The sequence below is a fragment of the Dipteris shenzhenensis genome, chromosome 19, assembly GCF_047967505.1.
Source record: "Dipteris shenzhenensis isolate YYH24624 ecotype China chromosome 19, Dip_SZ_1.0, whole genome shotgun sequence".
NCBI classification, from domain to species: domain Eukaryota; kingdom Viridiplantae; phylum Streptophyta; class Polypodiopsida; order Gleicheniales; family Dipteridaceae; genus Dipteris; species Dipteris shenzhenensis.
This window is the reverse complement of record NC_141614.1, coordinates 38,230,641-38,341,616: the sequence shown is the minus strand read 5'-3', so window position 1 is coordinate 38,341,616 and position 110,976 is coordinate 38,230,641. Positions and strand designations below refer to the sequence as shown.

Below are 110,976 nucleotides of genomic sequence, written 5' to 3'. Positions count from 1 at the left end.
ATTTTGGCTACAACTTCACAGGCCTTCCATTATTTGTCTTCCCTTGAAGTTACAACTTAATGTGGAATATATATTTGTATTAGTAAAACTTGGGCATTGTATGAGTAAATTTTAGCTTAATGCAAGCCCACAAACCTTGGTGATTCATCGAACCACAACACAAGCACCAGCCTCATAGAAGAACAATTAAGTAGACCATTGTGCAAGACTATGATGGGATGCTTGCATAGTGAGGCACCCCATCTTACCGTGGTGATGATCCTTAAGCAAAGCAAGGGTTTGCATGGTGGGTTAGCCTTCATTGAGATGTGATTATCGACATTGTATCGCAATAGTCACCTTGTCCATTTTGTCACCTTGGACACATACATATATACTTGTACTTAAAGTGTTTAAGGTCAAGTAAGATGACTAAATCTTAGCGGTTCAATTGGATCAAAGAAGAAAGTGTTTATGAATTCATTGCCACCAATAAAATTAGTCATCATTGTTAAGTGAAGCATATGTATTCTAAAAATTACCACCTCCCCTTAGACATTTTCGATGGGGGAATGAACTAAAGTTGGACTTCTAGGTTGAACAGTCAGAAAGTCAGAGGCCAAAATGTCCCCAATAAATGGCAAGTGCAGGAGAATTTCCTCTAGAGCCATATATTGAAGTCCTTCCGTTTACATATAAAAGGGTGCCTCTTGAGTATGTGTGAAAGACATAAATTTAGAAGGAAAAAAAAGCATGTACATTGCCACCAAACAATGTCTTGTGGTAGGACATTTGCTGTGATGAAAATGGATCTTGGTCATTAGCTGTGAGGGAGGGGCAAACATTGCCTGAGTGCTTGCCCGTGCGAGAAAAGGGGTGGGCGGATAGTGGTTACACACGTGGATGCAACATTGTTAAAAAATGTTGAATTGATGAGTTTGTAAGGGGAGATCTCTTTATTGGCAAGGAGGCTTGTAGGGGTGGGTGACGGGCCTTGGTTGCCCAAGCTCCTGAAATGTGCCATGAATCATTGGGTACCAAGTGGCGCGCACACCTTCTACCATCCAAATTTGGGAGTCCAATATGTAAACGCTTTCAGGGTGCTTGAATGCCAGCCTCGGTAGCATTCCGTGCTGTAGTTGCCATTTTTGGTAGATTCCAAAGTGCACGGACTATTTCTAGAGTTTCCTAAGGGTTTAAATTTGCTAGAAACACAAAGATTGTGTCTCTAGCAAGGCACACATATGCGGGGAGGTGGCATCCATTTTGCACGGGCTGAGCATGGGAACACCCCGGGCATGGGCACAACTTGGGAACAACCTCTAAGGCCCTTTGCACACAAGGCCAAGAATGCATCGTTGGGTTGGATTTGGAGGTTGGTCCGAACTTCGAAGCCTAATTGGAGCGCCATGGATGCTCAAATTGGAACCACCATTTTGGAGGGTGCGGCGCAGATTTGTGCTCCATTTCGCATCTAGCCAATTTGCTCTTGCCATTTGGCAGCTGATAACCTGCCACTAAGCTCCCTGCAGCTTGCCAGATGGCCTCGTAATCTCCATCAGATCCATTAAGACTCCACGATTTGGTTTTCATTCTTCGCCTCTGTGTATTGACCGTAAAGGTGCACGGTCGGCTCAAATCAAATTTGAGCCATTTGATCAGGCCAGATTATTAGAGGGAATCTACCCTCCCCTAACTTGACCTACAACTACCACTATGAACTCGACCAAGGTTACAAATCCATCACGTGTCATCTAACAAAATGCCTCCTGTCGGCCTTCAATGCTGCTAGGTTGAAAATGCTGGGAATGCGAGGGGCGGCCGAAATCCCCTCGTGTTGGCCCTCAACGCTGTCGGGCTGGAAAATGCTGGGAATGCGGGGAGCGACCGAAATCCTGAGAGTTGCACACGAGTGGCGCTGTGTGCATTGACTGCTGTAAATGTTGTGAGGGGTGGCGCATTCCCCAATAGAGGAATGTGGTGCCAAGGGGCATTCCCTTGAGAGTCCTAGGAATGTAGTGCCAAGGGACATTCCCTCACACACACACACTTTTTTTTAGTAAAATCCCTCACACACACACACACACACACACACACACGATGGGTGATGCTAGCTCAAGCAAGGAATCTTCTTCTGCCAAGGCAGCAGCTCCGTCACTCTCCACCTTCGAAATTACAGCGACGTGCAGCTGATGATCCCTGTGCGTGTAGTGGAGACGTTGTACTTTTAGCATTCTTCCATTCGCGGGATTGCGATCTCCCAACCCGAACCCGGCTTCGCGACAATGCGGGGCCTGCACGAAAGCTGAAAGCACTTGCAAACGTAGAGCGGAGATGACCGTCGAGGCAGCGGAGAAAGAGAGAGAGAGAGAAAGAGAGAGAGAGGGCTTCGAGAAGAGAAGCTGCAGAAAGAAAGAGAGGGAAAGAGATTCCGAGAAAAGAAGGCGTTGGCTGCAGCAAGAGAGAGAGAGAGAGAGAGATCCGATTGGCTTCGAGAAGAGAAGGTTCAGAAAGAGGGAGAGGGAAAGAGATCCTGTTGGCTTCCGAGAAGAAAAGGGGGGCGTTGGCCGCAGCGAGCGAGCGAGAGAGGGAGAGAGAGAGAGAGAGAGATCCTATTCGCTTCGAGAAGAGAATGGGGGCGTTGGCTGCAGAAAGAGAGTCCTGCTGACGAGGGACGGATTGTTTCCTGGGAGAGAGAGCGCGACCGGAGCTCATAGTATTTGCCTCCGTTGGGGGAGAGACGCAGAAGAAACTCGGATTGGTTACCTCTCGTCTAACAGCATCGTTCTCCAGCCAAGAATCAGCGAATTGTTCGACGTTCTAATCGTATAGAGGAGAAGATAATCACGAGCTTCGCACAGAAGCGTTTCGACTGAGTGCTTGGATGCGCTGGAGGTCGCTCAAGGGACCCAATCCAAGTATTGTTGTCGCCCGAGATTGCTGTACCAGATTGCCTTCCGGATCGGTCTCGAAAGTGGAAAAGAAGCAGGGTCCCAATCGAGTCGAGTGAGTTAATCGAGGATCGCTTCCGCGTGTACACATGCAGCACGCAGCAGCAAAGGCACAAATTCATGATGATCGAGTTCCTTTTTTGTTTGCTGCTGCTCGACGATGACAACATGTTTTGACAGGGCATCTTGCCGGAAACTAGAGCGATCAGGGCGTTAGGACCCAGGGTTGCGTGCAAGAAATCATCAGAATCTACGAGGAAAAGAAGATCAATGGGAGCATAGCAGCTCGCTTTGTGCGTTGCGTCTCTTGTTGGGAATCAGGTACCTTGCGGTTGTCGAACGTGCCCAACAGTAGATCGGGGACCCGGGGGGATGGAGAAGGCATCGGGAAACGAGGACTCGGAGCTGGGGCAGGACGAAAAGGTAGACGAGGAGGATGCAATCGAAGATGGCAAAGGGGATGCGGAAAAGATGGGAGAGACTAAAGACGACGCCACCGCAATCTCAGGAGACAGCAACTCGCCTTCAGTCTCGTCTTCTTCTCCACCTCCTGCACAAGAATTTGAAAACGGCAGAGTCCCTCAGGAAGAGGAGAAGGAGCAGCAGCAGAGCGCCAGCACCAGCCGCACCGTTGGCGATGTGAAAGTCACAGTCGATCGCTCTATCCATTCCTCCCTTCCTGCATTCACCAAATCTGTTGTTTCTGCTTTCAAGAGCGCCTCCTTCTCCTCCAGCTCTCCTCCCTCTCTCTACGCCTCTAGCCCTTGGGGTCTTAGCTCCTCTCGTCACATGAAGATCGTTGAGGTCATTCTTCGCTTTGGAGGCGCAGTCCTATCGTTGATTGCCTTCTCAGTGATGGCTGCCACTAATGAGAAGCGCAGTGGAGCTGGAAGCAATTTCAAAATGAATTTCAGCGACTATCAAGCTTACAAGTAAACTAACCATCCATCTCCGAAAGCTATCAAGTCATTATGGTGCCTGAGGCTAATCATGATATTCTATCCGAGAAAGCTATGAAGTCATTATGGTGAAAGGTCGCTTACTTATTATATGTATCAAATTCTGCTCACATTATCTTCTGGGTGCAAAAGTTCAGACACCATTGTCCAGATCCCTCGCATACCTGCGTTCTTATATAACATAACACTCATCAGTAGGTGTCCCTGCTCTTTCTGTTATGTGGGTTCTTTGTCCAATGGACAGCAGAAGACAAAATAGTGCTTCTATTGTACAAAAGTCTTTTCCTGGGGTTTCTTAGAGTGCACCTAGCAATCTGCTCCCGATATGGCTGCAGATGAAATGAGGTTCTTTTTTCACGTTCAGTTTCTCAATGACATGGGTTTTGTGGATACGCTCATAACTAGATATAGCCAAGGTCAGCACGAAAGTTGTCTCCTCCTTCCTTTGGCCTCAAGTACTTAATCTCATATCGAAACATTTTGTGGATAAGGATAGCGTGCCATGGAAGAGAAAGCCTTACAAAGCTGGATCTAGGTTTATGAAGATGTTGATGCTCCCCAGTGCAGCAATTCTTGAATACTAGTGCAGCTTCAAGCAATAGAATAAACTATGACAGCTAAAATCGACTCAAGAAGAGGATAGTTATCATGGTGGTAGCAGAATCGAGAACAAAGGCTTTTCGAAAGAAGGCTACGATGTCTCGGTACCAGATTCAACCTGTTTTGAAGCAAGCTACATTATCAGAGGCATGGATGAGCAAATGGATGCTCAAGTATGTGTGGGTGTGTGGATTTGTATTTGTGAGAGCATATTTTTATACTATGGTCTACACCCACTGTTGGGAGCTGATGATGTCAGTGGGGGTGCCATAGTAACTAGTCCCTGTTATGCGTGATGGAGTTTATGGTTTTCAATCTTATGAGTGACTATCGTGAGATTGAAACTGCACTATGTTGTGTTTTTAGAGAATGAGTCGGGGAATGTTTCTGGATTCATCTAGGTATATATGGATGAGCAAATGAAAGAACGTATACTTCTGGAGCCAAAAGGCCAACGATTAGCGGCCAACTGATGACTAATTGGACAGTAGGTCCTCAGACCAACCGGTCTAATACAACTTCCATCTCTAGACAAGCCCTAGAATTCCTGATACGCAGGTGTGCCTAATCTTGAACTTCCAAAACAATATAGTTGGTCTTGTTATTGGCTTCGTTCTACCACTGAATCTTAAACCTGTCTGTGTTCGGAAATGGCTCACCAGGCCAACTTGCTCGTTAGCCAGCAGGGCTATCCAGAGGGGAAGCCCCTGCGGTCTTAAGAGCAAGCCACATTCTCAGATTATACAGTCCAGATGTCAAACCAGGAGGCCCCACTTTGGTTTAAAACTTTTGATTTCAAGTGGAACCAAGTTGGCCATCAATAAGCTGGTGAGGCCTTGTATCATTGAAATTTTCCTGTCTCATGCTACCTGTAAATTGCTTTCGCTTTTGAGGAAGCTTCACGTCAAGCTATTCCATGCCCTTTTTAGAAAATATATCTCTTAGAAGGGCTCGTTTGGGAGAGAGTAAGATGAAATCGTATAGTCTCCACAATCAGTTGTAGCTTGAATGGAGAGAATGTGGATTACGTTTTGATTAGCCTTCTCCTGTACTGCCCCTCACCTCTGGAATGCTGACATAGACTCACTATGAAGATCTTTGTATAAATGGATTCTCACTGCTCAGTATGTGTGGTTGTGTGGATATGTATGTGTGAGACCATATGTTTTTATAGTATGGTCAACACCCACTGTTGGGTGCTGATGACGTTGGTGGGGATGTCATTGTAGCTAGTCCGTATTGTGCTTATGGAATTTATGGTTTTCAAACTCATGAGATTGCACTGCACACTGTGTTGTGATTAGAGGATGGGTTCTTGCATGTTGCTGGATTCATCCAGAGATGTGTCCCTGCCATATTAGCGGATACATGCAAATTCCACCTTGTGAAGTTAGTCATGTTGTGGTTTGCTGATATTGCGATAAATTCGATCTTAGATGGTGCAGTGCCCTATCTACAAGATTGTCTGATGATTTTTTGCTTATGCTTTATTTGCATCCAGTCGGATTTAATCCGCACACCTCATGGTATCTGGGAACATTGTCATGTCTGTTTGGTTCTTGGATTTCCCAAGATTGCCGTGACGCATTTTTTAAAAGACCTGTGGTTAGGATTATTTCCTCTTGATGTGTTCGGAGTTCGTCTCATTACTGTCCTGAAGTTTGGTTTCTTGTAGTTATGTCTGTTGATCCATATGTTATCTTAGTCTTTGTTGGTCAATGTCTTTGTAACCGTAGATTTTTATGTCTAGGTTTTTTTCTGATGCCTTTATTACCTAGGTGGCCTTGGCTCTTTGGAGTTGAGATTTGTGCAACCAAGGTTTGTGCATGGTGTGCTTTTCGATTTCCGGGGGAGAGAGAAAGGGGGGGGGGGGGGCGGTATAAAGAAAGTTCTTGGAGACAAATAAAACAACACTGAAGACTAATGATAGCTGAAGAAGAAATATATATCACCAAAGGAACTCAATACAAGAGAAGGTATCGGAGAGAAGCTTTGGAGGGAGCAAACGTCAGTCCTCCAGGGCAGCCAAGTGTAGTGGACTTCTGCACTAGCTCCACAAGTTGGAACTGGACCAGATCTGGGACAGCAATTTGATGCAAGGTTTGCTGCAGATCTGGAGCAAAAAGAACAGTAGATGGAGAAGAAGTTGTGGCTGATTTGGAGCAGAAGTAGGAGCAGAAGTTGGGGCAGATCTGGAGTAGAAGTTGGGGCAGATCTGGAGGAGAAGTTGAGGCAGATCTGGAGCAGAAGTTGGGGCAGATCTGGAGCAGAAGTTGGGGCAGATCTGGAGGAGAAGATGGAGCAGCCAGGAGGCAGGAAGGAGAGGCAGAGAGGAGGCAGCCAGGAGGCAGGAAGGAGGCAGGAGCTCAGGGTGTGCAGGGACCTCATGAGCAGAAGCTATAAATGAGCACCTAGCCCCCCCCCCTTTAAGTAGGGAAGGGCCAGTCGGTCAACCAGCTGGTCGGCTCAGATCTGGCCGACCTGGCCAGTCTGGTCGGCCAGATTTTGGCCAGTTTTGGCCTCCGATTCTGGGCTCTTTTGGTGCCTGTTTTGACGAGGTTTTAACAAAGTATTTTGGCTTTGATTTTCGTCTTGACAGAGATTCACCTGTGGCCTTTTACCTGTATTTTATCTGACCTTTGTGCCAGTTTGGCCTTTGATTATCCTGTCCTCTAGAGTTGGAGATTGACTGACTTAACACCCCCTCTCAGTGTCCAATGTAGAAGGGAGAAGCAAAGAGTTGTTCTAGGGGTGAAATAGTTCCAGGGGTGATCTATCTTCTTCATCAGCCTTTTAAAAAAATATATATATATATAAATTTTTACAAGAGGGGTTTCATTTAGATGGAGATGCCTACAAAGTAGGTTTTCATCTTCACTAAATGCCTAGTAGTGATGGTACAATCAGAAAGTACAAAAAAGAGGTACTTTAAGGAGTGCCCTCGTAGGGGATTTGTTCACTTCCTTAAGCACAAGTACACAAATACTGCTAAGGAGAAGGAGGCGGTACACCAATCCCGGTTAACCGGCTTGGTAAGAATGTCAGCATGATTATCGGCAGCTGGAACATATACCAATCGAATAGTACCCAATTCCACTTGCTCGCGAGTAAAATGAAAGTGTACGCCAACATGTTTGGTGCGGTTGGGAAAAATGGGATTGCCGGCGAGAGCGATGGCACTTTTGTTGTCGACGTAGAGGATTGTTGGTTCAGTACAAGGAAAGTGTAGCTCTGCTAGAAACTGCCGTAGATAAATGGCCTCTGTGGTACAATCATACAAGGCCCGGTATTCAGCCTTAGTAGAAGATCCAGCAACAGTTTCTTGTTTACGGCTGGACCAAGAAACAGGTGCCGAGCCGAACGAGAAAATGTAGCCGCCATGAGAACGGCGATTGTCCGGGTCGCCAGCCCAGTCGGAATCAGTGTATCCTTGTAGTGTTAGTCCTGGTCTGAAATGTAAACCATAAGAGTAAGTACCACGTATGAACCGCAAGATACGAATACATGCATGCCAATGAGTGTGCTTGGGTTCATTAAAGTACTGACTGAGAATGGAAACTGAGTAAGAAAGATCCGGACGAGTGTGAATGAGCTAGAGCAGCTTGCCAACAACCTGACGATAGAGATGTTCATCAAAAGGAGGAGACTCCAAGTCTTTTGAGAGCTTGACTGTGGGATCCAAGGGAGTGGCAGCTAGCTTAGGCTCGTGGGGAATGATATGATCAAGGAGTTGAAGAGCATATTTCTGTTGAGAAACAAAGATACCACCAGAATGCTGAACAACTTCCATGCCCAAGAAATAGGAGAGAAGACCGAGATATAAAGAAAGTACTTGGAGACAAATAAAACAATACTGAAGACTAATGATAGCTGAAGAAGAAATATATATCACAAACGGAACTCAGTACAAGAGAAGATATGAGAGAGAAGCTCTGGAGGGAGCAAACATCAATCCTCCAGGGAAGGCAACTGTAGTGGACTTCTGCACTAGGTCCATAAGTTGGAACTGAACCAAATCTGAGACAGCAAACTGATGCAAGGGTTGCTGCAGATTTGGAATAAAAAGAACATTATCTGGAGCAGAAGTTGGGGGCAGATCTGGAGCAGAAGTTGGGGGCAGATCTGGAGCTGGAAGGAGTGACAGATCTGGAGTAGGAAGGAGGCAGATTTGGTGCAGGAAGAAGACAGATCTGGAACTCAAAAAGGAGGCAGAAGAGGAGGCAGCCAAGAGGCAGAAGTGGATGCAGCAGAGGAGGCAGAAGTGGAGGCAGCAGAGGAGGCAGCCAGGAGGCAGAAGTGGAGGCAGCAGAGGAGGTAGCCAGGAGGCAGAAGTGGAGGCAGCAGAGGAGGCAGCCAGGAGGCAGAAGTGGAGGCAGCAGAAGCTCAGGGTGTGCAGGGACCTCAGGAGCATAAGATGGTGAGGAGCACCTAGCCCCCCCCCCCCCCCCTTTAAATAGGGAAGGGCCAGTCGGTCAACTAGCTGGTCGGCCCAGATCTGACCGACCTGGTCAGTCTGGTCGGCCAGATATTGATCGACCAGGTCAGTCTGGTCGGCCAGTTTTGGTCGGCTAGAATGTGGCCAGTTGTGGCCTCCGATCTTGGGCTCTTCAGGGGCCTGTTTTGACAGGGCTTTGGTTGTTGATTGTTGTCCGGGTTTTGGTTGTTGATTTGTGTCCTGACGGAGATTCACCTGTGGTGTTTTTACCTGTAAGTGATTGGACCTTTGCGCCAGTTTGGCCTTTGATTATCCTGTCAGATTTCTCTTTCATGAAGAACACTCATTGATATCGAGAGTAATTATCCACAATTAAGAAGAAATATTGTGAGCCATTCAGTGAAGGAACAGGAGATTTGCCACTAATATCGAGGTGGATTAGACGCAATATCTCACTGGCTCGAGAAGTGGAATGAGAAGGAAAAGCAGTTCGGCTTTGTTTGCCTAATTGGCATGGACGACAAACATCTTTGGCTCGCGATATTTTAGGTAGGCCATCAACTAGATGATCTCGAGACATTTCATATAAAGAGTCATAGGACAAATGTCCCAGACGATAATGCCATAATCGTTCTGTGTCAGTTGGATCTTTCAGGGTAGCAATACCATAAAGCCGATGAAACTCAGAGCCGGTATGGGAGGGAGTCTCAAGAAATTGAGTTATGAAGTACAGACCATGAGGTTGGGCTTCGCCCCGAGCTAAAAGGAGTCCCGAGGTCTCATCTATGATATCGACATGCATCTTTGTAAATAGCACCGTGCAACCAAGAAGGCAAAGTTGATGGACGGAAAGAAGATTGACCCCTAATTGGGGGACATAAAACACGTGATCCAATTGAGCAAGATTGGGGCCTTTGTCGGTATCAAATGTGATTGAACCAACACCATGAATAGTAGCAACAGAGTTATTGCCACAACGGACTCCCCCTGTTGCCGGTTGGCGAGAAATGAAGAGATCATGATGAGGAGTCATATGATGAGTGGCTCCATTATCCACAATCCAAGGGGATTTAGAGCCACATGGAAGAGTATGAAATGTTGACCCAGATAAGGATGGGGAGGAGTCAAGCTCGGTGATATGGATCAAGGCTTGAGAAGTGAAGTCTAGAGAATCTCCAGTGGACTAGTCAGACAGACCTTCAGGAGTGATAAAAGGAGGGGATGGGGTGAAATGATTAGTGACATGGCCTTGTGGTCTCCAAAGACCAGTGTTTGGAGGAGGACCACTCCTAGGGCGCCAACGAGGTGGTTGAGGAGTCGTGGTAGGGGGCTGTGGAGTCCAACGAGGTGGCTGAGGAGTCGTGGTAGGGGGTGGTGGAAGAATGCCTTTGGCTTTGGAGCGACATTCATCATCAATACGCCCAACTCTCTGGCAATGTTGACAAAACCTATTCTTTTTGGGAAGGGTGTGCCAGGCGGGTTTACTACTAGAGGAGTTATTGGAGTTAGGAGTGGGAGAGGGCTTCCCAGAGCTGGGTTGATTTTTTTGAATCCCGGAGAGAAGAGCCCCCTCTGAAGCAAGAACGCTATGTTTTTGGTGGACCTGAGAGTAAAGGCGAGCATAACGCAAAAGTTGACATTCGAACTCATAAAAAGTAGGAAGAGATGGTTGAGAAATGATTTGTTGCATAAAATTGAAATACTTGGGCGGAAGTTTGTTTAAAAAGAAAGTAACTTGGTCATCCTCGGATTCGGGAGGACCAGTTGTGGCAAATTCAGCAACTAACCACCGGCAATCTGCCAGTTTAACCTTGAGATCATCGTCAGCAAGGATCTGGAATTGTTGGAGATCATGGTCAAGATTGATGCGACGAGTACGATCTCGAGCTACATAGCGGTCAGTGAGATGTGCCCATCGCTCAGAGGCAAGATCAAAATGCTGTAATTGAGAGTGAAATTCAGGCAAAAGACCTTGCATGATTTCGACAATGGCAGTGGCATTACGATGTCGCCACGAGCGAACTACCTGATAAGAATAAACATGAGGATCAGGTTGCGATTCAGTACCTTGAACGAGTTCCCATAGGTCTTAAGAATCAAGCACATGGCGCATGAGATTTGACCATGTGGTATAATTAGACCCGTTAAAACGAGTCATATCAGTGAAAGCATGTTTGGCTGTTGCAGAGACAGACCGGAGGAATAAAAGGATTCGGAGAAGGTCCTGAGGGGGAGGGATGAACATGAGAGGCGGGATATGACATGAGAGGGGAAAAAGAGGTAGCGGGAGAGATAGAGGGAAATAAACTATAGGAGTCCAGTGGCATGGGAGAAGGAGGAGGATGAGAAGCCACTGGAGGAAAGATGGCAGCGGAAGATATGAGAGGGATGGGAGGGAAGGAAGAATGTGAACCGAAAGCAAACTCATTGTCAGACGCATTTCTCCTTTCTCGTCTGTGCGTGTTCACATGCATGTATGGATCTGTGTCCTCGTGATTACTCGTTCCTATGCCTTGCATAACAGATGGAGTTGCACCAAGGGAATAGGGCAACATACCTTGCACTGATTCTTGTGGGATAGGCATTGTCGAATAACCCAATGTTCTCATGCCGGCATGTCCTCTTTCGTCAGGGTATACTTGTTCTTCGTCGGCACCGAACTTGAGATGTTGCTCAGCTTCTTCTGAGTTGAATAGAGGTCCTTGTTGACATATCGAAGAAAAACGTGGAGAAGTAGAAGCACGAGGTGTGCGGGTACCTGCTTCAAGTTCCTTCCATTTCTGGAATTCAGCAAATTCTTTAAAGAGTTTGAAGAGGTATTCATCACCTTCGATCCTTGCAGACTCTCTCTCGACATATGACGAGGGTGGTGGTTGAATAGAGGTCGATTCAGGCTGAGATTTGTTCAGGGAAGAGGGAGAAGACATCTTCAGGTGATGATTTATCTTCCAAGCTTTCCAGATCAAGGCTCAGGTGTCGATTGGCACACCTGGCTCTGATACCATATAAAGAAAGTACTTGGAGACAAATAAAACAATACTGAAGACTAATGATAGCTGAAGAAGAAATATATATCACAAACGGAACTCAGTACAAGAGAAGATATGAGAGAGAAGCTCTGGAGGGAGCAAACATCAATCCTCCAGGGAAGGCAACTGTAGTGGACTTCTGCACTAGCTCCACAAGTTGGAACTGAACCAAATCTGAGACAGCAAACTGATGCAAGGGTTGCTGCAGATTTGGAATAAAAAGAACATTATCTGGAGCAGAAGTTGGGGGCAGATCTGGAGCTGGAAGGAGTGACAGATCTGGAGCAGGAAGGAGGCAGATTTGGTGCAGGAAGAAGACAGATCTGGAACCGAAAAAGGAGGCAGAAGAGGAGGCAGCCAAGAGGCAGAAGTGGAGGCAGCAAAGGAGGTAGCCAGGAGGTAGAAGTGGAGGTAGCAGAGGAGTCAGCCAGGAGGCAGAAGTGGAGGCAGCAGAGGAGGCAGCCAGGAGGCAGAAGTGGAGGCAGCAGAAGCTCAGGGTGTGGAGGGACCTTAGGAGCATAAGATCGTGAGGAGCACCTAGCCCCCCCCCCCCCTTTAAATAGGGAAGGGCCAGTCGGTCAACTAGCTGGTCGGCCCAGATCTGACCGACCTGGTCAGTCTGGTCGGCCAGATATTGACCGACCAGGTCAGTCTGGTCAGCCAGTTTTGGTCGGCCAAAATGTGGCCAGTTGTGGCCTCCGATCTTGGGCTCTTCAGGGGCCTGTTTTTGACAGGGCTTTGGTTGTTGATTTTTTTTCGGGTTTTGGTTGTTGATTTGTGTCCTGACGGAGATTCACCTGTGGTGTTTTTACCTGTAAGTGATCGGACCTTTGCGCCAGTTTGGCCTTTGATTATCCTGTCCTCTAAAATTGGAGATTGCCTAGCTTAACACGAGATCGGTCATCTCGAATGTGGTGCTGAGTTGAGTTTTAATGAATTGAAGTGTGGTGGTGGTAGAGCCCAAAAGCAAAAGATCATCTACGTAAAGTAAGATAAAGCAGACCCCCTCTGAAGATTGATGTATATATAAATTCGGATCAAAAGGAGTGGAATGAAACCCATTAGTTTTGAGGAAGGTGTCTATTTGGTGGAACCAGGACCGAGGTGCTTGTTTAAGCCCATAAAGAGCTTTGCGGAGACGGAATACGTTATTTTCATGGCCAGGAGGAGAAAAACCTGGTGGGGGAACCACATAGACTTCCTCATCGAGGTAGCCATTGAGAAAGGCACTCTTGACATCCATCTGATAGATAGACCAGCTGTGATGAGCGGCTAGGGTGAGAAGAAGGCGAAAGGATGTTAATCGAGCAGTAGGTGCAAAGGTTTCCTCATAATCGATACCATGTTTTTGGCGAAATCCTTGCACTACTAAGCGAGCTTTGTACTTGTCCAGTGTTCCATCTGCTTTGAGTTTTGTTCGGAAGATCCACTTGGTTCCTATGACCTTTTTGTGACTGGGTCGATCGACCAAAATCCAGGTCTCATTGCGATCAATGCTCTCAAGCTCCTATTCCATGGCACGATGCCACTCAGGATGTTGAACTGCCTCCTGCCAAGTGGCAGGTTCAGAGTGTATGATATAGGCTGTGGTAAAAATGGAGGCAGTGGTAGTGGAAGAAGCTGTCCGGGTAGAGCGTTGAGGACCGGGAGGAGGAAGTTCTAAGGGAACAATCCCGGAATCCTTCATAGTTTGTCGATACCAGCGTGGCAGCGGGTCGTGAGAAGAGGATCGAGGAACGGGAGAAGCAATGGGTGGAGAGAAAGCAGTTTCGGGGGGAGAGAAAGAAGTTTCGGGTGGAGAGAAAGAGATTTCGGAGGGAACAGGAGTAGGTACGTCATCAGCAGGGAGAATAGAAGAATTTTTTAGAACATCTCTTTCATCGAAGACCACATCACGATGAACCAAAACTTTGTTTGTGCGAGGATCAAATAAGCGATAAGCTTTGGCTTCCGCTGAGTAGCCAACGAGAAGTAGAAGTTCAGCACGAGGTTCTAGTTTACCATGAGTATCATTAGAAGTATGAGTGTACACGCGGCATCCAAAGATGCGGATATGAGAAATAGAGGGTCGGTAGCCATAGAAGGTCTCAAAAGGCGTCATGTTTGGGATGGGTTGAGTAGGGCAACGATTAAGGAGATAGACAGAAGTATTCACAGCTTTTGGCTAGAGACGTTCAGACAACTCGGCTGCAAAAAGCATGGAATGTGCCATGTTCATGACTGTGTGCTGTCTCCGTTCGACACGAGCATTTTGGGAGGGCGAATTGGGAGATGTAAGATGGCGTTGGATACCATGCTCGTGAAGGAAGTGAGTGAATTCATGGGAAATGAATTCACCACCATTATCACTACGAGCAATCCCAATAGGCTTTCCCATTTGATTCATGACCAATTGAGCCCAAGTAGCAAAGAAGGAAAAAGTGTCAGATTTCTCTTTCATGAAGAACACCCATTGATATCGAGAGTAATCATCCACAATTAAGAAGAAATATTGTGAGCCATTCAATGAAGGAACAGGAGATTTGCCACTAATATCGAGGTGGATTAGACGCAATATCTCACTGGCTCGAGAAGTGGAATGAGAAGGAAAAGGAGTTCGGCTTTGTTTGCCTAATTGGCATGGACGGAAAATGTCTTTGGCTCGCGATAATTTAGGTAGGCCATCAACCAGATGATCTCGAGACATTTCATATAAAGAGTCATAGGACAAATGTCCCAAACGATAATGCCACAATCGTTCTGTGTCAGTTGGATCTTTCAGGGTAGCAAGACCATGAAGCCGATGAAACTCAGAGCCGGTATTGGAGGGAGTCTCAAGAAATTGCGTTATGAGGTATAGACCATGAGGTTGGGCTTCGCCCCGAGTTAAAAGGAATCCCGATGTCTCATCTATGATTTCGACATGCATCTTTGTAAATAGCACCGCGGGACCAAGAAGGCAAAGTTGATGGACGGAAAGAAGATTGACTCCTTATTGGGAGACATAAAACACTTGATCCAATTGAGCAAGATTGGGGCCTTTGTCGGTATCAAATGTGATTGAACCAACACCACGAATAGTAGCGACAGAGTTATTGCCACAACGGACTCCCCCTGTTGCCGGTTGGCGAGAAATGAAGAGATCGTGATGAGGGGTCATCTGATGAGTGGCTCCACTATCCACAATCCAAGGGGCTTTAGAGCCACATGGAAGAGTATGAAATGCTGATCCAGATATGGATGGGGAGGAGTCAAGCTCGGTGATATGGATCAAGGCTTGAGAAGTGAAGTCTAGAGAATCTCCAGTGGACCAGTCAGACAGGCCTTCGGGAGTTATGAAAGGAGGGGATGGGGTGAAATGATTAGTGACATGGCCCTGTGGTCTCCAAAGACCAGTGTTAGGTGGAGGAGGACCACTCCTAGGGCGCCAACGAGGTGGCAGAGGAGTCGTGGTCGGGGGCTGTGGAAGATTGCCTTTGGCTTTGGAGCGACATTCGTCATCAACATGCCCAACTTTCTGGCAATGCTGACAAAACCGATTCTTTTTGGGAAGGTTGTGCCAGGCGGGTTTAATACCAGAGGAGTTATTGGAGTTAGGAGTGGGAGAGGGCTTCTCGGAGTTGAGTTGATCTTTTTGAATCCCGGAGAGAAGAGCCCCTTCTGAAGCAAGAACACTATCTTTTTTTGGTGGACCTGAGAGTAGAGACGAGCATAACACAAAAGTTGACATTCGAACTCATAAAAAGTAGGAAGGGAGGGTTGAGAAATGATTTGCTGCATAAAACTAAAATACTTGGGCGGGAGTTTGTTCAAAAAGAAAGTAACTTGGTCATCCTCGGATTTGGGAGGACCAGTTGTGGCAAATTCAGCAACTAACCGTCGGTAGTCTGCCAGTTTGACCTTGAGATCATCGTCAGCAGTGATCTGGAATTGCTGGAGATCGTGGTCAAGATTGATGTGACGAGTACGATCTCGGGCTGCATAGCGGTCAGTGAGATGTGCCCATTGCTCAGAGGCAAGGTCAAAATGCTGTAATTGAGAGTGAAATTCAGGCAAAAGACCTTGCATGATTTCGACAATGGTAGTGGCATTACGATGTCACCACGAGCGAACTACCTGATAAGAATAAACATGAGGATCGGGTTGCGGTTCAGTATCTTGAACGAGTTCCCATAGGTCTTGAGAATCAAGCACATGTCGCATGAGATTTGACCATGTGGTATAATTAGACCCGTTAAAACGAGTCATATCAGTAAAAGCATGTTTGGCTGTTGTAGAGACAGGGTGAGAGGAAGAAAGGAAATGATAGAGAGAAGCAACCGGTGGAGGCATGAGAGAATCAGAACAGGAGCGGAGTGAGAAGAAGGGAGAGGTGGCACCACCGGAGGAACAAAAGGATTCGGAGAAGGTGCTGAGGGGGAGGGATAAAGATGAGAGGCGGGATACGACATGAGAGGGGAAAAAGGGACAGCGGGAGAGATAGAGGGAAATAAACTATAGGAGCCCAGTGGCATGGGAGAAGATGGAGGATGAGAAGCCACTGGAGGAAAGATGGCAGCGGAAGATATGAGAGGGATGGGAAGGAAGGAAGAATGATAACCGAAAGCAAACTCATTGTCTGATGCATTTCTCCTTTCTCGTCTACGAGTGTTCACATGCATGTATGGATCTGTGTCCTCGTGATTACTCGTTCCTATGCCTTGCATAACAGATGAAGTTGCACCAAGGGAATAGGGCAACATACCTTGCACTGATTCTTGTGGGATAGGCATTGTCGAATAACCCATTGTTCTCATGCCGGCCTGTCCTCTTTCGTCAGGGTATACTTGTTCTTCGTCGGCACTGAACTTGAGATGTTGCTCTGCTTCTTTTGAGTTGAATAGAGGTCCTTGTTGACGTATCGGAGAAAAACGTGGAGAAGAAGAAGCACGAGGTGTGTGGGTACCTGCTTCAAGTTCCTTCCATTTCTGAAATTCAGCAAATTCTTTAAAGAGTTTGGAGAGGTATTCATCACCTTCGATCCTTGCAGACTCTCTTTCGACATATGAAGAGGGTAGTGGTTGAATAGAGGTCGATTCAGGCTGAGATCGTTTCGGGGAAGAAGGAGAAGACATCTTCAGTTGATGATCTATCTTCCAAGCTTTGGCTCAGGTGTCTATAGGCACACCTTGCTCTGATACCATATAAAGAAAGTTCTTGGAGACAAATAAAACAACACTGAAGACTAATGATAGCTGAAGAAGAAATATATATCACCAAAGGAACTCAATACAAGAGAAGGAATCGGAGAGAAGCTTTGGAGGGAGCAAACATGAGTCCTCCAGAGCAGCCAACTGTAGTGCACTTCTGCACTAGCTCCACAAGTTGGAATTGAACCAGATCTGGGACAGCAAACTGATGCAAGGTTTGCTGCAGATCTGGAGCAGAAAGAACAGTAGATGGAGAAGAAGTTGTGGCTGATTTGGAGCAGAAGTAGGAGCAGAAGTTGGGGCAGATCTGCAGCAGAAGTTGGGGCAGATCTGGAGGAGAAGTTGAGGCAGATTCGGAGCAGAAGTTGGGGCAGATCTGGAGCAGAAGTTGGGGCAGATCTGGAGGAGAAGTTGGGGGCCCCAAGATCTGGAGGAGAAGATGGAGCAGCCAGGAGGCAGGAAGGAGAGGGAGAGAGAAGGCAGCCAGGAGGCAGGAAGGAGAGGTAGAGAGGAGGCAGCCAGGAGGCGGGAGCTCAGGGTGTGCAGGGACCTCAGGAGCAGAAGCTATAAATGAGCACCTAGGCCCCCCCCCTTTAAGTAGGGAAGGGCCAGTCGGTCAACCAGCTGGTCGGCCAGCTGGTCGGCCCAGATCTGGCCGACCTGGCCAGTCTGGTCGGCCAGATTTTGGCCGACCTGGTCAGTCTGGTCGGCCAGATTTTGGCCAGTTTTGGCCTCCGATTCTGGGCTCTTCTGGTGCCTTTTTTGACGAGGGTTTAACAGAGTATTTTGGCTTTGATTTTCGTCCTGACAGAGATTCACCTGTGGCCTTTTACCTGTATTTTATCTGACCTTTGTGCCAGTTTGGCCTTTGATTATCCTGTCCTCTAGAGTTGGAGATTGCCTGGCTTAACAGGCGGGGCGCAGGGGGAAATACCTTGGAAGCTTTATCTACTTCGTGATTGAGAGAGGATCACACACTTCAACCATTGTAACTTTGTCTCAAGCCATCCATGACATCCAATCTGAAACAATACTTTATGGAAGTGCTTTTGTTATTGTCTATTGAGCCTTTGGAAGTGCCATCTAAGGAGATACTGGTGTCCCTCAGTTTTTAGTGTCAGACCCTGCCAGACAGAAATCCAGACAGAGAGCTGCTAGGACCTAGCTAGTATTCCTTTTCAGAAAAGCATGCACCCTCTGTTCTAGATACTGCATCATCTGTCTACTCTGGTGATACATAGCAGACTTGTTATATTCAAAAGGACGCAGCATTTATGCATCCTCAGCTACCAAAATTTGAAGTCCTCTTCAAAAAGGCAGAACGAGAGTCCCTATACTAGGATAGCAAAGAGAGAAAACATGTATTCAATGAAAAAAAGTGTGTGATGACTTCAGCTAAAGCATTCTCCAAATCAAGTTCTTGGTCCAATCATTGAGCTCTTATTTGAAAAATAAGCACTCCTTGAAGTTTCAATTAGTTAGATTGGAGACAGGGTAATGCCCCACTGCTTGAATTAGAAATGCAACTACTTACACTCATAAAAACTTTTCCAAAGGGGCTAGTTCGGCTTTTAATGCTGTGCTCATAGCAGTTTTCTTCCACCAGGTCCTTGTAGCTGGAGGATAGCCACCCATGCCTTAGTGTCGTCTCTTTTCTAGAGTCTTCAATGCTCTTTTTATAAAAAGTGTGAACTGTCCCTTATTCTAGATTTTTGAGCCTGCATGCTCCATCTCGAGCGTATGTAGACTCTCTGTCCAGAGAGTTCTTCTTCACCTTACTGCCTGTGAATCAGCCTAGGTGGCCAGAACCTTGCTGAGCTAGGTTTTCATCCTTCCAACTCCCTTGGTCCTCCAGGATCCTGCTTTTGGTGTCTGCTGCTCCTACTGCTCCTGCTTTTGCTACTCCAGAAGATGTAAAATGAGGGCTTGGAGGCCCTCCTTATATAGGGCACAAGGGCCTTGAACCAACCAACCTGGTAGGGGTCAGATCTGGCTGACCAGACTGCCCCTACCCACCCTGTCTGTAAACCGACCTGTGGGCAGCGCATTGGCTGCCCCTTTCTGGCCTGCCTTGCCACGTGGCAACCTGCCACTGGCATAGGCCTTTTTGCTGCCCTGTCGCAGCCTTATTTTGCAGGCTCCTGCCTGCCCAATGGAGGCACCCCTCAGCCTCTGTCCTGGTCCCTTCTAGGCCCTAGAATAGCCTCGACCAGGTCTGTTCGTGCTGATGCAGACAGCCGTACCACTGCCGACATCACCCGTACCTGTTGCTGACATCAGCGCCATATCTTCGCAGCCCATAGCTTCTGGAAACCCTGCGCAATCTGGCCTGCTCCAGTTGTGGACAGTCATATGGCAATTCTGCCTTTGTTCTGCCCTCCAGAAGGTGCCTTCTCTGCCAAGTAAGTCCATGAATATGCTGCCCACATGGCAGCCTGTTTGCTGCTCATGTGGCAGCCCTTCTATCTGTCTTTTCCTTGCTGTGAGGTGTTGCCCATGTGGCAACCCCCTCTCCAAGCTTTTCCCTCTGGGCATGTCTTGCCCTAGGTCTCCCTCCCCCATTCTCTCCTCATATGGGGGCTTACAGATGGGGAGGTGACCTTTCCAACACTCTCACTCCCGATGGGGAGCTCATACAACACTCAAAGAGAGATAGAGAGATAGAGACAAAACTCAGATGTATTCTTCCACTAACAGTGGGCTGACAAAAGCTCAAAAGGTGAGCACCAAACAACAAAGAGTTGCTGATACAAAAGGCTGAGTAGTCTCCTCTCCCTGCACACTTGCCTGGGTGCAAGGCTGTCAGTGCCGGTGATGAGAAATGAGGGGGATAGGGGGGCTTTATATAGGCCCATTGCTGGGCTCAGAAAAACCGACCAGCAGGGGGTCGGCCCCCTGCTGCAGCACCGACCTCTAGGCCCTCCACCGACGAGCCTGGTCGACCACTTGTTGGCTGATCTGGCTGGCTTGGGCCAGGCCTATATAAGGGCCCATGAGCCCAGCACATGGCTGCTGTTGCAGTCCCCAAACCCCGCCAGCATGCTGCTCCAGGAGGCGCCTAAGATGCCGCGCCATCATCCTCTTGCTGCGTGGGTTCCAGGCTAGATACATAAACTCTATGACACCTTCGTCGATGAGTTCACGAACAAAGTGGTACTGGACCTCGATGTGCTTCGTCAGTGTGTGAAACACGGGGTTGTTGGTGATCGCTATGCAACTTTGGTTGTCGCACATAATACCGGGGTTCCATTAAAAAATGCAGACTTGACGTCCATATGAAAATAAGGCTAATTGTGATGAGCAGCCAAGGCAATGACTGTCCGAATGGTCACCATCCTGGCTATGGGGGCGAAGGTCTCGTCGAAGTCAAGTCCTTCTGGCTGTTGCATAGCCTTTCACCACCAATCTCACTTTGTACTTGTGCAAGCTCCCATTTGACTTGAACTTAAGCTTGTACACCCATTTAGTCCCAATTACCTTCCGCTTGGTAAGTTGGTTGGCTACTAAATCCCAGGTGTCATTTTTCAGAATGGCATCCATCTCTGCTTGCATGGCTTCTTGCCATTCTAGAATATCCTTTGCTTCCTCGAAGGAACTAGGCTCCTCAAGCTGAGCCACCATAGCATAGTTCATGGAGGGAGTCTTCATGTTGTGTTGAGACCGCCGCACTTCGGAACTGCTCTCGGGAATGTTCGTGACCCGTGAGTCTGCTAAAGTCTCCAAATACCACTGAGGTAGCTTCTTCTTTGACGGAGGTGCCTTTGCTGGAGTTGCCTTGGGAGCCCGTCTTGAAACAACATGCTCCTCCTCCTCGGGTTCTTCAGTGGTCTCCACCTCTTGGATGGTGACCTTGGGTGGGGGTCATGACGGAAGTTCATAGACCTCTTCTGCAGGAGTGGCTCTGACTCCTCAAAGATCACGTCCCTGCTGATAAGGATCTGCTTCTTTACCGGGTCGAAAAGGCGATAGGCCTTGGATTCTTCACTGTATCCCACAAAGATACATCTTCGGCTATGGGAATCAAGCTTCGTCCGCTCATCTTTATGCACGTGAACAAATGCATTAGAACCGAAAATCCATAAGTGAGATATCATTGGCTTCTTACCATAGTAAGCTTCATATGGAGTCTTGTCATCAACAGCCTTGGTCTTGGTTCTGTTGAGGATGTGAATAGGCAGTGTTCACGGCTTCACCCAAGTAAGGTTTCGAAAGATTTCTCCCTCATAACATGGTCAAACTTGTCTCTGTGATGGTCCTGTGCTTCCTCTCAGCAACTCCATTCTGCTGAGATGTACGAGCTGTCTCTTGATCCTGTGCTTCTTGCAAAATCCATTGAACTCGGTAGAAGTGAACTCCCCCCCTCTGTTTGTGTGGATGGCTTTGATTACCTCCCCACTTTCCTTCTCTACTTGGGCCTTCCAGTTTTTGAATTTCTCATAAGTCCGAGACTTCTTGGCCAAGCAAAACCAAGTCATGCGATTGAAATCATCCACAAATAAAAGAGAATAAGGCGAACCTGCGAATAAATTTATTGACATTGGGCCGCAGATCTCGGAATGAATCAACTCGAGCAGCTTCTTGGCCCGTGATGAGAGTGTGAAGAACCAGACTTTTCGAGAATGCAAATGTGTGCATTGCATGGAGAATTTGAATGCCAATTGGCCCTCCAATGGGGAAGAGCGCCCTCGTGAGAGTACTTGTTCTATTTCGATCTACATGCAAGGTGGGAGATAGATGGCGGATGAATGCAATGTGGTAGAGAGAATGCTACGTGAGATTCACAATGAAAGGGTGATACCCTTTCATTAATGTCCCTTGAGATCACTCAAGTTCCATCTTCCCATCTACACCTACCCTTATCCTATGACCCATGCACCTACCATTCAATACACTCTAATTCCCCTTCCCTTTCCTATTGCCCCTAGGACCTAGACACGTGTGTGCACATCTTTATTACTAATCATTGGCCAATGTTACATAGTTTGGCGGTACTATTTACACCGCTTGATCGATCATAAATACAAACATATAACCGCACCATCAAATTGGTGCCTAACAATAACAAGGTTCTAATGACTATTAATTAACTAAATAATCATTTCTCTTGTCATGACACTCCCTCCTGCTTGAATGAGCAGAAGCCCTCTTTTGTATTATTGCTTGTCTCTTCCTCTTACGTGCACTTTCTCTTGCTACTTCTGCAATTGCATCGCCTCTTTATATTCTGTGAGTATCTGTGGAAAATCTGTAAAGAACTCTTCTTCTATCCATTGTGCATCACTAGCTGGCTGGTTTTTAAACTTTAGTAAATACATATATCTCTTCTTTGCACGAGTACTCTTCTTTTTATGGTACACGATCTGTTCCAGAGTAAGAACTTCAGTCCCATCTTCAAGTTCAGGTTCTTCTTGATGCTGAGTATCCAAAAACGCAGAAGTATCGCCATGGTATCTCTTCAAATTGCTCACATGATAGATATTCTTCATACGCTAGTGGGCTGGTAATTTCAGCTCATACGCTTTGGATCCTTCATCTGGATATAAAGTTGCTGAAATCTGAAATGGACCATAAAACCTCGGTGCTAACTTGACATGTTTTGTACTTCCTCTCACTCATTTGATTCTTTTTTTATCAATCTTCAGTAAAACCCAATCATCCTCCTTGTAATAAACTTTTTTCTTTTTTTATTGGCTGCCTTGGATTGTTGAACCTAAGCCTTCTTAATATGTTCTTTTACTTCTCAATAACCTATGACATATCCTCAGCAAACTGGTCAGCAGCAAAAATATGCTCCCCCAAGTGTGTTATTGGAGTGGGTAAACATTGCCCATAGATGATTTCAAATGGGGCTTTCTTGGTGGAACAATGTACAATGTTGTTATAAGCAAACTCTAACATGGGTAAGAACTCTGGCCACCTTCTAGGTTGGTCATGGACATATTTCAATTCAGCCCTTTGAAGTTTTCTACTCTCATAAGCAATGGGATGCCCTCCTTGCATCAACACTGACCCAATCAAGGTACCACTCGCATCCGTACATACAACAAAGAACTCTTTGTCCATGTCCGGAAGTGTTAACATTGGTGCAGTGACCAATGTTCTCTTAAGCTCCTCAAAAGCTACTTGGTGAACCTCTGCCCACTCATACAAGGAATGCTTCTTCAACATATCTGTTAGTGGAGAAGCAAGACGTGCAAAATTCTTAATGAATCTGCGATAATAACTACACATCCCTAGGAAGGATCTCAGCTCATGTATATTTTTGGGTATTGGCCATTCAATTATGGCCTTGACCTTTTTAGGGTCAACCCGAATTCCCTCAGCAGACACAATGTGTCCCAAATACTCTATTTCTGTCTTGAAGAACTCACTCTTCTTGGTATTTAGGAACAATCGATCCTTCCTTAGGAGCTCCGTCACCTTAGCAAGGTGATCCTTATGCTCTTTATCATTCTGGCAGAAAACTAAAATGTCGTCAAAGAAGACTATGACAAATTTTTCCAAGTAGGGTCGCAAAACCCTTCTCATCAGCCTACTAAAGGTGGCTGGAGCATTAGTTAGGCTAAAAGGCATGACCAAAAACTCATAATGTCCAGTGAGAGTGCAAAAAGCAGTCTTATGTTCATCCCCATTTTTCATCCGAAGTTGATGATAACCAGATTTCAAATCCAATTTGCTAAAAACTTTAGCACCTTTAAGCATATCCAATAAATCATCCACTCTTGGAATCGGATATGGTAGATGCGACTGCGTTCGTGGACGCTACCTTGGGTGTGGCTGAGCACAAGATAGAGAGGGCATGGCGGGTGGGGAGAGATCCCAACCGAGAGCAACCCCTGATCATACGGTTGCATGACACTCAGGCACGACTTTCAGCTCTACAATCTAGGTCAGTCCTTCGAGATCAGCCAACGATCTCTATGGATGAGGACCTTACACCTTTACAGGTTGAGGAGAGACGCTCTTTGCTGCAGCAACGGGATCAGGCCCGAAAGGAGGGAAAGTGGGCAGTGGTACGAGAGGGACGACTTCTTACAGGCTACCATAGGACACGTGAAGCGGGGTCTATGAGACTCATATATCCGAGACCCTGTCTTGCGCCATTTGAAACTGTAATGGTACCTTATGGACAGAACCAGGGAACTTCTCAGAATCCTATACAGGCCATGACATAGTCTTTTATACAGAGACACATTAGAGTCCAGAGCGCCCTCTTCCAATAGTCAGCGGATATACATGGGAGTTTGTCTACAGAGATGAGATGAGGGGTACAGGAGAAGTTCGAGGTTCAAGTGGAGTTGCAGTCCTTTTCAGATCCACACTTCGGGGGACCATTTCAGTAGAGCAGAGAGATACACATTCTAGATTTCTTTGGATCCGGATTCGACACATGGACAGTTGGGATTTGTTTGTCGCAGTTTGCTACTTCCCTCTTGAGACCTCCCACTTTGCCAGAGATATTCGAGGTGATGATGAGACATCCCCATTTGCTGCTCTTTATTAGTTCATCGTTGACTTCTCTAGCCGCGGAGAAGTCCTCCTAGTGGGGGACTTCAACGCGAGGACAAGGGCCCGTTAGATACCACTTCTTGACTTCAGAGATGATTCCACTCTACTGCCAAATATTGACCTTGAGGAGGCAGATATGCTATGGGTTTCGGTTGACAAGAGAGGTCCATTCTCATCTTATGGGCAAACCCTATTAGAAAGAAAGAAAGAAAGATAGAAACTTTATTAGAGTCTTCAGAAGACCGATGGGTCTATGAGATTGAAAGAAAACCCGATACAAATCACAGTAAGGGTGGAGCTATTGAAACGAGCATCATCACCCGTGTTGAATCCTAAGTCTGATCATACATAATCAAATACATTTGGATGTAACAATGAAAAGAAAAGGACTGGAGCGGAGAGGAATCCTCCGTATGTCATGTACCCCTGGATGGTGCATAGCTAGTGATGGGACACTGGTGCCCGTCAAGGGGTGCTGTGCATCTCGGTCTTTTGGACGAGGCTCGACGCAAGACCAGAGCCACCGTGATTCCCATGGGACGTATCCTGGGTCTAAACAATGACGGGAGGTCCCCCAGAGTGATCTGTGTGTCCCCTTGATGTCTCGTGTGTTGTGCTGCGATCGTCGGGTCGGGGTCTCTATCACGTCGACGGCTAGAGACTAGACGATCAATGTCACTTGATGGGAAGAACTCTGTGATCCTGCTCTGAGAGGTGTCTGATGATGTGGCCAAGCCCCGTCGCCTGAGTAAGTGCTCTCTATGTCGGACTCCCTCGTGAATGAAGGCCGTGAGGCATCTCTGATCTGTAGGCGAGGAATCTGGAAAGGAGCCCGGAAAGAGGCAGTGGTAGCGACCTCGGATCTCGTAGTACATTGGGCACTTGAAAATAAAATGCTCCTCCGACTTAACCTCCTGACATTCGCACAATATGCATAAGCGATGCTCCCTAGGAATCCCCTCTGCTCTACCGCTCTCTATGCGGAGGCAGTGTGATGATACCTGAAACTATCCGATGGAGATCCGTAGTGAGTGAGGCATATGAAGCTTAGTGTACCCCGGTGGTGTGATGAATCCCTCCTCCGAAATGCGAAGACAGTAATCTCTGTAGAAGCTCAACTTCACTGGAAGCTTCCTCGGCTCCAACCAGTTCCTAAAGGTGTGTAGCTGCAGGGGATCCTCTAGAATGACCTGGTTGGTATGTGGCCCAATCGGGATGGTGGGTGGGAGTACCGGAGGGGCATCTAAACTGTACTGAAAAGAGGTATCCTATCGATGTGGAACCCTAGTCTCACAAACCATCATGTGAGTCCATGCATACCAGCCTCGCTCGTCTCCCTCTACTGTCAACCTCATGGAGGAATCGAGAGCCAACCATGGCAACCTCTATCTCCCTGATGTGTAGTCCCCATATGATCTAACCCGGTGTAGATATGTGATGGTCTGAAAGGCTGCATCTAGCTAGAGTGGAGAAGCACCAAAGTCGGGCTGAATGATGTGATGTGGTACAGACGGTTTCCCCCGGATCATCCGTGAGAGCATGAGGATTTGCCAGCGCTCCACTCGTGTCCACTACCTCTAACATGTCAAGCCCCCAACAAGGGCTGCCATACATACCGGTTGGTCGGACCAAGGAGTCGAAGAGAAGAGCCTTGGTCCGAGGGTCGTGGAAGTGGGAGTGAAAGCACTGTCTCTCTAGCTGAGCCAGTGAGACGTATCCCCTGGAGTCTGGCCTGCATCGCTGGTCTCATCGTGAAGATCGGGCCGGAGAAGATGACCCCCAAGTAAGTGTATGAGGATACGATCTCAACTGGTGACCCACCCAAAGTAAAAGTAAACTGCTTCTGTTGCATGTTTGCTCGAGAGGTGTTAAAGATCATGACCTTGGTCTTGCCAAGGTTGACCTCCAAATCATGGGATAAACAAAAAGCCTGCAGTGCATCCAGGTGTCGCTGGAGCCCCTCGGGTGTGGACGACAAGAGTGCCACGTCATCTGCATAAAGAAGAATCCTGATGATGATCTCGGCAAGTGAGCAACCTGTCCCTTGAACGTCCCCATGAAAGTCTCAAGCTCATCGATGTACAGGCCAAACAGGGTCGTGTAAAAACACGTGGGATAGAATAGATGCATCTTGGAAGAGGAGTGAGAGCACAAGATGTAACAAAAAATGTTGTTCTCTATTGATTGTGAGAGAGGTGACTCTCTCTTGTAGAAATGGGGAGAAGGTGGCCTAGATCAAAGGCACCTTCCCTACATCAGTGGCAATCAGCCCCTACATTAGTGGGACTGGCCTAAATCAAAGGAACCTCCCATGTGGGGGCCTTTGGCTTACATCATCACTTAGGTCACACACTAGACACATCATAGCACTAGATGTGTCTTTACAACACACACACACACACATATGTGACTCCCCTAGATGCACACATGCACCATAGAGCAAGCCCTTGATCACACTTATCCCAACATAACCCCCCTCAAGGGTTTGCCTCTTGCAATGTCAAGGATACATCTAGTGTCATAGTTTCTCATGCCATCTCATGGTGGTCAAGGATAAATCTATGGCTAGGATCTCATGCTAGCAAAGGTTCCCAAGGGTGAAGGTTTACAAAAATGGGATAGACCCCCCCGAATGGTTATCTCTCTTGCATGTACAAGGATTAATCATAGGCCTTTGTGTGGACCTAGTTTCTCATGTCTGCAAGAGGTACCATGGGATCAAACACACATCACATGGCCTACATCATATGGTGACCAAAGGTGATTTACAAAAAGACAAAACATATGACATTCTTTTTGGAGTACTACTCCAGGCAGAGAACCTCAAAATTTGACCAAGTGATGATAAACAAAAATTCAAAAGACAAAGTGCTCAAAAAGCATAGTCTTTATCTTCTACCACCAAGTTTGATTCTTCATTTGCTGATGGAATTCTTCCTTCAGCCAGATTTGCTTTGTTGTTGAAGTAGCCCTTCTTCACAAGAAATGCTTCATTCTCTTTGGAGTTGTTGTTCTTCATGGAATAACACATTCCCTTTTCCAATTGTAGCCAAAGGAACTTAATAAGCAAGATACATTTGAAGCATTTCCCTTGTGCACCAAATACTGTGTGAAGATGATCCCAAGCTTCATGTGAAGTTTCAAAGTCTTGACTCCCCCTCTGGTGAACAACGTGCAAGTGGTGGGACGAGATGTGTGTATGAGGTCTGGAGTTGGTTGGTGTGGGGCCTTCAAGGATGAGACGAGGGATACAGGAGGAGTCCGAGGATCAGGCGGGGTCGCACTATTGTATAGGTCTTCCCTCGCTGGCGCCATCTCCATTGAGAGGAAGGATGCACACTCCCGATTCATGTGGATCCGGATCCGACGCACAGACACCCGCGACCTTTTCATAGCAATATGCTACTTCCCGCCAGACACATCCCACTTTGCCAGAGTGGCATGAGAAGAGGGTGAGACATCACCATATGCACTCTTACATCAGGATATCCCAGACCTTTCAGCCCGCGGGGAAGTTCTCCTTGTTGGGGACTTCAACGCCAGGATGAGTACGCGACAGGCACCACTCCTGGACTTCCGAGACGACTCTATCATGATGCCAGACATGGACCTAGACGGAGCAGGTATGACCAGGACCTCATCGGACCGACACGGGCCTGTTACACCATATGGACACGCGCTCCTTGATTTCGGCAGGATGCGTGATCTCATCATCTACAATGGGCTCGACCTATGGCCCTCCTCAGGTGGTTTTACTTACTTCCCACACGGGGGGGGCACTAGTGTAGTAGATTACATCATGGGATCCCCTACCTTCACTTCATGTATCACCGACTTCACCGTAGCACCACTCCCTCCAGGAGCTGATCACACATACCTATTCTTCACTATCGCCACCCCACGCTTAGCCACACCACACACACTACATAAGAAGCACGACACCTACCACGGCATGCACTTTGATCACAGCCTCTCACCGGCCTACTCTGGACGCCTAAACAAACTCCTAACCTACATCGATCACATACCACTCATAGAGCCCTGATTAGTCGCACACTCCAGGAAGCTACCCTCCAAATCTTTCCCCACACCACACGGTCCTCTTGGTTATGTACCTTGCAACAATTGGTACGATGCGGAGTGCAAGGCTTATCGTCGACAGCTCTGACTTGAAACCAGATGTCACCCCCCAAACACACCAGACACGATACACAAGTACCGACGTCTCGTACGTCGAAAGAAGCAAGCTTTTCTTCGTCAAAATGAGGAGCTGCTGCTACACGTCTTGTACAGCAACAACTCTAAGGATTTTTGGCGGAGATTCCTTGAGCGTAGGTTCCCATCACCCCTCATCGACACAAGAGTCTGGCACACATATGCACACCATCTGAGGTGATACGAGGGAAAAGTACCGTGGAGCCGTGGCTGGTGGGGCCAGTGGTGAGGCTACTGGAGAGGAGACCTGTGATGATGATGCAGGAGAGGGGGAGGAGAGGTGTGGCGTAGATGATGAGGCGGATGATGGTGGTGAAATAGCGGTGGTAACCATAGACCTCGGCAGGGTACATGATCTCATTATCTATAATGGTCTTGACAGATGGTCCGCTTCAGATGGTTTCACATGCTTTTCACGTGGGGGGGGCTCCAGTGTTGATTACATCATGAGATCCCATGTCTTCACATCTCGCATTACTAACTTCACTGTAGCACCTCTCCCTCGTGGGGCTGATCATACACACCTTTTCTTTAGCATCTCCACCCCCCTTTGCATAGCACCTTCCACCCCACTCAGTGCTTACTCCACCTACCACAATATACACTTTGATCGGGACCACTCACCTTCTCACGATATACGCTTTGATCGGGATCACTCACCTTCTTACTCTGGCCGTTTATATATACTTCTCGCTTATATTGACTTCATACCCCTTTTAGAGGATCGTACTGCCCTTGTCACCCGCTCACTACACGAGGTTGCCATTCACGCTTTCCCCCACACCACCCGCTCCACCCGCCCATCATCCCTTGGAACCGTACCCTGAAATAGTTGGTATGATGATGAGTGTAAGGCTTTACGCCATCAACTCAAATTCGAAACCAAAAACAGTCTTTCGAGTGCACCAGATACGCTACGTGAATACCGTAGATTGGTATGGAGGAAGAAACTAGACTTCGTTCGTTGGAACGAGGAGGAGCTACTGAACATTTTGTTTAGTAACAACTCATTCTGGCGGAGATTTCTAGAAGGACGGTCCCCTCCGCCACTCACTAACACTTAGATCTGGTTTCATTATGCATGTACACTTTATGACATCCCAAATCAGCGAGTCCCTAATCTCTTACACATGCCTCGGCCCACATCCTGCACCCTCTTCACTAGAGGAGGGGTAAAGGATGCCGTAATGAAACTTGATAATGGCCGAGCAAAGGATCATAGAGGAGCTGCGCACTGAGTTCATTGCATATGGGATAAACCTCCTAGCCACGATCTTAGCAAAGCTTTTTAATAAAGTTGTTTGTTTGGGGTTTCCACACACTTGGACCATCAACACTATCTCACCCATCCACAAGGCAGGGGATCCCATGAGCCCGGAGAACTAGAGGACTATTATGATTGGACATGTCATGTCCAAGATTTATGCATCGATACTTGACTCCGAAGTTAGCATAGTTGCAGAGTGTCGAGGACTTAGAGCAGCGGACAGGCTAGATTTCGGCATGATCATGGAACCATGGACCACATTCTCACGCTCAGATGTATCATCGAGGAGGCGAGGGCAGGGAAGCAGAGGGTTTATTGTTGCTTTGTGGATTTCCGCAAGGCATTTGACACGGTTCCGAGAGCCTGCCTCATATGGCGCCTATAAGACTTGTGTTATGACCAGGAGATCATTTTGGTTGTCATGGCACTTTACGAGAGACTTTCAGGTAGAGTTCGGGCAGGAATTGGGTGGACAGACGAGATCATGAGCACCATCGGGGTCAAACAAGGGTGTCCTTTGTCGCCTACCTTGTTTGGCCTCTACATTGACCAGCTTGAGATAGTGATGCAGACACAGGGAGGTGTAGGTTGCTCTCTTGTGGGCATGCTGATCCAGATATTGCTCTACGCAGACGTGGCTCTGTTGTCTTTCTCAGGAGAGGCGCTGCAGAGACACCTAGACGCACTACAGTCCTTTGGTGAGTCTCATGATTTGAAGGTCAACCTGGGTAAAACCAAGGTCATGATCTTCAACACATCTCGAGCCATCATGCGACAGGAGTAGTTCACATTTGAGGGGTCACGTGTTGAGATAGTTTCATCATACACTTATCTTGGGGTTATCTTCTCCGGACCCAGCTTCACTATGAGACCCGCAATGCAGGCACGCTTGAGTAGAGGGTATGCTTCATTGGCCAGACTAGAGAGGCAGTGCTTCCACTCGCACTTTCAGGATCCGCGCACCAAGGGGTTGCTTTTTGACTCCTTGGTTTGCCCAGCAAGAATGTAGGGCAGTCCTTGTTGGAGGCCAGACTTGTCGGATATAGAGTGGGCCCGTGTGGAGCGGCTATAGGTTCTCATGTTATCACGGATGATTCGTGCTAAGTCATCCGTTCCTCACCAGATCATTCAGGCTGAGTTTGGATCACCCCCTTTACAGCTAGATGCTGCATTTGAGGTCATCACGTATCTATACCGAGTTAGGGAATATGGGGATTATACCTCGGGGCGTAGCATGCTACCATGGATAGCTCTATCCTCTTCTATGGCACTTGCAGCAGGAGGAGACCAGAGGTGTTGGTATGCGCGTACAGAGAGATGGTTTGAGCAACTGGGGCTCCACATGGATAGACTACCTTCCTTCCAATATAGCATGGATGCTCCGTTTTCTCCCCTCCTATCACACGAGGTCAACCAGGTTATCCGTGAGGATCTACTACAACTACACACATTTTGGACCTGGTTGGGACCGAGTGAACTCCCAGTGAAGCTTAGCTTCTAAAGAGATCACTTCTTATGTATCACAGCAAAGGGTTTCATTGACCTACCAGGATACACGCAGATTCATCTACCCCACTCGCTGAGGATCTCTCTTGGGCAGTTCCAGGTCTCTTCACGCAGACTTCGCATTGAGAGCAGCAGAGCAGAGTGACTACCCAGGGAGAGGTGCATATGCACACTATGTGACATGCAGGAGGTTGAGATAGAGGAGCATTTCATCTTCAGGTGTCCTATGTACTATGAGATCCGAGGGTGTTTCGACTACCTCTTCAGGGATAGTTATGGGATTTTGGCCCGTTTCCTTTTCTACCTAGACCAGCGGTGTTTGGCAGGTTTCATTCATGAGGCACTAAGACACTGCGAGAGGATACTCCGAGCACGGAGACAGAGCAGACTCTTCCTTGGGTGATCCCTCTCAGAGCTCTATCACGGAGTTCTTTTAGCTAGATCACATGGACCCCTACGAGATGAGGCCTCGACATGACCGTGACCCGGAGCCTGTGACCCGACAGCTCAGACAAAGGGTCGACACAAAGATCACACTCGGGGACATCCCCTCCTTGTTTAGAGTCAGAGCCCGACCAACGGGGATCACAGTAGCCTTGGTCAGACGCAGAGCTATGACCAGGAGACGTGCCAGGACCGCGTCTTTGAGTGGTCGACAGCACTCTATTGCCGACTTCATATAGTCGACCATTGACATGACTATGTTGTACTTAGGACTTAGTACTGCCATTCTGCATTTTTGCATTTTACATTGGTATGGATGTTCGTTTAGTAGCTCCACTACCATAGCTTGTTGTATCAAGATTTTCACAGTCTCATAGACCCATGGGTCTTCTGAAGACTTTAATAAACTTTCTTTCTTTCTTTTGTTTCTCTCTCCTTGGGGTAATGGAGGAAAAGGAATAAGTTCATTGTTATATCTCCCTTCCCCTTCCATTCTTTCCTTTTAGTAATACAAGAGAGAAAATGACTTGCTGTAATTTAAAAAAAAGGTTTATTTTACAACAAAAGTAAAGTGTTGTAGAGTTCGTGGTACTTATTTGACTCCCGCTTCGCTTGTGTCCAAAAACCTCTTCAAATGACCTCTTCTTCCCTCTCTTTTACGCTTTTCTTCTTGTATTTCTGCTGTACACTGGTACACTCTGTTTGGGCTACTTATTTTGAGTGGATTGGAGCTCTAGATACCGTTATAGGGGGTACTTGGTGGGTGGATCACCCCCTTAAAATCTTGTTCCAATCTGACTTCCAGTTTGGGAGAACGTGGGGGTCTCTTTTCCTCACAGTTTAAGGATTTTAAGGGTACATTCACATGGGGGGAGTCACCCCGTTAGGACACCGTGTTCACCGTTCAAGGCAAAAAATTCCCAAGAAATCCCTTGTTTCAGAATCTCTAGAATTCGGGGTTGGGAGGAAAGAAGAGGTTTGTTTGCGAGCCGGAAAGTATACAATGTGTGGGATGCGTTGTTCGCAGCATATATGTGCCGTTGAATGTTCCGACGCCCAATTTTATTGTCTCACATTCGCCAATCGAGCCTCTTCCTCCGCCGTGCCGGTCATCACGAGTTATGCCTTCCTCTCTGCTGTCCGTAAGTGCTCCCGTCGCGCTTCCGCGCGTTGCTCTCTCGTCCTCTTCTCGTCCCGGTCGTGGACTATCACCGCTCTGATACCAAATGTGAAGAACCAAACTTTTCGAGACTGCAAATGTGTGCAATGCATGCAGAATTTGAATGCCAATTGGCCCTCCAATGGGGAAGAGCGCCCTCGTGAGAGTACTTGTTTCTATTTCGACCTACATGCAAGGTGGGAGAGAGATGGCGGATGAATGCAATGTGGTAGAGAGAATGCTACGTGAGATTCACAATGAAAGGGTGATACTTTTTCATTAATGTCCCTTGTGATCACTCAAGTTCCATCTTCCCATTTACACCTACCCTTATCCTATGACCCATGCACGTACCATTCAATGCACTCTAATGCATCCTTCCCTTTCCTATTGCCCCTAGGACCTAGACACGTGTGTGCACATCTTTTTTACTAATCATTGGCCAATGTTACATAGTTTGGTGGTACTATTTACACCGCTTGATCGATCATAAATACAAACATATAACCGCACCATCAAATTGGCGCCTAACAATAATAAGGTTCTAATGACTATTAATTAACTAAATAATCATTTCTCTTGTCATGACAGAGGCCTCCTATGGGAACTTGTCCCTGTGTTGCTTGCCCTTCAAGCAAGCCCTGCAAACACGATCATTGCCTGCAATCGGTGGAAGTCCATCCACCATCTTTTACTTTTGCATCTCGGTGAGAGTGCCATAATTGATGTGACTGAACCGCTCATGCCACAATTTGGATCTACCATGGTTCCCGTGCACCAATAGACTACCATGGTCCCCGTGCACCAACAGACCGTTGAGCCAATATAGCCTATGCTCCTCGACTCCTTGAGCCACCACATTTCCATTTTCCTTGGATGTGAGAGTGAGTTTGCCGCTGTCGAATAAGACCGACATGTTGTGCTTGTCCATATGACAGACATACAAAAGATTCTTGCATACAGTACACCGGAAATCAGCTCCTCGTTTCTCGCAGTTGTGATGAATGGAATACTACCAACACCCTTCACAGAGCATGTCCGGTTATCCCCCACAATGACCTTGGAATCGGGATGGGTGCCTTCCATGGATTTGAACCACTCCTTGTTGGACATGTGTTTTGAAGCTCCACTGTCCACGTACCAGCCTTCCTTTCCTTCACTGATTGCAGAAGCTGAGCAGTACTCAGTAATAATAAAGAGAGCGTCGGTCATGATGTTTACCGATTCGGTCTTTGGCTCCTCCTTGGATTTGGACTCCTCCTTTCGCTTGAGGTCCGCTGCCTTCTTGCGGCATTCCTTAGCGGAATGACCAAGCTTTTCACAGTAGAAGTACTTCATCTGTCTCTTTTTCTATGCATCCTCGGTCTTGTTGTTCTTGGAGTCTTTGAACTTACCCTTGCCGGGCTTGTCCCTTGCCATGAGAGCCTTCTCATCCGATTGAGTAAATAGCATTTCCCGAGCCTCTTCTTGCAATAGCAAAGGGCCAAGCTCTTCGAAGGTGAGAGGTTGTTCCTCTGTCGTGCAGTGATCGTGGTCGCGAAACTCTTGAAACTACGAGGTAGCTTGTGTAAGGCTAGCAACGCTAGATGGCTTGAGTCTACCTTCTGACCAATTGTTGGGAGCTGGTCCCTTACCACCTTGACTTTTATCATATGGTCATGAACATTGTCCCCCTCATTCATATCCAGATTGTATAGTTGATGTTGAAGAAGCAAGATACGGGATGTGTTGTCTATTTCGTACAGATCCTTCAAAATAGCCCACGCCTCTACAGACGTCTCGGCCACTGGATGTGCGGAAGAAGAGAGTCCGCCGTAGTCCCTATGATTAATGCTAGGGAGTGGGCATCTCTATCTTCCCAACCTTCAAGATCCTCTCCATCTACTAGAATGAGAACCTTCCCCTTGTCCAACAGATCTTCCGGCTTTGCCTCCACTCCCGTTGTCAACTTCCTCCGTTCTAGAGCTGGAAACCTTGCTTTGATACCGTGTTGGAAAGTAGAGGATAGAATCACTCACTCCTCGCACTCCCGATCACAGCTCATACAACACTCAAAGAGAGATAGAGACAAAACTGAGATGCATTCTTCCACTAACATTGGGCTGACAAAAGCTCAAAAGGTGAGCACCAAACAGCGAAGAGATGCTGATACAAAAGGCTGAGTATTCTCCTCTCCCTGCACGCTTGCCCGGGTGCAAGGCTGTCAGTGCTGGTGATGAGAAATGAGGGGGATAGGAGGTTCTTTATATAGGCCCATTGCTGGGCTCAGAAAAACCGACCAGCAGGGGGTCGGCCTCTTGCTGCAGCACCGACTTCTAGGCCCTCCACCGACCAGCCTGGTCGGCCACTTGTTGGCTGATCTGGCCGGCTTGGGCCAGGCCTAATAAGGGCCCATGAGCCCAGCACATGGGCTGCTGTTGCAGTCCCCAAACCCTGCCAGCATGCTGCCCCAGGAGGCGCCTAAGATGCCGTGCCATCATCCTCTTGCTGCGTGGGTTCCAGGCCAGGTAAGTTCTCTGTTTTTCCTTCCCCTGCCCCCTATAGTCTCCTGCCCCCTTGTCCCCTCAAATTAGGGGGCTCACAGGTGGGGCAGTGACATTCTAACAATGTGACATGTGAAATCATTAGTCAAGTCTGCATGGATCAAATACCACCTATCCGGTCGGCCCCAGTATTGCGAGTGTGCATTATGATGAAAGGTAGACCCTTTATACGAGGGTTTGGACAAAACCCAAAGATCAGAAGCATGTAGACCAGAAAGCATAGCAGCCCAAGAGTTGTGTTGTCATCAAAATTTGGAGCATTATTGAAATCTCCACAAAGGAAAGCATTGCCATATGAATCAATAGGGTAAAGTAAACTAATAGCAGTGCTTAATGACACTAGGATAAATCAGATGGTGTACCTTTTTACCATGGATAAGCTGCAATCTCTGACCATAGACGTGCTTTGAGGGCAGAATTCTGTGGGGCATAAACGGATGCAAATTCATATACTTCTCCATGGATAAGGCATTGTATTACTAACCATTTGCCATGGGGATGCTTGAAAGGGCTTCTGCGACAATACCTGTGGTGGTCTTGAGTGATGGAGTATCACACGATGGATTCCTCCGGTTGTTCTAGCGGCACACCCAGCTCCCTGGCGTCTCTGTTCCATCTAGGAGCTGAGAGGGGGTGTTGGAGGTCAACATCTCCTGTGGGTGTGCCCCCCCCTAGAGAGGGTAGTCTAGGATAGGTTGGTGACAGTGTGGCAGCCTCGTGCAGGGCTGCAGACTTTGGCGGCCTAGTCGGGATGGTGGGGCAAGAGTAGAGGGCCCTCATGGGCTGCCCGTGAGAGCTCTATATAGGGCTGTGTTGAGGCGCCCTATAGTCGACCCTGTTTGGAGGAGCAGTAGCGCTGGTACCAGCCCCTTTTATAGGGCTGTGGGCAGCCCTAGAGGTGGGTCGGCCCACCTAGCCTGGTCAGCCCCTAGATAGTAGTGGGATCGGCTCATTTGATAGCTGGTCGGTGCCCTAGTAGGCTGGCCAACTAGGGGGGCTGGGGCTAGATATGTGCCTCCCCCCTCCCCTCATTTTCCATCTCACTTTGGAGCCTTGTGGAGCAGTCTTGTGAGCAGTCTTGTGAGCTCCCTGGCAGAGGCTTTGGGGTTTTGACCTGAGATCACTTGTAGTTTCTCTCATCTCTCTCTCCTTTCTTGTTTTGTGTGTGTGAGGTCGGCTGTGGGGTTTTGGCCTGAGATCACTTGCAGTTTCCTAGACACTCGCTCACTACACGAGGCTGCTCTTCACGCTTTCCCCTACACCACCCGCTCCACCCGCCCACCACCTCCTGGGACCGTACCCTGTAATAGTTGGTACGATGATGAGTGTAAGGCTTTACGTCGTCAGCTCAGATTTGAAACCAAAAATAGTCTTCCGAGTGAACCAGAGACGCTATGCGAGTACCGTCGACTGATACACCGAAAGAAACTAGACTTTGTCCGCTGGAACGAGGAGGAGCTACTAAACATTCTATTCAGTAACAACTCTAAGGACTTTTGGCGGAGATTTCTAGAGCGACGGTCCCCCTCACCACTCACTGACACTCAAGTGTGGTTTGATTATGCACGCACACTCTATGATATCCCAAACTCAGCGAGTCCCTAACCTCTCACATATGCCGCGCCCCACATCCTGCACCCTCTTCACTAGGGGGTAAAGGATGCCGATGGCCAAGCAAAGGATCATGAGGGACTATGCTGAGCGAAGGATCATGAGGGACTATGCATTGAGGTCATTGCATATGGGATTAACCTCCTAGCCACAATCTTAGCAAAGCTATTTAATGAAGCTGTTTGTTTGGGGTTTCCAGAACCTGGACCATTAACACCATCTCACCCATTCACAAGGCAGGGGATCCCATGAGCCTGGAGAACTACAGGATCATTATAATTGGACATGTCATGTCCAAGATTTATGCATCAGTACTTGATTCCGAGGTCAGCAGATTTGCGGAGTGTAGAGGACTTAGAGCAGCAGGACAGACCGGATTTAGGTGTGATCATGGGACCATGGACCACATTCTCACGCTCAAGTGTATCATCGAGGAGGCGAGGGCACGGAAGCAGAGGGTTTACTATTGCTTTGTGGATTTCGGCAAGGCATTTGACATGATTCTGAGAGCCCACCTTATACGGCGCCTATAGGATTTGAGTTACGACCAAGAGATCATTTGGGCTGTCATGGCACTTTATGAGAGAGTTTCAGGTAGAGTCCAGGAAGGCTCTGGGTGGACAGACGAGATCATGAGCACTATCGGGGTCAAACAAGGGTGTCAATTATCACCTACCTTGTTTTGTCTCTACATTGACGAGCTTGAGACGGTAATGCAGACACAAGGGGAGATGGGTTGCTCTCTTGCGGGCACGCTGATCCAGATATTGCTTTACGTAGATGATGTGGCTCTCTTGTCTTCCTCAGCAGAGGGGCTCTAGAGACACCTTGACACACTACAGTCCTTTTGTGAGTCTCATGATTTGAAGGTCAACCTTGGTAAAACCAAGGTTATGATCTTCAATACATCTCGAGCCGTCATGCGCCAGGAGCAATTCGCATTGGATGGGTCACTTGTTGAGGTAGTTTCATCATACACTTTTTTTTTTTTTTCCGAAAAAACAGTGCTAATTATATTACTTCGAGAACAAGATACAAAAGGTCAGCTTGTAGCTGACGGGCTGCGTTCACAAATCGGACACAGCCCTAAAAGGTAACACAATAAATCACTCTCTCACGTCGGGATAAGGCGAGTGTGAATGAATAGCCATCGGGGTGGTGAGTAGCACCACCGAAGGCCCTGCGAGGTCTGCTCGAAGAAGAGGCCCTGAGTGTTCCAAGTCCGAAGGAAGAGTCTCCGCTTCTCTTGACTGGACCGGGAATCTCCCTGAATCTGGTCCCACTGGCCTCTGAGGGTATGAATAATCTCGCACCAAATATCAGTCATGACCTGGGCAGTCGATAAGGAGGTGCCACCGAGGATCTGCGCGCAACGTGAGGTCCAAATGTGCCACCCTGCTATGCTGCTGATAATCTCCCAGACTGGCTGCCTCTCCTGAACTCCTGTATCCGCCTCTGCTAGGTGCTGCGGGATACCCTCGAGCAGCCCCCATGTGCCCTGCGTGATAAGGAAAGTGGGGTCCTGCTGGCATGCCTCGAATAAGTGATGTAGACCAGGTGCGGTGCTGCACCAACAGAACGCGCCCCACGTGATCAAGCCTAGCTCTGGTGCTGCACGAGTGAGAATCCCGAAAGTCCACCTCCACACTTCCTGGGCGCGAGTGCAGCTCCACAGGCAGTGCTTTGGTGACTAAGCTCCCCACCGGAAGACCTTTGTGGGCGAGAAGCCACAGGAAGTAGGAGATCTTCTGCGGCCGCCAGCTCTCCCACAAGGCCTTCCAGAAGGCCTGTAAAAAGAATCTGGAAATACCCTGTGCATACCAGCTGGGCCGCTGGGTGGGGGGGCGGCTCTGCATCCTCCCAAGAACTCGCCTGCCCAAAGTCGTGCTGTAGGCGAAGAAGGAGGTCGGCCCCTGTCCTGTCACAACCTCTGGCCAGCTCCACTCTCCTGGGTCCCACTCAAGCTCTGACAAGGCCCGCCCTGTAGTGGAAGAAAGGGGAAGAGGAGCAAGAGAGTGAGAGTGAGAGAGAGTGACACTCTAGTGCGGGTGTGAAGAATGAATGAGCCACACCACAAACTCACTTGTGTTTTATTAGGATTAGGTTTACCCTATGACTGTCTTAAGACAGTCATAGGTGTCCTATCTTTTAATGAAGGGTTGGCAATGTGCCTTTACCCCAACAACCTCCCACCTAAAGGCCAATGTGCCTAAAGGGGAGAAAAGAATAAAAAAAAATTACAGCAATATACAGTTACTGTATACAAGACCATAAAGTAAGAATGGTCTCATCCTAATCCCATGATGTGGCGGCAATGGGCAAACCGCTCTGTAGGCAAGCTCTTAGTGAGCAAATCTGCAGGATTATCATCAGTATGCACTTTCACAAGCTCAAATCGCTTGTCTTCCAGTACCTCCCTGATGAAATGATATTTCACTTCTATGTGCTTGGTCTTCTGATGAAAGACCGGATTCTTTGCCAACATGATAGCACTCTGACTATCACAATGCAAAACTGGCATATCTCCTGTAATGCCCAAATCTCCCACCAGCCGAGTAAGCCATATTGCTTCCTTGCATGCCTCAGTGACTGCAACATATTCAGCTTCAGTGGTTGACAGTGCAACGCATTTCTGCAACCGAGACACCCATGATATAGCACCTCCTGCAAATGTGAAAATATAACCGGTAGTAGACTTCCGGTTATCTGCATTCCCTGCATAGTCTGCATCTGTAAAACCATGCACCAATGCATCCTGCCTACCATAGCATATGCACAAGTCTTTGGTACCCTTGAGATACCTCAAGACACCTTTCACTGCCTCCCAGTGCCGCTTGCCTGGATTTGCCATATACCTGCTGATGACTCCCACCGCAAAAGCAATATCCGGACGAGTGGCAACCATGGCATACATCAAAGATCCAACTGCAGATGCATACGGAACCTTGGCCATTTCAGCCTTATCATCATCTGATCTGGGGCTGTCCTTACTGCTGAGTTTTAAATGTGGAGGCAACGGGGTACTAATGGACTTCCCCCCCTCCATTTTAAACCTCTGCAGTACTTTGTCAATGTACTCTTTCTGTGACAGAAACAAAAGTCCCTTGGACCTGTCACGAGTAATACGCATGCCAAGAATATGATTTGCATCACCCAAGTCTTTCATGTCAAAAGACTTATGCAGTTGTTTCTTCAAAGCACTAATCTCATGCTGAGATTTACTGGCAATAAGCATGTCATCCACATATAGAATGAGTAGCATCAAACTGCCATCCTTTGCCCGTTTGGTGTACAAGCAATGATCGGTCTCACACCGATGATACCCTTGGGACTGCATGAAGGCATCAAACTTCTTGTACCATTCCCTTGGCGCCTGCTTGAGTCCATACAAGCTCCTCTTGAGCTTACACACAAGCTGCTCTTTCCCTTTAACAGCATATCCCTCTGGCTGACTCATATAGATCTCATTATGAAGATCTCCGTGAAGAAAAGCTGTCTTCACATCCATCTGACATAAATCCATGTCGTCATGAGCAACAAGAGCTAACACTGCTCTCAAAGTAGTCATCTTGACTACAGGGGAAAAGATCTCATCAAAGTCAATGCCCTTTTCCTGCTTAAATCCCTTGGCAACCAATCTGGCCTTATACCGAGGTAAAGCATTTGAATCCACTTTGACTTTGTAAACCCACTTGCATGGCAAAACCTTTCTGCCTGCAGGTAATTGCACCAAGTCCCATGTATCATTCTGAAGTAGGGAGTCCATTTCTGACTGCATGGCTTTCTCCCACTTCTTTTTCTCTGTTCTTCCCATAGCTTCCTTGAAGCTGGAAGGCTCACCACAATCTGTCAGCATGATAAAATCAGCCACATTATTGGCTCCTGGAACAAACCTGGCAGGAGGCCGTTGTGCACGGGTGCTCCTGCTAACAAAATGTTCCGGATTAGGCTGCTGTCCAGCCTGTTCTTCATGCATGACGGGTGGCTGTACCACCATATCTGGCTGTTCTACAGCCCCATCTGTTGGCACATCCAGTGGTACATCATTGGCAAAATTATCTGGCTGATTTTCAGCCTGTATACCCTCTTGAACGGGGTGATCTGCAGCAGCCTGCTGCTGCATATAAATGAGCATTCTTTGCTGTCCAACATCATCATAAATAACCCTCCTGTATTCCACAGGTTGCACGGGTTCCTTGTGTACACTATCTTCTTTAAAGATGATATCATTGCTGCGTATAATCTTCCGTTTAACGGGATCCCATAACCTGTACCCCATTTCACCTTCGTCGCCATAACCCATAAAGATGCATCTGATAGACTTTGGATCCAGTTTGGTGCGTAGGTCTTTGCGTACATGAGCAAAGCACTCGCAGCCAAATACACGTAAGTGCTTATATGAGGGTGGCTTGCCAGACCACACCTCCTCTGGCACTTTCAACTCCAAAGCCTTATTTGGTGACCTGTTAATAATGTGAACTGCTGTTTGCACGGCTTCTGCCCAAAAGCCATGGGGTAATGCAGCATAAGACAACATACATCGAACCTTTTCCTGAATAGTTCGATTCATCCGCTCACTTGCACCATTTTGAGATGCATTATGAGGGGCTGTGAGTTCCTGTTTGATGCCCTTAGCTTGGCAAAACTGCACAAAGGCATGTGACACATACTCACCCCCATTATCGAATCTGAGGCATTTCAGCCTACGACCTGTCCGATTCTCAACCTGAGCGACAAACTTCTTGAAAGCATCTAAGGCATCTCCCTTATGCTTCAAGAAATAGACCCACACCTTACGTGTGGCATCATCAATGAAAGTAATAAAATATTTTGCACCCCCTAGTGATAGCTGTGGCATCTCACACAAATCAGTGTGCACTAGATCAAGTGGTGCTCTATTCTGGGGAGTTCTCCTCTTATGAGGAGTGACAGAGTGCTTGCCAAAAATACAATGATCACAAGTAGGCAAATCTGAAAAAGAGAGAGGCGGCAGATAACCCAAACGTGACAGTTCTTGCATTCCTTTAACAGACATGTGTCCCAACCGGCTATGCCACAATGAAACCTTTGGCAGCTCGGTTATGGCAACAACATGATTACCCACACTGGAAACATAAAGAGGGTACAAGGTATCACTCTTAAAACCCTCAGCCACTACAGTCTGGCCATCAGTAATCACCCATTTGGAATCCCCAAATGTGGTGTGGTAACCACTGTCATCCAATAAGCCAGTGCTAATCAGATTTTTCTTGATTTGCGGCACATGGCGAACACCATCAAGCATAAATGACCGTCCATCAGGAAATACTATCTGTATACTGCCAATCCCTGCAATCTGACATGCATAGTTGTTCCCAAGATGAACAACTCCATGAGTACCTATGTAGGAAGTAAACCACTCCCTATGAGGAGTAACATGAAAAGAGGCACCTGAATCCAAGAGCCAGGTGTGCATGTCATGGCCATCAATAACCAAAGCATGTGCTATTACAGCAGAAGAGCATAAAACATCATGTATGTCACTGTCACTGTCCCCTGCTGCAACATTCACTGCATCCAAGTCATCTGCCTTGGCCTTGCCTTTGCCTTTGCTTGCATTTCCTGCATCCTTTGTTTCAGCCTTCTTGGCTTTCTGATCCCGTATGAACTTGAAGCACTTCGACTTCACATGTCCCTTCTTGCCACAATAAAAGCATTCAATGTCCTTTTTGCCACGGGACTGACTGCGGGATTTGGACTTACTAGCAGATCTCCCCTTCTGCTGAGTCCTGCCTCTGTCCTGTACCTGCAAAGCATTTGAAGACTTGCTGCCCGCATTATTCTTCCTACTCATCTCCTCCATAAGGAGAGAGCTCTCTACATCAGCATAAATAAGAGTGGCATTCGAGTTTGACAGGGTGGTCTTGAAAGTGTCCCAACTCTCAGGGAGGGTACACAGCAAGAAAGTAGCCTTGAACTCCTCATCAGGGTTCAACCCCTGTGCAATCAGCTGTGTAAAGATGGCATTGAACTCACTCAAGTGTGAGGTCATAGCTGTACCTTCCTTCATGCGAAGATTGACCAGCTTCTTTAGCCAATAAACCTTACTGGCTGAGCTCTTTTGGGCATACAATTCTTCTAGTCTTTGCCATAGACCATAAGAGGTCTTTTCAGCCTGTACATTGAACACAAGAGTGTCTGAAATAGTGAGCATGATAGCTGCCCTCGCGGACAAATCAAGCTCTTCCCAGTCATCAGCTGCCATGTCAGATGGCTTGACACCCTTCACCCTTATGGGCTTAGCAATCTTCTTTAACAGAAGTACATTCAAGCACTGTTCTGCCCATAATGCATAGTTGTGTGCTCCTTCCAGTTTCTTTATGTTCAGAATTGAAGAATCACTTTCCCCTGATGCCATATCAGATGAGGAAAGTACCTGACTCCCTGGAAGTAAAAAGACTGAATAAAAATTCTGATTTCTCAGAAAAAAAAAACTGCTCTATTCAAGAGCCAGAAGCACTCTCAATGGTGCTGTTTTTACTGTCAGTAAAATCTGCAGCAAAACAGTAAATGACCCTGCAAATACTGTACCTTCTGACACACTGTTCTGAGCTCAAAGAGGCATAAAAACAGTAATTTCAGACTGCTGTTGCTGCTCAACAAGTGCTTAACAGTGCACAATCATCTGACAAAACCACCAACACTGCTGTAAACACTGCTGTACTGACTGTACTGATCACTTCTCCCACCTCAGATGAGGTATTGCACTGAGTTAAATTGCAGAAACCACTTGACAAACACCCAAAAAACAGTAAATGACCCTTCAGCCTGTCACAAAACCTGCAACAGTAAATGGGATAAATCCCAAGCAATCACCCTTATACCAAGGGGAGAAAATGCATCTGAAGATCTCTGTCGGTAACCCAAGTGCTATCAAACAAAGTCTGGGCAAAAGCCCCTTGATCTGACACCTGAATCAAGTGGAGAACACCTCAACACTGAGGTAGCATGCAATATGAAAATCTCTCTGACACTTTTACCTGACAATGTGCAATGCATAGACTGCCCCTGTGTACTCAGTAACAACACAAATCACAAAGTACAAACACCAAGAAGAAAATCTTTTGAGCACTGTCAACGATGGGCAGTTAGGGACCGAGTAAACTCGATGCGCCCTGACCAAGCGTGGCTCAACTGAGATTTTCAAAGTGCGTACAAAGAATGTGACCTGCAACAAATGTCACCAAATGCACTGCGGAAACAAAGCAAATGTGTGCTTCCTGGCTACACACTGCCTCAAGGCATATGCTGCAAACACATCCAGGCAAAAGCTCTTTGAAATGGTCACCCAAAACTGAGGATTGCACTCAGTAAATGCATAGAAGCTTCTGCAAAACAAGCATCTGACCTTCCTGAAAGACAAGTAACTGCGCAAACACCACCACTGTGGTACAAGTCACCTCAAGCGTGAGTGACACGAGAGTACGTACTGTACCTCAACAAATGCACAGTATACAGCTGAAATGCATCAGGAATGCTTCATGTACTGCACGTACATGCATGTACCACGCACAAAATAGAGTGCTTCAGCACTATTCCTCTTCCAAAAAAAAATTTGTCTGCTGTACTTTTCTGTACCTGCAGAGTACCTGCTGTACTTTCTGTCCCTGCAGCAGGCATGCTTCCCCAAAAAAAAACTGTCGAGTCTTTGCAGCAAAAAAAAAATAAAAAAAAATCGAATGTCCTGACGGAACTCCCTGCAGGTGGGTGAAAGAGTCGTCCGTACAGTTGTACGGCAGTCCGTACGACTGTACGGCAGTCCGTACGGCTGCCTTGAAGTAGTTGCGCCGCTGCGCAGCGCCGCTTAGCAGCTATGCAGCTGCTCTGCAACTATAGCAGCTGCTGTGCAGCTGCCTGATGCAGCTCCGCCCTGCTGCGTAGAGCAGCTGATGTAGACTCGCCTCGCGTCGTCGCCCGTGCCCACGCCACAGCTTGCGCCCACGCCCGCGCTCATGACCACGCCCCAGCCCGCACCCGCGCTGTCGCCCTGCAGGCGAAATGCGCCGCCGTACCGTCGTCCTGCGCAGATCTTGCCGTTCGAGGTCCGTCCGTACGGTTGTACGGACGACGTACGGCCGTACGGCTCTGTCCGTACGTCCGTACGGAAAGGGTAGGCTAGGGAGAGGAGGCTAGGTAGGCAAGGGGAAGCTAGGTAGGCTCTGATACCAGTTGTAGTGGAAGAAAGGGGAAGAGGAGCAAGAGAGTGAGAGTGAGAGAATGAAGAATGAATGAGCCACACCACAAACTCACTTGTGTTTTATTAGGATTAGGTTTACCCTATGACTGTCTTAAGACAGTCATAGGTGTCCTATCTTTTAATGAAGGGTTGGCAATGTGCCTTTACCCCAACACGCCCCTCCCAGAGCCAGAGACGCCAAAGCTGCAGCTGATCTTGCTCAATGCTAGGGTCGGTATGCCAGGCCTTCCCCAAAAGGCCTACGATCCGAACCCTCTGCCATGGGAGTAGGGGGTCGATGAGTGCATCCTCTCTCCTGAGTCGTCTATCCCCCATAACCACGAAGAAAGAAATAGAGGAGTCGACCATACGTCCTGCGACCACCAGTGGGATGCCACGGGGGGTGAACTGTCCCAGCCAACGGTCATCACCAGGCATGAGGATCTGAGGCTCCGGTGGCACCAACCAATCAGCTGGGATTGCGCCGTCGATCTCCGTGCGTCTCGCCTGGGCTCCACGAACACCTCCAGCGGCGTCTGCGAGATCAGCCGTCTCCAAAAATCTGTACGTGTCCCTCCAAACTCGAAGGGACTGGGCTGGCCCCCTCATCCAACCATCCCATCTGATGTGTGATCTCTCCCCCAACTGAAGGCCCTCAGCATCTCTGACCTGATCGTTCCAGATAAGCGGCTGGCGATCAATCTCCTCCTGACAGCGGGGAGGGGACTGAATGAGACTGAGGCGGAGCCGCCTCCAAACCATGAGGAGGCTACGAACGAGTGGGGAACGGGGCTGAGTAAGTGGGACGGAAGTGAAGATCCACCTGAGGGACGGGAGCCACTCTCCACCTCGTCGCGGGACACAAGAACCGACCCCCTGCTGAAGTAGCATCTTCCACGTCTGCCCCCCCGGGGTCAAACCGCGGATGACTGACTTGCCTAGCAAGGCCTGACTCTGCAGCTCTGGATCGATGACTCCCAGGCCTCCCTCAGCCTGCGGAAGAATAACTGTCTGCCAAGCAACCCTGGCTCTGGTATCTCTGAGGCCATCCTCCCCGGACCAAAGGAAGTTTCGAACCAACCTCCTAAGCTGTGCCGCACTGGATCTCGAGAAACACCAAGAGGAAGCCACATACCAAGCCGTGGCAAGGAGGACTTGGTTGACTACCAAGGCACGACCTGCAAGGGAAAGCTTAGCAGTGCTCCAGAAAGCCAGCTTCCGTCGGATGGAATCTAGCACCGGGAGAAACTGCTGAGCTGGCGTGATGTCCAGGCCGACCTGAAAACCCAAGTATCTAGCTGTCTGTCCCCGCGGGATCCACCTGAAACCCAAAAACCTCCCCCACTGAGAACGCGCCCCGGGGTCTGTGAGGAAACCAACTGATTTGTTCCAGTTGATTTTCGCACCAGCAGCCGAACAGAAGACCTCCAGGGCCATCCTCACCCTCTCCAGCATCAACTCATCGTCCTGGACATACAGGGCTGTGTCATCCGCGTACTCCGAGTCCAAGAGCTCCGTGTCCTCCCGGAGGGGAAGGCGAACACCCCTGATCCCTGTAGACCTCTATTGGAGATAGTAAGTCATAGCCTCTGCGAAGAAGAGAAACAGGTAAGGGGCAAGGGGGCAGCCCTGACGCACTGATCTCTCCAAGCTAAAACGCTCTCCCATCCTGCCTCCAATGATGACTTTGCTAGAGGCTGTCCTGTACAAAGCTGAAATACCCTGAATCCAACCTGCTGGGAAACCTAGCCGCTCCAGAGTGCCCTCCAGAAAGGACCAGTCCACCCAATCGTAGGCCTTCTCAAAGTCGAGAAGTAGGATGGCAAGGTGTGATCCGCTGTGCTGAGCCCACTCCGCCGCCTCTGAAAAGGTGAAGACATTGTCCAGGATACTGCGATCCTGAACAAAGCCTGTCTAAGTGTCGTGAATGAGGTCTGGAAGTAGAGGCCGAACTCTGGCGCTGATCATCTTGGCTAGGATTTTGTAGGCAGTGGTAAGGAGAGTGATCGGGCGCCACTGACGGATCTCCTGTCTATCTCCTCCCTTCGGGATGAGGCAAATCAGTCTCGAGGAGAGGCTCTCTGGCATATAACCGCTGCTGAAAATCCTCTGAAGAGCTGCTAAGAGGGGCTGATGGAACTGGTCCCAGAAGGAGGTGAAGAATGCCCGGGATAGCCCATCCTCACCTGGACACTTCTGTCCATCGATGGCCATCAAGGCCTCCAGCATCTCATCCGTGGTAAACGGTGCCAACAGCGTCGCCTGCATGCTAGGCTGGACCAAGGAAGGAGTGTGTCTCCACACCTCCTCACGGGCACGACGAGTGCGAGGAGCAAGCGGCTCCTGCTGAAAAAGGGTCCTGTAGAAGTCGGTGGCCAATCCCAAGACCTCTCCCGGATCCGTGACGATGTGTCCCGTCGCTGTCTTGAGACTCCGAAGCTGATCACCTGCAGCTCTCTGGCCATGTGTCCTGAAGAACTCCCTGCACATCTGGTCACCCTTCCGAGCCCAGAAGGAGAGAGAGGCGTGATAGGAAAACTCTGAGCGACGCTGGAGTGTCTCCTCAAGAAGGGCTCTGGCTCGAAGGGCCTGGCTCCGAAGCTCCTCCGAGCCCGGGGATGCCTGCTGGAGCCGCTGAATGGAGGCGAGGTCTCTCCGAAGGGCTCTCTCTCTACCCCACCACTCCTGTCGAACCTGTAGGGCTGCGAGCTGGCAGATCTGGCTGGACTCCTGCAACGCCTGCGCCACCGAATCAACCAAGTCCTCGCACTCGCCCCAGTCTCTATCCCAAAGATCGCCAATACTGCCGCGCACGTCCTCCCTCGAGAAAATGGAATCGGGAATCCGGCATGAGCGGGGGGGAAGGGTCTGCGCTGCCGAATCTAATGATAAGAGCACCGGCGCATGGTCGGAGAGTGTCGTCCCTGGAACTATACCGGCCTAACCGCCTCTGCTGATGGCCCAATCACTAACATAGAATCTATCCAGCCTCTCCAGGAGTCTGCCTCCTTCCTTGCGGAAACCCCACGAGAAGTCCAAGCTCCCGTGCCAACGCCGGAAGGACGGGTCTCGCCAATAGTCCCTTCCTCCTGTCGCAAAAATAAAAGAGTCCCAAGCGGACTGCTCTGCCTGAGCCATACCTGTAAACTCCGGTCCTCTGCCCTGCTGGTCCTCCAAGGTCTCCAAATTGTTGAAGTCACCTCCAACAATCCAGGAATCCATGTCTGGGAGAATCCCTGTAAGTGTCCTCCAGAAGGTGGCTGTACAACGGAGATCTGTGGGGGCATAAATGTTGAGGATTCCAACTCTGGAGCCCTCTAATTCCAGGCCTACCCAAAGGGCACGACCTGGAATCAACGTGCCATGATCGAAAACTCCCTGGGCTAGCTGCTCTCCCACGGAAGTACAGACACCACCACTCCTCCCCTGTGCGCCTATCGAGGGCTCCCAATAAGTGTGAGAGCGACCAGTGAGGATCTTCCCACATCTACAGGAGTGAGCCGCCGAAAGCTTGTGTTCCTGTAGCAGAAGTACATCCACTCGTCCTAACACTGCTGGCTGAAGTTCCTGTCTCAAAATGAGCTTCCTGGGACCACGGGTGCCAGAAGAGTGAAACCCGTTCACATTCCAGGATACGAGGTGTAGGCTCATGGTGAGGACTGGGAGGCAGCGAACAACTGTCTGCTCGCGGTCGAGGTCGAAGAAGAAGCTGACATTTCGGAGGAGAGGCGCTGGCGCTTATGGGAAGGTTTGGAGGGGGAGGCGGGGTCGTCCTGCCCGTCCTTCAACACCTTCAGCAAAGGCGAGAGGCCTTTGGTACCATGAGCGAAGGCTTTCTCGAGCCAGCTCGAGATCTCTGAGGTGGACATCCCGTAGAAGGCACGGAGTTTCTGAGGCGTCCAGGCTCTGACATCTTGGGGGAGGGGCCAAGACAGGGGGGCCTGAGGATCACAATCAGTCTGAATCGTTTGGCGGCGCAATGCCACCGCAGGCGCACGTCACCCTCGGACCACTGAGTCTCGAGAAGCTGCCCACCGGACGGGCCTATCCAGGAACAAATTTGAGCATGCGTCTGCTCCCTGAGAGCCTCCCAGACCGAGTCGTCTGTCCAGGTCTCGGTGCCGTCACTGAGGAACGTGAAAGCAAAGCTAGGGCCATCCCTAGGGGCCAAGGCGGCTATCTTCCCATCCGCCCCTTTGCGGAGCAGGAAGATACTGATGTCGAGGCAAGCAGGGAAGGTCCCGAGGTCGGCCACATCCAGGTAGTCCCAGGGGCCAGATCTGTAAAAGTCGCGGGGGAGCTCTCTCTCCTGAGGCTGAGGCCCATCAGAGTCTGCCACTGAGGGGCTAGCGGACGGAGAAGCCTGCTCCTGTGGTGGTGGAGACTCCGGGTGTCCTATCAGCGGAGGGGGAGGGGGAGGGGGAGGAGGCTGGGGAATAGGCAGCTCAGACTCCTCAGGGGTGGCTGGCGGAGGAGGAGGAGGAGGGGGAGCGGGAACTGCCCTCGGCTGGGGAACCGACGGAGCAGCTAGCTCTGCGGGAGAACTGAAAGAGGCGGGGGGGGGAGGGATGGGGCTGCAACTGGAACTGGGGCTGAAAAGGAGGGGAAGAAGACTGAGGACGCGGGGGCTGGAGCTACGGGTCGGGAGACAAGGGGTGCCGTTGGGGGATGGGTTGGGGCTGGATGGGGAGAGGCTGGGGAGAGGGAGAGAGGGGGACCTGAGGTTGTGGAGGGCGGGCTACCGTCGAGGAAGATGCTCTCCCAAGTCCCTGGGGCGGCTGCCTATCGGGTCTTTGGGGTGCAGCTACAGGCGGGGTAACCTCTGCCTCCTTGCCTTTATCAGAAATCTTCTTGTTCTTTCCCTTTTTTCTTCTAACCTCAGTCCAGCCGCCAGCTAACTCTGGTCCGGGCTCCGGCTGCCTCTGCTTCTCCTGGCGTGGCTGTCCGGAGGGGGGAGGAGGGGGCGGAGCGGGGGGAGGCGGGGAGGGCCGAGAAGAGCTGGCGAAACGTGGGCAGGCAGCCGCCAGGTGTCCAATGCCGTGACACCTCAGACACTGTCCTGGCTGTCCGGTGACTACCATGCTCTGGGTGATGCTGCCGGCACCTGTCACGATCTCGATCACTGCCGGGAGAGTCGCAGGATCCGCCACAGCCACACGGACTCGGGGGGCTCCTGCCGTAGTCACCGCATCGGCAAAAGTATCGTGCATAACCCAGCCGAAGTGGGAACCAAGGTCCCTAACAATCGGCCGCAGCTCAGCAGCAAGACCAGGAAAAACCAGCGTCACTGGATGGCGAGGTATACGGAACCGGGCATCAAAATCTGCTGCGCTGAATCCACGGTACCACGGGACTATCATGATAATCTTTCCGTCCACTGACGTGGGGGAGCCAGCAATCAGGTTGCTCGCCGCTTTCGCACTGGAGAGTTTGAGCCAGAAGATGCCCCTTCCCATAAGGGCCACCTCCACAATATGGCTGTCCTCTAACATGAGAGTGGACTGGAGCCAGTCCCTGATGGCTGATCTGGAGGGGGAATGTCCAATGACTCTGCCGTAGACTGATGTAAGAGCAAAGTCATTGGCCACCTCCTGAACCCGAGATGATTGCTGCTCAGTCAGGATGACGCGGTAGGAATCTGGAGAGGGAGGGACCGTCTGGGCCTCCGGTTCCGGGCAGGGAGCCGCCATACCGCCAAGACAAACTGCGAGGCTTCCGATGAGGAAGAGGCTGTCACCCAAAAACGGGGGGGGTAGAAGCGGGAGGGTGGAGCCTGGGTGTGGCGGGAACGGAGGTGGCGCACGAGGTGGCGGACGGGGGGTGGGGGGGAATGGAGGGGCGGGGGGGGCGGGGTGGGGCGAATGAGCGGGGGGGGTGGGGGTGAGGGCGGGAGGGAAAGGCGGAGGTGAGACGGGAGGGCGGAAAGGCGGGAGGGGGCGGGGCGGGAGGCGAGGGGTGAGGGGGCGGGAGGCGAGGGGTGAGGGGACGGGCTGGCTGCGGGGGTGAGCGGAGTGGAGCGAGGGGGTGGCGGGCTGGGGCGGTAGCGGGGCGGGTTGGGGCGGTAGCGGGCTAGGGCAGTAGGGCGGTAGCGGGGCGGGGGGTAGCGGATAGGGTGGTAGGGCGGTAGCGGGGCGGGGGGTAGCGGGCTGGGGCGGAGGGGGGTAGCGGGGCAGGGTGGGGTAGCGAAGCGGGGGGTAGCGGGGCGGTAGCGGGCGGGGGGTAGCGGGGGGTAGCGGGCGGTAGTGGGCGGGGGGTAGCGTGCGGGGGGTAGCGGGTTGGGGCGGAGGGGGGTAGCGGGGCGGGGGTGAGTGGAGGGGGTAGCGGGGCGGGGTAGCGGGGCGAGGGTGAGCGGAGAGGGTAGCGGGGCGAGGGTGAGCGGAGGGGGTAGCGGGGCGGAGGGGGAGGTAGAGGTACGGCGGGGGAGGAGGGAAGCTAGCCGGGGGTAGCGGGGCGGTAGCGAAGCGGGGGGTAGCGGGCTGGGGCGGAGGGGGGTAGCGGGGCGGGTAGCGAAGCGGGGGTGAGTGGAGGGGGTAGCGGGATGGGATAGCGGGGCGGGGGTGAGCGGAGGGGGTAGCGGGGCGGGGGTGAGCGGAGGGGGTAGCGGGGCGGAGGGGGAGGTAGAGGTACGGCGGGGGAGGAGGGAAGCTCGCATACACTTATCTTGGGGTCGTCTTTTTTGGACCCATCTTCACTATGAGACCCACGATGCAGGCACGCTTGAGCAGAGGATATGCTTCATTGGCTAGACTAGAGAGGCAGTGCTTCCGCTCTTACTTTCAGGATCCATGGACCAAAGGGTTGCTTTTTGACTCCTTGGTCCGTCCAGCAGGGATGTATGGTAGTCCATGCTGGGGGCCAGACTTGTTGGATACAGAGTGGGCCATGGTGAAGCGGCTATAGGTTCTCATGTTATCATGGATGATCCGTGGTAAGCCATCCGTTCCTCACCAGATCATTCGGGCGGAGTTTGGGTCACCCCCATTACAGCTAGATGCTGCATTTCAGGTCATCGATTCAGGGAGTATGGGGATTACATCTCTGGGTGTAGCAGGCTACCATGGCTAGCACTGTCCTCTTCTATGGCACTTCCAGCAGGAGGAGACCAGAGGTGCTAGTATGCACATACAGAGAGATGGTTTGAGGGATTGGGGCTCCACATGGACAGACTACCTCCATTCCAGTATAGCATGGATGCTCGGTTTTCTCCCCTCCTATCGCACAAGGTCAACCAGGTTATCTGTGAGGATCGTTCGGACCTGGCTGGGCCTGAATGATCTTCCAGTGAAGCTGGGCTTCTACATAGATCACTTCTTACATATCGCAGTGGAGGGTTTCATTGATACACGAGAGTACACTCAGATTTACTTACCCCACTCATTGAGGATTCTCTTGGGCAGTTCCAGGTCTCTTCACATAGACTTCGTATCGAGAGCGGCAGAGCATAGCGAATATCCAGGGAGAGGCGCATATGCACTTTGTGTGACATGCAGGAGGTTGAGACAGAGGAGCACTTCATCTGCAGGTGTCCTGTTTACTATGAGATCCGAGGACATTTCTACTGCCTCTTTAGAGATAGCTATGGGGTTTTGGTCCGATTTAATTCCTACCTAGACCAACGATGTTTGGCAGGTTTCATTCAGAGGCACTCAGACACCGCGAGAGGATACTTTGAGTACGGAGACAGGAGCATATTTTTTCCTTGGTTGATCCCTCTCAAAGCTCTATCACGGAGTTTTTCTAGCCAGATCACATGGACACCCATGGGACGAGGCCTCGACATGACCGTGACTTGGAGCCTGTAACTCGACAGCTCAGACAGAGGGTTGACACACAGATCACACTTGGGGATATCTCCTCCATGTTTAGAGTTGGGTCCCGCCCGACGGGGGTCACAGTAGCCGTGGTTAGATCAGAGCTATGACCAGGAGACATGCTAGGGCTACACCTTTGAGTGGCCGAAAAGACTCTATCGCCGATTTCATGCCCCCATTGCCTCATCCACCTTGATGTCTTGATGGTGATGATGATGATGATGATGGTGATGATGAGGTAGTCGACTACCGACATGACATGACTATGTTCTACTTAGGATTTAGTATTGACATTTTGCATTTTTTGCATTTGCATTGGTGTGGATGCTCGTTTAGTAGCTCCATCACCACAGCTCATTTGTACCAGGTTTTTCACAGTCTCATAGACCCATCGGTCTTCCAAGGACTTTAATAAACTCTCTTTCTTTCTTTCTTTCTCATCTCTCTCTCTCCTTTCTTGTTTTTTATATGTGAGGTTGACTCTCTCTCTTTCTCTCTTTCTCTCTCTCTCTCTCTCACTCACTCTTTCGTTCATTTTCGTTGCACTTATCACAGGCCTATACTCGAGTGTATCTGAAATCGCATACTCTGAGCTTTCCATACACGAGTAATCTGACCCGTCTACGACGGGCTAAAGACCCGCTCCGCTGGGTCTTAACATGGGATCTCAAAAGCAACCTTGCTAATTTGAGAATGGTATCCAAAGTTGTGTTGCCACATGCTTTCAGGATGGCAACAAAGGTATAGCTACTTGGCGACAGACCTTACCCCTGCATTTGCACATAATAGCTAAAGGCTTCCTCACTTTCTTCTTGTGATTGCATTGAGCGTATTTAGGCAATAGCTATCCGACCTATATAGGTGTGTGTGTGTGTGTGTGTGGAGAGTTTTGTTGGGTGTTCTTCCTCATGGACAACTTTTGGCACGACAACATTTTGCTTCCTCTATTTGTCGCAGATGTTTGGCTCCAAGAGAGACTGTGCCTCATCTCTTTTGAAATTGTCCTTCCTCTTGTGCTTTCTTGGACTTCCTTGGGCAGATTTTGAGAGCTTGGTTTCCTCAAATTGCTTTTGGCAAGTTCTTCTGGCTTTTTGGTATACATCCACCTCGACAGACATTTGATTTCTTTTTTGTTTGGGTTCGGTATTGGGCACTCTGGACTCTCTAGAAGGATCGCAATCATAGGGTCTTTGGTGATCCTATTTTTTCCAATTTCTCTTTCTTCAGACACTCTTTGCAGCAATCGCTTTTTGATTGCTTGCAATCTCGTGTCTTTGATCATGATGTATATTTGTCCTACAGGGAGATTTTCTCTTGATGTATCATAGCTCTCCCTTTCTAGGATAGCTTTTTTTGTAATATAATGATTCCACCCAAAAAAAAAAAAGCGTGTGTGCAGACATCTGAATGTTTGGGCATTCAATTGGATGCCTTACCACGACATCCAAGCATATAAATCCAAAGCCAGCACATTGAGAGTTTATGGAAAACTCGCTAAGGCCAAATAAAGACTTTAGGTTCTTCAGTTTGCCTAGGGTTATGACACATGTAATATCAGTTGAAAGATAGAGGAGGCCTATAAAGATTGTCAATCCCATCTCCATTGGCTCTTCATGCTATACTTGGCAAAATCTACCATATTTCCAATCTACCTCACTTGTTGCCCATCATGAATGTATTATCGTGGACACGGGTGGAGCGCCTGCAGCAGATCCTTATTCTCTCACGGATGATCTGGGGGAAACCATCTGTACCACATCATATCATTTTGGCCGAGTTTGGTGCTTCTCCACTCCAGCTAGATGCAGCCTTTCAGACCATCACATATCTACACCGGGTTAGATCATATGAGGACTGCACATCAGGGAGACAGAGGTTGCCATAGTTGGCTCTCGATTCCTCCATGAGGTTGGCAGCTGAGGGAGACGAGCAAGGCTGGTATGCACGGACTCACAGGTTTGTGAGACTGGGGTTTTACATTGATAGGATACCTCCTTTTCAGTACAGTTTGGATGCCCCTCCGGTATTCCCACCCACCATCCCGATCGGGCCACACACCAACCAAGTCATTCGAGAGGATCTCCTGCAGCTACACACCTTTAGGACCTGGTTGGAGCCGAGGGAGCTTCCAGTGAAGCTGAGCTTCTTCAGAGATCACTATCTTCGTATTTCGGAGGAGGAATTCATCACCCCACCGGGGTACAGTGAGCTTCTCCATCGGACAGTTTCGGGTATCATCACACCGCCTCCGCATAGAGAGCGGCAGAGCTGAGGGGATCCCTAGGGAGCATCGCATATGCACATTGTGTGACTGTCAGGAGGTTGAGTCGGAGGAGCATTTTATTTTCAGGTGCCTAGTGTACTACGAGATCCGAGGTCGCTACCACTGTCTCTTCAGAGACGGCTTCGGGTTTCTTTTCAAATTCCTTGCCTACCCAGATCAGAGATCCCTCGCGGCCTTCATTCACGAGGGGGTCCGACACAGAGAGTACTTACTCAGGCGACAGGGCTTGGCCACACCACCAGACACCTCTCAGAGCAGGATCACAGAGTGAGAGGGGGAAGAGAGGTGGAAAGGGAGCAAGAGAGTGAGAGTGAGAGAGACACAATAGTGCGGGTGTGAAGTGATGAGTGAGCCACACCACAAACTCACTTAAGTTTTATTAGGATTAGGTTTACCCTATGACTGTCTTAAGACAGTCATAGGTGTCCTAACTTTAATTCTTTAATATAAGGGTAGGCAATGTGCCTTTACCCCAACAACCTCCCACCTAAAGGCCAATGTGCCTAAAGGGGAGAAAAGAATAAAAATACAGCAATATACAGTTACTGTATACAAGACCATAAAGTAAGAATGGTCTCATCCTAATCCCATGATGTGGCGGCAATGTGCAAACCGCTCTGTAGGCAAGCTCTTAGTGAGCAAATCTGCAGGATTATCATCAGTATGTACTTTCACAAGCTCAAGACGCTTGTCTTCCAGTACCTCCCTGATAAAATGATATTTCACTTCTATGTGCTTGGTCTTCTGATGAAAGACCGGATTCTTTGCCAACATGATAGCACTCTGACTATCACAATGCAGAACTGGCATATCTCCTGTAATGCCCAAATCTCCCACCAGCCGAGTAAGCCATATTGCTTCCTTGCAAGCCTCAGTGGCTGCAACATATTCAGCTTCTGTGGTTGATAGTGCAACGCATTTCTGCAACCGAGACACCCATGATATAGCACCTCCTGCAAATGTAAAAATATAACCGGTAGTAGACTTCCGGTTATCTGCATTCCCTGCATAGTCTGAATCTGTAAAACCATGCACCAAAGCATCCTGCCTACCATAGCATATGCACAAGTCTTTGGTACCTTTGAGATACCTCAAGACACCTTTCACTGCTTCCCAATGCCGCTTGCCTGGATTTGCCATATACCTGCTGATAACTCCCACCGCAAAAGCAATATCCGGACGAGTGGCAACCATGGCATACATCAAAGATCCAACTGCAGATGCATACGGAACCTTGGCCATTTCAGCCTTATCATCATCTGATCTGGGGCTGTCCTTACTGCTGAGTTTTAAATGTGGAGGCAACGGGGTACTAATGGACTTCCCCCCCTCCATTTTAAACCTCTGCAGTACTTTGTCAATGTACTCTTTCTGTGACAGAAACAAAAGTCCCTTGGACCTGTCACGAGTAATACGCATGCCAAGAATATGATTTGCATCACCCAAGTCTTTCATGTCAAAAGACTTATGCAGTTGTTTCTTCAAAGCACTAATCTCATGCTGAGATTTACTGGCAATAAGCATGTCATCCACATATAGAATGAGTAGCATCAAACTGCCATCCTTTGCCCGTTTGGTGTACAAGCAATGATCGGTCTCACACCTATGATACCCTTGGGACTGCATGAATGCATCAAACTTCTTGTACCATTCTCTTGGTGCCTGCTTGAGTCCATACAAGCTCCTTTTGAGCTTACACACAAGCTGCTCTTTCCCTTTAACAGCATATCCCTCTGGCTGACTCATATAGATTTCATCATGGAGATCTCCGTGAAGAAAAGCTGTCTTCACATCCATCTGACATAAATCCATGTCAGCATGAGCAACAAGAGCCAACACTGCTCTCAAAGTAGTCATCTTGACTACAGGGGAAAAAATCTCATCAAAATCAATGCCCTTCTCCTGCTTAAATCCCTTGGCAACCAATCGGGCCTTATACCGAGGTAAAGCATTTGAATCCACTTTGACTTTGTAAACCCACTTGCATGGCAAAACTTTTCTGCCTGCAGGTAACTGCACCAAGTCCCATGTATCATTCTGAAGTAGAGAGTCCATTTCTGACTGCATGGCTTTCTCCCACTTCTTTTTCTCTGTTCTTCCCATAGCTTCCTTGAAGCTGGAAGGCTCACCACAATCTGTTAGCATGATAAAATCAGCCACATTATTGGCTCCTGGAACAAACCTGACAGGAGGCCGTTGTGCACGGGTGCTCCTCCTAACAAACTGTTCCGGATTAAGCTGCTGTCCAGCCTGGTCTTCATGCATAACAGGTGGCTGTACCACCGTATCTGGCTGTTCTACAGCCCCATCAGTTGGCACATCCAGTGGTGCATTATTGGCAAAATTTTCTGGCTGATTTTCAGCCTGTATACCCTCTTGAACAGGGTGATCTGCAGCAGGCTGCTGCTGCATATAAATGGGCATTCTTTGCTGTCCAACATCATCATAAATAACCCGCCTGTATTCCACAGGTTGAACGGGTTCCTTGTGTACACTATCTTCTTTAAAGATGACATCATTGCTGCGTATAATCTTCCGTTTAACGGGATCCCATAATCTGTACCCCATTTCACCTTCATCACCATATCCCATAAAGATGCATCTGATAGACTTTGGATCCAGTTTGGTGCGTAGATCTTTGCGTACATGAGCAAAGCACTCGCAGCCAAAGACTCGTAAGTGCTTATATGAGGGTGGCTTGCCAGACCACACCTCCTCTGGCACTTTCAATTCCAAAGCCTTATTTGGTGACCTGTTAATAATGTGAACTGCTGTTTGCACGGCTTCTGCCCAAAAGCCATGGGGTAATGCAGCATAAGACAACATACATCGAACCTTCTCCTGAATAGTTCGATTCATCCGCTCACTGGCACCATTTTGAGATGCATTATGAGGAGCTGTGAGTTCCTGTTTGATGCCCTTAGCTTGGCAAAACTGCACAAAAGCATGTGACACATACTCACCCCCATTATCGGATCTTAGGCATTTCAGCCTACGACCTGTCCGATTTTCAACCTGAGCGACAAATCTCTTGAAAGCATTTAGGGCATCTCCCTTATGCTTCAAGAAATATACCCACACCTTACGTGTGGCATCATCAATGAAAGTAATAAAATATTTGGCACCCCCTAGTGATAACTGTGGCATGTCACACAAATCAGTGTGCACTAGATCAAGTGGTGCTCTATTTTGGGGAGTCCTCCTCTTATGAGGAGTCACAGAATGCTTGCCAAAAATACAATGATCACAAGTAGGCAAATCTGAAAATGAAAGAGACGGCAGATAACCCAAACGTGACAGTTCTTGCATTCCTTTAACAGACATGTGTCCCAACCGGCTATGCCACAATGAAACCTTTGGCAGCTCGGTTATGGCAACAACATGATTACCCATACTGGAAACATAAAGAGGGTACAAGGTATCACTCTTAAAACCCTCAGCCACTACTGTTTGGCCATCAGTAATCACCCATTTGGAATCCCCAAATGTGGTGTGGTAACCACTGTCATCTAATAAGCCAGTGCTAATCAGATTTTTCTTGATTTGCGGCACATGGCGAACACCATCAAGCATAAATGACTGTCCATCAGGAAATACTATCTGTATACTGCCAATCCCTGCAATCTGACATGCATAGTTGTTCCCAAGATGAACAACTCCATGAGTACCTGTGTAGGAAGTAAACCACTCCCTGTGAGGTGTAACATGAAAAGAGGCACCTGAATCCAAGAGCCAGGTGTGCATGTCATGGCCATCAATAACCAAAGCATGTGCTATTACAGCAGAAGAGCATAAAACATCATGTATGTCACTGTCACTGTCCTCTGCTGCAACATTGACTGCATCCAATTCAACTAGCGTGGCCTTGCCTTTGCCTTTGCTTGCATTTCCTGCATCCTGTGATTCAGCCTTCTTGGCTTTCTGATCCCGTATGAACTTGAAGCACTTCGACTTCACATGTCCCTTCTTGCCACAATAAAAGCATTCAAAGTCCTTTTTGCCACGGGACTGACTGCGGGATTTGGACTTACTAGCAGATTTCCCCTTCTGCTGAGTCCTGCCTCTATCCTGTACCTGCAAAGCATTTGAAGACTTGCTGCCCGCATTATTCTTCCTGCTCATCTCTTCCATAAGGAGAGAGCTCTCTACATCAGCATACATAAGAGTAGCATTTGAATTAGACAGGGTGGTCTTGAAAGTGTCCCAACTCTCAGGGAGGGTACACAACAAGAAAGTGGCCTTGAACTCCTCATCAAGATTCAACCCCTGTGCAATCAGCTGTGTAAAGATAGCATTAAACTCACTCAAGTGTGAGGTCATAGCTGTACCTTCCTTCATGCGAAGATCGACCAGCTTCTTCAGCCAATAAACCTTACTGGCTGAGCTCTTTTGGGCATACAATTCCTCTAGTCTCTGCCATAGACCATAAGAGGTCTTTTCAGCCTGTACATTGAACACAAGAGTGTCTGAAATAGTAAGCATAATAGCTGCCCTTGCAGACAAATCAAGCTCTTCCCAATCATCAGCTGCCATATCAGATGGCTTGACACCCTTTACCCTTATGGGCTTAGCAATCTTCTTTAACAGAAGAACATTCAAGCACTGTTCTGCCCATAATGCATAGTTATGTGCTCCTTCCAGTTTCTTTATGTTCAGAATTGAAGAATCACCTCCTCCTGATGCCATATCAGATGAGGAAAATACCTGACTCCCTGGAAGTAAAAAGACTGAATAATAAAGTTCTGATTTCTCAGAAAAGCCTGCTCTATTCAAGAGCCAGTAGCACTCTCAAAAGTGCTGTTTTTACTGTCAGTAAAATCTGCAGCAAAACAGTAAATGTCCCTGCAAGTACTGTACCTTCTGACAAACTGTTCTGTGCTCAAAGAGGCATGAAAAACAGTAATTACAGACTGCTGCTGCTGCTCAACAAGAGCTTAACAGTGCATAATTATCTGACAAAACCACTCAGACTGCTGTAAACACTGCTGTACTGACTGTACTGATCACTTCTCCCACCTCAGATGAGGTATGTCACTGTCTCAAATTGCAGAAAATACTTGACTGACACCCCAAAAACAGTAAATGACTCTTCAGCCTGTCACACAAAACCTGCAACAGGAAATGGGATAAATCCCAAGCAATCACCCTTATACCAAGGGGAGAAAATGCATCTGAAGATCTCTGTCGATAACCCAAGTGCAATCAAACAAAGTCTGGGCAAAAGCCCCTTGATCTGACACCTGAATCAAGTGGAGAACACCTCAACAATGAGGTAGCATGCAATATGAAAATCTCTCTGACTCTTGTACCTGACAATGTGCAAAGCATAGACTGCCTCTGTGTACTCAGTAACAACACAAACCACAAAGTACAAACACCCAGAAGAAAATCTTTTGAGCACTGTCAACGATGGGCAGTTAGGGACCGAGTAAACTCGATGCGCCCTGACCAAGCGTGGCTCAACTGAGATTTTCAGAATGTGTACAAAGAATGTGACCTGCAACAAATGTCACCAAATGCACTGCGGAAATAAAGCAAATGTGTGCTCCCTGGCTACACACTGCCTCAAGGCATAGACTGCAAACACATCTAGGCAAAAGCCCTTTGATAATTTCACCCAAAACTGAGATTTTTCCTCAGTAAATGCATAGAAACTCCTGCTGTCCTGCTGTACTTGTGTCCTTACAGCAGCACGCTTCCCCAAAAAAAAAATCTTTGGACACAGATCCCAAGAAAATGTACCTCCCTGCTACACACAGATCGAAAGAAGAAAAATCTGTGTAGCTTCCTGTGGATGTGGCGACGTCGTCCGTACAGCTGTACGGAAATCCGTACAACTGTACGGCAGTCCTTGGAGGAGTGCGCCGCTGCGCAGCGTCACGGAGCAGTTGTACAGCTGTACAGCTGCCTGATGCAGCTTCGCACAGCTGCTAAAGAGGAGCTGATACCAAGAAAATGCGCCGCCGCCCTGCTCCCGTACCGTGGCCCTGGTCTGCTCCCGCGCCGTCGCCCTGGTCTGCTCCCGCGCCGTCGACTGGTCTGCTCCCGCGCCGTCGACTGGTGCGCCGCCCGCCTGCTGTAGTCGCAGTTCGTCCGTACGACTGTACGGACGACGTACGGTCGTACGGCGCTGCCCGTACGTCCGTACGGAAAGGGTAGTAGGCTAGGGAGAGAAAGCTCGGGAGGGGAGGAAGCTAGGGAGAGAAAAGCTCTGATACCAGTTGAGAGGGGGAAGAGAGGTGGAAAGGGAGCAAGAGAGTGAGAGTGAGAGAGACACAATAGTGCGGGTGTGAAGTGATGAGTGAGCCACACCACAAACTCACTTAAGTTTTATTAGGATTAGGTTTACCCTATGACTGTCTTAAGACAGTCATAGGTGTCCTAACTTTAATTCTTTAATATAAGGATAGGCAATGTGCCTTTACCCCAACACAGAGTTCTTCCCATCGAGTGATATTGATCGTCGAGTCTCTAGCCGCAGATGTGACAGAGATCCCGATCCGATGACCGTAGCACGACACATGGGGGGACCTCCCGTCATTGTTTAGATCCGGGACACGTCCCATGGGAGTCACGGTGGCTCTGGTCTTGCGTTGAGCCTTCTCCAGGAGACCCAGATGCACGGCACCCCTTGACAGACACCAGCGCCCCATCACTGGCTATGCACCAGCCAGGGCGACATGACATACGGAGGATTCCGCTCCGCTCCAGTCTTTTTCTTTTCATTGTCACACCCAGATGTATTTGATTATGTATGATCAGACTTAGGACTCAGCACGGATGATGATGCTCGTTTAGTAGCTCCACCCTTACTGTGATTTGTATCAGGTTTTCTTTTAGTCTCATAGACCCATCGGTCTTCCGAAGACTCTAATAAAATCTCTCTCTCTCTCTACTTCTCTCGTTCTTTCTCTCTCTCTCCACCTCTCTCTCTCTCTCCAAATAAATATAAATATTTAAATATTAAATATATGCATATAAATGTAAATATATAAATATATATGTATATATATAATTGTTTATGTCTATATATGTAATATATATATATATATAAATCTACATATTTTTGTTCCTATAAATAAATAAATACATAATTTATAATCTCTCTCTCTCTCTCTCTATCTCTCTCTATCGACTCCAATCCGTCTATTTCTCTTTTAGTACTTCGTTCTTTCTCTCTCTCCCCCCCCCCACCTCTCTCTCTCTCTCTCTCTCTCTCTCTCTCTCTCTCTCTCCTTCTCTCTCTCTATTTCACTCGTTCTATTTCTCTTTCACTACTTCTCTCTTTCTATCTCTTCCCTTGCTCTCTCTCTCTCTCTCTCCCCCCCCCCCCCCCCAACCCTCTCTCTCTCTCTCTCTCTCTCTCTCTCTCTGTGTGTGTGTGTAGTAGGGCTTTCTCCAGAGATCACTTGCAGTTCTCTTGTGCCTTTCTCTCCGCCCCTAGCCTCTCAGCCCCTCCTCCCGCCCCCCCCCCGCCCCGCCCGCCCGTCTCTCTCTCTGTCTGTAGCAGGGCGCTTTCTCCAGAGATCACTTGCAGTTCTCTTGTGCCTTTCTCTCTGCCCCTAGCCTCTCAGCCCCTCTGCCCCTCTCTCTGCTGTCGCACCAGCCCCCCCGCAACCCCCCTGCTGTCTTATCTCCTCTGCTGCCTGTCACCTCCCCTCTGCCATCCTCTGTCTGTCACCTCCTCTGCTGTCGCTGCTGCCGTGCCTGCTGTTCATGTGGGTGGGACTCTAGGCTTGCCAGCTGTCCCAGCAGTGGCAAGCAGATGCGCCTGCTGCTCAGCTGCCCTCAAGCCTGCTGCTAGCCTTAGGCTAGTACTGGGTATCCCTGCAGTCCATTGGCCCCACTCGAGGCTCCAACAGGCCCTCATGGCCTGGCCCCACAGCTCCGCATCAGCTACAGGCGACCTGCAACACACCAAGATCAAGAAAGGCCCGCAATCAAGGGGAAAAGGGGACGGATCCTGTGCAAGAATGTAAGATCAATATTTCTCCACAAGGGTTTTTTCTTCAAATCTATTTTGCAATATGCCTACATGAGGGTGTGTGGAGGACATTTGGGGAAAACAAGCCTTGGAATCTGCTCTCTGACAGCTCTCTCGAATGGGACAGCCCACAAAGGTACCACTGAAGTGCTCACATGTCTCAACAAAATATGTCTCGTGCTAATTGAAAAAATAGACAGCCTAGAGGCCACAAATGTGGGCTTATTGGCTGAAAAATCCCATGTTGACAAGACCCTTGCTGAGTTTTAAAAACAGGGAGGGAAAATACAAGAAGAATGGAGGAAAGAAAAGGCCAAGAAAGAGGACTGGGAACAAGAAAAAACAGAATGGATTAATGAGAAGATAAAGCTCCAAGACAAGATGCATTCATTGGGTGTTGAACTACAGCAAATGAAGGATATGCAAATGCCATCAGAGGGGAGTTGTAAAGCCATGGAAATACTCAGAACAGAGAATGCAGCTCTCAAAAAAGAGATGGCGGCCATGCAGGCCAACATGATTGGGAAATATGCTACAACTCAATAAAGGGAAAGAAGAAATGCTTGAATGGACAGCAGTGGTTAAAAATGGATCAGTTGCACCCAAGAAGGAGTTCATCTTTGAGACTCTAGAGGAAGAGAAAAGGAGATCCAGCAAGGTCTTGAATGTGCTTGTAAGGGGCTTGACGGTGGGAGATACCGCAATGGCAGATGCCCAAGTTTTGTTCACTAAAATGGGGGTTAATCTCACATGCAAGACAGCTTGGAGAGTAGGTAAAGCTGAAACACCAATGAGACCCTTAGTACTGAAATTCCGGAATGCCATGGATAGGTCCACCATTATGAGCATGAGAGCAGCATTGAAAGGGACCAGGATATATTTGGATGATGATCTAACCCTCGGAGCACAGAAAGGAGGGAATGGTACGGGTAATGGTAGCAAGGGAGGCAGGAAAATGGGCTGTATATAGAGATGGTAAAGTCATTATCCGCGAGAGACCAGCTAGGGAAGAGAAGGAAGATGGGGAGTTATGACGGTGTCGGACCAATGGGATGAATGCACATAATGAACTCAAGATGGCAGTGTGGAACTGTAATGGCACACTCTGGTCTAACCCAGGAGGATCCTCGGAGACATACAATGGGAGAGACATGATCTTTTACGCCGACACATGAGAGTCCAGAGAGAGGACTGCCCACTGTGGCAGGATATACATGGCAGTCAGCCCACCGGAAGGAAATGAGGGGAGACAGTGGAGTGCGTGGCTCCGGAGGAGTGGCCATCCTCTTCAGATCACATTTGAGACCCCTCATTTCAGTGGTTTAGAGAGAGGAACGCGTGCGACATATGTGGGTCCGTGTCCAGATACTTGATGCCCAACCAATCTACATGGCAGTGTGCTACTTTCCCCCAGATACATCACATTATGCACACGCAGTCACTACGAAGGGACACAGCCCATATGAGACGATACATGATGACCTCATTGAGTTCTCCAGACTAGGAGACAGCCTCCTTCTTGGTGACTTCAATGCACACACATGTGACATGCAAGTGGGCTACATCAGAGTCTCTCATAGTACCAGAACTAGACACTGCAGAGCTTGGTACAGTGAGACACTCAGCGGATGCATCACACGTGACGGGATACGGCCGGCATCTCCTTGACCTGGGGGCTATCCATGACCTAAACATATATAATGGCCTACAGAGATGGCCATTATCTGGTGGGTTCACTTGTTTCCTGCATGGCGGAGGTACTAGTACATTGGATTACATACTTGGTCCCCTATCCTTCACCTCACGGATACACGATCTCATTGTGCCCCCTCCCTTGCTAGGTGCTAACCACTCATACCTATCCTTCAGTATCGTGACCACTACGCCAGTCACATGGAGAGCCCCCCTCACTCCCACTGTACAGGTTCCACTTTGACCAGACCCTTGCCCCCGTTTACATGAGCCATTTGGCACAAGAGCTCCCAGGTTTACTACTTGGGGACGAGGTAGACCTCACCCATGCATCAGACACCCTTGTCACAGTGGTCATGAATGCAGCTATTAGATCTTTCCCTACGACTCGGCTTGGGCGCGTTTCAGTAGGAAAGATGCCTCAGAACCCTTGGTATGATGATGAGTGCAGAGAGATGAGAGCTCACCTCACACGTGAGCAAGCCCTTGGCCACTTGACACGACCTGAGGCACAGAGGATCTCACGACGGCTGACACGCCGCAAGCGGCGGGCTTTCCTCACCCACAGGATGGACGAGGTGATTAGTTTGTTCAGAGGAGGGGATCCTACTATTGGTGCTCTGGCCCGGCTAGAGCGACAGTGTTTCTAGGCGCACTTCCAGGACCCACCGACGAAGTGCTGGCTTTTCGGTACCGATACTACTATATGCGGATGACATAGTCCTCTTGTCGTCCTCAGCATAGGGTTTACAGAGACATTTGGAGGCCCTCGAGGAATTCTGCACAGAGAGAGATTTGACAGTTAACCTTGGGAAGACCAAGGTTATGATCTTCAACACCTCATACCCTGTGCTCCATCGACATACCTTCACTTACCGAGGTCAGCCAGTAGTGATTGTGCAGTCCTACACATACTTGGGTGCAGTTTTCACTGGGCCAGCTTTCACGATGATCCATGCAGCTCGAGCACGCCTCACACGAGGATATGGTGCTTTGGCCCGGCTAGAGCGACAGTGTTTCTGGGCGCACTTTCAGGACCCACCGACGAAGTGCTAGCTTTTCGACACCCTAGTGAGACCAACTGCCATGTATGCAGCACCGTTCTGGGGGTGTGATATTTCAGCAGCAGAGTGGAAGAGATTTGAGCGGCTACAGATAATCATGGGATCCAGGATGATTCATAGTAAGCCCTCAGTCCCCCATCAGATAGTACAGGCAGAGTTTGCTATGACCCCTCTTTAGATCGATGCCACCTTTCAGACAATGACCTTCCTCCATAGAGTCTGGGATCTACCTCGTGAGAGGCTACTGAGACTGGCATTGGAATCCTCTATCCGACTAGCAGAGAGTGGGTTTGATACAGCATGGTATGCACGCGTCTCTGCTTGGTTCGCTAGTCATGGCATTTAGATGGACAAGCTCACTCCTTTTCAGTATATAGCATGGATGCACCCCCCGAGCTGATTCCGCGAGATGAGATTAACCGCATCATACGGTTAGACCTCCTCCAGCTTCACACTCTTCGGACTTGGGGGGGGACCAGGATTTCCCCACCAAGACCCAGCTCTACTATGACCGTTTCTTGAGAGTATCGGAGGATGGCCTCATCATCAGACCCTAGTATCTTGAGGACAGAGGAGTCTCACATGCACTGAGGATTGCCATTGGACAGATGCGAGTCTCATCAGCTGAGGATTGAGGCAGGGAGAGCTGCAGGCATACCTAGAGAGCGGCGGACTTATATGCTATGCACGATGGGTCAGTCGAGACCGAGGAGCATTTTCTTTGTATATGTCCCGCCTACTACGAGATCCGAGGGTGCTACCATTGCCTTTTTCAGGAGGGACACGGGTTTGGCCCACTCTCATGACTGATCCACTTCCATGATCAGGTCTGTATTGGGCTCTACCTGATGGAGATGCGGAGATAGAGAGAGATACTACTGCGACGGATCAGAGAACAGCAGGATGCGACCACCACGTCACACGACACTGAGGTGGACCGAGCACAGAGGCAGGTCACCAACTTCTATGCATTTGAGTAAGCTCCAGGGCACTCGGGAGTAGAGGAGGAGGAGCTAGCTGACATGAGAGATAGATGGGTCAATAGAGGGAGTCGACACGGCACCACAACTGGATGAGGGTCACGGGGGTCTCACATGTGACAGGAGACCAGAGCACACACGATTGAGGTTCGATCTATCTCAGCTCTTCTCAGAGGCGACCGACAGAGACGTGGCATTACACTTGACATAGCCCATCGGATCGAGAGATCGAGGAGACCACGCCCCCCACCATAGCGCGAGACAGCTCGACAGATGCATATATGTGAGCTCTTCGTGTCACACCAAAGAGCTATCACGGAGCCTGGATACATGGAGCCAGATCATGTTCTTGGAGCATTAGCCCTGAGCGCCTGACATGCCCCACTCATGTTACACACTATTTGGCTTTTCCCGCCTGACTTGATATGATGTACTACATTAGTATTTCAATTTATGTGTTTTCTAGTACTCAACGAGGGCCTTAGCGAGCCCTTCGCTCCAGCCCACTGTGGCTTGTATGAGTTTACTTTGTTTCCGCACTTTTGTCCCATAGGCCCGCGAGGCCTCCCGCGGATGTTAATACATCTTTCTTTCTCTCTCTCTCTCTCTCTCTCTCTCTCTCTCTCTCTCTCTCTCCTCCCTCCCCCTCTCTCTCTCTCCCTCTACTTCACTCTTTCTCTTTCTCTTTCGCTACTTCTCTCTTTCTCTCCCCCCCCCCTCTCTCTCCCCCCCCTCTCTCTTCTTCCCCCCCTTCTCTTTCTCTCCTCCTCTCTCTCTCTACTTCACTGTCTCCCTCCTCTCTCTCTCTCTTTGCTCGCTCGCTCTCTCTCTCTCTAGGTTTGTGAGACTAGGGTTCTACATCGATAGGATACCTCCTTTTCAGTACAGTTTAGATGCCCCTCCGGTACTCCCACCCACCATCCCGATTAGGCCACATACCAACCAGGTCATTCGAGAGGATCTCCTGCAGCTACACACCCTTAGGACCTGGTTGGAGCCGAGGGAGCTTCCAGTGAAGCTGAGTTTCTATAGAGATTACTGTCTTCGCATTTCAGAGAAGGGATTCATCACACCACTGGGGTACACTGAGCTTCATATGTATGCCTCACTCATTACAGATCTCCATCTAACAGTTTCGGGTATCATCACACCGCCTCCGCATAGAGAGCGGCAGAGCAGAGGGGATTCCTAGGGAGCATCGCTTATGTATATTGTGCGACTGTCAGGAGGTTGAGTCGGAGGAGCATTTTATTTTCAAGTGCCCAGTGTACTACGAGATCTGAGGTCGCTACCACTGCCTCTTCAGAGACGTCTCCGAGCTCCTTTTCAGATTCCTCGCCTACCTAAAGAAAACCTGAAACAAATCATAGTAAGGGTGGAGCTACTGAAACGAGAATCATCACCCGTGTTGAATCCTAAGTCTGATCAATGCAAGACCGAAGCAAATCACAGTAAGGGTGGAGCTACTGAAACGAGCATCATCACCCGTGTTGAATCCTAAGTCTGATCATACATAATCAAATACATCTAGATGTAACAATGAAAAGAAAAGGACTGGAGCGGAGCGGAATCCTCCGTATGTCATGTCCCCCTGGCTGGTGCATAGCCGGTGATGGGACGTTGGTGCCCGTCAAGGGGTGCCGTGCGTCTCGGTCTCTTGGACGAGGCTCGATGCAAGACCGGAGCCACCGTGACTCTCGTGGGACGTATCCCGGGCCTAAACAATGACGGGAGGTCCCTCAGAGTGATCTGTGTGTCCCCTCAATGTCTCGTGTGTCATGCTGCGATCGTCGGGTCGAGGTCTCTGTCACGTCAGCGGCTAGAGACTGGATGATCAATGTCACTCGATGGAAAGAACTCTGTGATCCTGCTCTGAGAGGTGTCTGATGATGTGGCCAAGCCCCGTCGCCTGAGTAAGTACTCTCTATGTCGGATTCCCTCGTGAATGAAGGCCGCAAGGCATCTCATTCATAGACTTATCAGTCTTCCGAAGACTCTAATAAAATTTCTTTCTTTCTTTCTTTCTTTCTCTCTCTCTCACTCTCTCTCTCTCTCTCTCTCTCTCTCTCCCCCCCCACTCGTCTCTCTCTAGTCCCTGCTTTTTTGCCCGACAGTGCCACGTGGCGCCCTCCCCGCCTTCTGAGTCTCTACGCCATGCAGCCCTTCGTTGATTGCACCACGTGGCATTTGGTCTGCCGCGCTGCCGTTGGCGCCTTGTCCCTGCCACCACCATGTGGCATTTCGCACCCCTGGTGATGTTTTGCGGCATGCCAGTTTGTGTCCTTTGCACAAAGCAGTGCCACGTCAGAGATCCTCGCGTGAATTTTGGGTCCTGTGCCACCCACCACCTATTGGCCCTATCAGCTCTGACTTTGTTCAGTCTGTTGCCACGCTGCACATTCTTCAACCCATAGTCCTGCACCTAATTCTACCACCTTCCTTAACATAACGAACCTCCTCCAGGCTCCGTCTTGCTCTTCCTAACCTCCAAATCCCCTCCACGTGGTTGGCTTGGTATTTCTCTCCTTAAGAAATAGTATAGTTAAAAACACCGCAACAATGGTTACATAGGGGGAGATGGCGAACTCACCTCCCAACCATAGATCTAGTATATTGGATCTCCCATTGAGCTTGAGGCGGGGGGCCAGCGCCAAGCCCACATCATCTCCCAAGCATCTGTGTCCCATACCACATATATTACCACTCCGAGTGTAGGGATTGACTAGGCTTAGGGTTGCTCTAGGTCTTGGTATCCTAGAGAGTCCAGCCCTATGGAACTACCTTACATTGGGAAGATACCGCTCCTTTCATCATCTAGTAAGGAGCTAAGGGATACTCCTATTCCTAAGTGGTAGCTTGTTATAATGTACAATTGCCTAGAGTTCATGGGGAATGTTGGTCTTAAGGGAATCCAAATGAACAAGTTCTTCAGTTGAAACAAAACTATCATCTGCACCATAAATCTCCTTCAGTCAACTGACATGAAAGACTGGACGCATTCAACATCATAGGCAACATAGTTGATTATGCGAATTACAATAAGGCCCACAAAAACGAGCGCAAAGTTTGTAAGCTACTCCAGCTCGTAATGTCGGAGAATCCTTGGGAATTCTCCAATAAACAAATTGGCCAATCACGAATACTCAAGGTGAACGCCTCTGATTAGCACAAAATTTAGCTCTATCTAGAGTTATGCATAAGTCCTTTCTAGAAAACAACAACACCTCATGTTGTAAGAAATCAGAAGCAGCTAAGTTTGATGTTCTAGAGCCCAATAGTCCATGGAGCGTTAGACTGGAAACCATACACATCATGAATGGACTCAGCTTAATGACTATATGCTTTGCACTATTATATGCAAATTCAGCCGTTCGAAGATACTCTTCCCAATTATATTGCATGAGAGAGATAAGCACAAAGCATATCTTTAAGTATCTCATGCAGTCACTCCATTTGACTAGATGTTCAGCTGAACTCATGCTCATCTTCGTGTCCAACTTCATGCACAAACAACTACGCTAGTCATGGCATAGTTATTGTAGTCATCGTTGGAATAAATCTGGCCATCTTGGTGAGACTATCTATAGCTATCCAGAGACGGCATCGTGCTATCTTCGAGTACAAGGGAGCAATTATGAAATTCATGGAAAGACTTTAACATTTTCAAATCTCCAAAGGATGAAGAGCATGTCACCTTGTCTAAGGCATTCTGCCTTATCGACTTTGAACGCCCATTGGATCCCATGATACTTAAAGGACTTTCTTCCTCATGTCTTACAACTAGTATGTGGACTATATCTATTTGGAATAAAAGTCCATTCCAAATAGAGTATCGATTCATTTTTTCCTTCCTGACATAAGTAGAATGCTTAGGCTCATCTGGGCATGCCCTACCTTACTGTTCGATATCTGCGGCCATATTTCATAGTCAAAGTCTTGCATCAACTCTGACCATCTTGCCTTCTTGCAAAGTAAATTTATTCTTAACATAACTTTGTTAAGACCTTTATAGTTCAAGCATAAGAGTATGGACTTATCCTTCTTATCAACCAGTAGCACTGGTGCTCCCCAAGGAGTCTTATTGGGGTGAATATATTCTATCCAGATATATTCACTGATTTGTCGGCCAACATCGTCATCCTGTTTGAATCTCATTTGGTGACATTGCTGCAATACCGGTTCCACACCGAGAGAAACTCAATCCTATGGTCTACCCCTCACGAAGGAGGTAAATCCATAAGGAAGCTCAGATGGAAAAACATCTGAAAATTTAGTGAAATGGCGTTGGACGAACTGTGCCTCTTTTCAATCCTCAGAAGGAAAAGCTGATCTAAGAGTTGACCCTTTAGTCAACACTTTGCTTGACGTTGAGCAGTGAGTTTGTGTGAAATCAGAGCTATAGCAACGGGCAATCCACCCTGTGTTGAGTCCACGACCGTACTAGCAAGTCCAGAGTTCACTGGGCCACATTCCAAATCATGGAATGGACACCATACCCTTGCTGTCCCAATATTTCAGAAGTTCATTATGATTATTATATACTGAATTTTAAAATTAATTGCATCTTCAATACACAAATTAAACTTTCTTTTCAGCGCACGTTGATGACATGAAAAAGCTGAAATTCCGTTTTCATCATCATATTGGAGAACAATAAAATAATCATCGTGCATAGAATGATCAATTTCCATCGGATTGCTAAATAACAAAGAAGATGACCTAGCAAGTTCATAAGTTGTCCTCTCTTTAATATTTGCAGTGGTTTTACAATATTTGCTCATGGGATCATTGATATCGAAATATAAAACAAAATGCCAACCTATCAAAAGCAAAAGACACCATGTGTGATACAAAATCTATTGAAGGGTTTCTTTGGAAGAATCACTCTTTTCCATGCAAACATCGATTATTGCTAGAATGTGCAAATTTAGTGCTTCCTCATACCTTTGTGTGTGCAAAATAGGTTTTGATACGCCTAGACTTCAAATCTCTAAATCGCCTTTGGCAAAGATCACCACATAAGGGTGGCTACTTCCCCACCGATCGGTAGGTCCGGGTCTTTGTAACAATGCCATATCAATGAAATTGTGAGTGCTTGCATCGTCAAATAGAATATTCACTGGTTAAGACATAACATATCCTCTCATGAGAATCAGATTATGAGAACCAAAAGACATTAAATACATCACAATTGTCACAAGAAGAATCAACAATAAAAAGCTCAATACTTGAGATTGCTATCGACATATCCGAAACCTTCACCTCCGCTACATGAGCATCCTCCCTACTTTGGAGGTTGTGATGATGAAGAAGGGCAATCTTTGGCTATGTGTTCTAGTCAATTATAGTTGAAACACAAAGAGCCTTTGTGACGCGCTTAAAGCAAACCTGCATTTTCATGTGTTGGTGCGGTCCCTCTTTGCTCGATTTTTCTTTTGGCCCTTACTAGGATCTTGAGACAACGATGGACCCAGTGCACCTTTGTCTCCTCAAGAGGCCATAGTATCATCGAAAATCTTGGAATAATACATAACGTCATCCAATGTCTCAAATTTGTTGCATCTCACTTCATTTTGGTAGTCTTTTGGAAGCCCCCTCTAGAAGAACATGCGCCATACTTATCAGAAAAGGTAGGAAACTTACACTAAAGAAGATGAAGCTCATCTGTATATGCCTCCAGTGTCTTTGCCCTACATAATATGTTGTTTGAGTTGGATAAAGTTCTCAAACTGGCCAGGTTCTTTCATGAACCTAGCCTTAAAGTCCTCCCACTAAGTGAAGTCTTGGATTTCTGTTTGAATTCAGTGAACCATATATGCTCGCTATCACATAGTTACATTTTCACATCCATTACTATGTGTTGTTTAGGATATTGCAAAAATATGTTTCCCAACAATTAAGCCAGGATGACCATATTCCGGTTGCTATCCACGCCCAGCGGCAACCAATAGGAGCGACCAATCAGCCTACACAACATTAGTCCACCCACCCCAAAAAAAAAGAAAAAAAGAAAAAAAAGGAAAAAATGCCCACTGACAGCAGCAGGTGCCGCCTTTGTAAACAGACCCAGCACCTTGCAATTAGTTGTGCCAGTTTGACATTAGTTTTTGCCTTGGATTTTATGACTCAAAAACCATAGTTCGCCTAGGATTCGCAAAACAATGCACCTTGCCTTGAGCATGCTCCATTTGCCTTGTCAACTGCACCCGTTCTGGCTCAATTTTGATGGTGTTCCTTGCCAAGACAGTTTCAACAAAAGAAACTCATTTTTGTTCAAATTCATGGCACCCCGACTACTACATTTGGTTCATCAAAATTTTTCTTCCCCTTAAGCAAACTAGCAAAATGGCGTTGATTTCTTTTTGCCAGGTGGCCTCGTTCCATCCCTTTTGTGGTTCTACACATCTATTAATGTTTGTTGCTCTTCCAAACAAATACTACGGCAAATAACAAGTCCCTCACAATGGAATGGATTCATATGGCGATACTTGGGCTCCTCTTCTCCACAGACTTTATCAAGAGTTCCCCGAGAACCCCGTGTTGCATGATTCTATGTACAAATTGCATATCCAAACGATTAAGTCGAATTTGTCTCATGGGTATTTTGCATCACGTGTCATGCTCAAGATCTTGACCACATTTTTTACCTACTTTGAGAGGCTTCCCAACTCCATTCTTTCTCTAAGTAGTCGAGTTTGTATTTCACGAGACCAGACTTTTCTAGGATCCTCCTCTGGAGTTTTCTTTCCACCCTATACACCAGTTGGACCAGCCTCACCAAGTCATACTCCTGATTTGTTGGCACCCACGTATCCCGCCAAGCAGGTTCCACTGGGTTGCATGAAGTGTTTTATACATAAATTGCCATGGCATGAAACCTCTTCGGAAATGCAAGATGGTACTTTGGGAAACGACGGGGTAGGCATAGTAAAGCTGATTTTAGGTCACATACATAGAAGCTAGATAAAATAACAGCATAGCCAATACAACATTGCTTAAGCATACATCTCTCTATGTGCACATCAACATAGGAAATAAACAATGCCTAAGCATCATGGCTTCAACAACACAGCCAAAATGTCAAAGTTCAACCCATACGACCTCCTAGCTATGCAGTTACATGTACATAGAATGAATACCATCTTCTTATCCCTGTCTTGAATATCCCACTTTTGAGGAGGGCTTGACTCGTAAGATGGATCATTCCTTGATAGGAGCCTAAGGTGGTTGTGCACATACACAAGATTCTTTGTGATTTCATGACCATATTGTGCATTTCACCGAATGGATGAACCCGTAAGTGGACCAATTTTGCTCAGTTGTTGTGAAGGAACTCCAAACCAGAGAGAGGAGCCCTATTGCCAACCTTTGCAATTGAGAGGTCATGGAATCATAGTTCTCCCACCATGCAATAGGAGAACGGCTCTCATATGTGTAGATGCAAAGACTTTGCCAAATGCACCATTTTGGCTAAAGTACATCAAGCAGCAAAGGGGTTGTCGATAGGTCAAGGAAGCACACGGGAATTCCTGTGCATGCTGCAGGTCAAGGGAGTTCCTGCATATGTTGCATGCAAGGCTACATCATCGTGGGCTAGTAAAGACGCCCCTTATATAGTGTGTGCACCCTGCATGCAAGTACTAATTCACAATTGTGCGGCACAATTTGTGCGAGCAGGGAGGATTTTCATTTGATAGGAGAACACTCCTTCATTTACCGCCACTCCACCATTCTGAGTAGTCGAGTTTGTATTTCACGAGACCAGACTTTTCTAGGATCCTCCTCTGGAGTTTTCTTTCCACCCTATACACTAGTTGGACCAGCCTCACCAAGTCATACTCCTGATTTGTTGGCACCCACGTATCCCGCCAAGTAGGTTCCACTGGGTTGCAGGAAGTGTTTTATACATGAATTGCCATGGCATGAAACCTCTTCGGAAACGCAAGTTGGTACTTTGGGAAACGACGGGGTAGGCATAGTAAAGCTGATTTTAGGTCAGATACATAGAAGCTAGATAAAATAACAGCATAGCCAATACAACATTGCTTAAGCATACATCTCTCTATGTGCACATCAACATAGGAAATAAACAATGCCTAAGCATCATGGCTTCAACAACACAGCCAAAATGTCAAAGTTCAACCCATACGACCTCCTAGCTATGCAGTTACATGTACATAGAATGAATACCATCTTCTTATCCCTGTCTTGAATATCCCACTTTTGAGGAGGGCTTGACTCGTAAGCTGGATCATTCCTTGATAGGAGCCTAAGGTGGTTGTGCACATACACAAGATTCTTTGTAATTTCATGACCATATTGTGCATTTCACCGAATGGATGAACCCACAAGTGGACCAATTTTGCTCAGTTGTTGTAGAGGAACTCCAAACCAGAGAGAGGAGCCTTATTGCCAACCTTTGCAATTGAGAGGTCATGGAACCATAGTTCTCCCACCATGCAATAGGAGAACGGCTCTCATATCGGTAGATGCAAAGACTTTGCCAAATGCACCATTTTGGCTAAAATACATTGACAATTGATCCTTGAATAAGAGTCCTCTCCACATCATCCTTTCCCACCCTGTCTAGAGTTTGTGGAGGGCACATGACAATTGTGGAAGCAAGCAGCAAAGGGGTTGTCGATAGGTCAAGGAAGCACACGGGAATTCCTGTGCATGCTACAGGTCAAGGGAGTTCCTGCATATGTTGCATGCAAGGCTACATCATCGTGGGCTAGTAAAGATGCCCCTTATATAGTGTGTGCACCCTGCATGCAAGTACTAATTCACAATTGTGCGGCACAATTTGTGCGAGCAGGGAGGATTTTCATTTGATAGGAGAATACTCCTTCATTTACTGCCACTCCACCAAGCAAATATAAGATTGAATTTAATATAACACTGCCTTGCAAAGGCCAGTGCATCAGTGATGTCACTTTGCTTCCATCAGTGTCCAATCTGCATACTACTTGCTGAGCGGATGCAAGCTTGTAAATACATTGGGGAGGAAATAAAACTACTTGCATCAATTTTCCATACCCTGAGTTCAATTATACTTGGTCGTCCTCAATTTATTTGCTCTTTCATTAGTATTATGCTTTCTGGTTACTGAGCTTCCCCCACTATGCACAAACGCAACAAACTTTCTTGTTTAATTTTACGCATGGATATAACTAACAATGTATCAGTACATCAGAACGTTGCGCAAACCTCTGACACTTTCGACGTCGATGGAACTCCAATGCAATGCCTACGAAAAACTCCAGACATAATGAAGTGTGTTCTAGCCCTCACCATGTTCCATTCGTACGAACAATTGCTGAAAATCTCATGAATATTTTCAGGACAGCTTTGAGCAATTCAAATCCTATTCTTGTGTATGCAGATGTTGAGAGCCAGTTCCTCATGGAGGAGATGAATAGGAAGAATAATGCTTCAAGTAAGTCTTCCACTGCCCTTAACACAAGGGGAAGACCTCAGCATAGAGGTAATGACAGCCAAAGGAACAAATCCCGCAGTAAGTCACGTCCTAAGAAGGACATTGAGTGCTTTCATTGTGGAAAGAAGGGGCACATGAAGAAAGATTGCTTTAAGTGGAAAAAGGAGCAAAAGAAGGGCAGCAACAACAATCAGGATGCCAAAAAAGATAAAGGCAAGCAACATGCAGAGAGTAGTAACAGTGGTGTGAAGTTTGAAGAGATAAATGCAGTCACTCATGAGAGTGAGGATGACATTCTTTTTGTTTCATCACTTGATGCACATGCTTTGATCACTGATGATGATAGTGATATGACCACTTGGATCATTGATTCGGGTGCTTCTTTCCATGTGACACCACACAGGGAGTGGTTTTGCTCATATAATGGTGGTTCACAGGGTGTTGTGCATCTTGGAAACAATTATGCATGCTCTATTGAAGGGATTGGAGATGTGAAACTTGTATTTGCTGATGGCACACAGTTTATGCTACATGATGTTAGGCATGTGCCAAAGCTTAAAAAGAACTTGGTTAGTACTGGTCAATTGGATGATCAAGGCTACTACATTGTGTTTGGTGATAGTAGGTGGAAGATAACCAAGGGAGCCAGAGTCATTGCAAAGGGGTATAAGTGTGATACTTTGTATGCTTTGCATGTTTCTGATGTAAAGAATCATGTGGTTGCCGTGACTGAGGTGCCAAAGGTTTCATTGTGGCATGGCCGGTTAGGACACATGAGTGTTAAAGGAATGCAAGCACTGTCTCAATTGGGTTATTTACCGTCTCTGAAATTTTCAGAATTTAAGCATTGTGAGCATTGCATTTTTGGTAAGCATTCAGAGTCACCACATAAAGTGACATTGCAACGAAGATTGACACCCTTAGATTTGGTACATAGTGATGTATGTCAAATGCCTCAGTTGTCTATGGGTGGTCATGAATACTTTGTTACATTTATAGATGATGCCACAAGGAAAGTGTGGGTCTATTTCATCAAGAGGAAGGATGAAGTTTTTAATACATTTCAAAAGTTTGTTGCCTTGGTTGAAAATCAGACAGGCAAGAAGTTGAAATGCTTACGCTCTGATAATGGAGGAGAATATGTCTCCAAAATATTTCAGGAATTTTGTGACAAAAAGGGGATAAAGAGGGAATTCACAAGCCCTCATAATCCTCAACAGAATGGAGTTGCAGGGCGAACAAATCGGACTATTCAAGATAGAGTCCGTAGTATGCTGTCTCATGCTGCCTTACCCTATGGTTTTTGGGCAGAGGCTGTTCAAACAGCCATTCATGTCATCAATAGGTCACCAAATAAGCGGTTGGATGGTAAAGTACCTGAGGAACAGTGGTATGGCAAGCCACCCTCATATAAACACTTGAGAGTGTTTGGCTGTGATGCGTATGTGCACGTACGAAAAGATCAGGGCAACAAACTCCAACCAATGTCAAATAGATGCATCTTTATTGGATATGGTGATAGTGGTGAAATGGGGTATAGATTGTGGGATCCCGTTGGAAGGAAGATTATACGCAGCAATGATGTGATTTTTCATGAGGAAAGCATGCACAGGCAGCCCTCACAAAAATCAGAAAATAAGAAGGTTGTCTTTGAAGAAATCATTGTGAATAGACAGCAAAATATGCCCAATAGTATGCAGCAAGGTGCTGCTGCAAATGTCCCTAATGCACAGGGAATAGAGGCTGAGAATCAGCCTAATCAAATTGCCTTTGATATGCCACAGATAGAGCCACACCTTGGTGATGTAGCACAGCCAGAAGAGGTGGTACAACCACATAATATGGCTGATATGCAGGCTGAACAGCCAGCCAATCAAGATGTTTGGGTAAGGAGATCCACCAAAGTATCCAAACCTCCTGATAGGTTTGTTCCAGGACAGAACTATGTGGCTGATTTTGTCATGTTGACAGATTGTGGTGAGCCTTCATGCTATCAGGAAGCAATGAGAAGGCATGATAAGAGAAAGTGGGAGAAGGCCATGCATTCAGAATTGGATTCTCTTATAAAAAATAAGACATGGGATTTGGTGAAACTACCAACTGGAAAGAATGCCTTACCATGCAAATGGGTCTATAAGATCAAGGTCACTCCTAATGCTGAGAACAAATACGAGGCAAGATTGGTTGCCAAGGGGTTCAAGCAACAGAAGGGCATTGACTTTGATGAAATCTTTTCCCCTGTGGTGAAAATGACAACATTGAGGGCTGTTTTGGCATTGGTTGCATATGAGGACATGGACTTGTGTCAGATGGATGTCAAAACTGCGTTTCTTCATGGTGATCTTCATGAGGAAATTTTTATGGTACAGCCAGAAGGGTTTGTCAGTGAAGGCAAAGAAAAGTTGGTATGCAAGCTGAAAAAGAGCTTATATGGGTTGAAGCAGGCTCCAAGGGAGTGGTACTTGAAATTCCATACTTTCATGCAATCTCAGGGGTTTAGGAGAAGTGATGTTGATCACTGTCTCTATACCAAGAAAGCAAAGGATGGTAGCCTTATTTTGCTCATCATTTATGTTGATGACATGCTTATTGCAGGCAAATCTCGGTATGAGATTAATGCACTGAAAATGGGATTGCATAAGACCTTTGATATGAAGGATCTTGGTGATGCAAATCACATCTTAGGGATGCGTATCATACGGGACAGAAATCGGAAATTGCTCTATTTGTCTCAGAAGGAATACATTGGCAAGGTTTTGTAGCGTTTCAGTATGGAGGGAGGAAAGATTCTTAATACTCCATTACCTCCATATGTGAAACTCAATCAAAAAGACAGCCCACAGTCAGATGATGAGAGGGCTGAAATGGCCAAGACTCCTTATGCATCCGCGGTTGGTAGTCTCATGTATGCAATGGTGGCTACACGTCCAGATATTGCCTTTGCAGTGGGAGTTGTCAGTAGATACATGGCAACACCTGGCAAGAAGCATTGGGAAGCCGTGAAAGGTATCATGAGATATCTTAAGGGCACAATGCATGTGTGCATTTGCTTTGGGAAGAAAGACTTGGTTCTTCATGGGTTCACAGACTCAGATTTTGCAGGATGTGTAGACCAAAGAAAGTCTACTACAGGATATGTTTTCACCTTAGGTGGTGGTGCTATTTCATGGATCTCTCGGCTGCAAAAATGCATTGCTTTATCTACCACAGAGGCAGAATATGTTGCAGCCACAGAGGCGTGCAAAGAATCCATATGGTTATCTCGTCTAGTGGGAGATATTGGTTTATCAGGAGAGGTTCCTATTTTGCATTGTGATAGTCAGAGTGCTATTCAGCTAGCACGGAATCCTGTGTTTCATGCCAAAACGAAACACATTGAGGTGAAATATCATTTTATCAGACAGGTACTTGAGGATAAGCGCATTCGGCTTGTCAAAGTGCACACTCATGACAATCCTGCAGATCTTTTGACCAAGAGTCTTAACCCGCAACGCTTTGCACATTGCAGAGTACAGATGGGTGTTGGCTGAGTCTCATGTTGAGATTCTCTTGTATTTTGTGTATATGTTTTTATGTACACTTCTTCCTCCTTTTTGGGCACATTGCCTTTAAGTGGGAGATTGTTGGGGATAAAGGCACAATGTGCTATTCCTTGTATAAGTGGTACTTATACTACCACGTCATCACCTTATCTATTCTTTGTATAAAAGGCAATAAGGGAAGTCACACAATAGACTTTTTGCTTCCCACAAAACTTGTGCTCTCTCCTTCCACTCTCTCTCTCCCTATTGCTTCCGCTCTTTGTTCCCATCATGCCTAACTGATGTGCATCTACAAGGTTGCCATTTTCCAAGCGTTTCTATGTTTCAAAGATGCCTTGCCTTTAGAAAGGTGTTTCAAAATTCCTTGCGGTTTCTTGCAACCCTGGGCTCCCATAGGTTTTCCACCTTCACCAGGACATTATCAGCCTCAGAGGTTTCTCCCTCTCTAGGAGGATATACCCTGTTGCTTGTGATAACATTATATCGGATCCATGGGCTCTGCGCACTTTCCCTACTCCTCCACGATCTGCAACACAAGTATCTCTATAAGCAATTTTGCAGCACCCACTATCTCTACTGTGAGATTTTTCTTTTTGGTTCTCCATCGCTCCTTATGGCAAAAAAGAATAAGTCTATGTGACTCTGCACTGACTATAGAGCTCTTAACAAGCTCACCATAAAAAACATGTATTCTTTACCTTGCATTGATGACCTTTTTTATCAACTACATGCAATACACTTCTCCAAGACTGATGATCTCCGTTCAGCTTATCACCAAATCCACATACGAGAAGCTATTAGCACAATACAACTTTGTCCACAAAATATGGACATCATGAATGCCTGGTTATGCCGGTGATGGGGAAAAAAAAGAGGAGGGCAGGAAGATGGAATATCAAGAACCAGTTATAGAATAAATGAAATTGTTTAGAATTCACAAGCAGTAGTAGCTTGAATGAAGAGATTTTGGACTACTTTTTTATTAGCCTTCTCCTTTAGTGCTAGCCTAGATGAGTTTGGGAATGTTCCTAGATTCATCTAGGTATATACTCAAGAACCAATTATAGACACCAAGAAAACACAATCCTCTATTCAAATAAGATCCTCTTTAGCAGGGGGAGCCACGTGTAACTATTCTTGGTAACTACTTGTAGTTGGAACTCCTGAAGGATCAGAAAACGGCTCTGTGGGTGCCCAAGAAAGAGCTTTGTACACCAGCCCGGAGCAGAGTATCGGCTCCTGACTAGTTCCCACAACAACTGACAGGAAGGAAACACATAGACACCCAGTAACCACGATTCACAACATCCATGGAGGAAAACTTCTTCAGATCGGAATACTCCCACGACGGCTTTAGAGAAAACATTTGGCTACACAAGGCATCCGAATCCCACAACAACTATCAACGTAAGCGGAAACCTTCCATGTCTATCGTCAACGATCACAATCACATCTGCTTTCTCCCAAGGAAATTAGCATGTGCGATGACGTTCAGTACGACCTTCTCCCCTCTCATAGGCTAGCACTCACTAGCCTGCGATTCAGACACTCTTTCTGTGTCTATCAGAAAGAACGGCAACCTGCAATCTTATGAAGTCAATCACAATTCATCTGATTAGGGAGCATCCAATTCCCAAATGATTCATGCTTTCATGAAAAACAGCTTATTCGTTGTCTTAGACGACTCTCTTCCCTACGTGCAGCCAGCTTCTTGGAATCGTCTTTTGCAACCACCATCTCCCCGAATTGCAACCAGCTCCAAAGTCTTTTCATACGCTCGTCCCACACCTAGAGACTTCCATGATGTGCCCAGCCACCTAATGGGAGCTCCCCAGAACCATCTCCATGCACGTAGTCTAGAAGCATGCCATTCAAGGTTACGTAGCCACCTAGCATGCAATCTCCACAGATGCTTGACTTTTCCACATTCTAGCCACGCAGTTACCTTGCATTTTACCACTCTTCATGCACACACACAAAATAACACCATGGCATATGTACTTTCACACCCCTAAGCTCCACACATAAAAAAAGACAACAATACAAGTGACTTAACCGTATCAATCATGTCACAATGGATACTCCTTTGCTCTGAGAACCTGATGCACCCACATTTCCAATCATCACCTCCTTCATAGTCCTTGCAAAAGAAACATATATTCCAAGGTTGAGAATCTACATCCACCTATGGTCATGTAGCCATCAAAGGGGAAAAAAAACACAACTTCTAAGATGAGACCCCCCCACCTATGTACATGTATATGTATCTTTGTGCCTACCACCTACATGGTGTGCTCACAAAACAAGATACCAATTTTATCCCATCACCAGGTTAAACAAAGCTTCAACAACATTCGTGGCTCTAATGAACGACATCTCCTGGCCTACCTTGATAATTTTGTCATCGTCTACTTCGATGGCATTGTTAGAAATCAACCAATAGAGTGTACGCACAATGGAAGACTGATAGAATAGCCTAGGTGCTCAAACAGTGTGTGTGGTGTGTGGAATCACAAACTTCTTAACTTTATGTGCTTCAAATAGATGTGCAGACTAGCAAATAGACAATGATCCAGCCAGATATAGGAACCACCAAAACAATATATTTCCGTCCAAAGCTATGGACACAATACAAATGATAGATCCAGAGTCCCACCAGGATGCGGTACTCTGATCTTACCACAAGGTACTTCTACTATTTGCCGGATATCTCTAGATCACTGAGCCCGCATGCTCCACCTCGAGCGTATGTAGACTCTCCGTCCAAAGACCTCAGCACCTTGCTGCCCTAGAAGACAGCCTAGGTTCCAGCCCTAGATGAGCTCACTCTGCAGCACCAATGGGACTTCTCTGCCTCGTGGATGTCCCCCAAGGGGCTTCAAAATGACCGACTGGTCTGCCCCTTCTTGGCCGACTCAGCCTGTCCCCAACTGACCCCACCAGATCCCCATATATGGGGCTGTGGGCTGCCTTTATGGGGCAGTGTGCTGGCTGACCTGGTTGGCCAGCTGACCAGCCTGCTTGCCTTCTATAAAGGGCAAGGTGCTGCCCTCTTGTAGCCCTCCCTTTGCTCCACCACCTGGACTTTTGTTTGCCCTGCCCATCTGCCTTCTGCCAGGCCAAGGTTTGCCCTAATTGCGCCATCTGCCAGGGCTCCCTTTCCATCTCCACTCCTGTGCCTTCTTGCTGCTCCTTAGTCACACTTGCCAGGCCAAATCCAAGGCACATCACCCTGCCATCTTTCCTGCACATCTGCTCCCTTGATGCAGCCTCAAAGCCTCCGGGTGGATCTCCCTATGTCCTGCCCACATGGCAGCCTTGCTGCTGTCCATGTGGCAGCCAAAGTAATCTTTGGGCTTGAGTACATCTTGTCCATAATCACCTTCTAGCAATCTGCGTCCGAGATTTGAAGAAGCACCCACACGTCCCCTTTTACCTTCAAAGAAGGCCCATTCCTTCCAATCTCGCATTACCTGAGACATTTGAAGAGCAAATTCTCTCCACAGCATGCTATAAAGGAATAAATCAATGACATCAAATACAAACCAGAACACCGTATTGCCTGTGTGCTTGCTTTGAAAGCAAACCATGCACCTCATGGAGGCACATACCAATAACTTGTGTAATCTTGTACTGCCTCCTGAATTATAGCAACCATCTGAACTTGAAACCCTAGGGCACTCCATGGAATCCACCCTCGTGTCAGTATCAACAGCCATGCACATGGAACATTCCAAGCACTCCATGGTGTCCTTCACCTTCACAAAGGTTTTTGACTCCCCGTCGGTCCACATCTCAATGTCAGACATCTTCACTATGACTTCCAGGTCGGCATATCTGACCTTAGTAACACATGGAGATGTCACCAAGAATAGTTGTTCGATCACCACATTTTCTTTGGCTTTTGTATCACCATCCGAATCTGAGTCGGAGTCCTTCTTGTGCTTTTGGGTCCGCCTTCTTCTTTTTGCAATCCTTTGCGAAATGGCATGGGTCGTCACAATAGAAACACTTTTTCTTGTGCTTTCTCTTCTTGGAAGTGTCCGCTTCATCTCCAGAATCATCCTTATTGGGCTTGCCACTATTAGGCTTGCCCTTTCCTTTGCTAGCTTTGTCCTTTGCCAACAACGCCTTTGTGTCATTGTTGTCGTTGTTGTAGAGCTTCTCGCTAGCTTCTTCTTGGTGTAGTAATGGACTCAAGTCATCAAAAGTGAGAGGTTTGGTCCTCTGTCCTTGTGCCACAGTCTTAACGAAGCTCATGAAACTCCGTGGTAGCCTCCTAAGTACCATCAAGGCCAACTGGTCGGAGTCTACCTTCTGACCAACCGATGCTAGCTGATCCCTCACCACCATGACCTTCGTCAAGAGGTCATGTACTGAATCTCCCTCATCCATATCCATATTGTAGAGTTGATGCTGAAGAGTCAAGATCCGGGGTGTATTATCTGTCTCATACAGATCCTTCAGAATGGTCCACGCCTCTACTGACGTGTCAGACATCTGGATGTGAGGAATCGTTGAGTCTGCCGTAGGCCCTATGATCAATGCCAAGGCGTGGGCATCTCTATCCTCCCATGCTTCGAGCTCCTCTCCATCTACTGGTATAAGTATCCTCCCCTTTTTTGTCTATCATATCCTCCAGCTTCGCCTCTGCTCCCGTTGTCTAACTTCCACAGTTTTCGAGCCACTAAATGACTCCGGATCTTCACCTTCCAGATAGGATAGTTACTCCCATCTCGTTTCCCGAACTCTCCAAAGCTAGGGATGGTGAAAGAAGGAACTCGACTGCGGGAGGAGGAAGGGAGAGAAGGGGCTGAAGAGTCTTCTACTTCTGAAATCGACATCTCTGCTACTAAACCATACATCAAATCGAAAAGCAAACTTCACCGTTTGTAGACTAGAACTCTGTACACACTTTACAGAAACCCTCCTTCTCGCAAGGGCATAGTCCTCCAGTTGTGGAAGTTGATTCGCTAGAGCCCTTTGAATCAGGGTCACCTTTAGCAAGGTCCTTGCCTCCAAGCTCCCACACTTGTGATCCTCCTACTTGGGCTCTGACCATGTTAGAAATCAACCAACAGAGGGTACGCACAACGGAGGACTGATAGAATAGCCCAGGAGCTCAACAAAGGGTACGCACAACGGAACACCACACATAGCATGTGTGGTGTGTGGAATCACAAATTTCTGAACTTAATGTGCTTCAAATAGATGTGCGGGCTAGTAAATAGATAACGATCCAGCCATATATAGAAACCACCAAATCAATATATTTCCATCCAAAGGTATGGACCCAATACAAAAGATAGATCCAAAGTCCCACCAGGATGTGGTCCTCTGATCTTACCACAAGGTACTTCTACAATTTGCCGGATATCTCCAGATCACTGAGCCCGCGTTTGTCCATGTGGCAGTCATTTGTCCTTTCTTTTCTGGGCCTATCCTGCCTTAGGTCTCCCTCCCCCACGTTCTCGTCATTTGGGGGCTTACAGATGGGGAGGTTACCTTTCCAACATACATTCTGGTTTTCAGTAGATCCTTGATCGAACACGAGCAACATCTTAGACAAGTTTTAAAAGTTCTTCAAGCAAATTCTCTCTACATTATCGAGAAGAGTGAGTATTTCTGTACCAAGCTCGAATATTTAGGACATGCCATTTGATCACAAGGCATCTCAGTTGATCCCAAAACGATCAAGGTAATTCGTAATTGGTTTACTCGAAAGAGTTCGTGATGTACGCTCTTTTCTCGGCTTCACAAATTTCTATCACACCAAGGTCTTTCCCCTTCTCCGAGATTGTAGCACCTATGTCTAAACTTATTAAAAAGGACTACAACTTTTAAATGGTTTTCTGAGACAGAGAGTTTCCAACATTGTAAGAAAGCACCCACTACAACACCGTTTATGGGTATTGGTGACCCAAACTCTCCCATTTGAGGTATGACAGACGCGTCCGACATAGCTACTGGAGCGTCTTACTGCAAGAAGACACAGTTATTTCTTTTGACAGTCGGGGATACTACTATATCTGATGAAAAATTGAGTTTTGTCCTTGGCATCGAGAATGCTGTTGCACGGAGTAAACAACATCACAAACTTGCTGAACCTCTTCACTATGATCATAGACATGGCGTTCCTAGTCCTCATGGCTAGTGGCTACTCCATGACAACGGCCAGACTAATCTGCTCAACAAGCTGTTTCAAAATCTTTAGGTGTCCAAGATCTCAAGGCACTTGGCAAACTAGGCACTTATTGGCACACTTGAGAATGAAAAATATAGTGATGCAATCGCTTTGAAGATGCAAGTATTATTTTTTCGAACTCATCCAAAGTTCCTAGGACTCTCAACATCTGCCATCTGGTCTGCAGGGAGGCTTTTGCATACTGAGGACTAGTGGGTACTGTAGCCTTCTGCATGCTACATGAGTCTTGAGGGTAAATGAAAACAAGAAGGGCACCTTTTGTAGGTAGGGGTCAGCCAGTAGGCAAATTGGTTTGGCCCAGGCTATTTAGCTGGGCTAATAGGAACTGAATGTAGTTGGCAAAGTTCAGTTTTTAAATCGGGCTCTTGGTTTTATATCTTAGTAAGCAACGAATTACCTGTCATTCTGGAATTCTACAAATCTTAAGCTTGGGTATTGATGAGAACATAAGGGAAGGCTTGCTGACTACAAATTGTTATTTCGTTCTTTTTAGGTTTGTTTCATGTCCTCTTCTAAAATCTCTCTGCACACGAGCTAGCCCAACAGGTACTCACTACATAAAAGGTTGTAATATATTTCTTTCACTAGATGTAAGGGATCACTATAGTTGATAGTGATTGCCAGTCCCATATATCCTTAAGGGTCTCACAGCAGACTTTAATACAACCATATCCTCTCTCTCTCTCTCTCTCTCTCTCTCTCTCTCTCTCTCGTTTGTCTTTATTACCTTGGTTAGAAAAAAGTATCGTCTGTAAATTGGATTTACCCTCTTTTGAAGGTTTACATAGGATTGAATTTGATTTGCATGGTTGGCCTAGCTTAGAGCGCACAGTTTTCTGGGATGGCTTTGAAAACAGCCTCCAAACATTCATCATTCATCTGCATATATTTGTCTGTGACCCCGTTGTGATATCTTCCTTGATGCTGTCCAATTGGTTCAATTTCGAAAATTTAAACTATGTGGGTAATCAGAGTAACATGGATTAAAATTTAAAAGAATGACAAAATTCAACCAAGCAAGTGACACTACTAACCGAGTATATTTCTTTTTGCAGCTATCTCGTTGCTCTCAATGTAATCTCATTTATATATTCAAGTTGGCAGTTGATCTTGCTTGGACAGTCCAGCAGCAGTAACATGCTATCTCTACCTTTTAATCAGAAACTCTGTGTATATATCTGTGATCAGGTTTGATCTTTTGAAACTCAATTGTGTTGAAGTAGTGTTGATCTGATAGCCTGAAATGCATGATGTTTGAGGCACGCATAGTTGATCAGCTACATAGGCTAAAGTTGTCATAGAGATCCTGTGGCTCTGTTTTATGGAGTCATATTTGTTGATCTTCTGAAACCATTGTGGAGTTCTTCTATTTGATTCCTTGGAAGTTCAATGACAATCTATTGTTCCTCTTCTAATTGCTGAGTTGTTATTGCTTTTAGATACTGGCATTCCTCATGTTTTCAGCAAGCTCCGCAGCAGCAACAGCAGCTGAACTTTCACGACATGGTTTACGTAACATCTGGCCACCAGCCTGTTCGACCTGGAGCCTTTGGCTTTTCTGCTCAAAAGCAGATGGCGCGGTGGTGATGAGTTTTTTTTCCTCATTTTTTGTTATATCGTCCTCTGTCTTCTCTGGGTACCGTTTAAAATCACAAGAGTGAGCATTATACATGTGCCATTATTGTACTTTGACCAATGGAAGCTGGTATTGTATTTTGTCAAGGGCATTGCTTGATTTATCTTTTAATCAGCTTTGGTAGGTTGTCATCTCCCTCTGTTGTCCCGTTTGAGGGGGATGGTCTGTCTTTCATTCATTCTAAACAAGGAATGAGGATCAATGGCTGGGCAGGTAAGCTTGCACAGGTGGTTTCTTACACATGGATATTTGCCTGCTTGTGGGCATGCATGCATGCAAAGCGTGACTGCACAATTCGGGAGTGAGAATTTAACATGTATGTATATACATTGTTTTTTAAGATTGTTTTGAGCCATGCCAGATTACAACCCTGTGGCATGTTACCTTACTGTAGCCTTTTTTTTTTTTTTGAAATGTCACTGCATTCTGCTCAGAAAGTTAAATTGTCTTGAAAATTCGAAGGTTCATGGAAGATATGTTTTAATGTCTCTCAAAGTTCATTGTCCTCGCATTTGGCCCCTCATCTTGGGGCACAAGAGCTTGGGCTGGATATATGCCGAACATTGGGAGATGGATGGAGACCTTCCATGGTTCAGTCTGAAAAATTGAGCCTAATCCTGCACCGTTGAAGTCTTTGTCCTCACAAGCGGAGGAAGCAATAGCTGATTTAGCAGGCAGGCAATTCTATCACGCTCAATTAACAAACAGGTCTTCTGTCTCGCGCTGGTCTTTGTTGACTAACACACTCTCTTTAACCAGGTCATCTTGTCTGTCAGAGTTTGTTAGTAGCAAATTTGCGACTTATTTATTTTTCCATTGTATCTCATGCCTTCTGGTCCTCTAAATCATTTTCCCATGTATCTAGATATATGTATCTGCATTTCACATTTGGATGGAGTTTAAGGCTGGACCTAGGTGGGCTTGTGTTGTGGGCCTCTCACGCGTATCATGCTTCAAATGCTTTCATTCTCACGGCAGCTAGCTTGGCTGGTTGCTATTATGAATGATAGCTTTCTGAGACATATTAGTATGACAGGAGGAGAGACGGTTGAAGTATGATCTACATGCTTGATAGCTGTGGGCGAACCTGGATAAGTGGCTATCCTGCATGTTGGCTACGTAATACCACAATTAAGCTTATATGGTAATCGTTTATGGGAAGATAAAATAAAGATCACTAGACTATTTTTTATGCCATCAATGTATTTTCTTATTGCGTATCTAAGTTCATTAGGAGTCCACGAGTGTTAAGGGCTTTCAAAAAAAGCCAAAATGTTTTGAAAGCAGACAAGCAGAGGTATTTGGATAGACCAAAGCCATCTTTGCAGAGGGCAAAGATGGCTTCGGTCTCTTCTTTCCAACTCTTTTGTTTTTTAGGCATAAAGTAATCCTAGGATAGTAGATAGCTCTTGTGCTGACGTCAAGGTGTATAGGGAGGCTCTAGCATGTGAGCTTGATGTGGAAAGATTCAGCATTTACCTTGAGCCTACAATGTATATGAACACTTCATCTTCCAACATAAGTTGGAAGTTTGAACTTGATAAGGTTGACGTGTCAATTGTGAGATTCATGCAAATAATTTATTTGCTTCTGTAGAAATACAATATAGTATTAGATGGAGTTAAAATGGGATTTTCTTGACAGTTGTAATTTCGAATATATCACATCATCCATGTTTTTTGGAGCTTCTCAATACTATAACTTAATTATGATCATCGAAATTTTAGTGCGACGCTTTTAAATGTGAGCCTCTTTTGGTCATCAATGCTTGTTACAAGATGTAGTGTCAATGATTGGCATAATGCGCATGAGGATTGAGGGGTTTAACCTTAGCAAGCAATTGTCATGGGGATAAATAGGCTAGTTGTTAAGATGTAAGTATGCAATGGTGTTGTGATTGTTAGTACTCCTCCACAATGATATTGTAAGAAAGAATTGGTATGTAGTGACAAAAACAATTGAGTAGACGGATGTAAGTTTCGCATGATGTGTTGACTACATTACTCAAAAGGCACAAGAAGATTTAAGAACCAATAAGAGGGAGCTACTAAACAATGTTGTGCATTAGCCAAATTGGCAACTATTCCTCTCCATTGATGTGGTGTACCTCAATATGTTGGGTGTGAGCATGGAATACTAGATGGATAGTGTTCATATTATTGGAGTAGATGGGTGCTAGATCCCTTAAGAGCAACTCAAAGAAATATTTAAAACCATTTGGCAATTTGTTAATTTGCCAAGCCATTGATCATCATCAATGCTACTAGCCCAATTTGCATCTATGAATGCACTCAAACTTAGTTCAGTTGATTGTCCTACTTGAGACAATTTGTCTTTGCTAGATGGACCTTTTTAGGTTTTTGCATGTATCAACTAAGCATTATAATTGCATATTTCAAGTTTGGCATTGCTATAGTCAGGCATATCATGTTTCTTTTGCATTGGTAGTATTTCTTTGGATCTTTGTCATTGGAGAATTGGCATACTTTCAAAGCTTCGAATTGCACTCGAATGGTGTTTCCATTGGATTCACATTATGTTCATGTTATGTAATGGTGTCTGAGAAAGTATAATTTTCAATACTTGATGTCCAAATTTCAAGAGGGGAGTTGAGGGTGTGTATTGTCTATATGCAGTGTCTATATGCAGAGTATACAAGAGTAGTCTTAGGACATACTTTTTTATTAGATAATTTTGCATATTGTACATTATCCTTGCATGTCCTTTCCTCCATCCTCTCCTTTCCCACCATCACTTGTTTAAAGAGAAGAATGGAGAGTAACATATAAGTTGCTTGCAATTTCACATCTTAAGCAACAAATATCTCAAAAGAAGAATGGAGAGTAGCAAACAAGTTGTTCATATTTTATAGGTTTGCTTGTAGTAGCTACGTAACAAATCTCAACAAACATATTAGATGCTTTTCCAAATGAGATGTTTTGATTACATTAAATTTTCTCTTGTAAACTCCACCCTTACCTTATGGAATAAAGTTCAAATTTAAATTGCAAAATGCATAGTTTGTGTATATATCCTTGTGCACATTCTAAACCACTATAAAAAAGGAAGAAAGAGAAGCAAAAAAGCAAGAAAGTTGTAAATGGGTCTTTAAAATCAAGCATGTAGAAAATATGGTTAGTGACCAAGAAATAGGACAAATATTATGACAAAGTTCTAAGAAGAATCATATTCATGTAGGCAAAATATTTCTTAGAAATCTCCAAGGCCACATGGCATTATGGTCTCAACTATCATTATTTATTGTGTATAAGCTTTTATGATGTTGATTAGGTCAATAGCAAGGATGCTGGAAGTTGACTAGTGGTTATTCATTCACTCTTGCCAATTAGTCCAATAGCTTTATCACAACAAAGTATTTGACAACCAATTGTGGCTTTATCATTAACAAAGATAAAAGATAGAAATCAATGTTGTATTCGAAGTGGTATTGTTTAAAATGATTCTTTCAATTGTTAAAATGCTTTCAAGAGATCCTACAATACTTTATTTCAAGGCAACATACAATAGTCCAAGAACCATTCCATTAAAGAAAATTTTCTTAGTGGTGAGATAGATATGTTCACATTCATTCTGCATACATCTCACCAAACACTTTTGGAAATGCAACTGTAGCTTGGAACTTTTCAAAATCAATTACAAGTCAATAGGGGCAATGATGATTGCTTTTTCTAATGTACACACTTTTGCTCCATACATATTCACATTATATGCTCATATTACTTTTTCTCCGTACATATCATAATATGCCCATATTACTTTGATTTCTCCTCTTGGTTGCCATAATGCTTTTTTTTTTAATTTTAAGAAGTCCAAAAACTTTGTGACGCAACCCCTCCTACTTATCAAGTTCAATTCAAGAGGGATATTGGAACATATGGTGAATTGCACCGTGAGAGTAGACTATCCTAATTGAAATGTATGCTTGAGGGACCCGACCCTCATGATCTTTTATAAATGCTCATTTTCCTTCTTTCTAGTGTAGTGTACAATTAGCATGTACAATTAGCATGCACTCTTTTATAAATGCTCATTTTCCTTCTTTTTGATGTATTGTACTATTAGGCAACATACAAAGAGAAAACCTATTATTTGATAAATAATAAATACATGCAATTTAGCAATCATTCAATAGATACAAAAGGAAAAATGTTGCAATGTCTACACCTCGAGGTGATCACTCAAAATCATGTAAGGTAGCACGTGAGTTGAACAGGTTTCTTTATTTTATGGAGTTACATGCATGGCAACAATAGTCCCACCGATGATATAGAAGCTCCTCCTAGCAAAATCTCTCACAAATAACTATTTGTAGCTCATCGATTTTTATGCTATCGACATGATTTGATCCATTTTGTACACAAAATGATCACATGAATAACATGTTTAAACTATGGAACTAATAAATTATTGATCACCTTATGACCATGATGATGCTAACTAAATATGGATCACCTTCATATGTCCTTGAACATGTATACACCTCTAGGATGGAGGGAGGAAACCAAGGACCCAAACTCTATATGAGAAAAATCCATGGTCATAATTAAATATAGAGTTTGATAAGGTCCGACTCTCATGAAACAAAGATAAGTATAAACTTTCTAAAGATTTAGGATTTTGACACTTTAACATTATAAATGTATTCATTCATATCATTTCGATCATTTTGACTACAAACATGACCATATTTGGAGTCCAATTGACCAAATTATGGCCCAAATAAAATTGGCAAGAGGAGCCTCCCAAGAGGCTGCAATATCGCGGCCTCTAGGGAGGCTCCTCCTCCCATTATTTTTTTGCCTTGAAAATGGAAATTGCACAAGAAAAACACATACTTTGACCCCTTTCTTCCACCCCTCCTTTGTTGACCCTTGAAAAACATTGCCAAACATTTTCAGAAATTGTTGTTTGTCTATAAGACAATTGATAACTCACAATATCATGGATAGGACAACAACTGTAAAAGTAAGCAATGAATGCTACTTTTTGAACATAAAACATCACACTAGAATATCAAAAGTTATGAAATTCCTCGCTCGAACCATCACCTCGCTCAAACACAGTCGCTCGAATTCTGGTAATCCTCCTAGTTAGCATACGTAAATAAATAAATATAGAGTGGAGTTATTTGCTCTTGAAGAATGTTTGAAACACATAAAAAACCATGTAGTGATGAAGCAAGATGAAGTTGCATTGCTTACAGAAGTAGCCAAACAAACAATATTTGTGACGCTCTAGTAGCATTTGTAAAAGACATAGACATGTTTTCATATATCAATAAGAGGGCAGGAGGATCTAGAAGAATATGAGCAATCGCAAGCCGTTTGTAGAGCCACAAGAAAAAAAAAGACAAGCAAAGGATATCTCAGCTACCTTTCCATTTCCTGAGGGTGGATATGCACAACTTGAGGTTATGCAAAATTTAAGGACACATTTTGCCATCATTTAAGTTATGAATTATTTGCATCACATATATGACCAAGATCATGCCAACAAACTAGGTGAACTTTGATATATATGCCTTTTTATGTGATCCTCATGAGAGGATAGCCTTTTAGCCTTGCTTTGAGCAATGCTAGAAAAATCCACCATTTAGTGTATTTAACACCTATTATAATTGGAAAAAATCATTAGAAGTTGTGAAGGGAAGGTGTTTTCTAGGGGCTAGTTTTTTTGGCAATATTGGTTTTAAAGTTTTTGAAAGGTTTGCCTTTAAAATATGGGTTAGTTTAAATATACACATTTAAACAATGGCACAAATGGCAAATGGCTTTATAGATTAAATGATATACATATAAATTTAAATTATATATAAATCTATTATGATTTATTAATTTTCTTGGTGCTTATATAAGCCATGGGGATGGATAAGGGTATAGGCATGCTATGGTGGCACACTTTTAATAAGGAGTCACTAGTTTGTCAACTTTCATCTCTTGAGTGGCATTACCATGTCTAATAGTTGTATATTTTTCATCTTGTATGTGTTTGATGGTGGAAAGGTGTTAATATACTATGTGCCACCATTGTCTTGGACATAGAATTTGAGTCCACCTTAACATGCTTCTACCCATAAGCATTGAGCCTAAGATCACCGGTGATATTAGGATAACATATGACTAGTGCCACTACCTTGCAAAATGCACAATTTAGTATCTCAAGAGACCAAAACTCTTTGTGTTGAGAATTGCTATTACAACCTTATTACCCCCCCCCCCCCTTAAATCTTCACTACTCATTCCTACTACTTCTTTTGTCCCTTCTTATTGGGTGGAGATGCACAAATCGGCTCCCTCTGCCTTTACTTCTTTTTTGATGGAGACCCACAACTTGGATCCCTAGGCTTTACATTCTTGTTGGGTGGAGGTTCATAAGAAATCTCTCCATGGATTGCCTAGATAGCTTCCACCTCTTCCTCCCTTAATAGTTTCATGAGGCAGGCATATCTAATCTATCCACATGTTAGTAAACGGATATTTATAGAATCTACATGTCGATGTTGCCTTCAAAAATACTGAAAAAATACCACAAAGAGATAGAAGTGTGCAAGGTGCAAACATAGGGCCATGGAATGTGGCAATATACTTTTCACCCTATTGCATCTCGAGGTTAACTTTCAAATTTTGCACATGCTACTATGAAGATCATTATCTATGAATCCTCATTGGCAAGCTATTTTTTGACTATATTCTCCCTCAACCTAAGGGCGTAAGGATTGTCCTTCAAATGCTCCACTATCTGATCACTTTTGGAAATGGCAGAATCAAAGGCCAGTAGCTCTTTTCAAACCATTTTAATTTCTCTCAAAGCTCTAAGTAGGCAGCCTATAAGAGTGTCACTCTGCCCTCCAATTCAGCACTATGGGCAGCCTGCCTCTCACCATTATCAATAGTCTTACCAAGTTCTTGCATAGTGGCATTGTGCTCAAGTTCCAATTTGTAGAATATCTCCTCCAATATGCAACTGTTTCATCTTGCCTGGAGTTTCTCTCTGCCGATCTAAATCTTGGGCATTGTTTTTGGCTTTCAAGGATTTGTGTAGCCCCCGTAATGCCACTTTGGTTTTCTCACTATCCTTTCACCGCTTGTCATGATTGTCACCTTTTTCAATGCTCAATGCGTTTTGCATATGGGGAAATTGTTTGAAAAGGCCATCCTTTTGTTATCTTCTAACTATCAAAAGTTACTGCAAGAGGGAATTCCTTAATGAGGTCATGTTCCTTTGATAATAACTCTAAGAAACTAGCTTGTGAATTACCGCAGGGTCTTTGAGCACACCCTCAACCATCTTTACGTTGATGTGGAGTGTAGTATTCCCACAAACAATGTAACCCTCCTTCACTTCTCTCAAATTTTTGCTAAAGGCATTAATGTAGAGAGTAGTGGATGCATTGGAGTAGTGGACCCATTATTGGATGTCGTAGGGGAGTTGGCCAGAGGGTATAAGACCTCAGAGTGTGCTTATGTTGAGACTTCCATGATCAATACTAGGAACAAAAAGGATCCACTGGAGGTCATGAAGGAGCTAGATAGAGTGTATTAGACCTCAAAGTGTGCCTCATTCTAGGACTTCCATGATCAACACGAGGAATCCTATGTGCAACTGTCCAAAGTTGCAGGGGAAAGCGTGTGTGTGTGTAGAAGACATTACAACACCCCTTTCCATAGTGAAGAGAAGACAATTTAAAGTAGGAATGAGAAATGTTTAATGACAAACTTTTAAAAAAATATAGAAAATCTAATATGAATGAAGTAGCATCACTAGAGGGTGACCATTTTTTTATGAAAAAAGGAAATGTGAGAAGTCGAGGCACGGTGGTTGTTGGGATATACTAAAAACAAGCATGGTAATTACCGTTTGGGATTTACAAAAACAATTTAATAAAACCACCACGGTGGTTGTTTGGGATAAACTAAAAAGCATGGGATTTACAAAAACAATTTAATAAAACTAGCACGGTGGTTGTTTGGGATATACTAAAAAGCATGGGATTTATCGTTTGGGATTTACAAAAACAAGAAAAAAAAGAGGAAAAAAGAGGGGAATTAATGTAAAAATAAGGGGGGGGGGAATTGATGAAAAATATTGGGAGGGAAAGGGGGTAATTAAATGTAAAAAGATGTGGAGAAAGAGATAAGGGGGACAAGGGCCAAGGGTTTAGAGAAACTAGGATGAGTGATTAAAAAAGTGAATATAAGTACATGGAGGCTAATAAGTTAATAGAAATGGTATTAGGGAGACTAGTCATAAACTTTATGAGTTAATAGAGAGGCTAATAAATTAAGAGATAGGAATAAAAAGAGAATTAAGGAAAGGGGGGAGGGGTAAATATATGTATTAGAGAAGAGGGAAGGAGGGGATATATATATATAAAGAAGGGGGAATAGACAGTGAGTTTTAGAGAAATGTATATTGAAAGAGGAAAAAAAGGTGGGGGAGTGAGAATAATTAGGTGAGAAAGAGGGGGGGGGGGGGGGGGGGGAAATTGTAACCAGACATTCAAACAAATTTAACCTGTGAGTCCATTGCACAGTTTTAGACTCGACACGAGGTTCGAAGCTAAGTAGCTTGATGCGATGGGCGACGTCAATAATGTGAATCTTGACATGGCAGGTCGCGAGACTCGAAGCAGGATTAGAATCATCAGATCACAAAAGCGGGTGCGAGTAGCAAGGGCACCAACGCCTGAGTAGCTAGACGACTGCCAAATGGGATGCGGAGTCCGGACGGGTTGGGGGAGTAAAGATAGCATGCAGCCATAAGTCTGTAAAGTAGTAGCCTCGGGGCATGGGCAGGTCGTGGGTAGGTGAAGGGCCAATAGTAGCACGTTGCAGAAACTTCATAGGAAGTCGCAGTAGACAGCACAATTGAGTTTGAAAGAGCAAGCACAGATAGGCTATATGTAGGAAAGAGATGAGGAGGGGGAAGCATTTAAAGCCGGTCAAGATTTGGTAGAGGGGTATTCGTAGTACGTGGGGGTCTCGAGGAATCAAAATAGTCAGAGATCTAGGGAGTTGGGGGGGGGGGGTAAAGGGAATGAATAGGAATAAACTAGGGGAAAATTAAAGTAAGAAAAAAGAATATAGAAAAAATAATGGTATTCATAAAATTAAGGAGAATTTTAGTTTAAAATAATAAATAATAAGAAAAATTAAGGACAATAAGGGAAGAATAAGGGAAAAATAAGATAAATTAGGAAAGATAGGTAAAGTAAGAATAAGGAAAATAGAAAGAAAAGAATAAGGAAAAAAATAAAAAGGAAAAAGGGAAATAGGGATTTTAAAAAAAAATAAAAAGGAATAAATTAGAGAAAAGTAAAATAGGACACTAAAAAAGGTAATAATTTAGAGTAAAATAAAAAACATATATAAAAATAGGAGACAAAAAAGTTAGAAAATTAGGGACATTAGTAATCGAAAATAAGAAAGTGTGAGAATAAAATAGTGTATATATAGAGAGAGAGGGAGAGAGAGAGAGAGAGAGAGAGAGAGAGAGAGAGAGAGAGAGAGAGAACAAAAAATTAGGAGAATTTTTTTTAAAGGAAAATTTATTTAAAATTTAAGGACGAGATTAGGGCAAATTTAGGATAAATTTAGGGACATTAGTAATCGAGACGACTGAATTAGAGCACCGAGACGACTAATGTAAAAAAGTTTAAGAATTTTTTTGTAAAGAATAGAAATAAGAAAATTTTAGGAATAGAGAAGAAAATAAGGAAAAAGTAAAAATTAGGAAGTTTTAAGAAAAGTTTGAAATTTTAGAAAAAATTTAGGAAACATAGGAAATAATTAGGGGAAAATACATTAGGAAATAAATAGGGGAAAATATATTAGAAATAATTAGAGGAAAATAGGGATAAGAAAATAAGGAAAAAATATTAGAAATTAAGAAAGAAGGAAATAATATATTAGGAAATAATTAGGGGAAGATAGGGGAAAGAAAGTAAGAAAAAATATTAGAAATTAAGAGAGAGAGAGAGAGAGAAAGAGAGAGGGAGAGAGAGAGAGAGAGAGAGAGAGAGAGAGAGAGAGAGAGAGAGAGAGAAGGGAACATTTAGTGGAAAGAAAAGGGGGAACTGAAGAAAAATTAGGAAAATAAGAAACAAAAATGGAGAATTTTGGCAGATAAAGAAAAATAAGAGAAAATATAATAAACGTTTTTTTAGGAAATTTGAGAAAAATAAGGAAACTTAAAGAGGTGGTAGAGTGGGACAAATTGGGAGGTTTTAGGGGGGGAATTTTAGGAGAAAGAGAGGGGAGAGAAGGGTAAAGAGAGAGTAAGGAAAAAATTCTAGAGAGAGAGAAAGGGGGAAAGGCAGTTTTTAAAGGAATTTCAAAGGAATATAAAGGGCAGAAAAAATAATTAGTGTGGTCAAGGGGAAAAGAGGAAATGTGTGTGTGTGTGTGTGTGTGTGTTTATCTCTCTCTCTCTCTCTCTCTCTATATATATATATATATGCATGTATGTATGTATGTATGTATCTATCTATATATAATATATATATATATATGTATGTATGTATGTATATATTACATATATATATATATATACATATACATATATATATATACGAATACAAATTGTCTCATCCCATAACCAAAAGGTCATTGTTTCTAGAGATATAGTATTTGATGAAGAATTAGAATGGAAGTCATCAAATATACAAGAGATAGTCACCTCAACAACTCAGTTACAACCACAAAATGTTGATGAAGAATACCTAGGATTGCTAGCAGAAAATAGACCACCATCCAGGTTGACATAAAAAGGCAAAGGAATCCAAGTTGAAAACACCAATTATGCCCTCATGACTACCATTATGGCTATAGAAGGCATGGATGCCTTGTACAAGAACAACACTAGGGATTTATGTGACTTGGCCCTAGGAAAGAAGGCAATTGCATACACATGGGTTTACAAGTAGACTTGTTGCAAAGGGTTTTGCACAATAGTGCAGACAAGTGGGTTTACAAAGTAGACTTGTTGCAAAAAGTTTTTCATAACAATACAAACAAGAATATGATGAGCCTTCCAATAGCCAAGATGGACTCCATCAAATTTTTAGTAGCTCTAGCCCTCCACTCAACAAATGGAATGCATACAAGCTAGATGTTAAAATTTCTTTTGGCAATGGCTACTTAGGTGAAGAAATATACATGTATCAAGCACCAGGGTATGTTGAATATGGCAAAGAGAATCAAGCTTTGCAAACTCCAAAAAAGCCTCTATGGATCAAACCAAGCACCCAAAAGTTAGTACAACAATATTGACAAGTCCAGTATAGATCATAGTCTCTACTACAAAGTTCATTGGGAAGACATTACTATTGCACTTTTGTATGTAGATGATCTAATTGTGACTGGAAGCAAGCTAAAATAAGACTTATTACAATAAAGGACAAGTTCTATTGGTAGCTCATTGGACCTCTATATATATCTAACTACCATAAGACTAGATATTTGTTATGCAGAAAGTACACTATCATAGTTCAGGGTAAATACCAAATAGTCTCATTGGAATGCAGCTAAGAGAGACTTGCAGTATCATACTTCATGGCAAACAATCTCATTGGAATGTAGCCAAGAGAGTCTTAAGGTACATTAGACATACATGATAGTTTCAAATAGAACATAGATGCAACCATCTAAGGCTGCATAGATATTATCACAATGATTATGTCGTAGAGCATGAGACTAGGAAATCCACATGCAATTTTATGGGTCAAGGTGCAATAGCATGGTTGTCCAACAAACAACCAACCATTTCTTTGTATTCAATAGAAGTTGAATGTAGAGCACTCGCAATAGGTGCATTCGAGTGTATATTTTTTAGAAGAATATTTTTTGAATTATATTATTTTGATGACACAAAACCAATAACCATATACTATGATAATCAATTGGCTTAAACCTTAGATGAGAAGCTAGTATATCATACAAAGACAAAGCACATTGATGTGGGAGAGAATTGCTCTAAAAGATAGATGATTTCTTGCATCTGAGTCAAAACACCAAATTCATTCACCATCCTTGTTCAAATGCTTTGGACTTTCTACATTTGCATATTGAAAGATATAAAATTGATGATGAACTGTGTTGTCCCAGGATTGACCTTGATTTTGCTCATTTGCCAAATTGGCAGATTGTCTCTATTGTTGATGACACTGCTATTGTTGATTTTTGTTTCTATAATACTATCCGTTAGCAATATCCCTTTGTTTGTATAATACTAACAATTAGCAATACCTTTTTGCTTGTTCCTGCATCAGTCTTGGAATTTTATAGTAAATGTAGATTTTTGGAGCATTGGATCGATAACTTTATCTATCAAAGCTGCCTCTACTTTTGGGATTCCATGTCCCTTTTAATTAGAAGGACCATGGTGCTAATTTGATGAAGATGATGACCCCTAGAAATTGTTGAAGTTTCTACTTTGATTAAGTAAATAGTTCCCTCTAGCATTGTGTTTTCTAGCATCGATTTGGCCTCTGCTTCTTCCTCTGAGGAAACCTCTACCCCTAGCAGAGAATGCTTGCTCATGTTTTTTGAATCTATAGAGGGATGCTCCTCATGTTTCTTGCATAGAAGTATCAAACATAATTTCAAATTATTTAGCATCTCTTGTGACCATGGCACTCAAAATTTATCATTACCAATGTAACATAGATCTACCTCAAATGATAACTATTTTAACAGGTTCATTGCATTGAACCTTGTTTTAAATGCTTTCCATGCATTGATTATTGGGTGCTAATGTCTTTTCCTTGATGATCAAGATCATGGTGTCCTTCACATTGAAGTCGATCAAATTAATTGGCAGTTGAGATTTTTGATCCAATGTGCTTTATTTTCACTAATTTCTCTTACTTGATCTGTTGTTAAAGGTGTTGATGTTGTTGCTAGAGCTTCATGTCTTTTCTCTTGCTCATTAACTATCTTCCACCATTTCTTTCATTGGACAGTATTTACCAGTTTGAACTTTTGCCATGGAATGGTTAGTCTTTAATTTGTATTTCCATATTAACTATTGTCATCCAATTTTCTATTTGGTCCAAGAAAATGATGTCATCATGATTTATTGTCATGATTGTGAAATTTGATGTTGAAATATCCATGTGAGGGATTTTAGGCTTTGCTTCAGTGTAGAAACCTGCTTGTGAAGACAGAACTTGATTTTGATCAATGATGATCAAGATATTCCCGAAATAGTGAAAAAGTTAAGAGTTTCAAACTATGCCAAAAATTCTTAGAAGTGATTTTAAATGTTGGATTTGATGTGTTGAAGAATCTCTTGATGTTTCCCATGATGTTTCAATATTGTGTCTTGATTTTTAAAATTATTTTTATATATTCAAATGTGAGTTATTGCATGAACAATGATAATGTCATAATTTTCTCATGAGTGACAAAACTTACTCGGCTCCTTGAGCTTTGTGTGAATCATTTATTAATTTACTTTATTTTTTGAATCCTATGTATGCAGCTTTTATTTTTTGAAACCTTTGTATGTAGCATTTTTTTAATCCTATATATGTAGCATTTATTGAGAAACTGGAAAGTTAGAAACTCTCACTAAGATATGTTATGGGTTGCAAAATCTCAAAATTTCTCTATCCTTTGAAATTCCTTGTCTTTTTATGTAGTTAGTTATGTGGGCATCCAAGAAAAACCTAAAACTCCAATAATAGAGTCCTCCGATATTTTTGCTTCAAATCTCACAACTGTGAAGTGCCCCTCTAGTTCTTATGATATGTTTCGTGCAATCACTTCTTAGTCTTAGTGTTGCTCAAGGCATATTATTGCCTATACATGTCAAGTTGTATATTTTACAGAAATATACAACTTGACATGTATAGGCAATAATATGCCTTGAGCTTCACTGTGAGTGCTAGTCTTTACTAAGCTTTTTCTTGTTGCCTGCCTCTGTAATAATAAGCTGTGAGTGCAAGTCTTCGCTGCCATGCTTGCAATTAGCTCACCTTGATCAAAGTCCTCAATAGCCACTGCCCACTGCTGCAAAGATGAAATACAAACCCCTCCACTCATCCCCATTGCAGGTGACACCCCTTCTTGGGAGGAGGTGATGGCGACGTATATGAGCCACTATCTTGCTATGTGAACATGTGCTCCTAGACCAAGAGGAGGTCAATTGAACTTCCTATTGCTGCTCTCTACAACTCCTAGTGGGACTTATATGATTTTGATGGGGTCAAGAAGGGAGAGTAGTTTGTGTCTGTGTGCCTGCAGATTAGAGTTGCCACTGGCTCGTCGACACCCACCTTCTGAGCCCACTGCATCATGAATAAAAAATCATCCCCAAGTGCCTCTGCACATTGTTGTAATGACCAGTGCTACTGTGTCAGATGAATCTTTGCCTTGGGTGGCAAACGAATCAGTCCTACTACTAAACCTCGACCCACCGGTCGCTTTGCAGTGAAACCAAGCTGGAAGAAAGCTGACGAGCCATAGGTGAGCCATAGGCCCAAACCATATGGCCCCATCCACTCATCCATCATACGTGATAGATGCTCCTCTATCATATCATTAAACATATCTGATGTCCACTTCTCCTCGCCTATGGAGGCAAAATCGATGCCCTAGGATGGGTGGGTACAAGATTTATTGAATGAACACTCCTTTCTTGGCTACAGAATGAGAACTATAAACTTGAGAGGCATAGGATAAGAATCCAGAATAGCAAGGTAGTTCCATGCCCCAATTGCCAAAACTCTGTCAGTAGACATCCACCTGGACCAAGCATCGAGTCCGAAATAGATCTGCTATCCCTTGACTCCTGTTGAGAGGCCATGATCCAGAGGATGGGATCCAGCCTGCTGCTTCGGGGGGGTGGGGGGGGCTGAAGTAGAGGCCAGCCCCTTGCCCTTGCCTAAGGGACATGAGGGAGCTAATAACTCAACTATAGAGGGTGGAGCAAGGGACATGGACAAAGGGGGGGGGATAGGTGACAAGGGTGATGACCTCCAAGGGGATGGGGAAGGGGGACGAAGCAGAATGGGAGGTGGCTGGTGGATCCGAGGGGTGACAGCCAGGAGGAGGGGGGATAGGAGAAGAATCCAGAGGGTGGGGAGGGCTAAGGTGGGAAGGCTCCACCAAAGAAGATGGGGGTGCCTGCTTTTGTGTTGGGGCTTGCTGGCACTGCCACTCCTCCATCTCCTAAGAGGGTCTCCTTGGGGGAGCCTCTGTCATCAGTACATCTAGTACCTACTATTGTGGTGTGGGCTATCTACCTGGATGCTTGGCACTTGAGGGGTCCACCAGGAGCCCCCTCTCCTTGGGAAGCGAGAGCCCACTCTACCTACGGGGGGGGATGACTTATGGGTGGGTCCGCTGACTACCCCCCTGAGGGGAGGAGGATGACTCACACTCCATCCGCTCCCTTGCCCTACATCTGGCTCTCTGTATCCTATTCTTTCAAGTCCTCTTGTTCAACTTCTTCTTTCCTTTTACCGGGATCTACTTTCCCTTAGAGGGCATCACCCAAGGTGTGTGTGACTCCTATTGGGGTTGCCTAAGAGGTCGCTAGGCCCTCTCCTCCTCTACTTCACACTTCCAACCTAAAAAATGTGTGAAGGAGGGAGGAGAGGTCGTGTCTACCCTCTAGATAAGTCTCGAGCTAGGTGCCCCACTCGTCTGCACCATAGGAACTATCTCAAGAGTCCATAGATCTCCACCCTCTGCTAAAGTGTTCCTCCATCCAGGGTCTCTAGAAGAATCACCTCCGGAAGAACCTCTAGGCTCCTCACAACTATCTTGAGACTAGGAACCCCATCATCGGCTACTACTAAAGCCGTTGTAATCAGAGGGGACTTCAACACAGTGCCAAAGACCCCCCCTATAGAAGGAATAATGGACCTGTACTCCCTCAAGAGCATCAAGAACTAGAGTGTCACTGAAAAGTGAGGGACGTGATGTGTCGTATCCATATCCTCCACCATGAGATTGTGGTACCAGGGGATGAGGTAGAGCAAGTGTGGACCCAGGAAGGTCAGACTCTGCTCCACAAGGGTCTGTGAAGTGGCTGGACAGCTCAACTGAAGGAGAAATTCACCCCTACTATAGATAGTAACCTCTGGAATATGGTCACCATCTAGCGCTAAACTAGCCTGCAACCACTCTCAAATCTTCCTCCTCGAGGCTGCCAGACCCATGATCTGTCCCACCACTATTGTGTCCTAAAGAGACTACATAGCATATTGAACATATTGCTTGTCTGAGGGGGAGAGGCAAATCTTAACAACTTTGGGAGTTGAGAATGCTGCCATGAGAGCTCCTCTAACCTAACCAAGGGGTCACCATCAAGACTTTTCTCCCTAAGAAACAACCAATAACGCTCTGCTACCAAAAGAGGGAAGGAAAATCAAAGAAGACCTGCTTGCAAGAAGAATGCAAGCTAGGCGGGCTACAAGTGCAGTCCAAAAAGCAAAAAAATCAAAGCTTGGATTTAGGGCTAAGCTCCTCCCTAGAACATGAAGTCCCCGTCGCCCAATAATCGCTACTTGTTTTGACACTGATGTACTGAGGTGTGAGCTCTCCGTATGAACACATGATTCTGGGTCTAGACCATGGACATTCCCGTTCTGGTGGATGGTCCCAATGAGGCTACTGTTCATGTTCATGTTGGGACCTCCATTGCTACTTCTTTTGCAGTTCCAGAGGCTATTGCTCAGGAGGCTGCCCAAACTTCAGTCCCCCTCCCAGTGGTACCTTAGGTTACCCCTTTGCTTACCTCAGGAGCCAAGAGCCTTTCCAAGGCTATCTCAAGTTGAATGACCCCTAGGGGGGCTGTTTCTTGTATGTGCAACTGTCGGAGAAGCGTGGAAGCATGGCTATGAGCCACCCTCCCCTTCTCAATTGATGAAGAGGCTTCTGTTGGAATGGTCACCTCCCCATCTGTAAGCCCCTAAATGAGGAGAGCGTGGGGGAGGGAGACCTAGGGCAAGATGTGCCCAAGAGGAAAAGAAGAGAGGGGGCTGCCACATGGGCAGCACCTCACATCAAAGAACATGGAAGGTACACGGAGCTAGGATGGATCTGCATGGCGCTGACATCAGTAGTGTATGAAATTGTACGGCACTGGAGAAGAGCCTGGTAGAGGGCAGAACCAGTAGGACAAACAGGCGCTGACATGGCAGGTCAGGAGCACTGATGTACAGGGCAAACACGTGGACATCAGGGACCTACAGCAGCCTGATTGCACAGGGATTTCCAGCAAGGACAGATGGCACAGCAGTATGGAAGGGTACGGTATGCATACGTGGCTGTACGGGGCTGGTGAAGGCCTAGCAGGAGGCAAGGATGTTGCAGTAGGAAGGCGCCTGCATGAAGAAAGATACGGGGCAGATGGCAGAGGCTATGGGCAGGAGTATAGCCTGCGATAGGGTCTCTAGTAGCAGCAAAGGGAAGCCTAGTAGCAGCCCAAAAGGACCTGGCTAGGGCCCTTATATAGGGCTGGGACCTTGTCTTAATTGGAGGGCCAAAAGCCCTAGAAGTGTGGGCCAAAGGCCCTTAGTCGGCCTAGATTAGGACAGACTGGTCGGGTTTTTGACAGGCCCCTAGGCCTATAAAAGGAGGGGCTTCATGCCCCATTAAATATCCAACAGCCAGCAGTTCCAGGGCAGAAAGGAGCAACACGAAGCCTACTCTCTGGGCCTATCTACAGGAGGTGAGAGAGTGCAACAGGTGCTGTAGACTTAGCTTTAGGGAGAGGCTGGACCTTGGCTGTCTTCTAGGGCAGCAAGGTGCTGAGATCATCATACCTTCTGAAGCAGCCATTCACAAGCAGGTTGGAGCAGTGGAACAGGGACTTGTGTGCTGCAGACAAAGCTTGCAGGGGCTGCCCACCTAGGCTGGTTCACAGGCAGTAAGGTGGAGAAGAGCACACTGGACGGAAAGTCTACTTACGCTCGAGGTGGAGCACGTGGGCTCGAGTCTAGAGATAGCCGGCAGATAGGAGAAGGACCTTGTGGTTAGATCAGAGGACCACACCATTGGTGGGACTCTGGATCTATCTCTTTTGTATTGTGTCCATAGTTTTGGACGGAAATATATAAGTTTTGGTGTCTTCTATATCTGGCCGGTTCATTGTCTATTGATGAGTCTGCACATCTATGTGATGCACATTAAGTAAAGAAGTTTGTGATTCCACATCCCACACGCACACTGTGTGAGCTCTTGGGCATTACTATAAGTCTTCCACTATGCGTACCCTTCGTTGGGTCATTTCTAACATGGTATCAGAGCCCAAGTAGGAGGCTCACAGGTGTGGGAGCCTGAAGGCAGGGACCTTGCTGAAGGACGACCCTGATTCAGAAGCTCTAGAAAATCGACTTCCATGACTGGAGGATTGTGCCCTTGCGAGGAGGGTGACTCAGGTTCAGTCAGGTGCGTTTAAAGTTCGCAGTCCAGGTGATCTCTGGAGATGTACTTTTGTTGCAGACCTTGCCAAAGGAAGGACGGGTTGAAACAGACCCTCAGAGCATGGTGCCTGGAAGACTCCAGGTTGTTCACTCATTATGAGGGGGACGTCTGGAAGATCGTGACGGCTGGATTGCTTGAGTTCAGAGGCGGGAAGGTGACTGAAGGAGGTGGTACCAGGAGGTGCTACCAAAGATGGACCTGTGTACTGGGTGGTGTGCGGAAGCGGAACTGGACCTGGTGGAGCAGGAGCCACTGGATGAAAAGCCAGGAAAAGATTTCAACACCGAAAGGTTCTAGAGGACTACGACCAAGGAGTTACTGGAGCATCGTCATTGATGTGTTGGCATTGGGCTGAGATGTGTCAATGAGAGGGGGTGTTGGAATGGTCACCTCCCCATCTGTAAACCCTCAAATGAGGAGAGCCTGGGGGAGGGAGACCTAGGGCAAGATGTGCCCAAGAGGAAAAGAAGAGAGGGGGCTGCCACATGGGTAGCACCTCACATCAAAGAACATGGAAGGTGCCCGGAGCTAGGATGGATCTGCATGGCACTGACATCAGCAGTGTATGAAATTGTACGGCGCTGGAGAAGAGCCTGGCAGAGGGCAGAACCAGCAGGACAAACAGGTGTTGACATGGCAGGTCAGGAGCGCTGATGCAAAGGGCAGACACGTGGACATTAGGGACCTGCAGCAGTCTGATTGCGCAGGGATTTCCAGCAAGGACAGACGGTGCAACAGTATGGAAAGGCACGGTATGCATACATGACTGTACGGGGCTGGTGAAGGCTTGTCAGGAGGCAAGGATGCTGCAGCAGGAAGGCGCCTGCATGAAGAAAGATACGGGGCAGATGGCAGAGGCTATGGGTAGGAGTACAGCCTGCAATAGGGTTTCTAGTAGCAGCAAAGGGCAACCTAGCAGCAGCCCAAAAGGACCTAGCTAGGGCCCTTATATAGGGATGGGACCTTGCCTTAATTGGAGGACCAAAAGCCCTAGAAGTGTGGGCCAAAGGCCCTTAGTTTTGTGAGCCCTTAAAGGGCTGTTTGGGCTGAGCCAACCTGGTCTGTCCAGTCGGTCCAGATTGGGACAGACTGGTCGGGTTTTTGACAGGCCCTTAGGCCTATAAAAGGAGGGGCTTCATGCCCCATTAAATATCCAACAGCCAGTAGTTCTAGGGCAGAAAGGAGCAGCACGAAGCCTACTCTCTGGGCATATCTACAAGAGGTGAGAGAGTGCAGCAGATGCTGTAGACTTAGCTCTAGGGAGAGGCTACCTTGGCTGTCTTCTAGGGCAGCAAGGTGCTAAGATCATCATACCTTCTGGAGCAGCCATTCACAAGCAGGTTGGATTAGTGGAACAGGGACTTGTGTGCTGCAGACAAAGCTTGGCAGGGGCTGCCCACCTAGGTTGATTCACAGGCAGTAAGGTGGAGAAGAACACACTGGACGGAAAGTCTACTTACGCTCAAGGTGGAGCACGCGTGCTTGAGTCTAGAGATAGCCAGCAGATAGGAGAAGGACCTTGTGGTTAGATCAAAGGACCACACCATTGGTGGGACTCTGGATCTATCTCTTATGTATTGTGTCCATAGTTTTGGACGGATATATATAAGTTTTGGTGTCTTCTATATCTGGCTAGTTCATTGTCTATTGATGAGTCTGCACATCTATGTGATGCACATTAAGTAAAGAAGTTTGTGATTCCACATCCCACACACACACTGTGTGAGCTCCTGGGCATTACTATAAGTCTTCCGCTGTGCATACCCTTCGTTGGGTCATTTCTAACAACTTCAAGGGAGGGCCTCATAGCTCCCTTGTAGCCGTATGACCTACAAAGGGTTTGGGGGCTTATTGCACTTAGCTGCTTGGGCCGCCAACCCAAGCTAGGAGCCCGTGGCTCCACTTGACATGACACTACCTTGCTGGAAGCTACTGATTGAGGCAACTTGCTGGTGCGCAGCTACACGAGCAGCATGGAGGGTCAAGGATTGAGGGTGGGGCTATAGTTGCCAACATTGGCTGCTACATGGAGCCCCTAGTGGACTGAGGGACATGCAATGTGGAAGGAGAGAGGTTGTACGGCAAAGCACGAGGGGGGTGAGTATGCGAAGGCTAAGTCAATGGCAAAGGGAAGGGAAGTGCAAGGTGGCAAGGCTATGGTGGGAGGGATGAAGGCAATAGGTGAGTAGGAGATGCATGCACTAAACAATTCTCATATTCCATTTGAGCCATTTTTCAAGGGACTTAGCATTTTTTCAAAGAACATGCCCAAAAAAGTGTTTGATATAGTGACTTGACTTCTATAGTTTACAATGAATGTTAAGTTGCTATTGGATAGCTGACTACTGATAGATTGAAGTATTGAATATTATTATCAACAACATTATTGTCAATGTGGTACATAAAAATGAGCCCAAAAGAATAAGGCGTTTACATCAAAAAAACATTGAACACACAAAAAATAGATTCAATGTAGTGATGGTTCTCAATTCAGAGATGCATGAGCACTCTCCTTTTTCTAGATCTCCTTGGTCGAATTTGCAATTAAATTTTTTTGAATTTCCAACATGACATTGGGTGATTGGTTCTCCCTCTATGACCCTGATCTAGTTAAATCAAATTGCATTCTGATCACGAGATTTTGAGGCCCACAATTTGACTCGGACATGGTCCAAGTCTCTTCTCAATTGTTTGATCGCCTTCAATGATTCCTCATTCAAATAAGCTATTTGAGTCTTGGGATATGGATAGGGGATAAAGAAAATTTTCCCAATGAGCCATTGTGATCTAGCATAGCATGATGTTGGATGTATGGTGGGTTGACAAGCAACATCACACAAGTTGGAAAAACCTTTGAAGACAGTGTTGATTTATGTTCCCATCTTCTCACTTGTGGTTTAGACCCTAAAATTGGATGTTTCTAGTGTAGCTCTGACAACGACATAAGACATGTTGGAATTTTTTACAAAGATGACATGACACATTCTTTAATACATATACAATCTTACATAAAGTCTTATGATGATACATTCTCATTTTTTCTCTTTGAGTGCTATGGAAAATGGCTTGCTATGATCCTAGCCTGGAATAACTCACTTTTACATGACTTATCTTATTCATCGAATTTTTTTACCTTTTAAAGAGCATCCCTGTGTCATTGTATTATCCATAAATGAATTTCCATCCTTAATGTGAGTGTTATGGGAAAAGGCTTGAAATGATCCAAACCTAGAATAACTCACTTTTAAATGAGTTATCTTGTTCATCTGATTCTTTTACCTTTTGAGGGAGTCCTGATGTCAACGTATTATCCCACACATGGAATCTTTCACATTCAATCCTTAGTATAGATTATTTGGTTTCAATTCATAATGCTCTAATTTAGAAAGAGAAAGCCATGAGTGAGCTTTATTTAAGGATGAAGGAATATTCATTAATTACCATTGTAAATCATGCATTATCAAAGGCACAACAAAACTCCTATATTGCTTAAAGTTTGGATAACCTCATTTGTTGCTTGATCTTTTTGTCCTTTTCCATGGCTTGCTAATGGTAAGACAAGGCATCCTTCCTTTGGGGTATTTTATTGTTAATTTAATTATGCTATCTTGTGCACTTTACTTTTTATACTGGGTCTTTTTTCCTTCGTCCTTTATCCTATATTCCCCCTTAAACCATTTAATAATTACAATACCTAAAATTTGTACACAATTTGATGTGCTACGTTAGCAAGTCGAATGGGATGTCGACATGAAGGTGCTTTTATATTCATCATGGCAAGTCATGGATTTTGCTACAAAGACATAGTCATGAGAAGTTGTAAATTATTATTTCAAAGGTCCCTAATCCACAAGTTGAGCTTTAATATAAATGTAGAGATATCTAAACCCTTGTGGATTTGATACTATGCAGTGCATTCAACAAAACATATCCTATGTGGAACAAAGATAAAAATTTTCCAAAGACACCCTAATGAGTATAATCTTCACATAGTTGATGCAATTTGACCAAATGGAGAAACTTATTTTTTTCGAGATGAATGCTACGAGACCAATGTATGATTCATTGACCTTATAAAACACCCAATATGGAGAGGGCATTTTAGGAAACCTTAATATTTGTTCCACTTATAGGAGAGATGTATTTTCTAGTGTTAATAAATTTAATGGTGATCATTCTTTTCACAATAATGAAAGTGGTATGCCTTCAAATGTGAATAGATTTGAGTTTATGCCTTTTATACAATGTTATGAAAGTAGTGGTATATTACAAGTACATGCTTCAATGGTAA

At 46.1% G+C, this 110,976-nt stretch overlaps 1 protein-coding gene across 1 annotated transcript; it reads left to right on the top strand.

Moving 5' to 3' along the window:
* Window positions 1-2,253: 2,253 nt before the first annotated feature.
* On the top strand, window positions 2,254-88,612 carry LOC147890443 (CASP-like protein 3). The gene is made up of 3 exons (XM_087390627.1): window positions 2,254-3,862; window positions 87,647-87,779; window positions 88,031-88,612. Exons 1-3 carry the CDS (start codon window positions 3,303-3,305, stop codon window positions 88,250-88,252), a joined length of 915 nt encoding a protein of 304 aa, XP_087246753.1. The 5' UTR covers window positions 2,254-3,302; the 3' UTR covers window positions 88,253-88,612.
* Window positions 88,613-110,976: the final 22,364 nt, after the last annotated feature.

What these genes read in the sequence shown, in the direction of transcription:
- LOC147890443 (XM_087390627.1), top strand. Translation starts at nt 3,303, where the DNA reads ATGGAGAAGGCATCGGGAAACGAGGACTCGGAGCTGGGGCAGGACGAA. An exon ending in AGCGACTATCAAGCTTACAA is followed by an intron (nt 3,863 to 87,646) that starts GTAAACTAACCA and finishes TTCTTTTTGCAG; the next exon opens with CTATCTCGTTGCTCTCAATG. An exon ending in GTGTATATATCTGTGATCAG is followed by an intron (nt 87,780 to 88,030) that starts GTTTGATCTTTT and finishes TATTGCTTTTAG; the next exon opens with ATACTGGCATTCCTCATGTT.